Raw genomic sequence first — 131,168 nt, 5'->3', positions numbered from 1 at the left:
GAGGGTTCAAGGAGGTAACATGGAAAATCTGATCACTGACCTCCAAAGACGAGCATTAATACCCATTTTCAGCTCTGAAGATGGCCATACCTCTGTAAAACAAAGTTTCAAGAGTCTGAAACATCAGGTTGTACCTTTTTCACTGCTGTAAGCTCTGCAGGTGAGTGATGTAGGTGTGAGGAAATGAAGACAGGTGTCATCAGTTACATTGCTGGAAAAAACAACACAATAGGTATAAAAATGCACCCAAACTCATCTCTCTGCAACCTCTTTTGACTTATCTGTGAGCATTTCTGCATAAAATGAAGTTTAAATAAGAATACTAATAGAAGATCAGAGGTAAAAGTTCTTTAACCAACTGTAGAGAAACCCCAAAAAATCACATATGCTAAATCAAACCAGTGAGGAGAACTCACTTCTCAATTCGTAGACAGCATGGGGAAATAAAAAGCCCAGTTGTCTACCAATGCCTTGAGTATCTGTTCTGATTTACATCAAGTTACCTGTCAGTTCTGTGCTTACATGCACCTATGAAGCTGGGGGCAACAGTGAGCACATTTTTTTTCTCTGTGTATTGGGAGTTCATTAATGATCTATCTATCTATCTATCTATCTATCTATCTATCTATCTATCTATCTATCTATCTATCTATCTATCTATCTGAGATAGATAGGCGGACTCAGAACCACGCTCCTGTAGCAGACACCACTGAGAAGGAGGAGGCACCTTGGACCCTGGTGACCCACAAAAGCAGGGCTCTGCCTCAGCCCCCACCTCCCAGTATCACCACCAACAACAGATTTGTAGTTTTAGCGACTGCAGACACCCACGAGCAAGGTCCACAAGGTGCAACTCTACCAGCAGCACAGAATAGATACTGCAAAAGGAAGAGGCGAGTGCTCATAGTGCGTGACTCTGTTAAAAGGCACTGAGGCACCCATCTGCCAACCTGACAGGGAGTCACAAGAGGTTTGCTGTCTTCTGGGAGCTAAGATCCGAGACACCACTGAGAGGGTGCCACAACTTGTCAAAAGCACTGATTACTATCCTCTGCTACTCTTCCATGTGGGCACAAATGACTCTGCAAGCCAGAGTCTGAGCACAACTAAGCAAGACTATAAAGCTCTGGGAAAGCAAATGAAAAATATTGGTGCCCAAGTTATCTTCTCCTCCATGCTAACTGTTGGAGAAAAATGGGCAACTAGAAATAGGCAAATAATACAAATCAACTCCTGGTTATGTGGCTGGTGTCAACGTGAGGGTTTTGGCTTTCATGACAACGGGGTGGTCTTCAACAACCATAGCCTACTAGGGAGGGATGGACTACCCCTGTCTGGAAGGGGCAAGGGAATCTTTGGCAGCAGGCTGGCAAACTCAGTGAGGAGGGCTTTAAACTGAGGAACTTGGGGGGAGGGGGACAAACTGGCAATTCTAATGCCATCACACACAATGGGGGAATAAGACAGGACAACCTGAGCAGTGATAAAGGTGCTGTGCAGCCTCATGCGATGGCAACCAGGAGACCAACCACCTAAAGGATTTGCATGGCTGTAGTGGGTCCTCGTACACCCCTCCGGGGAAACCTGTGTGCTCCAGCACCTTTCTGAAATGCCTGTACACCAATGCACGCAGCATGGAGAATAAACAGGAGGAACTAGAGGCTTGTGTGCTGTCTCAGGGCCATGATCTCACTGCAGTCACAGAGACATGGTGGGATAGCTTGCATGACTGGAATGTGGTCATGGATGGCTACAGGCTTGTCAGGAAAGACAGACCAGCAAGGCAAGGTGGGGGAGTTGCTCTTTATGTGAGGGAGCAACTGGAATGCATCGAGCTCTGCCTTGGAGCAGAAGGAGAATAAGTTGGGAGCCTGTGGGTAAAAATTAAGAGACACCCAAACATGGGTGACACTGTTGTGGGTGTTTGCTACAGGCCACCTGATCAAGAAGAGGAAGTTGATGAAGCCTTCTGCAGACAGCTAGAAGTAGCCTCGCAATCACAGGCCCTGGTCCTCATGGGGGACTTCAACCACCCTGATATTTGCTGGAAGAGCAACACAGTGAGCCATGCACAATCCAGAAGGTTCCTGCAGAGCATCAAGGACAACTTTTTGATGCAAGTGGTGGAGGAGCCAACAAGGCAAGATGTGCTGCTTGACCTTATCCTAACAAACAAGGAAGGGCTGGCTGAGGATGTGAGACTTGGGGGTAGCCTTGGCTGCAGTGACCATGAGATGGTCAAGTTTAGGATACTGTGAGGTAGAAGCAGGGCTATGAGTCAGGTTACAACCTTGGACTTCAAGAGGGCCAACTTTGGCCTCTTCAAAGACCAGATACAGTGGGCCCACTGCTGAACAAGGAAGGGGCCCTAGTGATACAGGGTGCAGAGAAGGCAGAGTTACTGAATGCCTTCTTTGCTTTGGTCGTTACTGCTAAGGCTGGCCCTCAGGCATCTCAGGCCACAGAGAAGAGAGGACAAATCTAGAGAAAGTAAGACTTACCATCGGTTGAGAAGAATTGGTTCAGAGATCACCTGTGCAGACTGGATCCTAGCAAATTCATGGGCCCCAATGGGATGCACCCACAAGTGCTTAGGGAGCTGGTGGATGTTCTTGCTGAGCCACTCTCCATCATTTTTAAAATGTTGTGGAGGACAGGAGAGGTGCCTGAGGACTGGAGGAAAGCAAATGTCACTCCAATCTTCAAAAAGGGCAAGAAGGAGGAGCTAGGGAGCTATAGGCCAGTCAGCCTCACCTCCAACACTGGAAAGGTGATAGAGCAGTTCATCCTGGAGGTCATCTCCAGGCATGTAGAGGACAAGAACGTTATCAGAAACAGTCAACATGGATTCATGAAGGGAAGATCATGCTTGACCAACCTGATAGCATTCTATGATGGTGTGACTGGCTGGGTCGATGAAGGGAGAGCAGTGATGTTGTTTACCTTGACTTCAGTAAGGCATTCGTCACTGTGTCCCATAGCATCCTTGTAGGCAAGCTAAGGAAGTGTGGGTTAAATGAGAGGAGAGTAAGGTGGATTGAGAACTGGCTCAACAACAGAACTCAGAGGGTTGTGATCAATGGGGCAGAGTCTGGATGGAGGCCTGTCACTAGTGGTGCTCCCCAGGGGTCTGCACTGGGTCCAGTCCTGTTCAACATATTCATCAAAGACCTGGATGATGGGATAGAGTGTAACCTCAGCAAGTTCGCTGATGACACCAAGCTGGGAGGAGTGGCTGATACACCAGAAGGCTGTGCCGCCATCCAATGAGACCCGGACAGGCTGGAGATCTGGGCCAAGGGGAACCTCATGAAATTCAACAAGAGCAAGTGCAAGGTCCTGCACCTGGGGAGGAGCAACCCCAGGCACCAGTACAGGCTGGGGGCTGAACTACTGGAAAGTAGCTCTGTTGAGTGCTGGGAGTGTCGGTGGACAGCAGGTTGATCCTGAGCCAGCAACGTGCCCTTGTGGCCAAGAAGGCCAACGGTATCCTGGGCTGCATTAAAAGAAGTGTGGCCAGCAGGTCGAGGGAGGTTATCCTCCCCCTCTACTCTGCCCTAGTGAGACCACATTTAGAGTACTGTGTCCAGTTTTGGGCCCCCCAGTTTAAGAAGGATGTGGAACTGCTTGAGCAAGTCCAGTGGAGAGCTACCAAGATGATCAGGGGACTGGAGCATGTCCCATATGAGGAAACGCTGAAAGACTTGGGTTTGTTTAGCCTGGAGAAGAGGAGACTGAGGGGGGATTTCATCAATACCTATAAATATCTAAAGGGCAGGTGTCAGGATGATGTGACAAGGCTCTTTTCAGTGGTGCCCAATGATAGAACAAGGGGCGATGGGCACACAGGAAGTTCCACCTCAATATGAGAAAAAACATCTTTCCTGCGAGGGTGCCAAAGCAGTGGCACAGGCTGCCCAGGGAGGCTGTGGATTCTCCTTCCCTGGAGACATGCAAAACGCGCCTGGACATGGTCCTGTGCCCCCTGCTCTGGGTGTGCCTGCTCAAGCAGGGGTGTTGGACAAGATGATCTGAAGAGGTCCCTTCCAATCCCTACCATTCTGTGATTCTGTGATAAATATTTGCCTACGTTCCCAACTGAACAAGCATACAAATTGTAATAGCTTTGTATGCTAATTCATAATAAAATTCTGCGAAGAGTTCACGTGGAGGCAGTAACAGTTCTGTTGGTTTGGTGGTTTTTTTTCTGTTGAGGAGGGTCATTTGTTTGTGTAGGAACTTTACCTGCTAAGACAAGCACATGCAGAAAACAAGGGCATGACACTAACCTCTGCAGCTCAGTGTCTGTAAGTCCAAGGTTTTACATTGCAGCTGCCAAGTATGAGAGGAAGCCGTACCCCCTTGCCTGACGTAGTCCTCAGTAGTGTCTTATCCAGCTTTTGAGAGAACTTTTGGACTGCTACCGGGATGGCAATCTTACATCACATTTGGTGAGCGTGTCACTTACCAGGACTGCTTGAGATGTGGGGACTCAGAGGCTGTGCATGTTCCTACTGGTAGCACAGCACGGTGTCTGGCTGTTTTCCATGCTGTGATCTGCAGGCACCATGTCCAGCCAGATGGCAGGTTGTGGAGCAGGACAGAAGCCACGGCACCTTGCTGGCTAGAAGTGTGAGTTCCCCTACTCCTGGGGAATGTGGGAAAATGATACATCAGGAGAGTTTCATGTGCAATGCATAAGACTTTGCAGGTCTGCAAAAGCCATCCTTATCTACTATAGGTCAGCAAAACAGGAGAAAAAGCCAACGTCAGCTGCAGATGAGTAATTTCCTGCATTTGACTACCTGCACTCCAAATCTGCCTTTGTTGCCCTCCACGTGCACATCTGTCACTCTTCACTCCCTGTTTTTCCAGGCTATTTACAGTCTGGTTTCCTTCGTCCTATACGCTGAGTTTCTCTCTGGACAGTTATGTCTCCACTATGGGTAGGAAAACTCAATTCCTGTAAACGCCAATCAAAGCTAAAAAGCAAGGCTTTACAAAGAAATCTTTACAGCATCTCACTGAGTGCTGTTAACTGCTTCTTCGGTATCCTTACCATATCCAGTTAAGAAATCTCACACTTAAGTGCGTGCTTCTTTTTTGTTTCCTTACAAGGCGCTTACTGCACAGCAGCTTGAGAAATACAGGGTCATTGTTAAAAAATATCACTTAAATAACAGGCACTGGCAGAAATCCCAACCAACTCTCTAGCCTCTCCCCCTGGTATCACATGACTGGTTTAACTTGGTTCATGTGATAAGTGTTTGACACTTACTGCTTTTTCATCGTGATTTACTTTTAAATTGCAAGTAAGCAACTGCAGTACAGTCAGCGTAGAATGGTTTTATGATGTCCAGTACCACATAGCAAAGCTAGCTTGCTGGTTTTATCAGAAGGTTTGGTGTAGGTGTCATTGTTTTTCTATTGTTTTTTTTCTTTTTTTTGTGTGTGGTCTTATCTCTCCATCTCTGTCCTACATCTCTGAACACCAACTCTCTTCCCCCTCATCTCCTTTTACAGCTGCAGTGCTCTACAATGTCATACCTTTCTTTACTGTTTTTTTGTGAAAGTTACTGCAGTTAGTGATAACTGATACCGGTATCCCAGGTGTTTTGTATTTACCTGCCACCGCAGGTCTGGAAAACATTGAGAATTTGGCAAGGGAAAGTAAAAATTACATAGCCAGTATCTGAAATATTTCACCCATATTCTCTCCCTCTTTCCCCTGGTGGGTTTTAGATTTAGAAGAGGAGAGGATATGAGTGAAGCAACAGATACATCATACTGTCATTTTTAAGGCCACATGAGACAAAGTATGTTTTAAAGCTTCCAAATGATTCTGAAGACCAGTTTATTTCCTGGGGTGTAAAAGCAGGCAAACCATTCAAAGGAAGCATTGAGTGCCTGGAACCTTTACTTTTTTTCCCCACAACTGCATTAGTTGCCCTAATAACCAGGACTGTCAGCAGGTTTCACCAAAGGAGGCAGTTGCATTGTATAACAGAGTAAAGGGTGAGGGAGGTCAGCAGTCCCAATCCCAAAATCCCAGCAGTCAACAAAAGCCCAGCACTTTCAAGCTCTTCCCCTAAAGCAATTTGCAACACTCATGCTGCCCTCATCCCACCTTCATCTTTCATTCTCTTGCTGGTAGAAATGCCAAGCCATGAAGTCTCCTCTTAGGGCTGGTTTCTCTGCTGGGGGAATGGGGCTGGGGAGGGGCTGGAGGGGGAACACTGCGCCTTTAACTGTGCTGAGGGTGGGTGCATTCATGCAGTCAGTGCTGGCAGGGTAAGGGAATGAGTTATGGCTGGGAATAGGGCTAAGCATGCAAGCATTGTCACTTATTACTGTAGAAAAGCGACTTATTTTTCCTTGACATCCTGAGTAATAGGGAGTTAATGCTGTCCTGGGGGGAGCTAAACATTGCATTCACCCTGATAACATCTCACAGATGTTGTGTATATCTCCAAAATCCCTTTTTTTTTCTGTTATATGAGACGCTGCCTGGAGAATGACAGTGTGTGCACTCCCCAGTGGCAGACTGGGTCACGTGTAAGGATGGCTGTGTCCCAGCCAACAAGTGCCACAGAAATCCAGGTTTAAAAACAAACAAACAAACAAACAAACAAACAAACAAACAAACAAGCAAGCAAGCAAGCAAGCAACATTATTTTCCTGCCAAAACAAAGCGATAAGACATTAAAGAAGAAAAAAACCCCAACCAGCCATAAAAACCACACATACCCTTATGTCCCCACAAACCCTGCAAATTTGCCTTCCTTCAGACAGGAGAGCACGGCATGTTTATCTCCTTTCAGGCAAACTGGATTTTTTTTTGGGGGGGGTATTTTTATGACTAAAAATCTGCTCTTGTCCAGACCTTCGTTTCTTCTTTCTCCACTCAGAACCATTTTAAGTCACAAGGGTTTCAAATCCATAACCCAGAACCTCCATCTCAAGCCATCTGCAGAACTTCACCAGTGAACTGAAGCATCGGGTTCAAACAGCTACTCTCTGGATTTCTCATCCAAGCAGGTTCTTTAAGAGAAGAACATATTCAGTCCTTTGCTCAGCATGCTCACTCTTTGTATTAGACTAATGTATATCAAACTTTAATCTCAGTTACGGGCTAATCCTGCAAGTTTACCTTTGTAATATCCACTGGTTTCCTTGTGTAATCAGAACCACAATATATTGTTGTAGCTGATAGCAGAGTTGTAGCAAATACTAAAAATGCAAGAAAAGGAAATTTCTGTTAGTGACTCGCTGTCATCAATTTTAAGCTCTATGTAAATTACTGCCCAAAGTGTTACAGTGTATATTTTAGCAAGTTTCAATATTTTGTGAAAATAATCAGCTCCCATGGAGTCATGAGAGTTTTTGCCCAAATACCACTGGTGCAATATGAAGAATGTAGGAAGCTTAGATGATGTATCTTCACTTATCAGGGCACAAAACATCTCTTATTGCAGACTATTGTTCATGAGAAATAATATATTTTATCTAACATGCAGCTGAACTTGAGAGCTAGGCTTGACTACCAATGACGTCAGGGATTAGCGGTTTGGTTTTAGGAGTTTCACATTGCTTCAGGGCTTGATTTTAGGTAATTTCCTACCAGGCCTTGGCTTTAGATAACTATAAGCGTCCCTAGAGAGGATGATGTATCTCAAGTCATAATACCTATCACTGGTATTTTTAATATCATTGCTGAGTCATAGCAGCAGCTGTGAGCTATCAGGCATGTAAAACAAATAACATGCACAAAGTCCCTAATTTTTCTAATATGATTAGTTTTAGTCCATTTTTCATGTGTTTGGTTATTAATCAAGTTATGTGGGCTTTAGCAGTAACATATCTTCTAGTTCATAAAATTCCCATGTGTACAATTACCATGACTATTAAGATATAATTATGCAAATGTAGGATTTCTTGAGCATAAAATAAAAATGGAGTCAATTGATTTAGATCCATTTTGAAGAAAAACACATGCTGAATCACAAATAAAGTTTATACACTGAGTAGTAGATGCACTTCATACATTATATATATTTTAGATCTTAAATATTAAATATTTTAAATAAGTTTAAAAATATCTTTAAAAAATGTGTGTGGTGGAGTTCTATACCTACTATTAAAAATATCTAAAACTCTGATTTTCTATTTATTTATTATGCAGTATTGAGTATTACTCCACTGAAATAGCTTCTTGGTACCATATCCTACTTAGAATAGAATCATGGAATCATTTAGGTGCGGAAAGACCTTTAAGATCATTGAGTCCAACTGTAAATGTAACACTGCCAAGTCTACCACTAAACCACGTCCCTACTTACTGCAGTAGAGGAATTTGTCTTCTGTGGAAAATGTAATGAGTGTTTTAAGATAGTCTGTTGTACTTTTGTTCGCTGCCTGGAATATATACAATTTATTACAAAGTCATGTCAGTGTGTGTTGCAAGTCTTCAGCAACCAGTAGATCACCTTGGATACATCACTTAGTGTCCAAATCATAGCCTCCCTCTTCTTAATCATTAAGACGCAGAACTATAAACTTCAGTGCAGAACAAGGATCTCTCCCTGGGTATCAATTCTAGGCACTTTTTATTCCTCAGATTAAGATTTGATGACAAAGTGGATTTATCCTTTTTTCTATTTTTTTTATTTTATTATGAAGGATTAGGAGGCTGATTGGTTTTCTTGTTTGTTACACTTTCAAATAGAAGACTCAAGAGTGAAGAATAAACCAAGAGGACCTAGAAGCTCTTGTAAGGTTTTTTTTAAATTCTTTCTTGGTGGTTATGTAGGTGGAAGATAACCAGATAGCCCAACTGTTAAAATAAGCACTGTAGTTTGGGTCTCTGATAAGAAGACAGCTAGAAGTGCCAGTAAGATAAACTACAAAATGGAACTGCTGAATGAACTGAGCAGAACAGGCAGAACCTTCATAAGTTTCTCATAGTTTCATCTCCACTGATAGTGCTTTTTTTTCCCTCGTACGGACAAATGCTTTACATCACTGAAAGGAAGCACCAGGCACTGAATAAATATCTTCACCAACTATGGAATACAGTCTCCTCCGATAGATCTCAGGCAGTAGCAGAGGTCTAAAGAATGCTATATTGAAATACTTGCCATTGTCCTGCATTAGTTCAAAAGATGTAAGTCAAAATGTAAAACTCGGCCCTAATTTCCAAACACAGTTTCTCTGTTTATATACAGGAATAGATTATTGCAGCAAATTATCTGAAAAGATTGAGCACTAATGCTGCCTACTACCAGAATTGCTGTGCATATATGAAACGCAACTAAATGAACGGTTTTTACTGTGGAAACAAGTTCATAATAAGAACATGCACAAGAATTCAAAGCAACCACCTGAAAAGACTAAAACAGTGAGGTAGAAGAGCAAGCATAAGTAAAAAACAGCATTGAAGGCTGGATACAGCACTGTTGAATAGCAGGCTACCCTGCTTTCACTAACCCTCAAAATACAACTTTGTATGCAAATCTCCTTAAAGGAAAAATGGCACTGAAATATTGTACCCAGCTTTAGGGAGCACAAACAAACCCAGATGACTTGGTTTCAGATGAAGATCTGTGCACTAAAAGCAAAACCACAAATGCAGTTAGGTTTTCTGTTTTGCATCACTGTTTAGAGCTCAGTAAAGAAATCTTTCCAATGCACAACAAATTTGCTAAATCAAAAAAGGGACAGAGGTACTATGTAAAAAAAATTGTATTATTTTGTTAATTAACAGGATACAGGACTAAATCTTATAACCTGTATTTCAACATGTTTCCAGAAACACCAGGAAGCAAAATCAAAAAACAGTCACAAAGGTCAGTGCTAAAGGGCTGAAGAAAGGTTGGAATTATTTGTATTCATTGCAAAAAAAGAAAGTGAAGAGGCAAGATATGAAGCTGGTAAAACAGTTTAGCGGAAACGTAGAGATTTGCCCCAGATGAGGCGATCAATCATCAATGTGAGTAAGCAGTCATACGGCAGTGTAATTGGAGGAACAAGTAGTGTCAGAAGAATAATCGCGATACATTAGTCAGCTAAGGTGTGGAATATGTTAAAGCCAGATTTTCCCTGACCCAGCTCCAGGAGTCCACATGCCTGAGCTGAAGATCATCAATAGCTTGCGATAGTGCATCCTCCTCAGTGGGATGCCTCCTTACCCTCCCTAGTGACTTCCGTCATTGATCACTTTTGATCTTCATAGGAAGGACATCTGTGGCCCACATTGCTACCCACTGTTTACTAAAAGGGCATATTTTCCGAAGCAGATGGGATAAAGGTGCTCCCAGATTTAAAAAATACATGGATACACACTAGTATCCAGTGTGGATAAAAATTTCCTGCTCTTTGTCTGAAACTGCATTCAGGCTTGCACTCATAGAGTAGAGCAAGGTAAATTTCTGCTGAATAGAGTGCTTAGGATCAACCTAAAATACAGCATTAAAACACCCCACTGGAGTTGTTCAACAGCAGAAAGACCCACTCTCATTTAGGAGGCTTTTCATTTGGGTAAAATTAGATTAATAATAAAGGCAGCATAATAAAGATTTAGATCAAAGAGGTGACACATAAACCTGTCCCCCCACATATCCCCCTGATATACAGGGGAATAATAGCAGGAGTTGACACTGAGTTTTGAAGGAAGCTACTTTCAAAACCCAGTGAATTTTTTTCTGCAAATGTAACAGTGAAAGTTTGCAATAAGAATATGCATGGGGCAAAGAGTTAAAATAGCCTATATGGTGGGTTTTGTAAGGAATTTGGAGGAGAAAATGTATCTATGCCTATTGACTTTATAATGAAATATTCACTCAGAAAAAACGCTTTGCTTTGGCATCATTATGCAGTGGTTTGGGACACCAAAACCCCAAATATCCATAGCCATGCAACAGTTTTAACTTTCAGTGAGCTTTAACTGTGACATGAGTTAATATGCTTTTTTATAAAATTCAAAATATTTTAAAAATATATATCCTTATACAGTAAGGTGATGCTAGCTTGCATAACTTGATCCAAGAGGCACAAGTCATGGAAGACCTAACCATTTATTTACTCCTTAGAACTGGAAATAATAGCCCTGTTGAAGGCACTGAATACAGCTCAGTTGCATGGCCTAAGGGATGAACGCTCAGGGCTTAAGGTGCTATGTGCAAATTCACAGTTTTGGTTAAGTTGGCTTAAAGGAGGAGAAAATGCACACAGATAGGAAGGGAAACAGTTGTGTAACTATGCTCTACTAAGGATACACTGAAGAAGGAACAGAGGAAAAGAAGTTTTTATCGTGTCACTAACTAAATCAGCCACCATGTAATGAACAGGATGATGGGAAAAGTGTAAGCGAGAAAATAAACCCTGTGTTGTCTCTCATTCCCTCATACTATTCAGGCAAATGAAATTTACTGCCTTCTTGATAAGTAAGCTGGACTTCATCAAAGAAATATCAATTTGTACAGCCAGTTTCTTCTCAAACAGCATTAAATCTGGAAGGCTGTGGATATCTAGTAACATGTCAGACCAGAAGAACAGAAGTTTTCTATCATTTCAGGTTGCATAATATTGTATATGACCTACCACCTACTCCTTCTTAAAACAGAAAATCAAAATTTATTTATCAATTTATATAATAATCTGATGTTTTAGAATTTATTTTAATATTTCCCACAGAACCCAATTTTAAATTTCCAGCCTTCTCTTTATAAGGTCTTGCGAAAAAGATATTCCACTGTGAAATGACTCAGTTTAACAGCTAATGAAATAAATAGTGCTTTACTTTTCATTTTGCCAGAGCATTCCCATTTGACTTCTAATAACAACTTTTATGAGCAGTCATTAAGAATTAAGTGAAGACTTTGGGGAGGTCTGTGTTTACAAAGTATAAAATTGCAGCTGACACTTCTGGCTTTCTAACTGAAATGTAAATGAAATTTAAAGAGGTAAGATCACTGTAAGATTATGGTTTGAGCAAAATTATACTTCCAGTAGTGCTGGGTTTAAAACCAGAGTGAGTGAGAGTAGAATCTGGGAGCATTTCACTAGCATATCACTTAAAATATTTAAAAAGCCCTTTACTGCTCCAGCAACTTAAATAAGCAAAGCTTGTAAAGATATAGTCACTGACCTTTTGTCGTGGTCTCATAAGAAATACCTTTCCTACTTCAATTTATTAATTTTCCCCACATTGCAGGATTGCAAAATGAATGCTTTAGAATAAAAGGAGAACACTGGGAAGAAATAAAATATCTGGGAAGTGACATGATTGCCACAATTCATATGATCTGTGACTGTTTTGCACTGCCTTGTCTGTACAAAGCACGCTTAACACCAGTGCAGTTGATTACAGAAAGGGCCAAACCAGCATGCACGAAACTGCAAATGTAAAATAGGGGCTTCAGGCACACAAAAAAATTATTTAAAAAATCATCCACATTAGTTGCAAATTTTCAAATGTTTGCTAAAGCAACATCGATGGTGTGTCATGTAACTTTTCTGTATACAAGGATTACGTTCAAAACATCCAACTTCTGATAAGTTTGTCTGGATATTTGGGGTTACCTTAGCACCTTAACTGAGCCTTGCTCTATCAAAAAGTGAGCATAGAGAATTCAGAGCAGAATTTGTCCTTGGACTTTTGTTTCTCCCTTCTTTTGAGAGTTGAGTCTTCTCCTTGGCAGCTTTAACACAGTTTTGTAATGTAAGCAAAGACTAAACAATGAAAATTAATTTAAAACTTACATGCTTTCAGTCACATTAACTCCCTGCACAATGTAATATTGTATAAACACGGGCAAATAGTACAAACTAACTATGGCAATTGTTCCTCCGAGTGTGTTTTCTTAAGGATTATATAGACAAAGGCATGGCAAGTAAGGCCAATAATACTATCTTTTAACTGCCCATTTGTGGTGAAACTCTGGAAATTATTCTTTTTTGTGTTTCAGTGTTTGAATGGTATTTTGAAATGACGCCGTATGGAAATACTATCACATACTTCCCGGACAGCTGAGCACAATAGTTGAAATAAATCAGAGTATTTGTTATCACCATGGGCTTGACCAGACTCTCTCAGTTTCTCAGAAACATATAGCCTATCAAAGAAGTTCAAAATGCAAAGATAATTTGGCTAATTTACAAATAAAGATAAACATTCCAGAAATGAAGACCTAGAACAGAACTTCAGCTGAGGTAAATTGTCTTCACTGCTGAAGATCTCCCTGTACCTCATCTTACTTGATTCAATAATTAGTCCAAACTGTCAGCTAGCAGAGTTCCAGTTACCAAAAAAAACTGGCCTGGAGATTGTCACAGGAAAAGAAGAAGAGTCAAACAATAAAATACTTAATTGTGTGCAACGAAATACATAGCCATGCCTAACTTAAAGTCTTACTTTCATTCTAGGAGCCCCAGAACTTGAAGCGGACAACCCATCATCTATCTGTCTGAGTGCCCTTCCACACAAAATCATGATGATGGAAAACCAGCAATATTCTAGACATCACGTAATATTTTGCTTTTCTTTTTATTAGATCAAAATCTTTCCTGGGTTAATTGCTTTCAAGGAGAGAGTATTGTTTCTTTGTGGGGATTGCTGGTAGGGGCTTATAGACTACAGTAGCTGTCTATGTTGTAACCAGCAGTAATGGTAGAAAGGTCTTCTAAAGGAGAAAAGTTTTGCAATATCTCCTAAAATCTTTAGATTCTTCTGAATTCTTTGGCTAGCTGTTTCATAACCAGACACCCTACTGCAAATACTTTATTTTCTGTTCTACTTTTTTATTATTATTATTCTTCACCCTGACTTCATGGTCTGATTTTTCTCAACTAACCAAAATTCATGCTCAGAATTCCTACTCAAAATTCAGTTGTTGATAAGAGACTTAGCCAGTTAGTTACTTTTTGAAAAAAGTGAAGTTATGTGCTCCTCTTTAGCTACTGAGTAATAGAGAATCCATCAAAATATAAGCAAATTGTATGTTTGATCTCTTGTGCAGACTTGTGCAGATTTATGTCAAATCAGAGGACTGTTGTTCACAGAAAGTTTATGATTCCTATAAAAAATGAAGCTTTCAAGAGCTACTCTTGTTGATTAAGTGATTTTTTCTTATGTAAGTGTAATTTTCAGTAGTTTTCTAATAGAGACAATACTTCCTTTGCTACCCATAGCTTAGGTTCCTTTAAGCCAGTGATTATTTGATTCTTGGGAACTCAGATGTCAATGAACAAATTTTGATAGTTATTACCTTAAAGGTATTTATTTTCTGTTACAGAAACTGATACTCCTCCAAAAATGTAGATGTCAGATCAGATGTCATGAAACACAAAGTGACTTCCCTCCCTACACGGTAAGACACATAAACTTTGGAAACTTAAATCAAAGCCCTGTCTTCAGATGTGCTGGTACCAAATCACTCAATGATACATCCGCTGGCTTTCTCTATTTCCTCCCTACTAACTACACAGCCAGTCCCTTAATGACTTCGTTGGTGCTGTGAAACTAACATCTCTTTACCTAATTCTGTGGAAATATGGAATTCTATGTGATCTTAATGTTATGAGTATAGCATGGCTTCTTTTGAGAGCAGAGCTGTCTGACAAATATAGCACCGGACCAAGTCTGAAGTGACTGCCTGCCTTTTCCAGTTGCTTCCACCACTCATTGAGTGGCCTGTGCCAAATATTTCACTTTCCTGTGCTTTTTTTTTTTTTCATCTTTAAATTGAAACTGATAGCAACTGCAGTTAACAGAACTAGCTTCTTTCGTGTACTTCTGTGCGGTGTACTAATGAAAATCTCTAGTGGTAAAATATTAGGGACTCTGTTATGTGCTTAACTGGAATCTTACAGAGACAGGACTGCAGTTCTCGATTGTTACAGGTAGGGGTTTATTTAGGTGTTGTCAAGAACAGTTATACCATTTTGTTGCTGACATTATAACCTATGGGGGCTGTTTCTGGTGGCAGCCCCTGATCTTTTATCTGTTTGTTAAAACTGTGTCATGACCGTACGTCAGAAAACAGTCTCAGGTGACTGGTACCTTAGAACACGTGACGGATTTTGTCTTTGACTGGTGCTGGTCTAGTATGCAAAAATATGCTCAAAGGAGCCCATTAATGGTATCAACACCTGATGGTGTTGAGATAATAAAGAAGAAGTGACATCCTGGGCTATGTGTTCATGCTGTTAAGTTGGCATGTGATTCTAGCACCCACAACATAGGGGTGTGCAGGGCTATTTTCTTGCATCTCTAGCTTGAATCCTGAACTGTTTTTTCTGGCAAACAAATATATTCACAAAGTGAGGAAAAAAATAGGACTGTACAACCCAGTGTATAGTCTACAAAATAAACATGCACCTTTGAAAAATATCTACGTTCCTCTTTCATATGTTTCTATTCATTTCTCATAAGCACTTATGCATCAGTTATGATAAGCCATGAAAAGGAAAAGGGTCGGCTTCAGTTGTCAAGAGAGCATTATTAAAACTTCTGCCCTCAGTTTTAACAATTAGTTAGAGGGCTAGGTTTCTGGAGAGAGGAGATGCAGCTGAGCCTAGTGATAGGCCGACATTAGCTAAGAAGTGCCAACGTGAGCCGCAACATGCATGATAAACCATGCAGGAGGAATGAGTGGATAATGATTCATCCCAGACCTCACTAATAGTGTCTTATTGGCTGTCACAGGGTGTAGGATTTTTATGTGATCTTATGTTACACTGGACAGACCATTTACACATATTTCTTCAAAGCAGTTTTCCCTAAACTTTATACAGCACTTGTGTAGCAATCTCTGGAGCGAAACTGAATTTCATTCTTTCACCCAGAAAGCTCACAGAAACTTCAACATGATTATGACATTGGACCTGAAGATTTACAGAAACAGTATGCTTTATTTGTCCTGTTTATCAGTGAGCCTTGAATGTTGTACAAAAGTCACAGCCATCACCTGGGAGGCCTCATTTCTTCTCTTCTGAGGAAGATGGTATGACAGGCTGACCGGATGCCCATGAAGGCATCAAGGCCAGCTGTAATGTGTCTCATGGGTAGGTCAGGTGGGTGATACTGCAAACATCCAAGAAGCTCAAATACTGTGAATTAGCACTTCAAGAGAAAGAAAAGTGGTCACCCCCAAAATATTTTAAAAGATAGTTTGAGATATTATCAGATGGAGTGCCATCTATCAAGATCTGTGGATTCTTCCAGGCATTTATTAAGCTACGTGACACAGCACTGTCATATGTGACCACTGGAGATGCACTGCAGGGGCAGCAAGAACACCTCATTTGCCTTTGATCCCCTCTGCAGTTGGCAGACATTATTTCAGAAATCGTTAACAGCACAACAAGGTGCTTTGAAGTAAATTTAATCTTTATGTTATTGAGTTCAGATGAGTATGTCATAAACTGGTCCTAATTGAAGTTGCTGTGAGACACTGGTAGGACTCAAGCTCAGATCACCTTGAAAAAGCTTAAGATAAATGTGTCCCTGAGAATTTTGTATGTTCTCTGAAAGTGTGGCCTAATTCAGGTCTCCCTGTAGTCTGTATCTGTGTGAGTAACTCCACTGAATCAGTGGCCTAATGCCAGCATAACCCTGGCAAGTGAGAACAGAAGTAGACCATGACTTTCCATATATATTTCTTCTAATTAAGTTATTTTGCTTAATTTGCCAGGCCAAAAAAGACCTGGCAACAAAACCAAAGTTATTTGTAGGTTTGACACAAGATAAAGATAAGCTTTTCCAAATTAATCATTTTACCAGTGGAGTTTCTATTTAAATTTAAGTAAAGATCTTTGTCAAATTAATGAAAAAACAGAACAGATGCTTATTCTTCAGGAAAAAGTATAAGACAACTGTAAATTGATGTGGTGGGTTTTGGATGAGAAAAGCTTTGAACACATAGTAAGAAATGTCAGAGCACAGCAACTGTTTTGGTTGCAAAGCCAGCGTGTTCAGTATTTGACATTACGGGGAAAAAAGGATTAAGACTAAAATTAAAAAAAAAAAAAGGCAAATTCTTTTGTTATCGTGGATTAGCAGGCCGTCTCTTCTTCAAATACAGGGAAAAATATTTTTGTATCCTTTTCTCTAAGCTATCTACACAGGTACACTATGGTACCTATATTATTTCTTAATTAACAAAACAAATTTTATTAATAAAATAGTGTTGGTAATGAAGCAGCCAGCTCAAAGGAAGTTCTTGCCTAAAACTTCCAACATCCCAAATAATGCATGATTTATTTCAACTGGGACATTCAGGTTTTTGTTTCTCCTAAATAATAAAATTACAACTGTGATTAGCAAACATTTCATTAAAACAGCTTCCTTTTTTTTTCTCTCTCTTAAAGTTTGCAGGGAGACAAAGAGATAATACTGATCTGTATGAGAGAGTGATCCACTACGCAGTTAGCTAAATGTAGTGGAGAGAGAAATGTTGTTAAAAAGGCAACTCAGAACTCTCCAAACATTAAGATTATTGGCTGTATTTTTGAGTAAATCTGTGCAAAAAAATGCCTAGAAAACCAAAACTCTTTGATCTTAATATATTTCATGCAGAAATCCACTCCAAAAGGGGAGTCAAGAGTTCATAGCAAATTCTTGCCATTTAGTCTGGCAATTTAACCAGCAGATGCTGAATCCAGCTCAGCCCAGGACCAGATGGTATTCATCCAGAACTTCTAAAGGAAATAGTAAAATTATTAAACATGATGGGTAATCTCTTGCTTAGAACTGTGTTGTTGCCAGAAAAAAAAAAACCAAACAAACCTGTGCAAATGCAATGCCAATGTTTAAAAGGGGCTCCAAGGGACCTAAACCTTCGGAATTACGAGCCAGTCTGTAAGCCTGGCAGTCACAGGAGGAAGACTGGTGGGTATGGCAATAACAGATAAAAATCTCTGGATACATGGTCTGCACAGATTTTGTAGAGGAAATCATACCTTGCAGATTTAATGATCTGAGCTTGTGAACAAGATGATCCAGTTTGTTTTAAACTGTAACTACACAGTTGTTGGGATTTGCATAAGATAGCATTCCGTCACTCATTCTGCATTTGGTTGAAATTAGTACCCTCTGGAGTGAATCGTGGCTCAGTACTTATTCCTCAACCCCTCGTGTCTGTGCTCTACCCTCTGCCTCCCTCCACTATGCTCTCCACTCATTTGCTGCCTGCACAGTACGTGACTAAGCCAAGGGGCACCACAAAGCAGGCTGCATCTGAGGCAGTTCGGTGCGCTTTGCGTTCCTGCTGACTACATGAAGGAAGCCTCCAGCCACGGCTGCTGGCATCACTGGCTTCAGCCCTCTAGGACGTGTTTAGGAAGCATGCCTTGACACTGTAGCGGGCCCATCCCTTGGGATGGGGCTGGGTGAGGGGCTCCTACCGTCCTAGGGAAGCTGGTCCTTCACACCTTCCCACATACAGTTGAGACTAATGTGATAAACATGCAGTGGCTTTATAGTGTTTGTTGTGCTGACCTTGAAAGCAATGAAGTTAGTGGGACCATGCAGTGGTATGTACCACCGATGACCAGCTGTGTCCAGGACTTCCAGAGGTGAAGAACATTATTCCAAGTCCTCCACAGCAGCCCACTGCTCTCTGCCAGTTCAGCCTTTTCCATGTGGCATGGTCATGGCGGGTCTTTTTATGCACAGCCTGCCTCTGCTGCTGCCACCACCGGTGAGCTTGCATTGGGATGATATGAATGGCAAGGGATGAAGCCACGTGCTCACATGTAATTCAGGACAATAAGCCTGACAAATGTAATTTGAATTTGCACATCCATAAAAAGCCAGCTGCAATGCAAACATGGCTCTGGGCTACTTCGCAAAAGTGGAATGAAAAGGTCTGATTTCCTTCTCTTCCCAGGAAAAAAACCCCAACAGGCCTTCTCTCCTTCAGCTGGCAATTACTTGGAAGCCAAGTTTCTGGCATCGTTGAGCATCATATGGACTCAGAGCCAGTAAGCCATGAGTAACTGGTGATTCAGTGGTGGCCATGCTGCTAAAGATCTTAATAACTCCATAGAATACACGCTGAGTTTTTCAATGCCTTGGATGCATGCTTCAGGCTTTGTATTTTGTTTCTTTAACTTAAAATATTATTCACTCATGCTATGGGCACAACCCAGATCATTGGGCTGCTGTATCACTTCTTGGTTTGTTTCTTTGTTGCTTCTCTAGGAGGAGCTTCCCAAGGCCTGGGATGATTCGACATGCGGCAACCAAAGTTCACAAACAGTCCTGGAAGACTTATCTGGGCTGAGGGAGCAAAGCTGCCATGGATCTGCACGCCAGAAAGAACTAGGAAAATCATGGAAGTGGGAGTTCAGGGGCAATGTAACATCATGGACAGGTAGGAGACCATTGGTCTGGAGGGAAACAGGGAACAGCATGATTAAAAGATTGGAAATAAAAAACAGGAATGAAAAGTAGGAGTAAAAGGCGATTATGAATGGAGCCCCAGAGGAAGCTTTGCTACAGCTGTTCATCACTTTCATAAATGCTCCAGAGAACAGGAAGAGGGGTGAGGTAATAGAGTTTTCTGCTGATACTCATTCAAGGAGAGGAGAAGCAAAAACTGACTTTGAAGAATTGCAGAAAGTTCTTTCTGATAAATGGGAGAATAAAAATCGCTGCAAAGTAGAAAACAATTATAACTTTTCATGAACAGTGTAGGGCTCTAAACCAGGTATTACTATGCAGGAAAGAGACTACTGAACTTATGGCAGGCTCTTCCGTGAAAACATCAGCTCAATTTTCAATAGTCATACAAAAGGCAAATAGGATTAGAGGAATTATTAGGAAAGGAACAGAGGAAAAAAAACAACACAAAAACTCAATATGCCATCATTTAAATGCTTGATTTGTCTTTATGTGATAGCATCTGTGAAAGACTGTAGAATAACTAGAAAAGTTTTTAGACCTGGGCCATAATGCTCATGGAGGGTATGCAACCACTTGTTTACAAGGAATGAATAACCAACCAGATGTTCTTCGGATATGACAGAATCGTGTCAGGTACAGAGAAGCTGACTTCAGAGTAAGAATTCACTCTCTGTCATGATACAGGGTGCAGTACAATAGCCCCGCTGCAATCTCTTTGATCGCAATGATCCCCCTAATCTTTTCTCCCCTCCTGATCACTCACTGCGTATGTCTCCCCCACACTTCCATTCACTCTGTTTCTTCTCTTCTTTTTAACCAGGCCCTGGAGACTGCATGGAAGACTCTACGCAATCCAGTTTAGCAGGTGTGGAAGCTCAGCAGATGATGAAAAGTGCACAGTTTCAGTCTGTATCTGACAACATAAATAAAAATTAATCTCTCTCTTTAGTGTAATGAAAGTATAGTTATATATATACACACACATAAACTATAGTATATATTTTAGTATAACTATAGTATAGTTGTTCAGGGTACAGGAATAACCAAGCTATAACTCATCAGAGCACCAGCAATTAATGCTTCACCCCAAAAGTGTAGTGGAATAACCAGTACAAAAACAGTAGATGAAAAATTAATTGAGAGATAATCCAACCCCAAATAGCAACACATCTATGGTAAAAAGTAATAGAAGAAATACTGGTAATACCAGCCATTCAACATAAGTGAAACAGATTTCTCTAATGCAGATCTAATAGAAGGTGCCAGGGGTCCAGAAAGATCTCTTTCGCATTAAGAATAAGCCCAGAACAACAATTTGACATCTTGCTTACAGAAAGACTGGAACTCCATTACAGGCTATTTAATTCAGTAAAGGAATTGCTAAACACAATTACCCAGCCTGTGTTTTGCATCAGGTCAGACCATTAGAATAATTATAAATAATTATAATAGCTTCTTTTGATACAGAAAGGTCTCTCAAAGCTCAAAATCATTCCGTTAGAATGCTACTTTATGACAGAGAAAATGTTCTAAAACTTAAAGGTTTTGTTGAAGTGAGTCGCATACGGATACGGAAAGCAGGATCAGCATCTCAAGAGTAAAGGACACCTTAGAAAGCCAGGCATAGGCTGCAAAATTTGGGCTGAGTTGTTTTGTTGCTGATTTTTCTTCTATAGAAAGTAATTTTCAAAGAAAAGAGAAGTTGTTTTCGAGAAGTTTTGGAAGCTTAGGCTACTCTGCATCTTTTAGTTGTCTGTGAAGAAGAGCAAAAAAGCAACTTAAGGTCAGCAGTCCTTTCCAAAAAGCATCCATTATTTTTCTTGTGCATTACCACTGCTAAATCCAGACTTGTCTTGGCTGCCATTTCAGCTGCTGGGGATATTATAATAAATTTAAATTGTGAGCAAATATGTTCAGGAAATACTGGAGCAATTATCAATAAATTCAGAACTAAAACAACAAAAAAAATCTATGTTTAATGAAATGGGCAATATTTGTCATTTAATAGAGGGGTTGATTAGTAACACCCATCAATTTAATCATAGAAAACATAAAAAATAAAGATGAATTAGGCAGATAAGAGAAAATTGGAGTTTCAGAGACATTGGTATCTAATGTTCAAACTTGGAAAAATGGAAACAAATTTTAACTTTTATTTCTTCAGTATGGTTTTCTCCCATGTTGAGATTCATGAGTGGAAGAATGAAACAGATTATTGGATTAATTTCCTACCAGTATGTTATACCTTTGAAACTGGAATTGAGTCCTTTGGACTGGATGTTTTCTTCAGCTGAGACAGTTACACTGATTGCCAGGTTAAATTGTTTTAACTCAGATTAACTCAATTTAAATCAGATTAACTCAGATTTAACTAAAAAATCTGTAAAAGAAATATAATTACTCTGCCAAAGAAAGGATAATTCAGAAATCAGATCTTCAGGTGTATCTTTCCAATCTACTCTCCTACATACCCATCTGGTTTATGGCGCTATAGAGCAAGGCTGTCTTGACTGGAAAAGAAATCTGGGCCTTCCAGTCTGTATATATCAGCTTTAAGGGATCTGAACCTGTTATTAGGAACCTGTTATTACTCTGCCTATTTAACTAGGAGAGATTTTAAATGTGAAATTTGTTTTCCATTGACTTATAGCAGGGATTAATTTATAATATTAATTTACATTTTTGGCCATAAACAAGCTGTATACTGGAAGTTAAAAGCCCATGACTTCATGGAAACACCAGAGAGGATGATGTTTATGTATTCAAAAAGCAGATCTCAGAAGAAAGAGTTTCTTTTAAACAACCAAGATTGTTGTGTTTTATACTAATGCGTAACTAATGTGCCACAGTTTATCAGTTCATCAAGTTTGTATTCAAGTCATATACAAGTCCTTGCACTGAGAAAATGCGTAGGCTTCTGCTTATACTAAGCAACAATTCTAATATCATACTTTCATAAGGTTTGATCCAAGAACGTTGAAATTAGTGAGTCTTTGTATTGACTTACCGGGTTTGGATTAGGCATGTACAGTGCTTTTGTATGAAGTTAGCACTTTACCAAATGAGATAATGTACCAGCTCTTGTTTTTCTGAGCATACCCAGACTTCAGTCTGCTCCAGAAAATGTCAAGATAAGAATAAGTTTCATGTAAGGCATGGAAAATCTTCTCTATGTTTTTCTCTTCTCTGCCCTTTTATTCAGCTACTTTTACCATTTTATGTTTTTGGTTGGGAGACAGATTTATCACTCTCATCACTCACTGGTTGTGATTTACTGGCCATGGCAATACAGGCTCCCTCCAAGAAATATTGCAGAGATGTGAGCAGAAGCAATCTTGCAAGGGGTTAATGCTGTAATCTTTTTCTAGCCTGTTTATAATCCCAACAGTAGGCCAGTAACAGAAGAGGGAGGATCTGAAAAAGTACCAGAGGGGATGCATGTGTGAGTGTGGATGTGCGTGCATACGTGTGAGTGTGTATGTGCACACATACGTTGCTTTTCTGAACTGCCTTATGTGCCACTGGAATAAATCTTTTTCAGCCTGAACAGGACTCTGTGTGCCGGGTGTTCCTGACGGAGAGTTAGGAGAGCTTCCTTGCACAACTGCCTCTCTCGTATTTCTCCTGGAGATTTCATACAGAAATGTATTTGTTTACTGAAGGAATGGACAGATAGTTACAAACCCACCCTTTTCTTCATCGAAGCTAACCTGTGGATACTGAAGAATGGAAATAGTTGATGCCAGCTTCCTCGGGAACAGCACCAATATTACTGCTTTCCTGTGCGATATCATCTTGGAAAATGACACCTTTTTCTGCGTGGAAGATCCACCTTATCCTTCTAAAGGTATGTATAGAAAAATAGATTTTTTTTTTCAGGCAGTTTTAGTTCTAGCTGGAAGTAGAGACACTATGGAAAGAAACAGCTGCACAAGGCTTTTTCTGTGAGGGAGTGCAAAATCAACTGCTTGCTAATAGGTTAGGATGAGAAACAGGCAGGAAAGAATTTAGTATGTGCTGGTTTTCCAAGTTAAAATTTCAACTAGAACAACATTTGGATACAATGGAAAACTAAAACAGTAACACTATTGGGCACAAAATGTAAACAGCTCTGCTAAGGACTTGGAGAAACATGATTTTCACTCTTCGAGCAATTCAATAACAACGGTGTTACCTGATCTGATACTGTGCATGAAAGTGATTAAATATGAAATTACAGCACTCTGAGGCTGAAAAAAATCATCCATGTAGTAAAATATTTTTGATTGCTGTATCATTTCTTACCTCTGCATAAAGGAGGAACTCCCATGGTGAGTGAGTGATGCACACTAAGTAGTGTGAACAGAACTTTGTGCTTTTAAGAAGTCGTATTTGGCTCTTCAAATGGCCATTGTATTGCATGTATTATATTTAATGTTACGTCATTCGTGTAGAGCAGAATAAGTTTAAGAATTTCAGAAGTTCCACTGATTTTGCATTGGTGTAAAGATATAAACCTTAGTAATACTGAATGCAGAAAGGCTTTTGGTTTTTATTAAAGGATGAAACATATAATACTAGTTTGTGAGCTGTATACTGCATAACTGCTTTTTCCTTGTGTCAATTTTCAGATTTGCATCAGATAATTCGGATTCTGCTGTATTGTTTGATATTTGTGCTCAGTGTTTTGGGGAACATTCTGGTAATTACAGTACTGATAAGAAACAAGCGGATGAGAACGGTCACCAACACGTTTCTGCTGTCACTAGCAGTCAGCGACCTGATGCTCTGCCTTTTCTGCATGCCATTCACCCTCATTCCCAACCTGCTGAAAGATTTTATTTTTGGTAGTGCTGTTTGCAAAACTGCCACTTATTTCATGGGTAAGTCTTGGAAGTTTATACTTATGTTGAAGACTGACTAATGAGATAGGTGAGAAGGTCATTAAAGACCAGTAAAAGGGTTATTGTTTCCATCTGCCCTTGAGCAGTTACCAAAATCACAAAGTAACAACTTTGTAGTGCAAGTCTCCGTGGTTGTGGTCTCCTCAGGCTGATCCAGCAAAACACAGAGGCATCCACTTAATTTTAACAACATACAGAAGTGTGTTGCTGGATCAGGTTAAGCGAGAAGCGTGGTGCATGATCAAGCTTTCATGAGGAACCCGGCACATGGGCTTGCTTGCCTGTCACCGGCAGAGTTGTTAGCAGCGTTCAGATCACCCGGCAGAAATGACAGGCTTGTACTGTCCTCACTAAGAGCAGCCTTTGCCCACAGATTTTTGGTAGCAGTGATACATGAAAAAAAAAAAAAAAGCCCGAAGTAGGTGTCATTTGTGGAGCTGGAAGTTAGAACAAGCACTTTCTGGGAACAGACCAGGTGTGGTCAGAGCTCACCAGAAGACCACAAAATACAGATACAGGTTTTAGAGGCTGACGTTAAGAAGCATTACTTTTATATGCCTTGCCATATCCCCTTTGGTTGTGGAGCCAGGAGTTTCCAAATGCCTGGATTATGTTTGTGTAAGTGATTTTGTCTCACTTCCAACACTTCCTGTGCATTTGCTTGTTTCTTACTAAACAAAAAAAAAAAAGAGAAAAGAAAAAAGGAGACCATTATGTAAAGTTTTTGCTACCTCGGGAATCCCTCGGTTAATTACAGAAACCTTAGGTCCCCTTTCAACCTGTGCCCTTGAGGACTTTGTTGTAATGTGAAAGTACACACCTAAAGTGTGCGAATGGGAAATCAACACCTTTTTGTAGATAAAACCAATAAAACTAAAGGCCATGTTTAAACAATTCTAATGAATTGTTGCCATAAATATCATAAAACGTTACTGAAGCATTGTCATCTTTCTCTTATTTCAAACTGTGTAAATTACTTTACAAAAAAAAAAAATCCAGTGAAATATTTTTGAACATGAAGTTTTTCATTACACAGGTGTTTTATTTTAAGAGTCAGAATATGGATATTTCTCACTAGTGGTTCAGGTTAACAGAGGCTTCAATTGACAAACAGGCACTGACATCCATTGCATCACCTATGCTCAAGTTTTAATTTGAGGATGAAGGGAGACTTATTTTAAATTACAGATCATTCATGTAAATCAAACTGTAAAGGTATTGGCATTTTATATTTTGACCCACATTAGAACATTTACAAAGACTATTAAATGACAGCTCACTCACTGAAAGAAAAATTAGTGACAAAATTAAGAAGAAATAATTACAATCTCTCAGTGATAAACTGGGGCACCTCAGTGACAGAAATGCACATTGCATTATATTTTATAATATGTGAACAGAAGACATTAAGGGCACTTGAAGGACAAAGATTCTGCTTCATGACTTCATTTCTCCTGCTTTGTAGCTCCATTAGAATCAGATTTAAAAAGTGATAATATTTAATATCTTGAATGAGAAAATCTCTTGAATGAGAAAATCAGAATAACAGTCAAGCAATATAATATAACAGTCAAGCAATATAAGGGGGACTATGAACTGCTGTGTTAACAGAGTAATTAGCAGCATAATCCCACTGATTTCAAATGCTTGTTTGAATTTCAGTGCAATTAGTGGAGTGGATAAACCACAGTAGCAATGAGAATAGTTAGGAGGAAAAGTGTCTTCTTCCCGTTATCAGAATTTCATGGTTTGACAGAATGAATCTTTTGTCTTGGACTTCTGGAGTTAGAGAAGTGCAGAGCAGGAACATCAGCCTGGAGACCCAGACCCATTGCCCACGCATTCATCCCTGACTTAATCAGTACGATATTTATAAATATTTTAGCTTACAAATAGTTTGCTATATTTTTAATTTTCTATAAGCATACAGAAAGTTAGCAAGCCTATTTGAAAGCAACATGAACCTTTAAAACAAGAGAATAACCTTTTCCTTTATTTTATATATCCAGGTGTCTCTGTAAGTGTATCTACATTCAACCTGGTTGCCATATCTTTGGAGAGATACAGTGCCATTTGCAAACCTCTGCAGTCCAGGGTCTGGCAGACAAAATCTCATGCCTTGAAAGTGATTGCTGCTACCTGGTGTGTTTCCTTTACTATCATGTCACCATACCCAATTTACAGCAAACTGGTACCTTTTACCAAGTATAACAACACCACAGCAAATATGTGTCGGCTCCTTTGGCCAAGTGATGTCATTCAGCAGTCTTGGTAAGACATAACTGACTGTTAGCAAATGCATAATTATCTGGTGGAAAACAGGATTTCATGGTAGCATTAAGCCTACTGAAAATCAAGTATTAACCTTCAGCAAACATTTACACTTCTATCATGCTTATTTAAGAAGTAAAAACAAACAGAAAATAATATTTTTGAGCTGCTTATGTTTTGACACTTGTATGACTTTTCCCTTGTCATAGGAATGATACCCAACACGGCAATGATTCCCACACTATGGTCTGCTAAGCCCCTACTGTTGCTGTAAAGAAAGCATTTGTCACTCTTCACACAGGAATACTGCTTTCTCTAATTTATACGTAAACTTAAATATTTTCAGAGAAGTCCTTGATTAATCTTTGAGAAATGCAGACATGTACAAGTGCCCCTCTGCGTGCTGCCTTGCCTGTTCACATTTGTCTGAATGTCCTTTGGGTAGAATATGAGAATGTGGAGAGGTTGCAAATGCTCTTCTTGAGAACTGAAACCTTCTAGTCACTTATAGAGAACAGAGAGATGAGGGGAGAGACAGTGCTCCAAGTCCTACACGTCCTACACTTCCAGGCAGAGTAAGTAAATAGTAGCACTATCAAGAAGCAATTAGACAATGTGTCCTTGCACAATGACTAAACACTGAGAAGATGTAAGATTTTTTTGGATACTGAAGGCCAGTTGGAACTGGGAACAAGATTATAGTATGCACCACTTCAGCATGGTGTATCCACAACCATGGTAAATTTGAATTAATGCTTTCAGTAGTCTCAGGTATTTGGCAATATGAGTACAGATGAGGAAAGGGGGTGCAGGGTGAAATTATCTTCTCCATGGCATCGTTGCAGATTCCCAGGTGCTTTCGTGAATTTGCACCAAAGTCCCAGGGAACAAAAGAGATGTAGGCTTATGAATGCATTTAGAATTATTTCCCCAACTCATAATCACATCAGAGAAGCTGCCTAGGAGAGTAACGGATGTGCAATCAAGTAAAAGCTGCTTCCTCTAGCAAAGGGGTTGCCGGCCCTGGGATCCATCCCCGGGGGCTCTGCATGGCCCCATGAAAGCCCAGGTGGTGGCTGCTCTGTCCCTGCCCACATGTGCCACGACCCTTAGCAAGTCAGATCTCACTGAAGTAGTGACTGCCAGTACCAGGGGCTCCTTTGAGAACCAGCAGCTGCTCATTTGGCTTCTGCAAGGCAATTTTTACATCAGTCAAAGCTACAGGGCGCCTGACGCTCATCTGGGTACAGCAAGGAGCCCCACACATGGACAGAGAGACCTTCTGCTCCCTTTAACCACTATGGGAGTGCCCATCTCCTCTGGGCCTGCGGAGCTTGGGTGACAGACGTTTTGCAGCCACGGTGGCTTTGTTCCTGCTGTACTTTTCTGAGGGAAGAAGGAGGAGAAGATGTGGGAAGCTTCTAATTTCCAGAGCTGTCAAAATGATGCTTTGTATTAGCATGAAAAAATTACAGAAAAATCTTGAAATCTTGACACACACGTCCCTTGTCCGTGTGCGTGTCCCCCCCTCACCCCCTTGCTTTCTCACCTGGAAAAAAGGAGTTTTTTTGGTTTTGTGCTGTTCCCTGATATCAGTTTGTCTTTTGATTATTTAGGTACACTCTCCTGCTACTCATACTCTTTCTTATACCTGGGATTATAATGATGGTTGCATATGGCCTAATTTCTTTGGAACTCTACAGAGGAATAAAATTTGATGCCAGCCAGAGAAAATCTTCACGAGGTAACAAAACATTTAGGTTTGGGGGTTTTCTTTAAGTTAGAGTTGAACATACAAGCAGTCATCTTAAGGCTACTAAAAGCAGAATTTTCTATTTGCAAAAATGATGATTATGATCATTATGGTCAGTTATGGCCATGAACCTGCCAGATGCATTTGTTGATTGAAGTTATTCCCTTATTCACTAGTAAATAATTCCTCACCTATGGCTTGTTTGCAAAGACTCTTGGCAGGATACATTAAATTTCTAATTTGCTTATTATAGAAATATCAAGATTTTTTTTTCTGGCTGTGGATGAGAACAATTTCTCTCAATAAGCACCACAATAAAAATTGTCAAATTAAGATAGAAGCATATAATTTTGAAAACTATCTTCAGTGAATACTTAAGCAAACAGTGTTCTTACATCTTTTGCATGAATCTGTATAGAGTTAAGATGCGAGAATATTGGGACATAGGGGCTGCAGAGCAGCTGATACACAACTGACTCAGAAGTGGGCCAGTGCTTTCTTTGCAGCAGTTGTTCATCCATGAATTATATTATTTTTTTAGACTTAGACTCCATTCTTTACTCTTCATTCTTTTGAATCACTGTTCAGAGAGATTTTGCTGACTATTTAAGCACTAATTTATATGTACAGAAAGAAAAATAAGTACCTGCAGTGCCAAATACGAGGATGGAGATGGATGCTACCTCAACAAAACCAAAAGAAAAAGGAAAATGCCATTGCAACAGCTCTCTGCTACTAGCCATAGCAAAATAGACAGGGTGAGAAGCAGCAGCTCTTCTGCCAACTTAATGGCCAAGAAACTCGTCATCCGCATGTTGATGGTGATAGTGATTTTGTTTTTCCTCTGCTGGACTCCCATCTTCAGTGTCAATGCCTGGCGTGCGTTTGACACCACTTCGGCAGACCAGCGTCTCTCAGGAGCTCCTATCTCCTTTATCCACTTGTTGTCCTACACTTCTGCCTGCGTGAATCCTATCATATACTGTTTTATGAACAGGCGTTTCCGCATGGGTTTTCTAGCCACTTTCACCTGCTGTGCAAAGCAAAAGCCCCCTGCAATACGGGGAGAGGTTGGTGATGAAGAGGAGGGGAGGACAACAGGGGCTTCACTCTCCAAATGTTCTTACATGCACATGAATGCATCTGCACCCCCCTGAGCTGCGCCAGAAGCGGCAATGAGTGGCCTACAGAAATTGAAGTATCTACCATCTGGTCTCAGAAAGTGACTGTGGCATCAGCTGAACATGATTTAGTTCTGAGGTAATGAAACACTTCAGCTGACAGTAAATTCAGTGAGAATTTTATGGGAAATGGATGCTATCACTGTCTGAGCTTTACATCACTTTCCCTTCAAAAGTACAAAGGATGAAGAGGGCTCTTTGAAGATACGGGACTTTATAAAAAGCCTTAGAAGATGTTCTATTTGTCATAAATTCTCCTGTAAATGTTGGTGTCCTTTACATCAACACTTCCGCTCAGTTTTCGGCTGCAGTTCTGAGTATCTCTTAAAATTTCCAAGACGCTAATAGATTCTCCTCAAACCTGAATACATGTATTGCAGTCTTCACTTCAATATCTATGCCTCATAACCAAGATCTTTCAGTTACATTTGTAGTATTTTTTCACATTATTTTAGCTGAGATCATTTTGGTGTCACAGTCAATTAAAAGGAGAATTTTGTGGTGGGAAGAATGGGCTTGTCCATGTGAAAATAATGCTTTTAAGTAAAATAATATCATCTTTTTTTTAAATAAAATGAAAATAAATAGCGGTGACTTTGTGGATGGAATGTATTCTTCACTTAGGCAATAACCTAAATTAGCATAATTGAATGTATTTTTGGTTTAAATAAACCCCATAGAACAAGCACAAAGAAGTGGCTTTCTTCTGTGCAGCTGCAAGCAACCACACGTGCAAGTGGCAGGGTCTTAGATGAGGCCCAAAGGCTCACATAGAAATTGTCACACTGGGAAGCACAGGGAAAAACACTTAGGATAAAGGCAAAGAGGTGATTTTACAAAAGGCACAGGACTGAAGACGTATGATGATGCCCATGGTAGTCATTCATTTCACAAATATATTCACAGTCACTCCTGACGTGGAACTGCCTACATGGAAATAGAAGCCATTGGATGTAGAAAGGCAGAAACAGCCGTCACAGCGAGCAAAGGCTGAAAGACTTTGTCAGAAAGCAGTTTTTCTAAACTTTGGAGCAACTATTTTCTCCAGCTACACATATTTGTAAACAGACTTAACACAGAAAAGTGATGTAATGTGCGTGAGTGATGTAATTATTGGTGTTTTACTGAGCAAGGGCTCCAGTCTCTTTCCTCTGCAGTGCAACGGTGCGTGTGGGTGCTCAGGTCATCCCCGTCGCTCTGTGGAGCTCGGCAGAAGTTGTTATATAATTTATTTTGCTTTGTGAAAATATCCTGTTGGAGATGCTTCTATCTTCTAGCTGAATCAATATAATTTAAAAAACTTGTTAGTAGACAGAGATTAAATTTAAACACAGTGTGGAATGTGGATGTGGATATTAAATATAACTCATCTCAAGGTTTTTAATCAGGAAATCTGATCTCTTTACAGAATGATTTTAAATTGGAAATACAGTTTCAGTTCCAGGCATCCAGATGCATGTTCTGCACTCAGTTATTGCCTGAAACAGTTTACCCATACAACTTAGCACACAACTTTGGCTATTATTTTTTTGCATCCAGCTTGTCCACAGACAGGAAATTAAAAAAAAATTCTAAACACATGCACAACCCATAGAAACAATGTTTTGCCTGCCACATTAATAAAGGAGCACTGTTTCTAGAACGGTGCTGAGACTACCGACATCGATCTGACCTTTTGCAAATATCCACTGAATTAAATTATGGGCTTTAATTCATAACAATGAAGTGAAGATTTTACTTCACTTAAGGGTGCAGAATGAGACCCTCTACAAACCTGTCCTGTGTGTTGAAACTGGAGGAATGAATTCAGCTGGTTTTGGAATTATGTGGAACACTGGGAGCACAAAAAATATTTGTGAAGGATTTTATACCATTTGTAAGTCTGGCTTTATTATAGGACATAGTTTAAAAATTGGTGTTTAAGTAAAAAAAAAAACAACCACATTTGAATAATATACTGGGTGGGAATATTGCTGACTATGCGCTGTATAGCAAGACAGGCAACTTCACAGGTCTGTATGCACTTTAAAAGGCAAATTCCTTTTTGTAGGTGTAGATCCTTCTGTACCTTCAGAGCCCATGTAGCAGTACATGCACTGTTCGCCTGCTCCCGCTGATTTAGTCCAAGGACAGTGGTTTCAGATAAAAGGCAAAAGCTGTTTTCAACAATGCCTTAATCAGATCACAGCCCCCTGTGGCCTCCAGTACCTGTGGCTGAAAGGAACAGAGTCTCTGATTGATTCCCCACTTGTAACTATCAGGATTTGGAGGTGATGAAGTGAGGGAGGCAGGAGAAGAAGATCCTGATGTGGTGGCAGTTGGACAACAATCAGGGAAGGGTTAGAAATGTGCCAGAACGGACATACTTCCTTTTGTCCAAGGCTTGCCTGGCATGTGTCACTCTTCCCCTCCACTGTCCCCTACGCACCTGTTTTCTTTTTAAACCGATACACTAACTCTGTGACCAAGCTCCCAAAGTTATAAGCCTTAAGCCAAATGCCAGCAAGGAGTAGGAATTAAGTTTTTAAAATGCAGTATTACAATCCAGTCATTTTGCCACCTTCTGCCCTGGTCTCCTAGCACAGGAAATGTCAGCCTTTCTGCAACCTGCATGCGTCTTAATGGCATTTTCCCTGATCTGTGAGTTGCAGAAGTCATTCCTGGCTCCAAATGTTGCCCTTCCATGGCTACAGAGTCATGAAATCCTCCCAGCACCTTTAATTCAGATACTGCTGTTAGTGGAAACATGGTGGAAAAAACATATCAAAATGAAAGAGCTCATGAAGCGTCCTTATTTTGATATTAGTTTATACGGTTTTGGGGGGAGAAATCCTGTCCTAAAAGTCTGCTTCTACAATGGGCAATACCTAAAGGCAAACTGTTTCCTAGATGTAGCTGACAAATGGCAAACCAATAAATTTCAAGTGTATAATGGCCATAAACCTCTGAAGTCTTTCTCTTCTTCCCCTTTCTCCCCTGACTCCCAGGGCTTTTTTCTCCCTTTGTCTTTCTCTTACGTCTGTCAGCTGCATGCCACCATCTTTTTTCCTTTTGCACCCTTCCAAGTCTCTAGCTTACTGTCCGCCCACAATTTGCTAGGTTTTTTTTCAAAAGGTTTATTTTCCTTCCCAGATTTACTTTTTCAGAAAGCACTCTCATCTTCATTTCCCTCTATCATCTCCAGTTGACAGACGCCTGAAGCACATTATTCTGAGCAACACATCCTGCCCACACCACAGCGGTTCTGCAGTCCCCTCTGACAACCCTATATCTGAGTTCTCACATTGTGTCGCTTGAACACCAGCTGCTGGCATGCTCAAACAAGCAGCACATACTAGTTCGTAAACCAAAACCATAGCACTAAATAACATCCAAGTGCTCCTTTGCTACTTCTGTCATTGTTACTTGCAACCTCTATTATTAGGGTGTGCTTTAAGACATGCCTAAAATACTGCTGAATGCAGCATCCGGTGGGGGATCAAATTAAGGATATATTTCACCATTGCCAAGGCAAAATATGGGTGCTTTGAATGCAAAGTGGCATGTGGATTTGGAACTGCAGCCACTACATGTTTACACCCATTACACGAGTCGTGACCTCTTTTCTGATGCCGCCAAGCCCTTCATGGCAAGGCAAGGTGGTGGTCCAGGGTCCTGCCTGCTCCTCCACCCCTGCCTCCAAGCCCAGGGATGGTGCAACACACGTTCATGCATTGTGGCTTGTCATGATGCTTTTCTGGCTTGGATTAGATTATTTCGGGATCGACCAATACTGAAATAATACAATACAGAAATACTGCAGCCAAAGCATAGCAAATAAATGCATGCTCACACAGTTTCTAACAGCAGCTAGCAGGTTTTCCCTTAAAAACAGGTTCTTGCTCAGACCACACACACAGCTGTACTAGGGCAGAAGTCTGATCTGAAGATAGCTGACTTTCATGGGACCTCACAGATAGAGGCTGCCAGGAAAACCTGGATGAACAACAGAGTAGCACAGGGTATAATGCTGCCAGTGTTTCTGAATCAAAGCTGATTTACTGACTGCAGTCAAACCATCTTGTAATCTTACATTTGCAATGGTGAATGCAGTTTTTTCAATTTTTTTTCCTCATGAAGATTAATCTTCAAAATACCCATTTAGGTGCTGAGAGGATTTTAATAGCTACTCATCTCCTTTATTTTCTCAGATACTGTGCTGGTTCTGGCTGGGGTAGAGTTAATTTTCTTCACAGTAGCTAGTGTGTGGCTATGGTTTGGATTTGTGCTGGAAACAGCCTGGATAACCCAGGGATGCGTTAGTTACTGCTGAGCAGGGCTTACACAGGGTCAAGGCCTTTTCTGCCTCTCACCCCACCCCACCAGAGAGTGGGCTGGGGGTGCACAAGGAGCAGGGAGGGGACACAGCTGGGACAGCTGACCCCAACTGACCCAGGGAATATCCCATACCATATGACATCATACTCAGCACATAGAGCTGGGGGAAGAAGAAGGAAGGGGGACATTCGGAGTGATGGTGTTTGTTCTTCCCAAGTAACCGTTACGTGTGATGGAGCCCTGCTTTCCTGGCGATGGCTGAACACCTGCCTGCCCATGGGAAGCCATGAATGATTTCCTTGCTTTATTTTGCTTGTGTGAACAGCTTTTGCTTAATTTATTAAGCTGTCTTTACATCAACCCACAATTTTTCTCACTTTTATGCTTCCAATTCTCTCTCCCCTCCCACCAGGAGGGAGTGAGCGAGTGGCTGTGTGGGGCTTCATTGCCAGCTGGGGTTAAACCACGACAGATACTCATTTTTCCATAGCTGATGCTTTTTTATCCAAATCAAGGTACACAAAGTAAGAGCATCTTCAGATTCAAGGACTGTACTTACTTCCTTTTCCATTTCTCAGGACTTTTGTCTCTTTTTTTCTCAGTCTAAATTGAATGGGTATTGAACTAAACTTAGGGTTCCTAGTGGCAAAAGGTGCCTATTCTCAAAGGGGAAAGTGAAGAAAGATGAAACTTAATGGCTTTGAGTAAGGATTGTATGAAAGGAGAGGCTGTAATCTTTTTATGACAGTATCAGAGACAGGGTAGTAGAGAGTATAAAAAGTTGGGAATTTTGGGTCGGGTTTTTTTTTTTTTAACACAGTGTTTTGCTCTTCCATTTAAAATATGACACAGATCACACTTCACTCAGGCGTGCATGTAGGTCAGCAGTTTGTTCACCCTCTGAGCATAGTTCTCCTATGCATTTTTCTATATGCATTATTCATTTCTGTTAAACAGCTCCAGCTTTTTATGCACAATCAATCCCTGGCTCTTCTCTCATCAGTTACATCCACATGATAGTACTGTGTGCCTTAAAGATGCCAGAATTTCTGTCTAAGTGCTTTATAAAAAGACCACTTTCTAGCATTACTTTTTTATTTTTTCCTCCTGCAACTCCTGTTAGGCTGCCTTGGGTACCTACCAAAGATAAAAAAATGCAAAGGAAATGTTTGTGAATTGTAAAGCTCCTGCTTTGCTTACCTAATGGCAAATCACCCCTGCTAGGAGTTATTTGTCTGCATCTCTACAGGTAATTATGGTGTGAAGAGTTTTCTTCAGCTTCCACTCCCAGTTGTGTCCAAAAAGCACTAATTTTGAGCCAGTGAGATATCAGTTGTCCACTGCAATGTATGATGAGAAGAAAACATTAGCATCAGCAGGTAGCAAACATCAAGTAGGAATAATCCCCTATGGGGTAAACACCATTTAATTGATTCCCTGCTATTTTGTCAGTTATTAAAAATTTTTTTTTAAATCTCTTGATAGGATGAAGAAATTTAACTTAAATACCAAGTTTGGTTTAAAACAGTGGACAAACCACCGCATAGCTCCTGTGAATGTCACACAAATACCAGTGTTACAAAACAAGCATGAAGAGTCGTCACATGTACAGAACCTAAATCCATTGGAAAGATGAGGGGCTGTTCACGTGCTTGGCTTGATGTCAGAGCCAGTCTTCTTTTTTTGTTATTAAATGGACAGTGGCTCAGGGCCTTGTTCTGAGAATATTTAGCAACTGGTAAGAGGCCTCATTCACGACCAAGTGAAGAATGACACACAGAGGTGAAACCACAGGGGCAACCGCAATAAACAGATAACACCACCCAAGAGAGAACTGGCCAGCCAGCTGGGAATGCTGCATTGACTCTTACACACTGCTATGGCCCTTCTAACACCCGAGAGCTTCAGGCTCTGAACTGGCTCAAAACTCAGTCCACATCCCTGTGGTGGCACCTGGCAGTGTTGCTGTGACCGGCTTGCTATTATTGTAATGGAATATAAGCATAGCAACGTCATCCAAGACACTGTCTGCTTTTTCTGGTGGCTTCCCAAAAGACGGTCCTGCCACAGTCCACATGAAAGTAGGTAAAATAACACTACAGTTATGGTACTGAAACAAATTCATTGATCAGCTGCTGCTTCTGCTGAAAACCCAACCTCACTCCCTTCTAGCTTCCCAGGGTGCTATGACTAATTTAAGGCACCTCTGGTCATATGATGGGGAAGGACAGAGGTCATCGCAGGATGAGGCAGCTGCCGTGTCTTGAAGACAAAGAGCTTTTTATTTGCAGTCCAGATGTGGTCAGTGTTCAACCGAGTTACAAGAAAATCAGTAGTGACTAATGCAAATTTATAGCAGTAAGACAGGTTCTCCCAGTGAGTTTTTAACAAGGAAAGTTCTGCTAATATCAAAGTCCCCGCTTCACTGGGATTGCAGGTCTAGAAAACATATCTCAGTACCCTTGTGTTTATTAAATAGGAAAGCTGTTTAAATAGCATCAACTGGCTGAAGCAAAACAATAGCGTCCAGGAGGACTGTCAGGCATAGCGGTGTGTTCCCGGGTATTTTTCAAGTATTTTTTTCATTTTGTGTTTATTTCCTTCCTTTTTTCAAGCAGTGAAAAGTAAAAGCTGGTGGAAATTCAAAGAACGTTTATTGAAAAGCAGGGTCTTCCACACGACATCAAATGTTTAACAACACCTAATGTGACTCCTTTGCTGCACTAATTTGTCAAATATTTATTAAAACTGGGATAGACTTTCTTTGCTATACACTGAAGCCAAGACTGACAAGCCTCCAATTACTGAGCCTGCATAGAGAGGGAGAGGGAGAGAGAGAGAGCAAGCTGCAGGTGCACAGCTTTGCCTTATATTGCTTTTGTAAGATTTGTAAGAGATTCATGAGACTGGTAGAAGAGCAAATATTTAGGAAAACTGTGACTGAAGACAAAGCTGAATCCAATGCACTTGCAGCTGGAAACATGGTTCTGCAGAGCCAAACAGGAGGAGGAGTGGAGGGGAAAGTGAATGGGAAACATTTCGGCCTTGTAGAGTGGGGGAAAAATTATAATAAGGAAGAAAGGACAATGTGATCTGATCTGTAGAGAGGGAAAATCATTGCAAACACTTTTTGGTTTTCAATTGTCAAGACCTTCTTGAGAGCAAGAGAAAAGGCAGATGTGCCCTGTATGTGAAGGAGGCATGTTAGAGGCAGAAAAATGTTTCCCTAGGCAGCAAGAAAAAAATCAAACTTCATTTTGGATATCAAAGCACTCATTTTAGGCAAGGCTGAAAGTAGAGATTTGAAAAGAAAACAACTATTCTGGAATTTATTTCTCTTCTACAGGCTTTGCAGAGGGTTTTGCTGCTGAAGGAATTCTGACAGCAGGACAGAGCAGGCAAGCGGAGCTGGGCATCTCTGCAGCGTGCCCCAAGCAGGGAAGCCAGACGGAGAAGTGCTCTCAGGGCCACAGAGAACTTGCTGCATACAAAGGACTGCTACCAAGCAGACCATGCTGTATTACGCCTGTACGAGTCAGGCATCTCTCACGTGAGGAGTTTAAACTACACTGTCACAATAGCGTTATGTTCTAGTCCAGCTGATGGGTTAAGAGAATACTAAGAGATTATTCCTCTGTTCCCAAAGCCTAATACCCCAGGACACTGCGCATCCATGGGACCTACTGAGACCTGCACCTCCATGTCTTGTCCACCCGCCAACACAGACCTCATCTCTGCTACCACTAGCATGGTAGGAGACAGCCTATAGGGACCCTAAATCCCATCAGTCAGAGCTAGAAGTGACAAAGGTTTCAGAAAAGATAAAAACAACTTGCGATCAGGTAAGTAGAAAAACAAGTACCTAAATAAGCAAGGGATTATTTTAAAAAGAAACCAAAAACCCCTCACAACCAATCCCTTCTTTCCCCCCAAACTGTGGTGCTCGCATTTAATAGCTACCAGTAATTGAAACGGATGACTCTTCACAAGCATCCTGCATATGAAGAGTGGTACTCTCTGCTAGGATGAAACAGGCATGGCCTCTCCTGCCCTGCCTCCAGCTCACTTTTGCTAAAGCTCTTTTTCACTGCAGAGCTCGTGTGTCCTCATTCTGACGACTGACAGCAGCAGTCTGCTACGCATCTCGGTGCTACCAGTTGGCTTCGCTAGATAATCATTTCCAAATCTCCATGTCTGCTTAGACTACAATGTCTTGTACATTCAATTATTCTAACTCTACCAAGAGCAACATTTCTAAATTAATGTAAACTTACCAAACCACAATTTTATAACTGATTCACTTTGCATCTGCGCTTCCTCCAAATTTAGTTTGAATAATGTTTTCTAATCTACTACTGCATAAAACAACATAAAACTGAAGAACTTTGATATTATTTCCACACGCCTGTGGGCTCAAATGTAGCCATCTGTGCAACTTCAGGCTCTGCTTCTGAGCCAAGAATTGTTATTTACTTACATTTGTCCTTGGTCCTCTCTGGAGGAACGTATTTGTGCAAGTGCTTTTGAGTACTTTGCTGTGTCTGTGAGACTCGCTCCACCTGTGTGATCAGTTATCACAGATAGCAGTCGGGAGGGCTTTTGAAGACGGGACACTTGGAAACACCTGCTTTTTAGTTACATGATCAAGTAACATTTACATCCACTTTTTTTTTTTTAATGCTGCAAAATTTCATATCTGGCTCTAGTTCCCTTTACTTTGTTTCACAGCTTTAATATAAACCTCTTTCACCTCCTATGAGTGATCTCTAATTCTAGTAATTCCCTTTTTCCATGTGGAATATGTCAGATCTAATGCTCTCACACACAGGTCACCAACAAAATTGTTGTTTTGTATCCAGAAAATTAAAGCAACCTTTGATTGCTCCCCGGTGCACTTTGGTTGGCTTTATCAAACTCTAAGGTTAATTTTATTAATATTTCAGGATTTCACTGTCCTCTCTGACAAGTTACCTTTCAAAAATATTGGACCATCTTGCAGATTTTAGTTTCTTGCATTTGGGCCCTTCAGCTCTAAGGCGCGAAATAAGATGCGATGACTGATTTACCTCTTATGGAGCGGCCTACCAATGGCACTGAAAACAAGGGGAGGCACAGATATATTTTCTAGGTTTCACTCTATTGCAATACATTTTAAGGACTGACAGAACATATATACATATAGTTAAGGGAGGGGGGAGGTTTGGGCAGCAAGGTGAGAGTGGATTAAAACTTTTGGCAGCTGGTGAAGTAGGAGCAGCATTTTCAGGCCACTGAATGAGTATGTAGATTGTGTCTATATTGAAATAAGAGGAAATTAGTTTAAGAAGTGGACATTTAAATGTCTTTTGGCCTGGGTGAGTAGATGACATAATTTACACCTGCAACAGAAGTCTTCAGAACAGTATAAATATTGCAAGAAATGGTCTAAATAGAGGTGCAGAATAGCTGAGGTGCTGCTGATGACTTGGAAACCCTGTATACCAGCTAGTTCTGCTTCAGACCCAGCCTGGGGTCAGTCCCATCTAATCCTGTTTGTTCCCAAGCAGCAGCTGCTGCAAACAACTTTGGGCTTACATTTACAGATTCTGTTGTTATCAGTGGGAGTTTGTGGGATAAGGATGTCAGAATAAAGCACAACTTCCCTTTTTTCTGGGTATCCCAGAGGAGACACTGTACTTATTTTCAAGTGTTTGTTCCCACTGGTCTTAAATGCATCAGCTCAGAATCCTACTCAGGTGTGTCTAGTGGGACTTTTAATTCTGACCCCAAACACTCATTTATAGAGGGTGGTGTGCGGCTGGGGCTTGGGAGGCCACTGAGGCTGGGACTCCATCAGGCCAGTTGAAGTGCAGGCTTCTTTCACTATTTTTTTTTTAAGGTTATTTAGAGCAGATAGAAGAGTTCTAGTGTTGTAGTAAGGTGCCGGGGGGCTTGTATCATTTACAAGAAAACCATTCTTATTTCACTTTCCTAACAAATTGAAATTTTAGCTCTGCCTCTAAGCTGAGATTCCTGCGTCTCTCCACTCAAAAGCTCAGCTGACTACCAGGCTGACTTATTTAGATGGCTTAGCAAGTAGAAACCCAGCGCATTATTGGCATATTCCTCATCAAACAACAGCCAGCGGGGGTTTTCTGGGTAGCAGCTACAGTTCAATGTCCAGTAACCCCCAGTTTCCCTTATACACAAATCCATTCTTATCCCTTGCATTTTTGTCTACGGTCTGCTGTGTCCAGATCCTTGTCAAGGATCTCAAAGCACTGAAGGCAAGGGCTCTCTAGCATGCTCAGTTAACATGACTTTGCTTTTCACTTGTGTGCATCAAATCATTCATATTTCTCCAGCTCAGGGATATAACTGAATCCCTGAAGAACTTTACAGTTCAACTTCAACTGGGAAGTTAGGTAAAATGAGGGTTCGTCAGAAGCTTTCCTGTTAAAACTATTTAATTAAAAGTTTTTTGATGGAGATAAGCCAGCCAGAGTGAACCATTTTTGGCAGGGAGAAACCTTGTCTAGTCCAAGACAGAGTTTCTGATTTCAGATGAGAATCAGGTTTTAGTTCTTCCTGGTCCTGCTTCAGAAAAAGGATTTAAACTTCAGTTTGCTCCATTCCAGGTGAAATGGATCCGCTAAACAGTACCTGGAAAACAGACTTCATAGCCTCTCTGGTCTGTGGTTTTATCCATGCCTATAAACTATTCTTAATTGGAAGAACAGGGAAAACAGATTATAAATCCCTACAGAAATGATTACTGTACTTCAGCGGGATGCAAGAGAGCTACTTTTGTCCCAATTTTGCATCCACAGCAAGTATCTTGACCAGACTTTTTTTTTAGAACTTGCTCTGTGTGGCCCTGTAAAATACATCATATTGGTTAAGATTAGGTTAAATTCCAGAAGATTTCAACTTGGATGGCACACATGCCTGAGTTTTCCTAGTAGATATCTTGTATGTGACTTGATATTTTATACCTGAGCTCGACTGTTTACTGATGACAATTAATGAATTGCTAAAGAACCGACTGTAACTCAGTTCTGCTAGAGTGTAGCAGCTTATTGTTATTATCATTCATCCATTATTTGTTTTTTTTTTTTTCCCCATTTTACATTGTTAGATTTTTAGAATAAAATGATTCATACATTCTGGCCATCAAGGCGACACCCTGACTGATGCTCAACAGAGGGGTTTCATGTGTGATCATTTGTCCTCCTGAGCCAATGCCATCGTTGGCCAGTAGAAAAAAAAAAAACCCAACAAACACCATATCCTCTTGGCCTATATGGCAAGTAACACTCAGACTTTAATGACTGCATCCATTACGTGATTCATAAATCCCATCATCCCTGAAATTTCCAGCAATCTGGCTTAAAAACCACCGTTCACCTTTGCCACTACCTCTCTCCTTCCATCTTATGTAACAGTTTGGCAGTACTTATATGTAACTTAAGATCTAAACCCATCTTTTTCCACCCCCACCTGGGACCTGGACAAGCGCCCTTCTCATCAGGATACTGCTGTATTCGGATTGTGAATTTCCTGCACCAGAATAATGAAAACAGTTCAATGCAAATTGAACATGCATTTAAACATTATTTTTAAAAGGAACATTTTAATAGGCAGATACTGACTTAACTGAAAAATAAGACATCAGTATTGTCAGTGTTCACTCTAGTATGACCAGCTGTGAAGAATTTACTTATTAAAACAGGATGAAAGTATAGGTCAGAGAAGTTAGACTGTAATATAATGTAAAATGGGTTAATAAACTTTTCTCAGATCCCGGCAGAAGAATGGCAAAATTCTACCCATATTTCATAACCGTGTTCCTCCAGCTACCTTGAGGAATAAGCTGCAGAGATTCACATATAATTTTTACAATCTATGACTGCATGACGTATTTAAATTTTCTCTGTGCTGTGAAAATAATCCCATGCAGGCAATAAGCCTAGTTTATTGTTTCACCATCCTACTGTCCAGTGAGAGGAGATGGATTTTTTTTTTTTCTAATTTAACACATTTTTATTGGTAGCTGAGATCTGGTTTTCTACAAGTTTACCTGTAAGCTGACACTAAGAAGTTGTGCAAAAGTAGAATTTTATCAAAATTTATCATTTCAAGCTCTGAATTTTGAAGAAGTCCAGGATATAAAGACATCCAGATCATATGCTTTAGGACAAAACACACTTGGCCCAGGACACCTCAAGAGCCAAGGTATCTGAAGGAAGGAATACAAAATAATAATTAAAAGATCACATTACATGTTTCTTTTAATGAATAGCATGAAATTGTTATTAACTTGAGAAATGTACCACTTGGTAGAAAGCGCAGATATATTTGAAAGCTTAAACACTGACTGACTGCATTTATCCTCCCAAAATAAGGAAAAGAATTTTCTTTATCAACATTACTTGTAAATTAAATAAAGAATAAACCATTTTTCAGACCATTGTTTGATTTATATGTCTATTAAATCTCCAAGGTAAAACTGTTTACCAAAACGTGATTTAGAAGTCCAAAACTTTCTGAATGCGAAACTGAGAAGATGACATAAACATGAGTCTCTCAACTGAGGTCATCACATCAAGCAGAGTCCAAAACCCAGATGGCTCCTTAAAGCCAGGCATGCTGTAAAAAGCAGTATAGAGCAGTAAAAGGACTGTCAAAACAGATATGCACACCCACACGAAGGTTAATCCACATCAGGCCCTTCAGAAATAATTTAATTGGCTTGGAACTCTATACTGAAATTTGTAATAAATAACCAGTAGTCTGCACAGCACTGCCACAAGACATTTTCATTTGGAAAAAAATAAACCAAACTCCTCCTTCATCAAGAGTTTTGTGTTAGTCACCTACTTTGTCAATACAAGATTTAAGACTTTTTTTTTTTAATGGTTTCGTATGGCATTCTGCTTCGTATTACTGCAGATTGCCAGGCTGTGCCACCGTAGCAACGATACTTCATCACAACGCTTGAAATGACCATTACACAGACCAGGCTGTAACACCTATAAAATCTGAGCAGGATAAAGGAACAATAGGACTGCTTTCTTCCCTCAAAAGAAAAAAGTAGAGGCTGTATTAGAAATTGCATTGATATCAGGAGGCAAATCTGCAGCTGCCTTGTCTGTATGTTGAGGTGCTTATTTTCTCAGTCTTGCAAACAAAAATTCCACAGAATTGTGTTAAAGAGTGTGAGAAATTTAAAATTCTTGCTTTTGACGGCAAAGCATAGAAACACCTTTCATTAAGACAAGATATGATTTCTTTCACGTTAAAAATCCAATGTTGCTGAATCTCTCATTTTTTGTGAATTCCCAATTACGTTTTTTAAGGCGGTAAATTCGATCACCAGGAATCCTCTACCTGCCCTTTCCCAATTTCCACAAAGTAAAATTGTTGGCAGTGAGAACTGAAATGGAATTTGAAGCACACCTAATTGAGAACAAACACAAAAAAAGGAAAAAGACATAAGGTACGGCATTATAGTAACCAATTACTGGGGACAAAAGGGAACAATGGAAGCTAACAAGACACAAACCAGCCATTGTGTCTTCAGGGGCTTCTGTGTGTATCTATATGGTGCTGCATGAGACATGTCTATGCAAGTAAAGAAATATTTAGAGTGCACACTGGACCAAAATCTGCAGCTATATGCACATACAGAAGTATCATGCAAAGTTGTCTTGGATAGAGACCAAAAAAACCAAGTGCGAAGTCACTGCTGTCACCTTTGCCATGTGTATTTAATGAACACTGATGTGGATCTCAGGACCACATCCCATTTCAGAGCAGATACCTTGGCTGGATTAACGCTAAACAGATTATGTACAATTCTATCAGAATTCTCACAATCAAGGGGAAACACTAGAACAAACTGTCTCACTCTAAAAAAAAAAAAGTCACTGGGCTCAAACCAGAATTAAAGTCACTTGGAGATTTTAAGAACGAATTATGTTTGTGACCAGCTGGCTACTAAAACAGACAATTTCAAGACAGAAAACATAGTATGTATAGATCTGTGCTTCTATCTTCCATACAATTGTTCTTCTTCAAGCAAAATTATGAAGTTCTTAAAAAGATTCTGATGATATGGTTCATAAAGCTGCTGTTTATGCAACAAAATCTTTCCTTCTCTAAAGGATGGCCAATGGAGAGTAATTTAAGTGTCTTAATGTACTGGTACAGCAATGAACAAATGAATGCAGTCACTATTATTTATTTGTATGTCAAAGGCCTCAAAGTCCAGTCACTCAGGAGAAGCTACAGTAGAAGTAAGAGCTGGAGGTAGAGCACAGAAGTAGCTTGAATGGCACAAGGTCCCACCTTGCCTGTGAAACACATCTGCAGGGATCGCCATCGCAGAGGTTGAAATAGACAAATTTCCCAGTGAACAAATCGGCAAATAGAAAAAGGTATTTTAGGTAAAAGCAGAGTTACTTTAAGGTTTTAATCAACATAGACGAGGGGGCAACATGACAGCAAACATAATTAAAAGATGAGTAATAAGCAAAGAATTTCTAAATTCAGATAAAGAGTCACAGGCGCCTTTATACAGTTCTGTATTACGTGTGTCATGTTCATATAAAGACCTGCAGATCATTAAGGCCAGGTCTGTAAAACCTCCATTCAATGTACCTACAAAACCCAACCAACTAACATTTCTTCCTCCCCCACCCCTCAGCACAACAGTAGAAACAGCAGAGAGAGATGACAGTACGTAGTCTCAAAAGTTATAGTTCACCTTACATAACACTGACTCTTCTCTCTTAAATTATGCAGCAAAATTTACACGCTCTGAGAAAAACTCCAAACTAATTAAGGACCTGGAGAAGTACACACGAAAAGTAAGGGAACTGACACTAGAACACAAAGGCAATAGCACATGGAAAAGATGACAGCAAGCTTTTTACCATCCTTTTCCATAATCAAAGGAGATGCAGAACCTGAAAGATGTCAAATTCAGGCTTTATCATATCTCTTTCAGACAGCAGTTAGCTTGCAAGTTTGCTTCTACAGAGAGTCAATACTTCCTCAACTTATTTCTCTTTAGCATACAAAATTAGTGTTGATAGTCAATACAAAAGTATTTTAAAGTAAATTATATAGAGTGTAGCACTTCATGCTTTTGGCCTCATACTAAGCATATGGTACTGGGTATCAGAAATAAACACCCTCTACAGACGCACTATTTGAGCACGTACAGGTTCTGCCCTTCTCAGAAACAGGCAACTCCAGCCTAACTAGGGCACTGTGAAAGGTAAACTACCTGTCCCAGTTCTGGAATTCTGAATGTTCTGAGATGGCTTGTATCGCATGCAACCCTCCAAATGAATCCTTCCCTTTAGCCAAATAATTTCACAACATTCTCCTTTTAATCTTCGACTCTGGATTTTAACAGGATTTATTACCGAGACTATCTGTGTAGCTAATTGCCAGGGTTTAGAGGAAGAGATTTTTTTATATCTGTAGTTTGTCATTTAAGACCAGCACCATCCCACGTGGTTTCTTCCAACTGTACCAACACTATAGTTTAGCAAGTGACCGTCCTCTCTTTGCCAACATCTCAGATCTAATTTCTGTTCCAGAAGAATCTATTTATCATTCCAGAAACAGACTGCAAGAGTCTCTAAAATAATTTTGAAATGTAATCTGTGGGTGCTGTCCCTGTTTCAAACAGCAGAAGCTCTACCAGTGTGGAGTTTCTGGTTACTTCATGTGTCTTAACAGTGGCATTCAACCTTGGCAGATGTTTCAATAAAAACTGTAATGCTTCCTTAGAGTCAAATGATCTATTTTTTTCAACGAACTCTCTCTCTTGCCACACCTTCTTAACAACCACTTCTGGCCCCTTCACCGTTGTATGAATAAACTAGTAGTTCTTGTATTAGTTTAATACAAAACTAGTACTGGTAGGTTTCTGCCATTCCAAATTCTCTCTGCTGTGTCAAAATCCCATCCCAGAAACCTTTTTCAAGTGACTGTGTCACTTGCAAACTAAAAGAGCACATAATTTCTAGTTGTTCCTTATGGCCCTGCTAGAGTATCCTGTCAAAGCAAGAAATAAGCTAGCTTGCTAAATTTCTAGTTCTAATTATTAACCAACTGAAAGAAATATCAGACAGCCTGCAACTAAGAAAAGGAGGAAAATAAGGCAGGTACACTAGTTGTAATAAAGTTGCTAAACAATTAAACACAGTTCATTTTTTTCTTATTTAATAAATAATATAAAAAAGTGAACCTTTTTTTACATTATTGGAAAAAACAGTTTCTTATCTAACTCCAGCAATAATACAAGCAGTAATGAAACCGATTTAGATTTTTGGGGGGACATTCCAGATCCCGTTTAAGTGGAGTCCAGTGTGCATAGCCTCACAACTACTGAAGAATTTTCCACTCCTGGGGTTGGTCGTCTTTTCTGTTGTTCTGGTTCCACAGATGACCTCACTGTTCATTCGCAAAAAAAGAAAATCCTATTCCTTGGTTAACATTGAAAAAAATCCACAAAAACGTGGCAAGTTTCAACACCTGATCAAATCATAACTGCTTTTATGATATCACCATACAGATGTTTCAATTATGTTTGTCACATCAACAGTAACATGGCATTTTATCTTTAGCCTTGTAGAAAAAAAGAAACTCGATAGTATATGCACATATGGACACAGACTACACTCGACAAAAACACTTTCACGTGGTTTACATTTCACTTTTATTTAATCCTCAAAACTGCCCATATTGCAGGCTTTTTCTTGGTGAAATATGGAACTGAGCAATTAATTCTACAAAATTATGGTAAAAACTTGCTCATTTTTCTACCTTATTGCTAAGAAACTTTACAGGTGCACAGTTTGTAAAAATAACCCTTTTAAGACTGAATGTATACACATGCTACAGGATTTAAAAAAATGACATTAGCATAGCACCTCCAGATGGGGCAAATGCAGTGCTGGACACAGACAGAAGGTTTACAAAGTTAGAACTGCTCATTTATTTTACAGCTCCTAAAGGGGAGAAATTGTTCAGTCCTAAAAGGGTTAAGTAGAAACCCTAATATACTTCTTTTTCTAACAAAGCTGCCACTCAATCCCACAGTACAGTGCTTGAAAACAAAGTCAAAAGTCTGGCACAGGAACGTATACACATTTGTTCAGTACTCATAAACACAGCTGCTTTTGAAAGAAAGTAAATAAGATGGTTAATAATTGAAGAGCATCTTACTTTCAAGATGGACACCTCTATGGAGTCATTTTACCTATTGGAAGTAAACTACCCACTTGTAGGTTATTTGTTTCACTTGGCATTAATATTTTGTATATGGGGAATTCACTGATTTACATCTTGAGTTCATGTCTTTTCAGGTTACCATTCTGATCTTATAAGTCTGTGCAATGACAAGAAATACAGAATACCATTATAAACACAGTTGTGGGATGCCCTCAGGGCAAATAATTAGGAAAAACAGCAGCAGCAGATTATTAAAGACTATGCTAGTGTTGAATTCTGAAATACAGTTCCAAACAAAAGAGAACAAGAAAAGGCATAGCTAAACTTGAGCACTTGCTTTTTCTTCCTAGAGTTGGAACTATAACAACATTCCAAACACAGACTCAATTTCTATGTATATAGAATTAACAGCAGACTTAACAGCTAGACTTGAACAATTAGGAGAGTTTCATACTGAAACATTCTAAGAGTAGTTTTATCAAAATCTTGAGATATTGGCAATACCATGAAAATTGATTAACAGCTCACAAGGCCAATAAATGTAACAATATCACCCCACAGGAAAAAGTTCCAGAAGATGATAATCTAAACAACTGGACATCTTAACAACAGTAAGGACATGGAAGACCATTTCTGTACTACAGAATAATTACTGGCAACAAGCTCAAGGGAAAAAAAATGGAGTTTAAAATGGTCTTGTAAGCAGAACTTAATAGTCTCTTTTTTTCACCCACTTGGCTGTAGTGTGTAGAACAGCAGAAATCAGGCTAAGTCATTAGGTTCTTTACAAGTCAAGGAGTATTATATCTATTGGGCAAAATTATTGCAAGTAAGAAACTGAATATAAAAAGTATTGCATTTATATGTAAAAATTTTAAAATAATGACTATAAAAGCAGGTGTCAAGTTCTGAAAAGCTGTTTTAAATAGTCTGTGAAGGTTAAAAGGCTTGTTATGGTCTGACTACCATGTGTATATCATGGTTTGTTCTTGAATACCCTCTAAATCTGATATACATCTCACTTATTTTAATTCTCAGTCTAATTATTGATCAAAATCTGTGACTCTTGAATTAAGCCATACTGTAAGATACTTACGTGCTTCTAACAAAATCACTGTGAAATGATTCCTGCCACAACACAATTAAAACAAAATTTTATAGCACATACAAAGGTAAACAGATTGCAAGTAAATGCCAGTAAACAGTTTAAAACAGAGATAAGGCCACAATGAATTCTGCCCTTGGTCACTGAAACGGAGATGAGGTGAGGCAGTATTCACTAGTGCTAAGAACCAGCATTGCGACTATGTCACGGGAATACGTTCATAATACAGCAGAGCAAATATGAAGGCCTGTGGTAGAATACAAGCACATTTTAGAAGGACAGTGGCACTGATTTTACTATTAGCTAAGTATGCTTTATAACCGATTTCTTCCTTTAACCACACTGTTGTCACACATAGAACGGAGCACTAAAGCAAACAAGTAGAATGGAGCGTCAGAGTACACAAATACGGTGCCGAGACAATGATTTAAAATGGTGGTGGGTGTTGAAACTGGAATAAGTGGTCAGAAATAAAAACCCTATGAAAACAGTCAACAGACAAGCTTGTAAGCAATGCACTGTACGAAGCCACAGGTTCACATTTACACAGCAGTTGTGGCTCTTGCTTCAGGGTACAGAAAAGGCTGAACACACCATAAAGTTTGTATTTTGGCTTTTAAAGAGGAAGATCACACTATCAGAACTTGTCCTACGAGTCTATGCCTAGTTCTGTGACTACAAATGAACTACTGGGGTATACTTTCAAATACAAATGAAGCAGGCAGGTCTACAAGGAGGGACAAAACATGGAAAAGTCAAAATGAAAAACAATGCAACAACCAACAAAGTCAAAGTGCAAATGAGCCTTGAATTTATGATGGAGAGAAGACTTGAATGTTGCACAAGCTGTTGGCAGGGAAAGAGGAACCCACAGGAAACAAGGATGGGAGGAGTTGACATCTTCATAGTGCTTTTACGATTTTCTATTTGCCCATTTCTAAGTAATAAAATTTACTTCTAGTTATTATGGTATGATCACTTCACAATGAAAGCACGTTCTCAATACAAGTGTTACACCAAAGTCTGGCCTAATTTACTGAACAGTATGAAAAAAAACATGCTTCTTGTGATTCTCAGGTGATGAAGGGCACCACCTACCAATCCCATTTGTAGCACACACTTCTCAGGGTATTTTAGTTACATGCCAACAAGACAGAAGACATGCTGCCAAATGAAGTTATTGGGAACATTCCACTTTCAAAATAAAACATTTAACTTACACTTAATACAAATTATGTACAAGATTAGAAAAACCTGAACAGATCCTGAAACATTTTCAGATGCAATATGACTGAGCAAGAAAGAGGGGGGAGTAACCCAGTAACAACCCTTCAAAAACACCAACGTATGCCTGTGACATGAACAATCATTAATACGACTGCTTGAGATGTCACTTTAAAAGAAAACTCACGTAATGTTAGAACCTCATGAATTATCACTATAAATACATATTTAAAAAAGGAAACAGAAATAACTATTAACAATGACTGAAAACAGAGCACTAAAGTTAACATACATTGCATGTATTGCAGGCAAGGCAGAGGCATTTTTTAAAGCTTTTGCACAGACTTCATATAATCTTAAAAAAAATACGCTGGCCTTTACAAGGTTCTACTTGCTGAAATAAAAACAATTTCAGTTCATAAAAAGTCACAAGACTTCAGTTTAAAAAAAGGAACAGTTCCAGCCACAGACCAAAAATATATATATTTTTTTAAAACTGGAAGAGTATGGTAATTAGATTATACAAGCATGGTCAGGCTTGGAACCTGAATATACTTCAGAGCAAAAGCTCAGAGGAAAAAAAAATATAAACTATTTGGTAACAAAAGTGTACTATATGTTGTGATACAAAAAAGGTATGGTGAAAATGTACCTTTTATACTAAAGCTTATACAAGTTCCTTGGTCCATAAAAACTATGCTGTGTTCATGTTTTCTAGTTTGCTCAACATGTATCCCAGCCACATTTTTTTTGTTTCTTGCCCATTAAAAAAAACAGCTGAAAAATAGATTTTCAATAAAGTTCTTATGTTTCGGATGTTTTTTTTTTTTATTGTGGCTTCTGTATATAGGATCAGCACTTGCAGGTAACAAGGTTCAAATAACACCACCTAAAATGGAAAGGTGTTTTCCCAAGAAACCACAAAAATTGTTCAGTTCTCTTGAATGTAGCACTTAAGAGTCAGTTAAAGTCCAGACAAACAACAGTAGTTAGGAAACTACAGTTGCCGTAGATGATGTGACATTGGTTGGATTTGTGCTGACATTTGTGTAACTTCCCTCGCTGTTTGTATTTGTTTCACTGGAAGCCATGAGGCTCGAGTTGGCTCTGAGGATTGCTCCAGCAGCACTGCAGTGTGGTCGTGGCCCTGGTTCCGGTGTGTATGTAAAGGTAAGGCTGGTGGAGTAAATGATGCCATCGTTACGGACCAAAGTTACTGGAACCTGGACTGGCTGACGGACCCATCTCCAACCCTCTCGAAATGCAGAAATGTCTGGAACAACACATAGCATGCTCTCTGCACACCTGAAAAAAAGAAAAGTTAACTGAGCATAATAAAACAGGCGATGGGGAGGGGACAGAGAGGGGGAAGGGGGGGACAGTTCAATTGGAAGGGAGCTACAATGATCATCTAGTCCAACTGCCTGACTACTTCAGGCTGACCAAAAGTTAGAGCATATTATTAAGGGCATTGTCCAAATACCTCAAACACTGACAGGCACGGGGCATTGACCAGTTCTCTAGGAAGCCTGTTTCAGTGTGTGATGACCCTCTCAGTAGATAAATGTTTCCTAGTGTCCAGTCTGAATCTCCGCTAGAGCAGCTTTGCGCCATTCCCATGCATCCTATCACTGCATACCAGAAAGAAGAGATCAGCACCTCCCTCTCTACTTCCCCTCCTCAGGAAGGTGTAAAGAGCTATGAGGTCACCCCTCAACCTCCTTTTATCCAAACTAGACAAATCCAAAGTCCTTAGCTGCTCCTCATAGGACATGCCTTCCAGCTCTTTCACCAGCTTTGTTGCCCTCCTCTGGACACATTCAAGGACCTTCACATATCCTGCTTAAACTATGGGGCCCAGAACTGCACACAGTACTCAAGACCATGCCAATGCTAAATACAGTGGGATAATGACCTCTTTTGACCAGCTGGATGCTGTTTGCCACCCCTGGCTGCCAGGGCACACTGCTAACTCATATTGAGCCTGCTGTCAAACAGCACCACCACATCCTTTTCTGCAGGGCAGAAAGTATATACTTGGGTGTATACACAAGTATACACTCTTCAAAGCATCCAATAAAATGTAATCATCATAAAAGCAGTATGAAATACTGTACCTGTACATGGTTTCAGCTTCCACATCCCCAAACCAGACACGTAAATTTGGAGTGAAGTTCTGTCCTGTAAGTTCCAACATTGCTACATCCCCACCACCATTCAACTGGAAGCAGCGTAAATACAAAAAAGAAAATCCACAAAAAACCCATGTATTAATAAAAACAAACACTCCGCCTCTCAGAAAAAAGAAACAGAGAAGAGCTCTTCACATGCTTACAAGAACTGTAAACAGTGCTGTTTCTATCAGCTGGAAAAAAACCAAACACACACACCTACACAACTGAACCGTAAAGAAGTAACACATTTAAAAGATAGTGCCAATTAATTTGATGTCCTGAAAGAACTTCTAAGTTTTGATAGTGCTCTCTTAGAATACAAGTCAAAAAGGCTTTGAAAACAAAGAATCTTTCAGAAAACACACTAGGAGAGCTTCAAGTTTTTCCACAGCAGATTGCTCATTTTCTTAATAAGGTTTCAGTCTGGCTCTCTTTGATCTATAATTGGCTGTTTTAAGAGCCAAAAGCAACATCTAAATAATCAAACAGAAGTACAAGTCCGAAGGATATCACCACCATAGTATTTTAATGTATAGAATAATATTAATATTTTTCCTATGATGGATAGGCTCACGTGTTCTGAAATGTAGGTAAGAAATTATTACAACATGAAAGTAATTTTCCTATTTATAAAGCCAGTAAGAATGTTTTCCTCAGTATTCCACGAAGGTACCATATACCTTAATTACATTAAATCAGTATGTATCGGTACTGATAAATCAGTATAGTAAATCAGTATTAAATACATTAAATCAGTGTGACAAAAATAACCTCACATGAGTTTATTAAAAAACAACAAACTTACTTGAAGACTTTCTACAACAGGCACAGGAGTCACTGGAGCATGGACCGGTCCCATCCCCTCATAAAACGTGTATTCTGCTTTATCTGTGCTAATGATTGTCCACGAAGCTCCATCATTAATCATTTCTTTATTTGGTTCTTTTGGGCATGGAGTGGCCTTAAAAAAAAGGAAAGGTTTAAGTGTCACCTGCAGACTCATTTGCAAAGACACAGAGCAAAAAACACCTCACTCAGCCAGTAACAGTGTATATTATTTCAAAAACATGTTTCGTTTTCTCTAGGTCATTTTGTTAGAGGGAAAGTCACATGCTTCAGCAAGAAACCAAGATTTTTTTTTTTTTAGAAGTTCCTTACTACCCACAAAATGATAGAAAACACAAGTTTATATTTCAGTGTTTGTGCAAAGACATGGGAGAGAAGCTCAAGTGACAACCTTGCATGTTAGTCAGAAACTTTCACTGTCTCCTTGTAAATATTACTAAGTTAGTATACATACATAGAAGATACACTGACAACTATTTCTTCCGGCAACAAAAGCCTCTCTGAACAATTTCATCATCTAGCAACCAATAAGGAAATGGTGTATAGGTTAACACAGGCACAGGAAAAAAATATCTAATTTTAATACCTAAATTCTGTTTTTTTTCATTAACCTTTAGGGACATCTAGGTATGTAACCATAACCTTCACTATTCAAAACTGTTAGATAAACTTCAATTAGCACAAGTTTACCAGCGCAGATGAAAGGAAGGTAAGATGAAAGAAAGGTAAGATGAAAGCTGCATTCTCAAGTGGACTCTTCCTTCTGATACGATCATGTAAAAAAAGCACTGAAAACAGCTTGCAAGGGAAATGCGCAAAAAGGATAGTAACTACAGATCTTTCCAAGCTCAAGACCCAACTGATATTTTTATTAGAAACATACAGGGCTTCTATATTACTAGCCCAATTTCAAAAGAGGAACTATCGTATACTATTTTGATGGATGATATTTTTCTTACAGGTTAACTACAATTCCTGTTGACATGGAGTAAGGTACTTCAAACTCGTGACAAATAAAACCATGGATATCAAAAGCAAATAACCCTGTGCAAGACCCCTGACTGGCTTATTCAGATCTGCTAAACCCCTGCCGCAAAGTGGAAGGCAAATGCCACAGAATTTATTCTGGAAGTCCTGTAGGTCAAGAATTATTTCAGGAACACATTATTGCTTCTGTCACAGAAGCAAAGATTGCTCTTCTAGAGAAGCATTCCTCCTTGTCCCTTCCAAATACAGCAGTTTACCTCCAGGCACTTCCCCCTCCTTTCCTTTCATAACTAAACTTTCTCAACAGGTGGCACTGGTAGATTGAAATGCCTTAACACCATGCTGAGTACCTCAGGTACTTACTGGCTTCACAAGGAGACAGGATGGGAAACAAATAATTGCATAACATTAGCAGATAAAGGACTTTTTTTTTTACTAACAGAGTTTCCCAAGAACTGGTAAACACAACAAGGACACAGATAAATCCAAATACATTATATTGCTTGGATTCCTTTTAAAAAACCCAAACTACTAAATACAACTAACCCCTCCCCTCCAAACCTCAAAAAAGCTCCATATCAAAGGATATTAAAGAAATGAAATTATAAGTTATTAGGAAAAGTTGTGGGTTTTTCAATAGAAAGCCAATTAAAAGAAAGCAAAAGGTAGAACTTAACATTCTCTTTTCAAAATGCACAAAAGCCAATATGCAGTCCCGTCCCTGAGACTGGTGTTGTGATCAGTTTTATTCAACATCCTCACCAATCTGCTGGTAAAGTCAAATCTTCAAACTTCTGCATGATCCTAAGTTTTTTAGGTAGTTAAATGCTTTTACAGTTGCAAGGGTTTTATATCCAGAAGGACATCAAAATGAACAGAGGGCAAAAAAGTGGTAATGAGCTTCAATATAGATAAAAGTGAGGTTTCTAAAGAAAGATTCTGTAAACAATGCCCATAAAATACTGAACTTGGAACTGGTAGATACAACTCAGGATCCTGGAGTCACCACTGACAGTTTTCTGAAATCACCAACTCAATGTGCACCAGCAGCCACAAGTGGCAACACAATGTTGGACAACATCAGAAAAAAATATTGAGAACAAGGTATCGGGTATTATTTTGCCAGTGTAAATCCTTTGTTCACCTAATTCTGGAATACTGTGTGCAGTTCTGGTCTCCCTGTCTAAGAAAGCCGTGGTGAAAAAAGAGAAGATACAGAAGGGGGCAACTAAAAATCACCAAGGAGCTAAGAGAAGAAACTGAAATGAGTGTGAGTCTCCAGCTTGGAGAGAAGAAATCTGGAGATGATGTTGATGGGTAAGGTGAATGCAGAACTGTTGCTCACTAAATCCTGCAAAACGGGAACTAGGAATCACTCACAGAAACTACTAGATCATTCAAAACAAGTACAGCAAAAGTATACTACACAGAGGACAGGAAACCTCTTGAACTTCCTACCACAGAATACTGCAGAAAGAGAGCATCAGCAGATTCAAAAGGAATCAAACTGATCAACTAGACATCTACAAAATGACACTAAAAGACAGAGTCAGGGACGCAGCCTTTAACCACCCTTAATACAAGAAGTGTGGATGCTGGCAGAGTACAACTGCACAGGACTGCACAGAGCCACCAGGTCTGTCTGCCCCCTGTAAGCACCATGTCCTATTGCCCCTGTTAGCCATAGGTAGGGACTATGCTCCGACTGAGTAAGGCATTATTTATATTCTTACAGGGACATCTTTAAAGAGAGATCTGGCTGGTACTTCAGCAGCTGAATTTCAAGATTTTTGTAGGTTCATGCTGACCTGCTGACTTTTTATAGCCTTTCTGCTTTAAGCCTCTAAGGTCTCTGTATTGGGTTATTTCCATTCACCCAAGAGAGACTTGTCACCCTAAAGTAAAGTTTGGGGGGGGTTGTAATTTTTTTTTCTTTTTTCACAGTAACCACAGTCTGTCTAGACTCCTGCTACAGGTACTGTATTCAACAGTAAATGTTTAACAGCAGGCAGGTGAAAGATGCTACACATGCCTGTTCCTCTGGTCTTGGTCTTCTGGTCCAAAGGAAAAACAGATAAAATAGGGTTTCTCTCCTGCCACTGGTAGAGAGTTTATCTTTCATAGTGATTTCACTTCCCAAAGGATGATATAACAACCCAGTGTGCTCATTAACAGATTTTATTCAACAGACAGAAGCAGCAGGTACCTAATTCCACTAAAAGCATTCAGAAGTGGGCTGTGCTTTTATCTAAGCCCTACCCATGTTTCCTGAAGTATGAACAAAGCTTCTCATATTCTCTTTCCATTGTCCCAATTCAGGATAGAAGTCAACTGAGCCTTTACCAATCCTTCTTGTCCCTTCCCTTAAATTAAGGGAACTCTTAAAGTTAGCTTCTCTCTTTCCTACCTCTACCTGTCTTACCCAGGAAGCTACAGCTCTTCTCCTAAGGAAGTCCCAAGTGTGGCTAGCCTCCTGGAGCACAGCATTATCTCTCAACACCCTTTGCTATTTGAGCTGCCCTGGATGTTTAAAGAAAACTGCGATACTCAGGCAGGACTGAACTTGGTCATTGTCTTGTTACTCTAATGGGAATTACCATGCTGAAAGTCTGCTAAAAGCATGCTAACACACACACAGGACTAAAACCACAATTTGCTAGCATATTGTATAAGTTGTCAGAACAATTGCACACTGTGTTTTTTTTTTTACAGCTCTCCCTAGGGGTTCATTCCTGTAACAGTAACTTACTAGGGATACTTTTCTCCACCTGCTGGAGAAACAAGTATTTGAAGACTGAGAGAGCTTTACAAATGACTGTGGGTCAACTGCCATAGCTGTCTGTTTATGCTCTTAGCCAAGAGCAAGACACTGCAACTCGGCTAAGTCCACCGTGAAACAGGACTATCATGAACTGTACCATTTCCTACTTGCTGTGATCTAGAAATGGACGCACTGGCATATGTCAGCATGTTAAGCCACAGTATCATGATAGCAGGCACAAGTTCCTAGTGTGTTTCCATTTCTTCCGCAGGAGAAAATAGAATTCATTGTCTAGACAGACATGGAAGAAGGTTATGAGGAAAGAAAAACAGATTTGGAAAGGAACAGAAAGTTTGTTGTTCCTCTGTCTTTTAGTAAAAAAAATAGACTCGCATTCGAAACCAACTGCAAAACTGGCATTCATACATATTTTGGGAATATTTGGGAAAACTTTGCAACCATGCTTCTCATGTATTGAAATAGTTTTAAACAACTCACTTGAAATTGGATTATTCTCTCCTGGGAAAGGCACAAATACATTCTCTCAGTGTCTTTAAGGTAAAATGCACATTTATGGAGCTGCGATACTGGATCATCTGCATCCAATAACGCCGTTTGTTTATCTACTTTTCGAATTATCTGTGAATGAAAATTGTACATATATATTTAGGACAATTTCTGTACTTCATTACGTTGGAGATTACATATCTACTGTTAGTAAAAGGTAGGCTTTTTTTTTATTTCCATGCCTCCTGTTTTAATACCAACATTACAGTCAATTCTCAATGCTTCTGAAACAAGAACACAACACTGTAGTGACACACAGTACTACAATTTCAGTGTACTGCACGCATATATATTTTATCTTTTTTCGCTATAAGAGTGTGTGTGTGGAACCTTAAAGCTTCAGCAAAATCTACTGTTGTTCCATTTTCTGGCACAAAAGAGCAGTAGAGTCAAGTATTAATAGACTTCTTCCACCATTGACAGTATCAACAACATTCTGTGGCAGACTGGTTGCTGAATGAGAACAGTCGAAAATAAGAATTTCCTTTAAAGGTATTGAGACATCCTTAAGTACTGTTTTGCAAACACAACAAACAGTGTACCTTAACAATAGTTGGTCACTAAATATTACTTTAAGACAATTGCAAAGAACAACTGTTCCTTACATCTGGTAGTTCAGTGAAAAAATACCTGCTGACTTAATTTGCAGCTGTGATAATTTTTTTTTTTTTAATTTAAAAAGTTATTCTCTTACAGTGGAAATCTGTAGCTTGGAATTTTAACTCAACTTCCAGAAAAAATTTAACACTTCATTTTATGCAACATCAGAAGAAGCAGCAGCCAAAGCACTTGAAGATTTCTAAGGCGACAATCAGAAAGCCAACCATGTCCTCTGGGATTTCTTATGATAATAAATGGCATTAGCAGCAGTAAAAGTTTCAAGATTGGCTTGTTTCTTCAAAGTTCTTTGCATTAACCTATAAAATGTCTGCAAGTTACCTTTTAATCGCATCACCCTCAATCAATCTTGTAAGGCAGCATGACAAATATTCTGAACAAAACAGGAACCTTTAGCCTTATTTTTTTTAATCTATTTCTACCTACAAATAATGTTTCTAGAATCATAAAAGATGGCATCTCCTTTTGATGGTAAGAAAGTATTAACATGAAGGCCACAAATAAAGGAAGATCCTCTTACTGAATTTCATGTGGACTGAACCAGTTCAGTAGTAACCAGGTCTGGATTTTTCTGTCAAATAATGTGATTTTAAAAAAAAATCTGTTTAAATGATCATTTTATACCATTTACTCTGACCAGGCTATCTTCTTCTTTAGATAAATTTCATATTGGGAGAGAATTTCTCATTTCAGTGCTAGTAAAATAAGTCTGGGAAGGGGAAGAGAAACCTTCCTGCAGGAAGGTTGGTTTTACACTGGCGCATTCTAAAAATTGTTTCTAGTTAAAAGTAGATTTAGTGAAGCCTTGTATGAAATTCATAACGGGCTGGCAAACCACAATTTCACAGAAGATGAAGCATTGTTTATTATCAGACACAAAGTTCCACTTAGGCTGGCACTAAGTGCATAAAACAGGACCAAAAAAAAAAAATCTACAATTATACTTAAATTTATTTCTAAAAAACATTACCGTGTATCCATCAATAAAATAATTATTGTTGGTTCACAAACCTTCATTGGTTATAATAAAATTTCTACCTGTGACAAAGACAAGGGCTGAAATTGCCTGTTTCTAAAAAAAGTTATTCCAAAGGCATTTCCTATAGTCTACATTTAAACCAGACAGTATTAATAAATGTCCAAAATGCTTCTGCAAGCTGATATTGGTATAATTATGTATCGTTAGAAGTACACATAAGTACTTTTAGATTCAAATCAGTAGAGAATTTTTAAAGCCGAACTCAACAAACAGAACACTACTGGCTGCAGAGACTTTACTCATCTATTCAATATCAATATTTCAGTTATTTTGCTACGCTGGGACCTACATAACTGTTTTAAAAAATAAACGCTTCCTTAAGGACAGCTTGCAGATTATCCCACTTTGGTGGGTTTGAATTATGAAAAATTCCCTATGCTTATTTTCCAAGCTGTTCTTTGCTTACAGAATTAATCTGTATTAATATATCTATATAAAATATAGACCTAATAAATACTCTTATTAAAATGAATGTAATTTTCCATATAAAACATGTATTACCAAAAGGAAACATACAAAGCCAAATATTGTAAATGATGCAAACTCAATTATGTAATTACACTAAGTAGCCATCTACAAATTAATTACAGTATTGGAGAAATCAAACTGTACCAGTCTTGGGAGTGCCATGCCAGTAACTGAGCATACAAGTTTGACAGTCTGCCCATAATGAATGTAGCCGTCTCTCACTGTGAATTCTTCTCCTTCTGATTCGTCATCATCCACTGCATGAAACAGGAATTTTCACATTATTTGTTTTAATCACCGTTTTCCTTGATAGGAGGAACATTTAACATCACACTATTACATCAAATGTACGTTCAGTAACAAAACGAATCTGCACATGGGCAATTAATATGGAGGAAAAAATGCAGGAGTCTCTTTGTGGGGATGGAGGGAGGGAGGGAGGTGAAAAAATACATTGCTTCATTTTTACTTACAGAGGTGAATGTAAAATGCTCCCCACTGTTGTGAACTGGCATGGAAATTACCACCTTCTACGTGCAAATATCTGGTGCTAACTGTTTGGGATCGAAGTCTATTAAATAGTGCCACTTTTGTCCCTGACGCAATACATACTGCAAGGAACACATACAGACTTGAGATTATAAAATTACTTCATCATTACATAGAAAAGTTAAAAAGTCACAAATACAGTAAAATAAGCTGATGAATTCTGAAAATCAAGAAATCATTCTCAACTATTAGTCAGTTGAGAAAATATTTATATTTGTGACAGACCAAAACTAGACACAAAACATACATAGTGGCTGTTCACCAAAGGCATGCTAGCTCACAGAATTTTGCCAGTTAGCCAAACAGGCCAGTGCTTGCTAGCTGAGAACTCTTTCTATTCATAGTTCAACAACTGATTATTCGAGCAGAAGCTTTAGCTTGCCCTTGTGAAGTACTTAGACAACTTTCAGTGATCATTTGAAGTATAAAGAAAAATCATTCTTACAAATCACAATCAATTGAAAGGAAGACAGACATAACTATGTAAAATTGTAACCACGCAACTTGAAATTTTCTCAGATCTGAACTTACTTATCATTCAAGAAAGAAATACTAAGTCTGCTCCCCCCCCCAAAAAATCAGCAACTAGCATTTTGCCGTCAAAATGGGTATGTCTTCTACTTGTTTCATTTTTATTATAGAAGAATGCTTAGTTCATATTCACTGTCCATCAAAACTATCTGTCTGAATACAAAGTCAGCAGTGCATACTCTGAGCCCACGGGGGTGAACTGCACAGCAACAGATTGCCTTTAGTCATGTGGCAAGCTAGCGGCCCCGAGATCCACATTCCATAGGTGAATGGGTTCCAGCCCAACACAGATGGAAGAGCCTTTTAAAGCACTAGTGAAGAGAGAGAGAACAAAAACAAACAAAACAAGGTATCTCTTGAGGTGCTCCAGTGGTATGCAGGCAAAAACTTTGGAGGAAAAGCAAAAATGCTCCCAATCATACAGTAGCACCAGAGATATCTTCAGTTGAAAAACACGGTAAGCAAATAAATCTAGGTGAAATATCACCATACAGATTTCTTAATTACTTAAAAGGAACCATGCAAGAGATATTAAAAATAAAAACAACATGAAAATGGCATGAGACAGTAAGGTGGCTGTGATGTGAAGTGCAGTTTGGATAACATGATGATACTCATTTATCACAACGTGAAAGGTATTTCTGATACTGATCAAAACATCTAAGCATCAGCTCATGGCAGCTTAAGGGATCCAACAACTTAGAAAGCTAAGGCAGAGCATTCTTGTACATTTGTCTATAAGGATCAGTCCTCAGAATAAAGGTTTTTTGGTGGACCTTTTATATTTACTAAATAATTAACTGTGACTGCATAAAACTCAGAGTAACCTATCTATATTGAAATACTTTAAAATCCACTGATGCGTACAGTTCCGAAATAAACTAGAAAAAACAAATTGAGAATTTAATTGTATTTACTTTGAAGTCAGACCTCAGAATACATAAGGACAAATTAGTAGGAGGCAAAAATTAATTGCTACGTAAAGAAAAGAACTGTAAAATACTTACAGTCTGCATTTTTCAGTGACTGTTTCTTTTTAGAAGGTTTGGAGATGACTTTGATCCGTTTACTGAGGAACACACCGATGTCATCACTATTGCCATAAAACATTTTTACCGATAACATGAAGTGCTTTCTCTTGTCTGAATCTGATATGTATAATGTTTTGGCAGTGCAATAATTCTGTTGGTGAAAACATACTGTTGTTTCTTCTTTTAAGTCAACCCAGTTCAAGAAACTATGAATATTTAATTATGAACAAAATAGGAAAACTGATACAATAGTTTCTAAAACAGATCAGAAACTGCTTTTTCCATCTCTCCATATCGATATAATTTATGACTACCATTTAGCTTTGTGAAGTTTAGCACCCAACTTCAGTACTTCAGGGTCTTTCTAAAGACCCTTAACAGGACTAGAAAACATGATTAGAGACTACAGCTGTGTCAAAGCCATCTCTGGGTGGTTAAGAAAACTACTAAAAATTACATTTCAGTAAAGCTATATAGGCACTACACTGGGCATGCACAAGAGGCTGCCTGTGCAGAAAATGTGTTGAGCTAAACTTTTCTTGAAAGGATGGGGAGATGATTAGGTTTTGAAACACTAGAAAGTTACTTTCAGCTAAGGTTTATGCTAGGTGATAACAGGAGCTTAAAAAAAAACACCCCAAAAAGAACTTTTATTATTCTTTTCCTACTCAGCAACATATGAAGCATTTCTAAGCAGACTGTGCTGGAAATACTAGGTAGCTATAAAATACTGCTTAATAAAACAACCAAGTAACATGAGCACTCACGTGCTGCCAGTTCTACTCCAACTGTTTAAGTCATCACGAATATCTTTTAAAAATCTTGTAGCAATTTATGCCACTGTAAAAAAAAATCTACTAAATTTATTAAGATGCTATTTTATTTATATTTTTATGCAAAAGGACTAAAATACCACTTCTAGCAGCAGATGTTGTTCAAATACTTCCTTGATGAGATTATCCATTCATGCAAGCCAAGGTGAGGGACATGGGGTTTGGGCCAGAAACTTCACTTCAGTTAACCATTGATGCCTACCAAGTAACCTAACAGTTTACTGACTCTAAATCAACAACCTACTAACCAAAGGTTAGTACCCTGTGATGATCCCACGAACCAAATCCACCTATTCAATTGTCCTACATATTTACTGATTTTTGATACCACTTATGCAATATCTGCTACAATTATCAAAAATAAGCAAGGGTATATCTTGAATTATGCACCACGTAGCTATAATTTTTTGCAGTAATCTGAGTAGTTTATTTCAATTCTACCTTTCCTTCCAAGTTCAGCTGCTGCATTTCTTGGTCGCTATTTCCTATTCCAATGAAGGCGCAAGGTTGTGACTCTTGCTCAGTGCAACCGTCCCGTTCCATTTGCTCTTTTTTTTTCTTCCATCCACTGCCCATAAGATACACACATGGAGGAGGACAAAAGAACCTGAAAATGAAAAATGCACTATGAGATTACACACAGCTTTCAAGAAAATTCTTGAGACAGAAACTGCCATATACCCAAAGCTTTCTAAGCCCATTCACACTTTGCATTCGAGTTTATACATGCACGCCCTTCATTTGTCTTGACGATTTTCTAAAACGCAAATCAAAAAAAGAGAAAAAGCAAGGAAAATCAGCATTAGATGCACTGTCACTCTCCTTCCAGTTCAATATATGATAGGTAACAGTCTGCATATCTATAAAACTAAAATGCTTTCTAGGCTTACAAAGATGAGATTTCAAAGAAAGTAACAAGGCCTTGAAAGCAATAAGTGTTTTGCTTTTGTAGGTGCTTAACATGATGCAGTGATTAATACACACAGAACAATTCCACAAACTAATTTAATGGACAGCTGCTGACTACAATTCCTAAATCTTTAGTGTTTCATCATAAGCAAGGAGGGAGTCTATTCATCCAAGCATAAATCTCTTTTCCATTTTTAAATGGAATAGATTATTTTACATCTTCATCAGTAACTGATGAAGCACTGACTGAAATACGTCTAGATGCTACTTACAGCAACACATTCAAAATTAAATGCAGCATTATAATACAATGTATTGGTCTTTAAGTTCCTGCAAATTGCTGAACTGCAACTCCTGATCACTTTTGGTTTTAGTTTAGCTAACAGCTGCAGTATTTTAATTATCATGTAGTTAAGATCAAAATTAAGAAAGCAGAATGAGTACGTCCAGTTGTGAGGTAGCTGAAGAGGCACGAAGGGACAGAATAAATAGAATAATCAAGAATTTTTCTGTTATTTCAAATTAGAGAGTAGTGCTCAACTTGGCACTTCTGAAATCCAGAGATGACTCCTACCTTATACAGGTAGGTACGCAGGTAGGGTTTTAGGGGTTTTTTTGGTGTTTTTTTTTTCCCTGTGTGTGTTTTGTTTTTTTTTTTAAACTTGGCTTAGGACAACTGAATTAATGGATTATTTCTATTAAACACCATATAAACCTTCATTAGTGGAAGTCAGCTTTAGTGTGAAAATCAAGCCTAATACACTTTTATCTCATCTATTCAGCAAAATTACATTTGAAACATAAAATGTTTTTCTAAGGAACGGAATGCTTAACAGATGAAACCAAAGTCCTGAGTTAATAATCACATCATAATTAAATGTAAATATTAAGAATCCATACAAATAAAGGCAAAGATTTGTAATCATTTCAGTTAATGCACACAATTCATGTATATTCTTTGACAGAGAAACAAACAACCGAAACTTAAGGTTTACTGCAATTCAAAATGTCTCAGAGGTTATGATAAGCAAAAATTACACCCAGGGCGGGGGGGTGGGGAGGGGGGAGAATCAGCCCATCTTGCCCACATAAATCCACAGTGAATTTTTCACTTATTTTCACTCTTTTTAAAACACAACAAAAATGATGATATGCCAATATGCATTCAGCTTAAATATCTGAGTGTCTTCTTTCAAAAGCATTGTGCTCTGGTTTGAAAAAAGACTGCCTGCAAAAGAGAATTTGTTGAAAGCAGCTCACTACGTGGCATCAAAAGATTTTCATGTTTGAGAACCCCATTAATTTGTGAAACTGCTCCTACAAATTGCTTTTTAAATGTAGTAATTCTAAACAAATAGAAACAAATGCTATACTTCATTATGATAACCCATTTCAGCAAAGGCTTATCATAACAATAACACTATTGTGAGGCATAGAAATTTTGATATAGAATTATGAATTAACAGAAAGCCACTTGTAAAAGCAAACTATTCAAAGTTTAACAACTAACATTTTTGCATGTGCTTATTGCATCAGTTTTAACTATTTGTATTTTATTCTTTGGGGTAATTATGGGTCATATGAAGGCTCTGGAATTTTCTCCTTCCAACTGAAAATGCAGAACACAGAGAACCAAGGTAGAAACTTGCCAGTTTGCAAAGCAGATGTTTCCTGATGGAACTGTCAACTTTAGAAACTGCACAATAAACTACCTCAAAAATAAAATTTAACACTTTCATAGTAGCAGCACAAGACACTTTTTCCACTAGCCCAGCCATGACTCAAAGCTGAAATTTATAGTTCTTACATTTGAACGGGTTAATGTAACTTTGTTGTAAGAATAGAAGTTACGAAATTTGAAAGTCACCAGGAATAGGAAGAGTAAGCAGTAATAAATGTTATCAAACACTACACACTGTGCACCCCCTTTTTGCTTGCTATTATGCCTTTTGCTTCTTACCTTCTGCTACCTGACCTCTGTTCCAGCTCCCTTCATGAAGATGCTGAATGATGCAGTAGGGGTATATTTAAGAACACCATGAGTTTCTGTTGCACGCCAGTTAAGTCTTCCCCCTCCTACTATAAAATTTTCATCTCAAAACCAGGAACGTACTTCCTACTTTTCAATAGTGCTTATTTCAAACATTAGATCAGCACAGATGACATAACCCAATTTCCTTCAAATGCTTCTCTACCCTAAAGGAAAAAATGATCTTAAGAGGACTTATGTTTGTGAGGAAGACAGTGCAATGACAACAGTCAAAATAATAAAATTAATATTGAAGTACAAGGTGTATATTTACTTTCTGCATGACCAATCTCATGTGTATGTCCTATATCACCCTACATCTAGGTGTAAATACCATAACTGTTGTTAAAAATCTTTTCTGAGGTTCATCTACTCATTGCGGCAACTTTTGGCATTGTTTAGGAAAACAGAAAACCAAAACAAAGCAAGAAATAACAGCTTCAGCATTACAGTGAGGCAATTTCTACTGTGGACAATTGTGGTCACATTTTGAAAAAATATACAGATACACACACATATATATATCTGTGTGGGTGAGAAGGAAGTAAGAGAATAAGAAAGAGTCACATTTTTATTAGACTGGCAAGGGGGGCAAGCAAGGGCAATGATCATGCCCCACTACTGTTTAGGAGGCCGTGACTACTTTGCCATCCTAGATAGAAGACCACGTCATGTTTCCCCTATGAACAATACTTTTTAAATACGGGTTATGAACTAACTTCCAGGGTTAGGAAATGCAATTTTGGGGGGAAGAAACCTCAAGTAACCAATGCATTTATTGAAGAATTGATCTTTTGGAAACAAACTCAGATTGCCAGAAAAAGCACATCACATTGCGAGTTCAGAAGCTGACTATATAACTCAAATGACAATACAAGACCCTTTCAGTGTTAAGGGATGTATCCCACTAATTATCTTGGCAACAATTATAAGCTATTTTCAATAAAGAAATTATACACAGACTAAAAGCTACTATCAATCTTTATTAAGGAAGCAATGCTTTGCAAAGACGACACCAAACACCTTGTATTCCAAGAATGTACAACACCATAAAGCACACATCACACATTTACCTTTCTTCCTCATGTACTCTTTTGCATTTATCTTGCTGGTTAGAACTAAAGAAAAAAAATCCCCAATTTTTTTCGTATCCTTTTTCATTGCAGCTTTATTCTAAACCAAGTCCTTTGAATAGCTATGGCCACTAGATGGCAATGAAGATCTATACGAAAAAAGTTTTAACCCATTGATAAAGATAAAAGAAGCCACAATTAAATCACACTTTTTATATCAGAAAAAATTTGGAAAACTCTGACTTACTGAACAAAGAACAAAACTTTTGAAGCTGAAACAATTTTATGTTTGGTTAAAACCACCAAACAAGAAGAAAGAGTCTGGTCATTCTCAATTTGAATGGGTTTTCTTCTGTCTCAGCCTCAGATATAGACTCACCCTTCAGATACAGTCTGGGGGCATTTTACTTCATATTTACAATCCCAGGAACCCATGTATAGAAGAGATTACAAATTTTCTATCCAATATAGTGTGAGCAAACCATGAGTATCCTCATATTTCTAATTTTCACAGAGGATTAAAGAAAGTGTCTTTGATATGTATAAAATAACTGCTGGAAACAGGTTCTCTCATCAATAAAACATTTCCAGTGTAAATAGAAATGTAAATGGTTATGTGAGAAGCTGGCTTTCAGATAAGTATAAAAAAGAAAAGAGAAAGAAAATCACCTCCCCAAAATAAGTACTTTAGGTAAAGTAGTTTCCAGCATTACTGATGGGAAATAAGGTAGGACAATGTTTGGTGGAACAAATGAAAATACTCTTCCTTCAACCTTTGATTTACAGGGCCTACCTCCCTTCTCTCTCTAACCACAAAACTAAAGTAAGGCTGAGTAGGAGGTAAAAATTCTTCTGAGCTATTAATCTGACCTATAGTAAGAAAAAAAAAAAATTATGTTGGAAAGGCAGCTGTGTCTGGTTCTTCTGAGCTTGTTCAGAATATTCAGTACAAGAAACAATGGTGGAAAATCACGTAGGATGTAATTTCCTCACTGGAATTAAAGCATATTCTCTTAATACCTCTTCTCTATGTCATGAGCAGGCTGGCAATTCCTTGCTGAATGAGAAATAAAACAACACAGGACACTCTTCCGTGAGGTAAACACCTAGCAACTTAATCTGAAAAACACATGAGATCTGGTAGGGATCAACTCTGTGAGCTCTTTCATTACTGAAAATATAACAACCAGGAACATCCTTCCTGGACAAAACCTATTCCACTCTTGTTAGAGCGGCATGACAAGATGCAGATTCAGTGCTTCCTAGTTGCCGATATAAAGCACAGTGCCTGAACCAGTGCAACATTTTGTTATGCCAGGTCTCTGCAAATACTTCGTGTATTTAACATATCTCTGAAACATTTTGTTGCGGTCTTCTAGTATCTCAGATGATGTGGTGCTCTTCCTATAAATCTTCCAAGAGCTGGTAATCTGTGTAATTAAAACGATGGCAGTTTTAAATGGCAGCAAACAGTGGGACTGATATTAGCCAGGAAAGGTCAGAGGATCAATCTCTGAAAAGTAAACGGCATCCTCATAGTGCCTTCTTACATTATAATTTCATGGGCCGCTCAAGTGAGGCAAGACCATAGTATTACCAACGTCACTTAGACTCCAGGCTCAGTAACTCAGTATAGCAAATAGAAGCAAGCTGTTATGCATCTGTTCTGACAGATCTGTTCCAGCAGACCAACTGGAAAGCAAACCTTTTACCATAGCAAGAAAACCAAGCTGAGATTTGTCTAAGGATGCTCCCCTTTATTCAAATGACTTGAAGGGAAGAACAAGATAATTTCTAGTGGTTTTTGAGTTGACGGCAACAACAGAAAATGGAACAGGTTGAGTTTTTGGCACCACTTGGAATATTGTTTCAAATCAGACAATCACTGAAGGAGAGGACAATATTCATTCAGTCAAGTCAGGCCAATAAATACAGAAAAAATATAGTACTTCAAGTAGAGAAGCTACCCTAACTGAACTTGCCAGGAAGCACGGGGTAGAAAGTAAAATTAAGTCATCTCATGTCATTGTTACCTAGTTCTGATGCACTCAAGGCTCTTTTCACATCCCAGGCTTCTGTTCACAAAGGTTTGCTTTTTCAAATCATCCAAGTCATCCCTATATTCATCTTACAGAATTCTTTGCCTTCAGGAGGATTTAGAGGTCTCTACCAGCTGTTTTTCTTTATGTTCAGGCAACATCAGCAGGGAAGTTTTTCCTTTATACCTGTTGGCCAGTTCCCCATCAGTCAAGGCAGGAGGTCTATTTGTCAATTACCCACGTTGTTCTGAGAATGAAACTATTCAGCAGTCTTTCTTTCTGTCTTAGGAGCTGAAAGAGCTAACATCATCCACTAAAGAATTCAATACAACAAACAAGTGAAAAATCATTAGGTGCTAGAGTGCTAAGGATGAAGTAGTGGAGCCATGGGGTAAGCCCTGGAAAAGGCTATGCTCTCAATAACAAAAGTATTAACCGGGGGCAGGCACACTAAGCTCCATGAAGCAAAGTATTTGAGCAGAAATTACAGGAGCTCCTTCACTAACAGCCGTAAAACAAGAAACAGCTAGACCGTTCTCAGGCTAATCAGTAGTGATAACGTTTAAACTCAGAACAGCATGTAATCCACAAACACCAATCTGGCTCAGAGTCTTTGATGGACTGTGTCTTGGAATCCAAAACGCTCCAGTCCTGTAAACTGTTGAATGTTCACACTGTTCGGACTCTGAAGAGAGCAGTCTCAGTGAGTGGTAAATATAGAAAAACATACAAGAAGCATAAGCCAAACACCCATACCCATCAGGACCAAACACCACCTCAACTGAATGCCTTTGAGAGATGACAGCCATCCAACAGGAAACATAAGGCATATTATATTAAAACTCAAGTCCATCTCTGAGCTTCTTACCTCCTGGCTTCTTTGTCAAACTAAACATTAACTTTGGGAAGAGCAAGGCCAATAAGAGGAGTCCACTCAAAAAAGAAAGAAGCCTCCTTTCACTGCTGTTATTTAGGTTCAGGTACCTAGAACACTCTGAAATTAACCCTGAAAGTCTGCATCCACGTGGCAACACCTGGAATTGTTTCCATGAGGCCCAGTTAAACCAGAACACACTACGTGAGGTCTGCACCGTCTACAGTGAGTTTTCAACACAGTATTTCACCATCTACTAAGCCTCATCAAAACACTGAAAGGTAGTTATTGTGTTAACCTTTTAATTATGCCATGCAGTTTATTTATGATAAATATTCTCCATGACATCAAAGCAAACAAAGGTTTGAAGACTGGAACAAAAGGTGGAATTCTGTTTGGGGTTTGTTTAGGTTCTACATTTACTTGGAAGACATGTCAAGTTTAAGAAGTAATTCCTTCTGTAACTTGACTTTTTAGTTACAAAGATAGTGCAATTTAACTTATTTTTTATGGATCAAAAATTAACCAGATCATATCCATGTCATAATGTAGTCTTGTGGAAAACATGAAATTTTTCCATAAAAACAGGTATGAAATAGGTTTTTGCCTATAAAGCAGATGTTTGCAAAACAACTCACTTCAGAAATGGTATTTAATGTAAAAATGATGAGAACTTGATTGACCAGTTATATAAAGCAGTCTTAAACCTTTACAAATTTTGCTCAGTCCAGCAACATGAAGAACCAAGGGGCATGTTCTGCTATGAATAAAATAGAAGCAGTTAAAAAACCTCAAAAAAAAAGGCAGCTAATTCATCACTCAGTTTCACTTGACTAAGTACCTTAGGGCACACATGGATCCAAGGATCTAATAACTGGCATTTTTCTGTACCCTGATAACAACAGGACATCATTACTGATGCTAACAGCCTGGGAAACAGCAGAACAGTACCAGAGACAGTTTAAATGGTATGTTACACCATAAGAAAAACTAAAATATTTAAACTGAAAAGTGAAATCTTAGTATGTATTCCCAGCTTTCACTTCACACCCATACCAGAATGGCAATCATTTCACCAACACATTAAAACAAACATCCAACCATTTTCATTCCTAGTCATCTTTTGAAAAGCTCTGCAATTCTCTACACGTATCTGACATGCTTCCATTTTTGAAGAGGTGAGTCTGAGATACCTTTCATGAACAAATGCAGTTGTGCTGAGGCAGGCAACTGAACTGCACCTGACAAAATCTAAAGTGGTAAAAGAATGCTTAATTCTATATAGCAATTTTTTCAAGCAGTGAGAAACCAATGACTAGTTTACTGAACATAAACATTACTAAAGTAATGCATTTGTCACAGTGACTTCAACAGCATTAAGTGAATCATACATGTATATTCAAGGCAACAGGAATTTATGGCAATGCTATGAAATGCACATAGGAGCTTTCAGAAACTTAGCAAATAACAATTTGAAGCTTCTCCTTGTATGCTTCAGAACACTAAGTTTTCAACCAGTAATGAAACTTTTACTAATAAAAATTACATACTTTCTTTTAATTTTCAATTTGTTCTCCAAAATAATGATACACAGGACAGCTTTGTAAAATGTTCCTGCCCTCACAAACTGCTCTGGCCCCAGGAGAACAAACTGACTGAAGTTACAGACACACTGTTTAGGAAGTCACTTATCTGCAGGCACACCCCTCATTTATTGGGAGTAATATGCTTAACTCATCTGCAGTGATGAGTTAACTATGCAAGTCTTGCATGACAATACAATCTGAGAAGATAACAATCAGAGGTCCCTATATTGTCATGATAGATTCTATTGGCTGTTGAATTTGCTGTGAAGGATTAAAGTTATCATTTGCTGCTAGTAAGGCCTTGCATTGCCACCCTTTTGCATTTAAGCATGGCATCAAGCAAGAGGGCTGTATAGTTATATAGGAGAGACAGAGCATGCCCGTCTGCTTCCATGCCCTTCTTCCTTCCTCTTTCACTGACTTCCCATTTGATTCTCATCAACAATTTCAGAAAGATCTAAAGAACACTTCGGGTAAACAGTTCCACGGAGCTGCAGAACCTGGACACTGCCCAAAAGAAAGGACTTGAGACACTGGCTAACAGAAAAGATAACACACATTGAAAGGCAAGTACTCAGGCACAGAATACTGAAGAACAGTTGAAAACTTAGTCTGTATCTGTGATTCACAGACACAGGAAGTGTGATTTAGATGGGTAGCAATGAACCGAGAACTTCGTGGGCTTAATTCTAACATTCATGTTTTCTAACACTTTCATACATAAATATATTAAAATCTCAAACCTCAGAAAACTGTAAAAAACAATGATGTAACAGGACTTACACAACAGTGGCGAAAGGTTAAAAGTTCAAAACCATTAATGTGCTGAATATGTGGTCTTTTGCGGTGAACAAATATTAATAATGCAAAATATCTGAAAACTAATCAAATACCATGCTATTTATTTCAGTGAAATTTAAGGTAGGGAAGTATTCATACTTAAAGAAAATTCTATTTCATCATGAGAGGACTAGAAATCTGCATATGAAGGACCATCCTATTTGCTTCTGCTTGTCATGCAATAAAAACATCACAGAGAAGACTGCAGAAAATTCAACCTTTGCCTAAAAAGCATTCATCCTCATGCCTTTCTGCTGATTCTGTCCCTTAGGAAATTGCCCATTATTGTTACTTGTACTGTATTGTTGAGAGAATGTTTATCATAAATATGGTTAGGATTGGCCTGTCATTCTTTTTGAAGCTATTACATATCTGATTCAGAAAAGTAACTTACTGAGGCTAGCAATTTCCCTTTCACATAAATTTGAAATTACTCAAGAAAAAACTCATCTACAATAGTCACTATTAATCACCTTGTTTGCTCCAGACTTAAAATGGTATGTTTAAAATTAGAGCCAGTTTAGTTCAATGGAAGAAAGAGTTCACCCACAGATCAAGAACCTGCTGGTAGAGACAGGCATCCCTACACTGAATGCCACAGGCTTGCAGCATTTGTTACATAAGTGAACTACGAGAACACATTTTATTTTATATTTCTTCAGACTATAGTACAACCTCAGGAATTCTGCAGTGTACTACACACCAGACTGCTCACCACAGTTCTAGCTGGGAGCTGTAGGGGAAGCCAGGAAAGAACAGACACTTACCTTTTTTCGTTTCCATACGATTTCTGCGCAACTTTTGCGTGGAGTATTAGCACTGTTTGATCACCTCGCTCCTTCAGGTAATTTCGCATTGCTTCCCTAAAAATTAAAAGACACAATAAGCTTTGAAAGTTCTTTTGGTTTTGTTTATAACAATAATAATCCAAAGATAGCTTTTTTTTTTGGGGGGGGGGGTGGGGGGGTACCAAACACAACAACCCCATGCACCCCAACCAACAAAAACAAACCCTCAAACCCCAAACACCTGAAATTCAAGAGGCAACCATTAATAGGGTCAAGATGAGTTTGTTTTGTTTTTTTTTAAGACAATTGCACAGCAAAAAGAAGCAACTACCTTGCAGGAGGCTAGCAGTCATTTACAATCACTGCATTTGCCAGAAAAGATGATGCTTGTGATGTAAAAATGTACCAGTGCCAATCACTACACCACATTCAATGCCCTATTATAAAAAACTACTAATCAAATATTTGTGCCATAGAACTTACTATTAATTTAATATTGTCTCCTTAACCAATTTAGTCTCTCATGATAATGTCAAATTGTTCTGAAATTTTGTTTCAGCTATGAACTAAAAGTCAATGGAATGTTTATATAAAAGCTTTCTTTTGGTTGTGAAGATACTAAGAAAAAGTTAAATTCTTCAGCGTATTGTTTCATCATTCTCTAGAGAAAGCCTCTACTTCCTGCCTTCAATCAGGTTTAAAGAAAATTATATTTTCTATCCTTCATCATCACTGTAATGACAGACGCCATATAAAAGCACCAACAGCATTCCCTGATAGAAGTAAGAGAACAATACACCCTATCATTCTTCTGTATAATAATCTAACTGTTCATTAAGCAGCATGCCAAATTCAACACCCTTGGGTTTAGCTGCATTGGAGCGCTAACAGGAGCACTTTTAAGTCCCTGGAGGAGCTTTTCCAGGTTGAATGTCCACCAATGCACTCATCTTCAAAGTCATCAACCAGAGAAATAAATTATGAATTTAACAGGAAGTTATATGAAGAGATGAAACCCTACAGAAGGATTTTTTTGTTTAGTTTGGGTGGAGTTTGTTGGTTTTGTTTGGGTTTTTGGTGAACTGCACCTGACTGTTGAATCCCCTTTTGACACACCTGAAAACCAAACATTTCCAGTGAAAAAAGATGGGAGATGACTTTGCTAATGACATGTAAATTCTTGCATTTGCCATGCCTGCGTAAGACAATGATTAGTGTGCTAGATTTTCTGTGTAAATAGCAGGATATAAGAGCAGAGACTTGAATTACTGTTTTAAATTTGGACTGACTTGATTGATTTGCATTTGACATTGGTAAAACTGATGTTTATCCATGAAAGCACAGATGGAAGAACTGTCTCAAAGCACAGAGTTACTTTACTTACAACCACTGTTTAAGAATATATTTTAAACCACAAAACATAATTCATTGTGAAATCATTATACATTTCAATATGATATATATCAGCTGCATTTAAGTGGTTTAAAACCTTTTTATCTGACATTGAAATACTCTATTAAGAGTACTATCATACTAAATTAAGAACTTCTGTCATACTAAAAAGTTGACTTTACTACCATTAAAAAAACCACTCAAAACCAGCAACCCACACACAAAAACGCTAGGTGCTGTCTCATGTTTATTTATCATTGTAAGAGGAAGAAATTCTGTCTTCTCTACTGGTCTGTTGCTACACTGATTTGCACAATCCAAGCTCCTAGGAGACCTAGGAATGTTCCCCTCCAACCCCTCCCACTGATAAACACATAACGATTGCAATTCTTACAGGACATTTTTCATTATTCTTAAAACTCTCCATGAAGGTAGTGCTATTATATCTAAAAACAACTAGCACAATATGAACAAAGTACTGTTGTTCTGCTGGAGCTTGCATGATGATGGATAGATTATTAGGCAAACAGGACTGCCTTTACACAAAAAAGCAGAATAATTTTCCAGCAATTGAACTAAGTGTTTACAGATACATTTTTTAGCATTACTTAAACAAACTACACTCTTGAAAATTTGTGTTATGGTTTTTCTGTTTCAGTATTCTTCTCTTCAGAGGAAAAAAGTTAGGTTGCTTGTTTCCAGCCTCTATCAGTATCAAAAAGGTTTACAAGCTACTGATTTGAAAGATGGCAGTTCCCAGATGTCCACCCTGTACTCACAGGAAAGAGTACCTGGTGCATCTAGTAGCTAAAACTCTGCACGTGACATTTAGAGTCACTACAGTTAATAGATAACTTGTTTGAAAGACCTTACACTGAACAACCATTATTTTTGTTGTTCTTTTTAAATCAAGAAGATAAATTCTATCTGTAACTTCAGCATGACACTAACAGGTGTTACTGCTCAAGGTGGAAAACAACTCATTACTTAAGTCAGTATCTTAAAATCCCTGAAAATTGGTAGGTCAACAGGAAACAGCAATGTTTGTTCAATTACTTATAAGTCTGTATAAATCAATTTCGCATTGAAATGAAGTCTAACAACAACACAAGCTAACCTGAAGCTTATCCAGAAATGGAATGAGACAGTATCTCCAACACAAAATGTAAATGCTCTCCCCTACCCCGTGCTTTACATGAGGCACCATAATTTCATTCAAAACAGAAGTAGGCCAGAGTGACAATGGGTTTCCATGTCTTTATACGGCACTATTACCACACAAAACTTTAAAAAACTGCACATCTTTTGTACTTCAAGCAAACAGTGGTTTTTAAACTCAGTAGCTACTTACAGTCAGCACAGTTTGTGGCACAGAATAAATATTTGCATAGACTGTGTTACAACAGTTTGAAAAAAATGGTGACTACTTAACAGCTTCTAGTATAAGTATTTCCCAGGCAGACCAGGAGCAAATCAGGCACAGTAGTCCAGTCACTCTGAACACTTTTTAGTATGAATTTACTCGATTTTACTATTTAAGGCTACCTCTGACTGTTAGGTTTCACCAAAAGTTGGTTGAGATCATTCCTTGACAGCAGCGTTGATTTTGCTCTTACCCACTGCAAGACAGCAGTAATGTAATAGCTGAATTTTGGCAGTGAAAAGTATTACTTTACATGACCTCACAAGACATTTTTACCCAAGGAAAGAAATCCAGCTCTCTCCTGGTGATTTAAAAGTAAGCATATTCACATCCTACTAAATAATCGATAACTGATACGTGAAGTCAATACCATTTCTAAAAAAGCATTTTGAGTATCGTACTACAAGAAGGCCACTCACTGTTCAAAATTTTACTCTGGCTCCTGATTGCATACAATAATTGAAAAGCTTTGATATTTAGAATGCTAGGATTAGCAAGCCACATTTTTTTAACTTTGAAATCCTTCTGAGACTGAAAAGGATAGCTTCAGAAAATTGTTAAAAACAGAATTTCTTTAATGCTTACCTAGTGAGCCGTTTCGGTTGAGGTCGCTCTCCAAATTTCCTGAAAAAACAGAAGTTGCTGATTTAAAACAAAAGTGTTTAGTCATAATTTTACAGTGAAATACTATCCCAATTTTACAGTTTTTGAAAATGTATTGGAATTTGGTGTCTTTTCTTTGTAATTTCCTAGATAGATTACTATTAGAATATCAACCACCTCCTTGCAACATCTTTTCCCACCATAGCAGAAGCTTTTTTTTATTTGGAACACTAGATAACTTTGCTAAAGTCACATTTACTTTCTCCCGGAATCACTTTTGAATCAAAAGTTCAGATACCACAAGTATGTAAATAACCAGATCTTCGTCACAGCATTGATCCGAAATGGCAACAAAAAAGCAGTTATTAACATACAGAAATTAACACTTATCTGACTTATCTCAGTGAATGCTCCCCATCAAGACAATTTATCAGAAATTTTCTGTAATTTTCCTTAATTCCTTAATGACTTCTTACAAAAAGGAAAATTTCATACATGTCAGTACAGAATTAAGAAAAATTTCTCTCGCGGAATGTAGCCAAGCATGATCCAGAAATATCCTGCTATACACTTAATGTTTTCTAGCCATAAAGCATTTTGAGACAGCTGTATTTCTTTCAGTGCTTTAACACTGTTCTTGAGAGAAAGTACACTCTCTACACCAGGTTATGACTTTCCATAAAAGTCTTTATGGATTTTGACTGAATTTAACTGAATTCTCACAGGACAAACATTTTCATTGTCAAAAATATCCTCATATTAAACCGAAATGGTCAGGTAAAAGACCTGAAATAAGGGAGGCCGTGCCCAGCAATGTACATCTGCTCTACCTGGTAAGGAAGTATAACCACAAGCTAAAATGAGGACAGAGATGGAAAGGGAGGGGGCGGAGCAGGCTTAGCTTAACACCTTTCTATCTAAAAATAAACTGGGTGCAGGAGACTGCTTCTGCTGCCAGTGCTCATAAATATCTCTGACCTATCAATCTCTTTGGTAAATATGCATATCTTTCCCTTAATGCATCCTGGACAGTGAAAAAAAACTCTCCCCTAATATAGCCCTACAACCAGGGTCGGAGGCTCCCTAGGACAAGAACTTGACCATTAAATGATGTGACAAGAACATCTCCTGTTCATGCAGTGGTTCTGTCCTGAACTCTAGGGCAACTGGTGGTGGAATGTTTTGATACATTCCAATTTCATTTGAGTCATTCTAGAAATGTACAAAGTAAAAATACATAGCTATTGCCATTTCTAGAGTTGGACAGAATAGCACTCTCCTGAGAGGACAGTGACAAGAACATTCAGCAAATTTTGAAGTTGTTTTCCAAGACTTAAGAAAGTAGACTTCTAAAGTACCGTTAGTCCACTCTACTTAGAAGAACTGAATAAATAAGATGAAGCCAAGTTATTCTTTTCAGTTTAAACAATGAAATTAAAATTTATTTCCCAACCAGACATAAGTTCCTTCATGTTTTACTTTGTTATTGTTAGTATACAGTTCACTTGAATGGCTTTATTTTAATTTTAAATTAAACAATGAAACTAGAATTCTTGCTGCAAGACTTATTTTTGAAGTCTACTGGACATGTACTTAATTTATATTTTCCTTTGTGGCATGTATCACTGCAGTGTCATATTTGTAATGCAGAAAGGTAACTAGAAGAGCTTTGCAGTTTGGTAGCAGGAAAGCGACCTCCCAAAGCCTTTCTGCTCCTACCACTTATTTCTTTCAGGATCTGCCTACCTTCATCTCCCGAGCACACCCTGTACCTCTGATTCTCCCTGGATAACAGTGTGCGCAGATGTGCATATCCCACCCCTCGATACCATCTACATAGTTACTGTACTCCCCATAAGACTTAGGATCATTGTATCTGGCAGAGGGTTCACCTGTGACTCACTGACTAGACAACAGATTACTTTTAAGTAATACTCTACAGACAAACAACATCCCTATAGATCAGCTCCCTGATTTTGAGTAGAACTACAGTCTTTGTTTCAATCCCTCTGCACATTTTAACTCACCAGGAAAAAAAATTAAGAGATGCCTGTTTTGGAGCAAAGGAGGCATTACACACAATATGCTTGCTTGTACTGTGGCCAACAGATCCAATCCAAGATGAGGGCACTAGTACATCACAAATTGCGTTTACACAAAAAACCTCCCAGACAAGATCTTACACTCCCCTAAGGCAACATCTACCCATGCACAACTCTTGAGTACACCAGATACATTCCATTCCCCTTGCACGTACGCTTATTGCTGCCTAAAAATAGCTTTATTAACAAGGCATCTAACACAAAACAGTTGCAATTACTTAAAGAAATAAACCTCATCTTTCTCTTTAGTCAAATCCTGAATATACAGCACAGGAAAAAGTACCAAAATCCCCATTCTTCAGTGGCAGAGCTAAAGCACCGAGTCATTCTGGAGATGCACAGGGTAAACTGATCATGTGATGCTCAGTGCCGTACCTTTATACATCACATGCCAGATTTCCCCAGCCTCCTCCATCCAAACTGAAATTAAAGATGTCACTGTAATCAACTTGTGAACACCTGTAAATGCTACCTTTAGCAACATGAAACTTCCAAAGAGATGATGCAAACTAAATTTGGTAGATCTTTTATTATTCTTTCAAAATACATTATAGGGAGAGGTAGAATAGGAAGAAATTACATATTCGTATTTTCTTTAGGGTCATCTTTTTACTGTCTAAATTAAATTCAGCTACTTTTCCCTCAATAATGTCACCTTGACGGATGACTGATGGTTATGCACCCTAGACTTGGTGTCAATGAACAGCACATTCCTGTACCACCTCAAAATAATTTCAAAGATTCCATAAATGTTCTTCAGAACTAAGAACTTTAAGACTTGACCTACAAACCACTTAGATTAGTAGATCTGTCAAATTTTTATGCCATTTGTCAAATGGACACTCATGACTAGCAGGGACGGTCCAGTATGTATACTCCTATGAAGCTGATATGTTCCACAGCAGCAACTGCATCCAGCATGCCCAATTTGCAGTCACACTGCAATACTCAAGATATACAAACAAGACATGAAAATAAAAAAAAAAAGCACATCACATGCATTTCATTTATTGGTTCATCTGTTTTATTCTTTCCATATGCTTGCAACTTGATGTAGATACCTGTATTGACAATGCAACCTGAAGCACAAAAACTATCAGTAACTACCACGTAGAAGACTATGAGGCTTTTTAATTTTTCTGATCTTAAGACAGCCCATTTGAAAGTGCAAGAAATATTATCTGTGGTTTTGTACCAAGTAACAGACACTGTATAAGCTATTATTGCTATTATTTCAAACTTTCATATTTGGCATGATGAAAAATGAGCCAGTTCAGTCATTTCAAGGTTACCTGTCAGAGATGATGGGCTGCAACATTTTTCTTGTGTAGGTTTTCCCTGAATTTCAATGTTCTGGAGATTCTTTTTATATTTAGTATTTCTATTCCTCCTCTTTGTTTACATCTTGAAAATATGCAGATTGATGGATAACAAAAATATACAGGAGAGGAAACTAAAAATGTATCGTAGTTCTATTCCTATAGTGGTTATTAAGCAAGGTAAATATATATAATATGAAATCCTAATTATAAGTTTTATATCATTGTATCTGAATGCTTGCCAAGATCCTTTCCTTTCCTGTTTTTGTTATTTTACTATCCAAGACTAAGCGCTGTTTCAAGTGTACTGTATTGGAATTCTGGATATACAGTCCAGTTGCCATTTCAATTCACAAAATTAATTCAGAGCAAACGCTGTTTTATTAGTATTTCCCTAACACACTGCACTGCAATCATGAGTGTGAGCATTAGTCACCCATAATCACTTGCTGTTGTAGCAAGCAACATTTGTTCTAATAATTCTTTTCCCGGTCCTGTATCTTCTCCAACCACTAGTTTGTATTTGTATGCATTTTATTTGTATTCTGATGCTTTGCATAAATTAATTTCACTTCCACATACTGCACAGTAGTAATAACTCTTCTCCCACATCATGTCCCAAATCCTCCTTCTTTTCAAGACCATCCTTTTCATTTAGTAAGTCCCACTTTGCCATTCAAACTTCTATTCAGACTGCTTCTCCCCATTCACAGAATGCAAAGTGAACTTACTCTTTTTCTTTTTACCTCTTATTTACTGCCCCTCAAGTAACTCAAGTAATGAAATGAATAATTGCACCAGTATTAATCTTACAAGTACACTAACCAGTTTTGCTCAAACTTTTAATATTCTCAGGTTAGGTTAAAACATAACAGAACTTATAGGGTAAGGTTCAAATGTTTTCAGAAAAGAGCATAATGCCAAATCTCATCTGAAGTTCCTACCTCAGATACAATACGCACTGTACTATAGTTTTCTATGGCTGCAGGAATATGAATTTCCACTATTCCCAGCATCAACAAAGTAGCACAAAGACAAAAATCTATCAGTTATATGCCTCTACTAGAAGTATCAAACTTCTTTTTGTTATACAGTCTTACTTTTCTGGAGATAAAATTAACTGTTTTGGCTGAATTTTTATTTCAATGGTTCTATATGTCAAGTCAACTTTGGAAGGAAAAAAATTAATCAAGACAGTTTTGTCATTTTCAAAAACAAAATTATGAAAAAAAAAATCACATGCTGTCCCATCCTCAACTTTGACTGAAAATCTGTAGTCACTGAACTTCTCTAGCAACCTCCTGCCTGGAATATGAACTTCAAATTTTTCCAGTATTGGCCTTCAGCCAAGAACATCCTTTTAACAGTCCCTGAGAAAGTCCATTCACCTTTATATGCCGAGCACAGAAGCCTTAAAAGAATATTTCCACAACATTTAAATAGAGGCAAACGTTAGCAATTTGCTTTAAGAATTCTATCTTCACTTGGATTATAGACTGATACAATTTTTGGCATCTAGCAGGAGCAGTGTGGATCTTTCTGTAAATAATGCTCTCCAGAGAGGCAAAAGCAGAAGGGAGTTGTCAAATTTGACTACAGTAGAAATAACAGCTGAGCTGAAACCAACCATGTTGGAGAGGCCAACATGGGGGGAATAGCAGGAAGAGTGAAGACTGAGAATAGGAAGAAATGAATGGCAAACCAAGACTTGCTAGGTGAGAAGAATGGGCCTGAGAACATTACAGCAGATGAGGCACCAGAAAAGCCTGTAGCAATGCAAAACATTCAGATTTAACTCCAGAATATATAAAGACTAGTAAAGATACACTCATTTACTGTTTTCTCTATTGACTTTTTTTTTTGTGACAGAAGTTTTCATGGTGTCTTAAAAATTTCAACATTGAAAATAGAAACAAAAATACTTGCCTTACCCTGAAGAATCCAAAAACATATTATAGCAGATATCTATGTGTTGATATCTCTATTTTCTTTCCACTTTACACAAGCATGAAGAGATCATCACAGGTGCTGAGGGCTAAGTGTGGTAGGCAGCTAAACACCACATAGCCACTCACCCCTGCCCCTATCACACCTGCCATCAGATGGGTAAAGAGAAAAGCATGAGTACAAAGCAAGAAAACCTGTAGGTCAAGATAAAAATTGTTTAACAAGCAAAGGAGAAGTGGAAGGAGAGAAACAAACCAAACCAACCACTCACCACCTCTCACGGCTAGACCAATGCTCAGCCTGTTTCCAAGCAAAAGCAGGGTAACCTCTCCAAACCCCGCTCCTCTCCATTTTATTGCTGCACATGACATTATATGGCACAGAGTATCTCTGGTTAGTTCAGTCATCTGCCTGCTTGTGTGCTCCCCGCCACCGTTTGTGTACCCCCAATCACTGCAGGAGAGACAGAGTGAGAAACAGAGGTGGCCTTGACACTATGCAAACACTGTTCAGCAAGAGCTGAAACATTAGTGTTATCAACACTGTTTTGGTCACAAAGAACACAGCACCCCAGCTGCTATGAAAAAAAATTAACTCCATCCCCGCCAGACCCAATACAATGAGAAAACTACAGAAAAACGGATGCTTTCTATATGGGAAACAAGTGTGGGATTTTGAAAAGGCAGAGAGTCCCTGTTCATTGGAGAAGCTGCACTCCCAAATGTCCGACTGTCAGATCATTTCCAACGGGACCTACACTCTTGTTGGCGCTTTTGACTTATCTAGCAAGGGCCTAACATTTTTCCTGAATAGTGAAACCAATTCTTTATTAGTCCACTTATATGATAGCACATATCTGAGGACTTGCTACAGAATACGTTAGAGGAACTCTTTAATAAGCTACGAAAGATTACTGCAATACCTCAGTATGGATTCTGGAAACAACCCCCAGGCAAGTGCTCAGAGAGAAACTTCCCTGGAAGGAAGTTATCCCGTAACTGCTCAGTGCAATCGTTCCAGCTCCTTCTGAAGCACAAACGTCTCAAAGTTATCAGAAAAGATATGGCAATCACTAATCCAGAGCAGTATAAAACCCGGAGACTGATTGAGAGGCAAGTCCCACTTGCCTTAAACAAAGCTGTCAAATAAATGGGTTTTGAGACAAATACAGAGTGCTTCGCATAGGCTTACTAGGGGATAGAGATGATTAAGAATACTAAATTAAATACAGAATAGAGTGAATAAAGAAAGTTTTTACTTCCTCAGAGGAGGCCTGAGGGAAACAATGCTTGAGTCTAATGAAAAGAATGTCAGATTTTTATATAATCACTTGAGAAGCTTATGAATTGCATAGTGTATTCTAAAAGAAAGAACATAAGACATTCCAACCTCTGCTCTCCAAAAATATGAAGTGACAATGACATCTGGCAAGAGGTTGAATTTAAATTCCAATGTTTCTAGTATCTACCAAATAGCTGGTATCCCAAAAGCCATTGAGTGCAACAGGATTGGGGAGGAAGAAATACTGGCATTTCAACTACTACAGGTATACTGTAGTTAGGAGCACAGCAAAAGAAACCTGTGTGTGTCTCGCTTAATCGCAGTTCTAAAAACACAGTCAACTGTCAGATGCAACTTCCTCCTAGACCTCTTATATAGCCATGAAACTTGGAACGAATGTGAAGAGTTTGCAGTTGGACAGTAAGTAAAAGCCTTTCAAAAGAAGAAATTAAAGACAGACAAGTAATTTACAGGTATTTTTCAATCATTCTCCCTCAACTTTGAAACAACTGCTACATATCTGGAAAGCTAAGAAGTCTTTCAAATGTACATTCAGCCTTTAGCACAAGGTGACCCTTATCACAACACAGCCTACTGATTCTACTATAAGAAACAAAGACACTTTGAAAGTGCTCTGTGCTAAGTTACCACAAACCTATTAAACGTGGTGTACTACAAATTCACTAGGTTTTCCTACTGAGGTTATCTAAGATCTAGGAAAGTGAAATAGCCAGTTTTCTAGTTTTACATTTAAAGTTTGAGGATTAATATTGAAGTATTCCTTTTCAGCTCTTAACAGAGACATCCTCTGAGAAAACTGAAAGAGACAGATTCAAGTAGCATGCTGGGACTCTGTTTTCTTTTTCTTTCAATCCTCCATTCTCTGCTCATTTCCAGCTTCAATTTGCTTACCACAGACAAATTAGGAACTGAAGAGACACTGAGGAAAGGTCACACTCATGGACTTTAAACGTACTTAAAATTATCAAGCCAGCATATGTACAACAGTGCCCATGTACAGGACACACTGAATAGTTCTCAGGAGCTATCCATTAATCTTCCATTTGTTAAAAATGTTTCATACAGGTTAAGCAGTATACTGCAACCTACACGGTAAGGCTCAGCTCCTCCACGGCAGCCTTGTCTTGCTTCTGCAGATTTCTACATTTAAAAATGACACATTACATCAACAGTAAATGCGAAGTGGCAGATGTAAATTTTAAAACACAGGAATTTTCTGTTAACCTAAGTATATTTTCCTGTGCATAGATTTCTGTGAAGACAAGATGCAAATACGGAAAATATTTCTGTGTATTCACCTACACAACCATACTCTCTTACAAACATTTTAGAACACAACTCCCGAAGGAAAAGATCATCTACCACTAGGAAACATTATCCATCTAATGGTTTCACAGACACAGATAATTCCTACATATTAAAAAAACCTGCCATTTATGAACAAGCATGAGCTGGTAAATAAAAAAGATCACAAAATTTCATATAGTGGTTTCTGCTATGATTGGTCTATCAAATACGCATTAAATATAACTGGTGATTCACATCACTTAATATTTTTTTGCTGTTGGAGGTAGCTGATGCATTTGATCTCTGTAAGTGCATGTTTTTTCCACACTGATATTCTTTATTTTTTAAATCAAGCTGAAAATAGACCACTGTTACTATTTGCCAATGGTAAAAATGCACAGCTCAGGAGTGATGTTCTACAGGTTTAACACATGATTAAAAAACGAAAACACCTAAAGGATAAAATTTCTAGGAGATTACTGCAAAATACATATAATAGGATATATAAATTCAGTTACGATGGAAGTGAACACAAGCAATTTATATTACTTATGCTCAAACAGAGCATTTCACATTTATCTTTTCCATGGATGGGGATATTGAACAAATGAACCACACAAATGGCTAAAAAAAGCCCTTCAGAAGGAAAATTTTGTCTTCTCCAAAACATAAAACAGGTTCAATATACACAGGTCTGATCATTAAGGGAAACAGACAGTTGTACTACCAGTAACATCCAGCACTAAACAAACACCACACTGGAAACACAATCTAAACAGAAAGAACTAAAATAAACAAACTTACATTGTCAAAAGAAAGGACAGGTAATGAAGTCATTCTTCTCTCAGCCACTCTGTACTCCACAGCCTACAATTCCACAAAACTAATTTTTCCACACAGTTCTGAGCAGATTTACTTTTCTCAGGCTACCAACCTCCACATCCCACACATTTTTTTTCTCTGCCCTCCACTGATCTTTGGAGTTATAACTTAATGCCATACAGCATACTATGACCCAACCTACGCTGTGAGCTGAGTGTCCCCAACTACCATGGTTTTATCTGCGTAGCATCTTAGAGAAGGGAGTTTTTAAATCCTTAGACTACCCATACCCTAAACATTTTATGGTCTTCTACTATCTCCTTTCACTTAGCAGAATCAGAGAAATAGTTGCTGTGCTACTTCCTCAATAAAAATACAGCTGTGGCCATTACTCAGTTCTATGAAAGGTGCAAAAGACATTGAAGATTATGTAGATCCATTACTTTGCAGTGATACATATATCTTAGAGACGGTTTGGGGTTTTTTGCTATGAATATACTTAGGTTTATGTAACATGGCATACGCAACTAAATACACAGACAAATGATTAATTTCAGAGGCTCTTTATCTTTCTGTAATATCACACACCTGAAGTACGGAAACTGCTGAAGAAATGACACCTATCTCCCCTGTTGCTCCCTCCAGGTGCAACTGGGTTTGTAAGCGTGATCCTCTGGAGCTGATAAAATCAGCAAAATGCCAGTTTCCAGATCACCCATCACGCCGCAGGCTGGTTCATCATTCAGGATGAACACATGCACTAACAGTCACATGCAGTCATCAACTCACTCTCACTTTCGCCTGCCAGAAGCACTTAGGCCCTAATTCTCATTAGGATGTCTACTGTAATAAATATTGCTATAAAGACTCTGTCCTGAAGATTAGGAGCTGAACTAAAAGCTAACCAATTTTAAAAATACAGGTTTCATATCCACACAAAATGTACAAAGAGACAAACTCAGCCAATCTGCTTTGAAATACTACTGACCCAATATACCCTCTTTCTTATTCACCCTACAAAAGGAGATAAAATTAATTAAAACCTCACCAATTGACATGAACAATGCTAGCGTTTCTCTTACTCCTAATGTCCTTTTCTCCCCTGTAAAGAGCAAATGATGGGTGGTCCAATTGCACTGTGGCTTTTTGGAAGCAGAGGGCATGAAAGCCCCTGAAATCACAAAACCAGAAAAGTTTTTGATCAATACACAGAACATTCCCTCTCTTCAGGAAAAACAAACAAAAAAAAGAGACCCACCTGCTCCAGGGTGAATGCCACCAACCACGCACTATCACATCTTTGTACTGCATGATCCTGTACTGCTCTGGCCTGTATTTAAAGAATTTAAGTCCTCCAGCACAGGGAATATGTTACATGTCTGAAACAAGTCTTCTACTGTACAGCACTATATACACTTTTGGCACTATATCAAATAATACTGACATAAATACAATAGAAAAAGCTCTGCTTCATTTAGTCACGCCCTCTCACTGGAAGTCACTGGTTCAATTAGAAACTCCCTCTCCCTTTTCTGACCTGCTTTCATCCTCCCACGTTGCTTTCATTATTGTCCTCTCTCTTTTCCAATCCCCATAAAAAGAAAGTCACAGAACCACAACTGCAATTTAAATACAGCTTGCATCATATTAGTAAATAGGCTCACTTTTAAACAACTTATAGAAGTAAACAAATTCACTTCTTTATACTAGTCTACCTACAACTGGAAAAAACTTCATGCAGTAAATCACTATACTTGTATGTGATTCTAAAAATCAAAGGTCTAGTCCAAAATGGACATAATTTTAATCCAGACAGAACTCACACAACTCTACCACAATAAGTAAGGCAACAAAGTCAATAACGATAGCTTATTTAAAAACACGACAGTGCCTAACCATACATCTGGAGATGTGTTTTCCTTGCTTTTGCTTTGGGTATCTGCTGAAAGAAGCTACAGTAGCCCAAAGATCAAGTATACTAAAGAACATAGACAGGATCAACTTAAAGCATGCCATTAAAATGTTAGAATGTTGTAGAATGCGAGAAACATAATAAAAAATTACTCCATTAAGATTGCTCTATATTCACATACCATTATTTCTTTTGATTGACTCCCTAATAAAGTTGGCTCAAGTGTTCAGTGGAAACTGCAGATTTGCACACACTTACCTTAGCAACTGAAAGGGATATCAGCTTGAAAAATCAGCATGCCAACAGAATCTCAGTCCCTAAAACACAATATAATTTGGCTCAGCTATTGTAACTGCATAGGGAATGTGCAGTAAGGCTCATTAGTTTTATCTTCATCCATGCAAACCAAAAAAGAGTGACTGCTAGGAACAAGGATACAAAAACAGCAGTACAAAAACTTAAGGTTCATGGTTTTCTTTGAATTGCCACTGTTCACTGTAATGCCAAAAATACATAGTAGAAGCAGAAATTGTGAATGATTTTGCAAGGAAGTGGTAGAGGACCATACTGAACTTGCAAAGGAGAAAGATTCTCAAACAGCCAGCCTAACCTCACTAACCATAAAGGGAAATACGCATTTCTTTTGAACACCTCTTTAAGAGGTAACAGGTTCCTGACAGGGACAGTCATTGGCCAGCTCAAAATATCTAACCACTGGTCAATTAAAGTAATAGCTTAATCACTCTTCCATGTGCTTCTCCTTACTCTATACCCACATAAAGAAAGGAGCTTCCTATGAGCAGAAAAACAAGGAGACCATACTAATTAATCTGCCTCTAAGGGGCTTACTGTCCTGCTCCAAGCTCCTCAACCAGCTCCCCCTGCACCACCTGCTGAGCTCAGACCTTCAGAGGGAGCCAACTCAGCCCATCAATCTGTCACATCACTAACATGCTGGGAAGCAGAAGACAGAGGAAACCAGTGGTTTTGGTTGCAGAGATCTGTTTGGTCACCTCAGCAAATCCAACTTTAACAGAAGCCAAAAAAGATGACACAGAAGGAACAGCTAAGCTTGTTTTCTCTTACATTCTAGCAAGCCCATTAACTCCCATGGAAAAGAATTATATGTAAGAAAATAAAACACACAAGGATCCTGTAACCTAGAAAGTTAAAAAGTGTACACACTATACTATTTTAATTTTTAATGACTTGAGTCAGTTGTTCCCTTTTGTTTAAGGAAGATGACTTGCAAAAAACAAGTCTTAAGCATAATTAAGAGATCTTACCAGCAGACTAACATCCTTAGTCAAAGTTTAGCTTAGGATAGTTAGAAGACTGTCACCCCAAATGCAGTCAGAACTTAATGCAAAATGGCAGCTAAGTATATCAACATCTCTAAGGTTTAAGCAGACCAACTCTGACAAGTCTTGCTGTGACAGTTTAAGACACCACTGTCTCAAATGCCTCTCCCACCTCTCTGCAAGGTCAGGGTAAGCAAACGTGTCTGTGTCCCAGCTGCTCCAGTTCGCAGTTGGACTGTGGCCTCACAGGCAGCTGAGCTGATTTGTCACCACCTAACACAGGTTTTGCCTGTCAGCTTCACCCTGGCTACACTGACCTACCCTTACACACCAAACTCCAGCACCTGTCAGACCTTTCCACTGACTGATTCAAATCAGTAGCCCAGAACAAAAAGTACCTTTCTGGGGAGGAGGGGGATGAAAGGAAGGAAGGGAAGTGAATTTTACTGATTCAGTAACGAACCCAGTGAGTGCCCAGTGGCACCACAAGAACACTCAGAGGAGAATGTGACCTCCCACTTCGGTGGCAGCATGCTATTAGAAAGCCGGTACATCCACAGCTTCAGTTTAGACTCTCTTCATTGCATTTTAAATAATATAATAATGATAAAACCCCCAATTCACACATTCCCTTTACTGATCTTTTTTAAGAACTGTAAGCTCTGACAGCAATAGCCTATACAGTGCTTAGTCCACCAAAGGAAATGTTTGAAGCACCGTTTTTAAAAATCTTTACTATATTTTAATACTTCTAAACAACACTTCAGGAAATGGGGATGCTTCCCTATAATCTCCTTCCTCCAGCAACCCTGTCAGTTGAATCAACTTCTTAGAATTTAAATTCTTATAAATTTCTTTAGAATTTTTCTGTTTGTTTTTTTTTTTGCTTGTTGTTTTTTTTTTCTTTTTGAAACACAGTCTGTACCATCTCCTTTCATTCCCTTTCTTCCTCCAGCTTCCATACTGCTGCAGTCCTTCAAAATGCAAAATGGAAGCAGCTCCTTATATTCATGAAAAGGAAACTGCTAGAGTTATGTAAGCTTACTCCTATGCAACTATGTCTCATCCACTGACTCTAGACTTGTAAAACAATTCACAAACGATAACAATATGTAAGCAGAGCATAGGTTATCAGCTCATAAGCAGGTTTCCATACACACAGTAATTTCCAAATTGGTAAATAAAATTAATCTCTTCAGTAGATTAAAATGATGACAGAAAACCTGTGAATACATATGCTTTTTTTAAAAAGCCGTATTTGGCACCAACCTGTTTTACAAAATTACAGGTTTTTACTAGATTTCAGATGTTTTCTTAATGCATCACTCAGGAATTATGTGGTTAACACTAACATTAACTGGGCACAGTTGCCAAATGAGCCGTCAGTATCCTAGAATTAATCAATCTCAAGTATATTGTTCTGTAATTAAGCTTATGAATACATCATCCCATGAATATAAGAACAGCAGCAATCAACACACACCCCAGAAAAGAGAATTAGAAGGCTGTTCAACTTTCTAGGACAACTAAATAATTTTGAGGCCATTCTTCATTGTCAGTCTTTTTCACTGTGGTTGTACTAATGGCCTCCAACTGGGGAGCATTTTATATAAGCAAATTATTCTTAAACCTTTAAAGTCACATAACTACACAAAAAATTAGGTGCTATTCCCACTGCAGTTTACAAATCTGTGCTTTAATAAAAACAAATATTTTAGAAGATTTAAAAGGTTCAGACTTTTTGCTGCTGTTGTTGAATTGATTCATAGGTATATTACTTCTGTGTTTCCAAGAGATTAATTTATACTTCAGCTACAGCCCGTGCAGTAATCAACAGAGCATACCCACACAGGAAAGACACAGGAATTCAGATTCGCATTTAACAAATACTTGACTAATGAAAGAGAAAGGGGAAAATAGGGTATGTATAACAACAAGTATATTTCTGTTTAAATGATACAACCTTTCAATTACTGCTATTTTTAATTGCAAAACTCAAATATTTATATTTCTCTAGCAATTTGTTTCTAATTTCCACAATGCCTATCAAACACAATACTACTTTTAATAACTGTTGTGGTAAATGAGTCAATGATCCCTGAAGAAGATAATTAAACAGACTCCAAAAATACACTTTTACTCCTTCTATCACAGTACATTTACAACAACCATATGAAAAGATTAGATTATGTGTCTGGGATGTTAGCAGGCTAACACCTTATCATCCTTTCTTCTGGTATTATAATATTACTGTTCTCTTATGTAGTTACACATGCTCCCATTGTGCCCAAATAGCTTTTATGGGGCATTTTTCATATAAAAAAAACCTGCAGAGTACAAATGCAAAGCAGTTATTGTCCATTTTTTTAAATGGAAATTGTGTGAATCATACTTAATTTGAGTAGGCTTGCTTTTCAGGTTTGTCAAGTTTAAACTCCACACAGATGCAAATTACTGGTAAAACTTCTCCCTGCATCTTAATGAGGTACACTGTAAACTATGAAGCCAACTTGAAAACAAGAATGTTTCCGAGACAGATTTTACTTGACCTAGGTATTCTAAGTGTTTAAGGAACTACTACTTTTTAAAAGAACGCTTTACCCAACACCACTTAACTTCTGCATGATCTTGAACCTGTGACTCCTACAACACTAGTTTCCCAGAATGCCTCTGCTGGCACAAATTTTTATGTAAGGATTTTCTTGCATGATAAGCGTGCCTAAGCAGTGTTGCAAAGGCTCCCAACTGCTGAGCTCTGAACCCAACCTCTTTTCAAAACATTGTCTCATCCTTTCAAGTACATTCAGTCCAGAAGGGAAAGTAAATTGTCAAAACTGTTTTGAAGTACTCAACAACCAAATTTAAGAAGTTGTTTCAGTTAGCTACTGCCGCCTCACTCATCTTGACCAGTTTAAAAACAATTGCACTGTAACACAGGACTGTCGAGTGTGTAGTACACTAATCAATAGGGAGACTTCCTTCCTGCAATTCCTGCCTACTGCTTCTTCAAACAGGGCAGACTGAGCTTTCCAAGAAAAATGGGAAAATCACAGACAAATATGATCATTAAGGTTTAGCAATCAGACAGATAAGCTGAACTCCTGAATTAAAACACAGATGTCTGTGCAGCCAAGATAAATGAACAAAAAACACCTCATCCTAAAGAAAATCGGGGGATGACCTACATTAAAAGTTACAGCTTAGAATCCAGCATTTCAGAGAGATGGTTTCTTTTCTTCCAAGGCATTAATGCATTCTGGAAAATACGGACACACAAATGTGTCCACAGAGCAGGCTTAGTATTCTACTAGCAGCTAATACTCCTTCAGTGCTTTAGTTTCTCCGTTTACTAAAAAATGAACCTTATGCTATAAAAATGGTTAGCCATCCTTGCGATAACTTTGGAACCCATAAGTCAGTTCTAATTAAGTTTAAAAAGAAGAAAAGAGCTTTTAAAGACAATTAAGTTGCTATGAGTGTTATGAAAACTGGAGGCTGGATAGACATTTTCAAAATACTGATGATGCTGAGAAAGACAAGCAGAACTTGGAACTTACATACTGTTTGTTTCACAGCTGGTTACTTTGCATATGCCATTTGGATAGATAGTAAGCATATACCTTAGCTACACTTGGCCCGTTAGGGATGAAGGAGCTCATGGTATTGTCCTGTAAGCTTTCCTCATCATACAGGGCACAAATGTACAGGAAACAAGTTCTTTAGTCCTGCTGTTTATAGAACTTGACAATAGCATATCCAAAATGCAGTCTAAACAAATGAAGAAAATTCAGAATGCCAATTTTAAAGTGCTTAAATCATCTTATACGGTTATGGGGAAGGTTTAAATACTGTCAAACAGCATTCACGCATATAGAATACAATACCAGCATTTCATCTTACAAGTCTCTTCAATTTGTTATCTGTTCACCCAGGCATAAGATACACAGAAACCAACTGTTTGCTCGACAGTCAAGACTGTAAGCAGACGGTCTCCCCAATTTCTAATGACAATAATAAATTATGAAATGCAACTTAACTGTTGGGTTACACACAGTTTTAGGGCCCCTGCCTCAAGTGGAGTTTTAAACAAAAAACCCCATGAGTTGCATACTAGATTTACTTATGACTATAAACCTCTTGGAATAGGTATCAAATTCTGTTATGTTTACTAGCCTGAAGAAAGCCTAATAAAACATTCTGGCAATTTAAAGATAAACACCAGAAAAGAATTTCATTATTTAACTTTTTTTTTTTTAAATTTCCCCAGTCATTCACAGACTGTTGCAATAATTTTGTGTGCCAAGTTACCTACTGTATTAGCTATGATAGTGTCTAGCTCTTTAAATAGATGGTATTGCTATGGGGACAGAGGAAGAACTGCTGGACTTTTTCTATGTCAAGAAGGGTAGTGGGAGAAGTGAAATGTGAGCAGCAGGTTTGGAAGCCTGAGGTATTTTTCACTTCTGTTTTGTATTTTTTCCATATACACAGGAAACTCCCTTGGGGGCAGAAAGACCAACTTCCCTACAGCTAAATACAAGAACATGTGTAAAACAGAAAAGCCATAAAGTCTTCAACGTTTCCACACCTTAACAAAAAGAAATTTGAAGAATCAGACAAAAACTTCAACACTGAGATAGCGAAATCTATATTTCCTACCTCCAGAATGTCTTCAAAGTCTTTGCAGCAGTAGAAAATTCAAGTTAATCAAGAGACAAAAGAAGATTAGGATGCCTCCACACACACATCATCTACCTTTGTCTTTAGAATTCATTCTCATCCCCAACCCCAGACTACAAGTGAGGCAATGATGAGGAAGGGCAGAGCTAAGACAGTCCACCCAGAGGTGCAGGGCCTTCCACTCCCACTGCTAGTGGATGCGGGGGTTATTCTTATTCAGGCCAGGGTTCCAGCATTTGTCCATCTCCAACAGCAGGATTAACGGACAGCTGAAGGAGAGTAAGAATCAGACAAGCCTAAATGGTACTTCCCCTGAACGTTCTCCTGTCTATGACTATTTTCAGTTCAGGGGATTCCTGAGCCCAATGCTGACGCCAGGAATGAGCATAGCTTTTATTAATAACTGGACCTCACATGGTCCAAGCATACTGTAGGTAGTACAGAACACATACTATGTGCTTTGGAGACCAGTAGGGCAGAGAAGAGACCAAGGGAGAGTTCTGCTATAGAAGAGGGCTACACTAGATGTGCAACTTGGCATCACCAGTATGATCAGCCTTGAAGGGTCACTCCACCCCAGAACTAAAATTCAGGTTTAACACATCACGAAAGCCAGTTTCATATTGGAGTGGCATATCAAAAGCCTGCAAACCACATGGCTCAGAAGCCACAGACGCTCACCACTGACCTGAACACTGCAACACAATGCCACAGCTGTCTGAAGGTACACACAGAAGGCCAGCTGTCAAGTGCCATAAAATAATATAAATGTTTATTAATAAAATTCACTACAAACAGTAAGGGAAAGCATGAGTCTCTACCAGTCATTTATTTGCTTTTAAAGCTAATTTAAATAAACAAGAAAACAGAGCTTCTACATTTGAAGGTCCCAAGCAGTTTTGCTTTGGTACCATGCAATACAGCCCTGCTACCAGATGCTTCTAACTTTTGAGAATAAAATAAGGCCTTTTATTAACAAAAAAGCTGCAGATCCAGCTGAGGTGTGTTTTTGGTTGGGTTTTTTTGTTTTGAGGGGGTTTTTTTCGTTGGTTTGTTTATTTAAGGGTTTTTCCCCAAAGAAAGGATTTTCCAGCTTTCCCCAAAGATTGGCAACTACAAAGCACAATGTCCTTTAGGAAATACATCTTCACTAACTATACAAACAATGCCATGACAGGCACCCAACAGCTGCTCAGCTATGCTACTTTTAATAGTTACAAGATCTGGTTGACCATGCCACCACACCTTGGGACAAACCTGAAGCACACTTGCCATCAGGGCACCACTCTTCACAATACACAAGGAGTACAGAGAAATCCCAGGAGCCCCAGTTATCCTGACTGGTTTTGTAATGGAAACCAACACAGTCCATCCGTTCAGGTATATTAGAGCCCCTGTTTAAAGGGCCCTCTGAACCTGGTGGCATGCCACCCAACAAGTGAGATTTGCAAGCAGTATGAGTTATAGGTGATTACAGGCTACTTACAGGAATTATATTGTGCCAAGGCCTAGGGCACTTTGAACTCAGAGTCCTCAAGAAGTTTCTAACAGCTACAATTAAATGTAGACACCGAATAAGGAATCGAGAGGACCAAGACAGAAAGGCAAAAGCAAGTGGGCAATGCAATAAACAGTCTGAAGCAGAAGAAAATGTAGTGGATTCCATTACAGATTATTTGGCAAAGGAGAAGCTGATAAATGACTCAACTCTTAGGAGAACAGCATGAAGTTACTTTTGGCTTCCAAGGCAGAAATTAAGAAAGCAGCTGAAAAAAGGAAGAGGCCACAGACAGAAGGAGCAATGAAGATCTGGGACAAAGCTTAAGTGTTCACTTCCTGTTTCTCCAGCTACAATCCAGTGTTGCAAGACTGAATGTTCGAAGGTTCCTTTTACCAAAGGAGAAAGGTTGCACACATCAAGCCTTGTTGGATGGAATTATTATTAAACTTTGATATCCAAAGGACATGCCTATGTGACTTTTTAAATTTTGTTGCAAAATGAAGGGGGAGAAGTGCTTTAGCCAAAGGGCTACACGAGCTGCTTAATCACTGCGAGTAAACTGAGGCTCAACTGTTGGAAGAAAAAGCACACCAGCGTTACACATCATCTTCAGGAACATCTTGATGTTGACCTTTCAAACACTTATTCTTTTGTGATGCAACAATAGCAGGTAAGTTCACGACAAGTGTATCACAAAATCTACAAACAACTAAAGATGCCTTCTCTCATGAGAACAAAAAATGAGGAGAGAACTATTTCAATCAGACTGATAGTTTTTAACCTATATTAAACACCCCAGTATGAATAATATTTCTCTAAGGTTTTGGAAAGATATTAAGAAAAGCAAATCCAATGTTTGTATTCAACCGCCGAACTAGGCACAAAGAAAAATTACCATTTTATGCAGAAAGTTACACATGGTCTGTTAACCCATTTTATGTCAGGAGAAACTTTCTGTATCGTAAATATTAATTTAAGTTATATAACAAAGCTGTATAACAAACAACCTGAAGTTTAAGTGTATACACACCCACCCACCCCTTTCTGGGCCATGCTTATTTACAGAATTTAGCTTTCAAAACCTAGTCTCAGCTTTCCTTTGTTTGCTTTCATCACTTCAAAAACAATCCTTTCTCCCAGTTCTGGTGCTTTAGAAGTGAACCATGTTAGTAAGAACAAAGTGTCCTGTTTCTTCACAGCTTTCAATATACTCCCTACAAAGACGCTAGCAGCAGAATGTAGTCTCTGAATTCATTCAAAGTTCTATTTTTTCCATTGCTCTTGGAGTAGCAAAAGGATAACAAAATAGTAATAGCTTCCCATACACTTCTAAGACGATGAAGAGGACTGAAACATGTCACAAGAAAGAAGGGCAGTCAAAGGAAATAACAGAACTCCTCCAAAATAAAGTGATCCTCTACCATGTCTTCTTCCCACCCCTCCCAAAATATATTTCCTGCCTTCACAGTATTAACACTTCAGAACTTTCTCTGGCTTTCCCCATATAACTTAATTTTCTTCTTCTCTCTGTATCAATATTTTGTCGTCTTTTTTTTTTTTCTTTTTACAGAAGGTATCTGGGGCTCTTGAATTCCTCAGATCCTATTTCTCTCTCCAATCTTCACCAGTTCTTCAGCTGGGAGACATGCAGCATACATGCTCATTAGACATCTCCTCTCGCAATCAAAGACAGTGAAATGGCCAAGCTCCAAGTTCCAAAAAGCAAAGAATAGGGTTTGGACTTGACTTAAAACATAGAGTTGTTAGATTATCACATTGGTTGAGTAGTAACAGTGACTTCCCCATTCTGCAGACAATGGTGGTGATGCTCTAAGCACACTACAAGCCTTACAGGGCTAGTAACAGCAAAAACTGGGAGGTGGGGGGGAAGGAACATGACAGATCCAGAGCAAGAAACAACACTGTTGGGAAGTAGTCTGGAAGTACTGCTCTGGACAAAAGTAAGTGAACACAGACTGCCCAAGAACAAAGAGAATAGGGTTTACACAGAAACTGCACAGAAAAAAAAAGGAGAGAAAGTATTCTGGTGTTCTACTCCATAAAAAGCAGAGATGTAGAAGCAAAACTAACTGAGGCCTGGTCACAAAATTCAGGAGAGAACAAGACTGAAAGCAACTAAGTTAAATAGGAAAATCCAACATTATTTCAATATGCTGTATATATAACAAGAGGAAGCAGAATTGACTGGATCTAAATTGGAATCAGAGGAAAGGAATGTCAAGTAGTGGCTATACACATTTTTCAACTAATGTCAAAACAAAAAGGAGAAAATGTTAGGAAAGCAAGTTGGACACCGGTAGAAGAGTATCTTCCATCTTAAAAAAACCCGTAATATCATTACTGAAAGAAATTGCCTAAAATCAGTACAGTAAGTAGGAGAATACTGAATACAACAGAGAAAGTATCAAAAGTGCCACCAGTAAAATCTATGTTAGGAAAGTACCTTAAACAACAATATCCAGAATTTGGATCCCATTCACCAGAAGCACAGAGGAAAACTTCCAGTAAGTAAAGAAGTCTCTTATCTCTACAGATGTTAATACTCATCACTGCCTAATAACTTCTGTTGCTTTCTGGGTTGCTGTTTTTTAAGAACTGTTTTAACTGAAAAAGATAAACTTTCAAATTTGAACTGATGCAATATAACTTCCACGACTATGCAAACTCACAAGTCTAACCAGCCTACCGCTAACTTTTAAGTGCCATACAGCAATAAGGGTGAAACAGAAAAGTCAGTTCAGTTTTTCCAATTGCTTGCTAAGTATTGAAAAATATTTTAAAAAACCCCAAACCTAGAGTTTTGTCCAGAAAAACTATCTGGATGAAACACTGAAAAACCACTGGGTACATCCAGAGATTTCTTTCTTATGTATTTTATCTCCACATGAAAATTCAGCCTAGATTCAGGGAACACTCACACAAGGACTGCCTTCAAACTCTGCCTTGACAGGTACCTTCAGTGAATCTCCTGAGGTCGCCTTTTGTTTACTGCAGTCTCAAAAGCTAGGTGTAGATGCAGCAGCCAGTTGAAAACAAGAACAATTACCCTGACAGCTCAAAGGATCCAATAAAAAGAGTTGTCCTACACTTTCCAGTAGCCTTTAACACTTGCAAATGACTAAGAGCCTGGTCCACTTGCTACCACTTTAAGTATGATTTATCACTTCAACAAGCTAATTGTGAGTAACACTATTCAGTAAGACTTTTTTTAAACACTGTTTCATAACAGCTCCTCTGTTTTGCCTGTTAACTGTTGTGAAATGCAGGTATTTTGCCCACTGCAAATAAAAATGCAAAAAGTTCTGACATTTGTTCTCACGTTAAACAGTTCTTAGTATTTTGAGAGCGCTGCTATCTAAACCTAAGCACCGCAAACACAAATCTCATACTGTATTATCAAAACTGAACACAAGCCTCGCCAACATCTATATTAATTACAATAGATATTAGAACAAGTTTTTATGCCTGAACTTTCCTGTTTCTGATGACCTTTATGGCAAAAAATTACTGCAGATCTAGAGAACTCCCTATTTTCTATCTTTACATAATATATTCTTTTATCACTCTTGCAGCCAAAATAAGAGGTACATTCACCTCCATAATCAGCAGCAAAACAATTAACACTGGCAGCCACCCATGTAAATTTAGTACTTCTACGAAGATCTCTCAAAGTCTTACATCATGATCAGGATTCAAAGTTGTATCATCTCTGCTGACTGAAAGTTTGTCACAATGCATCAACTGTACCATAAGCTTCTTCCAAAGAGGAAGCCCGATCCCAAATACTTATTTTGATTAACTGCTCTGCATCGCTTATTAATGAGAGATTTGTAATGCACATGTAAACAAAACAAAAACACCACCAACCATGCAATACTAAAAAAAAAAAAATTGGAATGCAAAAGGAGAACAAAAAAAAACCAAACCAAAAACAACACCCCAGGACTCAGTGCTGGCACAGAAGTGCTGAACAGCAGAAAAAAAAATTGGCCAGAAAAATATTTGGACAGAAAAGACATGTCCAAAATAGTTTTGCTATATCCCCCTCACTTCTGGAAGATATTACATTATTAAGGATTTTACTAGTCATCACTGTATATCTACTACAAAACTAAGAGAGCATGAAAAGAAACATACACACGCAGAATAACACCAGTCTTTCAGTAAAGCTTTTCCTTTTCTGAATTCTTATGTTCACTACTGAAGCCAGAGTTGGCTGGCTGATTTGGAAAGTGGTAAAATATTTTGAATTTTAAAAATAAATACCTACAGCATACAGAATAATTTCTTCAGTAGTATAAAAACATGGCTACAGCACACAGCACCATTTTGTTTTTCTTCAAGCAAATTTATCTACCCGTCATGCCCTATCCATTGCTTCTGTGTCTCAATTATGCAAAAGCAGCATCCTTCTAGTGTCTATTCTAATATCCCTTGCTTCTACCAAAACACAGTAATTATGAATACAGTCACTCTTAGTCTTCCTTACCATACCTTTCTGTTACGCATATTAAAAACCTAAGGAAGCCTGATATCTTTTGACCATTTCTCACAGTTGCAGCCGGGAAAGAAGACATGATGCCACCCATCAAAACCCAGCAAACTCCGAACAGTGAATGGCTCATAACCACACAGAGCAATGAGAACCAAATCAGGAGACAGTAATTCTGTTTCTACCACTCCACAGGCTCTGCCTTTGACCTTGGCAAGTTACTGGGGCTTTGTGCTTGTTTTTTCATGTTCGGGACATGAAGGGCCTTTATGCTGGAACAACAACAACAACAAATTAACTAAGTTTAATTATTATTTATTCTATTATGCCAGGCCTTAGAACTCTTCTGCAATGCCACAAATTCAGAGTGAGTGCAAGCACCTCTGGTTCTCTAGACCTTAGTTTTGAAGTTCCCTTCAAAAAGCACAGGTGAAAGCTCGTTATCAGAGACAGCCCCCTCCCCGTATCAAAAACTTATAAAAGCTTGGCTTCACAAATTCTTCTGCTGAACAAACAAGATGAACCTTATTTTCTACACTGGCAGTTCCTAATCCACAGCTTGCAAAAGAAACACTGCCTGCAAGATCCTCTGCCACTGCTCCCAGACAAAATTTAATTATAGAATTAAAATAAAAACTGCCAGTAAAAGGAAAGTAGAATACTGCCTAGACAGTATTTTTTACTCTGTGCCATTTCTATGGTCCAGCAAAAACTAGGGACCAGTATTTTACACAATTCAATGCCTTCTCTCAAGCTTAGAAAATTCTGAATTTCATGGCTGCCTGATCAAGTTTCATTCTGACACCAAGTTTCCTGGTAATCTCCCAAAGCACCACACACTAGAAATATGCCACATGTATAGCTCTGAAAAAAACAAAGTGCAGATGAAATGTTCTATGGACCAAGCAATGTTACCAAGAATACCAGTAGAAAGACTTTGTTCTGGCACATACAGAAGAATGTCTACATTTGCCTGTACTCAAAGGGAAAATTATCATGTTCATTCTGCTACTCAAGTAACTATACATAATTAGATTACCAAAAGACTGACTATGACCCACTGCAATATATATCCTTGTATCTCACCTACCAGAAGTAAAAAAACTAAATGAAGTAGCAGGTGTAATCTCATGCAGAGCAGTCAAAAATGACCACTTGCTAATACAGCTTGCCTATTACAACAAGTGTTCCGGATTTTGAATGTACTGATTAAATAGCACTTCATACAAATTAGTCATGCAGTTACAATGAAAAGGAGATAATTCTTACTCCTGAATAAGAAACAAATGAGGAAAAGTTATACCTTAACACAACCACCTTAATGTCTTCATGTTTTCCAAGTGAAGCAATGAAAAGAACTTTATTTAAATAATTACAGAAATATATACTTAAGTTCAACAAGACTTATTTACATAAAAAGGTATGTTCAGAAAAGAACTCCACAAACTTACTGGAGAAACATGCTGTTGACTGAAATGTTCAGATTGCTTTAGAAATAATAAATCATGTCCCAGCAGCATGTCAATCATCAAGCAATCTGATTAATCAAAACAGTAGAACATTATAATGACTGTATCTTATAGTAAAATTTTATACATCAGTCAAGCTTTTCAAAAACTACAAAAAATATTAAATGGAACACAAAAATAGTGTTTATCGTTTTAAAGTTATAGCCTCTGTCTCCTGTAAGGACGTAAAACTGCAACTTTAATCAAGAGATTTCTCACACTGTACATACTGAAACTCCTACCTTCTTTTCTTTCTTGGTAAAAAAGTTTACCATTGCAAATATGTAGTTTTTGCATTTACAAGCAAAAGAGCACGAAGATACATGGCCATATACCACTATCTGGCTAACTATTCTCCAACTGAAGAGTACGAAGTGTTTTTCAGAAAACGAAATTTTTAAAAATAGTCTACATAGGCTCTGAGAAGTGGCCAATGTAGTCACATAGAAACAAGCAATGAAAGAGTCTCTTTAGGCTGTAAAGGATACTTAATGTTTTTTTTAAAAAAGGTAGCAACCACAAAATACACACACGCACGCGAATTATGAGTAAAGAGCACCACAACATAAGTAGAACCCCAGGAAATGAGATAATGTCAAACTCTAAGTTTAGCACTTTTCCAAGACTCAGTGTGAATATAACAATATGGAAATTGCTACTTTCTATTAATAATTTTCTCTTCAAAGAAATTTATCGGCTGTTTCCTTTTCTGAGTTTTTACATTGGAAAGAGATGACCATAATTCCATATTATTTCCTTGCCTCATATAATCTTAATTATCACAATTATGTTCAAGACAAGTATGAAAAGTTTATAATATAACATAAGCATTTCCACATAGAAGTGATGAAACTTCAGTAAGATCAAGAATATAGTTTTACACCTATAATTATTAACTTGCCTTGAAATAGTACAGACTTAAATGGCATATCCACTTTGTCAACAGAATTAAGATTTCATCTGGCAAGACAGCTAGTGACATTTACCTTTTTCCCTTCTTCACCTAAATACACAGGGGAGAAAAAAAAGCAACTCTAAAAGCAGGCAGACACTACAATTCTTCAATTTTTAAAAATATTGCAGTAACATAAATTTTAAAAAATCCACTTAAAAGTACACCTCCCCTGTGAAATTCTCTTGGGAGGCAGTGATTCAGCACATTAGAGTGCCATGTAGGTCAGTTAATAACGTGCTTGCAATTAACTTATAAAGAATTTAGGGTGGCAAGTATTACAAACATAGAAAAGATACCCTGGAACTTTGAAATTTCTGCTGACATGATTTGTACTCCAAATGTGAAACTAATATTTTGCATAAACTACATTCATTATTCTCAATAGAGATCCAAATGTCTTGCATAAGATAGAATAATTGTTTGTATTAAGCATGTATTTTACAATTCTAAAATTAGAATTTCTCTCTTTAATTTTATCAAAAACCAAACAAAGCGTTGAATAGGTATGTATGTATTGCACCTTAACTGTACTCTTTACCAAAACTGATTCTCTAAATATAAAACCTGGTTTCAAAATATTTTCCCATGAAGGCACCACAGGTATTTTAGGAAGGCTTTGTAAGTAGCTACAGACTACTTTATCTTCTTTTCACATTCTTTTTAAATATAGAAATTGCTTAAGTTGGAAATAATTAAAAGCAGCCCTACAATGAATTCTTTCTGCAAAGGAGAAATTAGCAAGTCAGAGGAAAGAAACTCTCTCATTCATAAACCCATGATCACTTATGCAATTCGTAGTATGGAAGAGCATTCTTAAAAGAGATCTCTGCAAAGAGCTACTGGTCAAGGATATTGCCTTTTAACTAGCAGCAAAAAAGGCACACATATTATGCCTAGTAAAACAGTCTACAGATTATTTCTGGAGAAATCAAGCTATAAAAAGATTGTTTTCAAAGTTTCTTTGTGCTCTATATCAACCAGAAAAAGTCAGAAATGACAAAGAGCTACTTAATAAAATGAAAGCAAATAAAATCCAAATCAAGAGCTTAACTTCCTAAAACTGCTCCTACTGAAACTACAAAAGGTTAAAAGAATATTTGCAAGCATCTCAGAAGACTCCTTCAAGAATATAGTGCTCACAAAGATTTCCCAATAGCCAGACTTAAGACGCTGACACGCTCCTTGATAACGACTTAAATGTTAGTCACACAAAGACATCTACACATTTGATTGTAAATGAGTTTATCCCAACCTTCGACACTCATCATGTGCATATACACAATACAATAGCCTTAGTTATGCTACTACTCAAATCTTAATAAGCACCATGTTTAAACCTCCAGTGACAGTAAAAACTGTAGCCTGAAGATCCCATCCTTGAGTTCTACTCCTGTAGTCTATATAATCCTGTTCCTACTCCTTGAGCTTCACCGAAACCACTAACATTTCTTGCAGCCTAACCCTACAATGAGGCTCAGAATCAATGTGTAATTCTTATCTTCATGGACCTGTCAATCACCCAAGACTACCAGCAATGAGTCTTTTCCAGAAATATTCTCCCTGGTTTCCTTGGAATTGTTGCTCTCATGATTCATCCCTTACCATTCTAATTGTTCTTTCAGTGTATCCTCCCCTGAAGGAGCCTCCTCATTCACCTATACTATTTTATGAATCATTTAATAGGTTTCTGCCTTGCATCCCTTTCCCTTCTTCACTTTGTCCAGAGCCAGGATTCAAATTCAACTATTAACTCCCTGCCATTAATGAGATCATACTTTTTACTTCATATATCCTGTATTTGTCCAAGCTAACACATCAGCTTGCATCTCTCCTTCTCTGTACAGATGCCTCACTATCAGCTCAGCCTCAGCATAGACAAAACACAGGTCTTACTCTATCATTGCTTTGGTCTTCTTTCCACCACTGCAAGCCATTAACTTTCGGGACTCAACTAAGCATCAGCCCTCAAACCCACAAACCTGTTTTTGGGATCCTGGCAATGCCCACCACATCACTAAGATATGCCTTTAGTAGCTTAAATTTTATCCTGTGAGCACAGCAGTTCACATCTGAACTAGTGACTTTATCTTCCAAAATCCAGAGTTGGCCCTGCTTTATTTATTCTGAACATTCTGTCTACATAGCTATTTTAGCCTAAGGTCAGATCATATAAGGCTTCCTCTTCCACCTCTTGAGCAGCATCCGCTTCACACTTCACTTCAAGACCCATCCAAGTCAATGTCCTCATCCTAAAATTACTAACCAGGATGTAGATGAGGTTAAAATTTCGATAAACTGTTGTATTTTCATCTCTGAACTTCTCTTCTGCTGCCCTCGTGGTTGGGAGAGCTCCACAAAGCAGTACCTTCTTTCAAAAACCTCCTACAAGTTTTTCCATAGTTCTCATTAAAAACAAACAAACCGACCAGATGGCTGGCACACCAAGACCACTACACTAAAATTCATTGCACTGATGCCAGACATTCTCCTGTGTCATCACAGATCTGAGCCCTTAAATCGTTTGGTATTCTGGGTCAGGAAACACCTCTTAACCACAGAACTTTGGGATGACTAATTCAGACACATAATTTAAATAGTCCGATACTTAGAAAAGTGTTACTAAAACAATGTTCTACTTCACAGCGCCTGTGGAAAACACCATACTAGTGATAAGCCCACTCAGTTTTGTCTTTTTCAAGGCTTCTCAACCTGCCTGAAAAATAATCCAAATGCTATCTTGTGTACTGCTATTACAGAGGTTTTCACTGGTAATCAAGCACTCAAAGCTATGTCTAGCATTTATCATTTTCATCTACCCTCTCTAAATTTTGTTCACTTGTTTGCTGGGATAGGAATCTTTGCAAGGGTATTTTTGGCAATGGCTTCTTACGTTATTCTCTTGTATTTTAAAGATCAGGTTGTCGCAGGCTACAGAGAAGACACCATTCCATATTTCACATAATTTAAAAAATGACACAAAATTAAGTCCTTAGGATTAGAAATGCTGTCATACGGTTGGATTAGACCTAGCATAGCAATTTTTGAACTAATTCGGCCTACAGGTATTTTTGCAGTATCAGTAATTATTTAAAACAGCATTTTGCACTCAAAGTATTCTTCTCCAATTAAATAACATTTCCATTAACTTCATAATCTTAAAAATATGAGTTTCCTTCAACCATTCAAAAGCAAAACCAAAAATATGCCACAAAACCCCAAAACACTATTCTATTATCCCAGCCATAAATTAGTCACTTCGTTTTAAGTAATCGTTCAAATAGTTAATACTTCATTTTCAGTTACTTTTTTCATGTTTCTGTGTACTTTCTCATTATATCTACTTTTGCGATTCAGGTTCAGTCATACTGCACATACAAGCAATTTTGATCAAAACGTTCCTTGTGATGCAAGTAGCAGGAGTGGGCCACGTGCCGCAAACAAGAGACCAACACCTCCCCCCCCGCCCCAACTGCTGCAGTAATTTCCTACTATTCCATTCCAACACAGCACAAACATATCCACCATCATTTAGGCTTAGGCACACAGTTTTCACAGGAAAAAACTGTTTTTACATTCAGCTTACATTGACCGCAGAAATGCTGCTTTATCTCAAAGTTTGAGCACCCATACAAACTGCAAGCTTCCTATTAAAATACAATGCGGCATTTGGGTATTCTTCAGTTACAGCTTTTTAATTTCAAGCACTTTTTCCCTATGCAACTCAGTTTTTACAGAACAGACTAGAAAGAAAACGACCGTTACTTACTATTTTGAAAAAAAAAATTTCAGCTAATGGAGTATCATCAGTTTTTAATCCTAACACACACTGACAACTCAGCAGCAGAGTTGTACTCCAAAAACAAGTCATGTAATAAAAGACATCAGGCTTTTTAACATAATCTAACTATAACACTAACCAAAGTTAATAGACTTCATTTTACCAATGCTGAAATATTCAGCAGAGAGAAAACAAGCCTACTTTTTCAGAGTTACTTGTTCGACCTACAAGTTTTGATCAATAAGTTTAGAATTAAAAGCCTACGCTCGCTTTTCACTAGCGTTAAAATGCTATTTTTTTTTCTAATATTCAAATTATTTGATCATTTATTTAAAAAAATAATCTACAGTTGTTACTGGCAACATTTTAACAGGTCTCCGGGAAGGACAGAAGTATTGTCACAAACATAAGAACACTTCTGACAAACCTGTAATAATCAATAAACAAAAGGAAATTAAGCTCAAATATTCAGATGAGTAAACTGACCGAAGCGTGGAAAAACCTTAATCACTAACTAGAGCACTAACTAACATTTATAGCAAACTTTAAAAGCATTTGTTCCCTTCTTTCAACTCTAACCTCTAAAACAGTATGCTCCAGGAACCATAACAAACAAGACAAGCTTCCCTAAAGAACATTTAATTGGGAAAACTTGTAAGAGGCATGAGATGCATTTATCAAGACAGAAATCAAGCAAAAGCTTCGATTTAGTTTTCGACAAACAAGAGTGAGGCATTGGAAACACTGTTGCAGCCAAACAAAACAACAAAATACCATAATGCTACCTTCTCCATGAGAACAAAAGCATCAACCACCAACTCCACCCCACCCCCAAGCAGGCTGTTGCTCTCTAACCACAGAGCCAATGCTGCAGACAATGTAATCCCACAGGGAAGACAGAAGGTCACAGACACACTGTGAAATCATAAAATAAGGTGCACGTTTTAGAAGGACACAGCAGTACTTCCACCAGTCAAGACTTCATTTGGAACAAATGGTGGAGTATAGAAACGCCTGTTCTCTTGACTGTCCCTTCCCTCAGCACATAGAGGGAGGTCGCACGTGCTTAGTGTAGTCCAAAATTAAGGACGTGGTAGTTAGAATAAGCAGCAGAATTCAAGATGTAGTGAGGACAGCAATATGCAATGTAATACTTGCAGGTGAGATTGCGTCCTGTGTACCAGTAGTGAAGCTGTTATTATTCATCAGCTGTAGGTGGCTAAGAGGGTGTCACTTATTACAGTGACACACGCTGTAGCTGGTTACCTGTGATTAAGTATTACCCAGCGTGGCTGAAAGGCATGGCAACTACCATTCATTACAATCCAGCGTGGCTTAGTGGGGTGGGGAGGCTGCTACCCTTCACTGCAGAGCAGTATTGGGAAAAAGGCAGCTAAAACTCAATAAAGCCCTGGGAACGGTGCAGAGGGAAGAGAAAAAGGGAGCCCCAGTCCCGCAGCCCGAGGGAGCGGGTGTCCCGCTAGCAGGGGCGGAAAGCCCGCCCGCGCTCTGTCAGAGCCGCTCGGCTCGGCGGCTCGGCCGGGGGCCTCCCGCCGGCCCCCGCCCTGCGAGGGGAGCGGCAGCGGGGCTGGAGCCCCGCGCTCCACTTCTCCCACCGGCGGGAGAGAGAGCCTTTGTCCGAGCGCTGCCGGTCCGCGGCCGAGGCAGCCCCGGGGGTCCCCCTCCTGCGGCAGGAGGAGCCGGGGCGGCGGAGACGGGGGGCGGCCGGTGCCAGCCCGGGGTCGCCTCCCCACTGGGCTCCGCGGCTCGCAGGGCAGCCTCCAGGGAGGGATCCCCTCCCGAGCCGCCAGGACGGGCGCCGACCCCGCACGGAGTCCCGGCCGGTGCGCCCGTGCCGGGAGGACGGAGAGCAAAGGAAGCGCCCGGCCCTGCCGGGAGCCCCGCGCCGGAGCGGGTGGCCGGAGAGCCCGGCTGCCAGCGGCCCGTCAGCCGGGGCGCGGGGGGCCTCCTCCCGTGCGCCCACCCGGGGGGACCCCAGCCCCCCGGGGCTCTGCCTCTCGGGGCCTGCCCCCGCGCCGTCCGCGGGGCGGCCCTCACTCCCCCGGGGCGGCGACAGAGGCGGCGTCGTGCGGGAGCCGAGCGGCCAGCGGCCCGGCACCCCCGGGGAGGGACGGCTCCCGGCGCGGCGCTGCCAACCTCCCGCACTTACCCTGTCACAACAGGCGCCATCTTCCACAAACTCTCGCCAAAACTCCTACTCTCGCGAGAGCGCCCCCCCTCCCCGGGCCCGGAGCGCGCCTGCGCGGCCCCGTGAGACCGGGGAGGGGGGGACGGTGCGCGCCGCCCACTCAGCGCCTGGGCTCTCCCCTCAGACACAACAGCCGAGGCGTGGGAACCGCGCCGCTCTCGCGAGAGCGGGGCGCCTCCGGCCGGCCGGTGGGCAGGGCAGAGCCGAGCCGAGCCCAGCCAAGCCGAGCGCGGGGCGGCTCTCGCGAGAACCGCGGGATTCCCTCTGCACGCTCGCGCGGCTCCCTCCCGCGTCTTTCTTCGGCAGCGGGGAAGGAGGGAGAGAGGGAGGGGCGGGCGGATGGGACCGGCGGCGGGGGAGAAACCATTCGGGGCGAGGAGGGAGGGGAGAGGCGGTTGCCAGCGCGCGGGACGGGGCGCGGGGAACTGGCGGCCGCTGCTTCTCCCCCAGCCTCTGCCTGCGGGAAGCGCGCGTGGGGCTGCCCGCCTCGTGCTGCCGGCGGGCCCGGCACGTGCGCTCCTGGGCGGGCGGCAGAGGGGGCCCCGCCGCCATGAGGGTCCTGCTGCAGGGCCGGGCGGGGGGCAGGGACACGGGGCCTGCAGTCGGCGGCGCGGGGAGCGGGGCAGGCGCGGGGAAGTCAGAGAGGGGATTCTTCCCCCCCCCCCCCCCCCCCCCCCATAAGATGAACATTCTCTCAGGAGTTCAAACCGGAGCTTCTGTGGAAGGCTTGTCAATAAGCGACGTGCCTGCTCTGTCCGAATCACTTAAATCATGCAAAACCAGGCCCCAGTTGATAACCTGAGCAGCGTGGGTTTCCTACTGGAGCTGTAAGGAAAGTCAAACCCCACCAACAAGGTAACTGGTATCGTTGCTTTTGTTAGCTCTGTCAGGCAGTTACAGAGCAAACGCTTCTTCATTCCTATTTATTGAGTTTAAAAATTAATTCGTACAGGACTCAGAAAACGCTGGAAAATTGAAAATGAATTATTTTCCAAATAGCAAATAAAAGCTAACAGTGGGAGGGTGGGATCTAGAGGTGCAGCTATTAGAAAGATCTGCTAGGTTTCTTACATAGAAACATCACTTTTTTGAAAAATCAGTTTTAAATTAAAAGCTTGTTTTCATAATTTCAGTGTCACCTGCAACCAAACTGTGTAAGATACATTTGTTTAGCAAACAAAAATTGTTGAGCCTGCTAAGACTCCAGCCAATAAAGCAAACCTCGTGGTGACCTCTCAGATAGACTGCTGAACAGAGGCAGGGGAACGGAAGGTATCTGCGAAAGAAAATTACCTGGATGTGCTCCAGTGTTGTGACATAACAAGAAAAGAAGACCCCGGTTTTGGATGCATTTTTCAACACATTACCATTTCAGAGTGAGGATCTGATTGTCCATTAGAAGACCGTATTTGAAAATTAATGCTTTTACATCAAGGATTCTGTCCTGTCCGTTCAACTTCCTCTATGTCTTTAGTGTAACATGTCAATCTAACTTCAAGCACAAATGCAACATTGATTTAAAGATCCACTGAGATTCCAAACCCCACATAATTTTTATTACTTCACCACCGTACCTCTGCTGTCTCCCTAATTAGGGAAAAAGATAACATTTCAGTAATCCTGTGAATATGATTTTGGGTTTCTCTCCCACATATGCACTCTGCCACTAATACTAATTCAATGAATAATGTCTCAGATGACTAAAATCATATTTTAAGAGATTGCTTGGCAACAAAGTTTGCTGTAATTCTACTCGCTGTACAAACAGCTATTGTTTGCTATCATTAGGGGACTTTCCCCAACGTGATTTCCCCCTCCTCATTAGGTATGAAAGGACTTTGGCTCCCTCATAGGCGCAGTTCTCGGCAAAAGCACAATGCATACTGGAAATCCTCTGTATTGTTTGCAAAGAGCAACTCATAATCCCTTTGGAAATCTCTTCCTAAAAACATCTTCTCTCTTTTTTTTTTTTCTCCCAAGGCTAAAGAATGATCTCAGCTCGTGCTAGCGGCATTGCATTAAGAATGGTTTCTGGATATTTGCCATGGACTGTCTCTAGATGGTCATTTTCTGGGGCCCCTCTTTTAGTGTGTTTTGAATCAAACTGAAAAATCTAAAAATATAGCACACAATAATCTGTGGTGTCTAGACTCTTAATATTTTGCAAAGAAGGCATTTTGATTACTAACCAGATTAATTGGATACAGGAGGAGGTATATTATTTCGAAGAATTAATAATTACAGAAACTATTGTAGTCCTTTCTGTCACTGACAGAGGTACATTATAAAACAACCATTGAATTTTTTTTTTTTCTTTTTGATTATAAACAATCCGTAGTTCAAAAGGCCAGGAATACTATTCAAATCAAAAACAATAGCCTGAAATTATGTGAGTAGCCGGTGGAAGGAAAGATAATAAAACCACACAGGGTTTTTTTAATATTGTTCATGCATTGATTTTTTTCCTTGCTGCTAAATGTTTGTATTTCACATAGTAGAGTGTAAGCAATCCCTGTTGACTTTGATGGAAACTGAAAGCAACCTAGTATCTCAGGGAACTAGACCCTGCTTTCTGGTCTGTAATGAATGTAAACGCTTCCACGACTGAGGTAGAAAACCAGATTTAAATACAAGGTTTATGCCATTTAAAATTTTGTGTTTGCTATGCAAATCAGTAGTTCGACTTTTTTATTTAAGCCCTGCTGAGGTTGGTGGAAGGGTTCTGAATCAGGCCCAGAGGCGATTTGGAGAAGCACGGTTTGGCAGTGCCTTGAAGGATGTGATTTCAACAAGTGTTGGGCTTCACTCTTCTTCCAAGCAGATGCTTTGCTGGATGACTCCAGCTGGGTGCTCAGAATCATTAGCCACCTTCGAAAATGGAAGGCTGTTAAAGAAGGAAATGCATTTTACTCTCACTTGTAAACTGCGGGACAGGACTACCATGTACTTTGGATTCACCGACCTACAGGTGTGGACAGAGCCAGGTCCATGCATCTGTGCTAAGTGGATGCCAGCAGCTTTATCTGGGAATTCATGCAGTTCCACCATCCTCTTAGGATCTTACTTCGGGTGGAAAGAGGAGAAAAGACAGGGAGCCTTGCAAGAGCCCATGGAGTAGTTAGGGATCAGGCCCTCTATGTGGATGAGGAGGAGGTCTTTTGGCCTGGAGTTTTGTCTCACCGGTGGTACTGAAGGACCTGCCAGCCAGCAGAGCACGAGCAGTCCGGCTCTGGAGCAGAAGGGCAGATGGGAACAGGGAGTGCTGGATGCAAGATGTGATAACTGGGCTGAAGATTTCAACAGCTTGTTCAACCAGTCTGGACCGAACATTCTCCCGCTCAGCCTTGTCTGTGGGCTGCCCCTAAGCTCATTCCTTTGGGCACAGCACTAGCTAACATGATGTCTGGCTTCTTATTTGGCAACTGCCTCCTGCCTCACAGGCTTGGAGAAAGACTATAAAACAGACCTGCACCCATTTGTGTAGAAACACCCCATGTCTGCTATGTACTTAGCGCAAGCATGTAAGAAAGAGGCACATAAGGGGGAAAAAGTCCTCTTCCCAGCTGAATGTCTTTTTATAAAAATAATTCATAGTGTGTCTTGTAAAATCCTAGCTATTTATAAAATCCAGTGACCTTAAAAAGCCTGCTAGGTAGTAGAACCACACAATTATCTGAATCTTCATTATAAGCAGCAGGTTTATCTCAAGATGTTGCAGTTTGTATCTGATGGTGTTAATCACACATTGTAGTAGTAGGTACTGTGATACAACCCTGCTGGAATTTTATAAGCACAGGATGTACAATGTGGTTTAACCGCGTGTCTAGGAAGGAAAATAAACAGGCAGTTGCACACAGAACATATCTTACATCTGAACTTTGGTGTATATGCCAACAAAAGTTATCACTTCAGCTGCTGGCTGGACAACTCAATGTCAGAAGTGCCTCTGCTGTTTGAAATGGAAGCTATTGTTCAATATAGCTCAGGATTTGCAGCATTGTCTTGATGATGGGGCTAAATGATAGGCTAGTTAGCGATCTGCAGCAGGAGTGTTGTTAAATAGTTTTCACTTATGTGTCATAACCTCAGAGAGGATGGTAGCGCAAAGAAAAGTCTAAACCTGCATCTTTATGCCAGTTAAGGCCTAGTGTATGCCTTAGTGTGGTAGTTCCCAAAAGCTACAGTCAGGCTTGGGCCTCACTCTAGTGTGCCTTGCAAACAAGTACAGTCCCTTCACAGAGAGCTTTTGTAATGTAAAGGCAAGATGCAAGAAGTGAGTAGAGCAAACAATAGGAAGGAAGAGGGGGAGGGAAGATGAGGTTAACAGTAATAACATCATGTGGTTATGTAGGTTAACAGTGTGAACAGCTTGATGACTGACTTCTGTAACCTCTTATTTTTAAATGCTTTTTCTGGAACACAGTTAAGACATGTTGCATTGTCTTCCTCACCCTACCCTAGGAAAGCATCTTCAGCTATTTTCCATTAGGTGAAGTTTTCTTTCTGTTTGCCTGTGAACAGTCCTGCATCTCTCTTAGTTTTACTGAGCTCTTCAAAGAAACAGCTGTCCATCTCTGGACCTCTCTTACACAGCACTCCTCTCCACTTGTTCACATGGTGGCTGTCTACCAGTTATGTGTGGCACCAGGTTACTGCCTTAGCCCTGCTCTCCACACACAGCCCTCTTCTGCAGCAGTGCTCTCTGCAACGGTGGCTGGCGTCAACAGCCCCCCCATCCTCAGGGTGCCCCTGCAGGTACCACCAGACTTCAGTGAACCTGTGAATCAGCTGAAGAGTAAGATGTCCTGGAGGCTGGCAGAGCCTGACCATCACCCACCAGGTACCTCCAGCCCCTGCACCCGGCGTTCACAACCACAGGCACCAGTGGAGCAGAGGTTCCCCAGGACCCACCCTGGTGCTGCCGGGAGCACAGCTCCCGCACCGCCCTGACCTTGTGCCATGGTTAGTGTGTGTACCCACCAAACCAGTTCTAAGATTAAACCACAGTATGCAGGATTACAAAGTCATTACTGACAAGGAGTACAGCAGGATAAACTATGTCAAAATCTCTTCCACACTTCCAAAACATGCTAGAGACGATAGACCTTTTCCATCTCTGCTCCTCGTAGGACTGACTTTGAGCATAGTATGCCAAAGAAAATTAGTTGCATCCCACTGAAATCAAGAGGACAGGAAAGACCGAACTAGTCAGTTAGACTGTGAATTATCACAAGTAATTAACAAAGCAAAAGGACGATTTAAAGATCATGATGTGACTCCACATGTTTTATGGATTTTATTCAAATATAAATACAAATTGAATTTGCAATGCTACAGTTTTGAACCAATGTGGAAACAGATGTCTTTGTGCAGAAAAACTATTTAACCAGAGCTGCTGTCACAGTTCTGTTGTTTTCATGATGTATATTAGTTTACCATCTACAGTGCCAGAGACATGCTCACACCCAAGCCTGTAATTTGATGACTGAGTTACAGCTGATTTTTTCAGTTAGTCTGCTCTCCCATTCATGAGGCTCTTTGAGAAAATGCATGCTGACATGCTTCACCTTTACCTGCAAGTAAAATGTGTTTTTGAAAAAGCCTGCAAAGAGTGAAAACTCATTTGGTTCAACAAAACACGGGAGAAACCCACACTCTTGATGATATACATTTTTCTGCTGGATATAGTGCTTAAGGGAATTTCAGACTAAGTATAACAAGGTACAAAAAAAGAGCTCAGCAGCCTCCTCTAAAAGAAAACCACAAACTGCACATAACCCCTTGATAAAACTACCACTAAAAACCTATTTGACATTATAAACCAGCCTGTTTTTCTGTGTACTAGGAAAGTCTAGGTCCCAGTCATAACCACATGCTATGTTGAATGGGAGGAAATACAGAAATCCTTAACCTGTAATTCTACATAGAAATGCGTGCACACAGGAATTTTCCTACTTATGGGTAGAGAGAGGAGTTAGGAAATTAATTGCTTCACAAAAAGTATAAAGCTAGGTACAGCGTAAACACTTTTTGAAGGGTTTAGCGTCAGTTAAGCCTTGTGCTGGTCCTGTATGAAGAAGTTAAACTAATTTTGTGTGTTTAGTGGCTTACAGAGGCTGTCAACTGCCTCAGGCTATGAAGTTAATACTTGGTTTTGAGCTGTTTATTTAAAACATTGAGGAAGTTATACATGCCTGAAACAGAAGATTTTTTAAAGTAATGTAAAGGCATAGTCAAAGAACATGTAATCCTAAAAAATAATTATCTTGTAATACTGCCATGTTGATATCTATTTGAACTATTTCTTTTGTTAAGAACAATTGCACAAATTCTAGTTGTTGAGGACTTAGTCTAACTTTCATACCACTCTCATTTTGGACCTCCGGTGTTCTGTAGCCCATTTTCCGTAATCATCCTGGAAAAAGAAAGGCTATTTCTGGCAGTAATTAATGAAAATAAATTCCATACACATTGCCTGAGAGTATTTCATTGCTCAGATCCAGCATGGCTGACAGTTGTGAAGAAAATAACCTTTTGAATTTTTTCCTTTTAGGGGATTACATGTGACCTTTTAATGCTAAAGTTCATTAGTGCTTGGATATCATATTGATGAGCTTTATATAAATGAATGGATGAACAGATAAGTCATAACTAAGGTAATGAGCTTATAGCTGTTCTGGAGGTAACTGACAACATGTCACGGATGTTAATTAATTGAAGAATTTCTGTATAATTTTATTTATTGTCAGTCTCAGTTCAGAATTAACTCTCTCTCCTTTAACCTTAACAAGCGGTGTTTCATTTTTAATGTCCCAGACAGCAATACCTTTTTTCTAGAAATCCAGATATCCAGCCAGTCTTATTACTCATGGCTTCATTATCAGTTTGTTTTTCTGCTCATTACTGGCACTGACCTTGCCAAGAGCTAAGCACATGCATAATTTTACTCATGCGATTAGACTCATTAAAGCTAATAGGATTAGTCAAGAAAGTAAAGCTACTTCTGTTTAAGTGTTTGTCACTTGAGATAGTGCAACTAGAAACAAGATCAGGAAAGTCTGGAAGGAATTCAGACTGAACAATAATTTTCATTAAAAGTCATATAAAGAGAAATCCAAACATTTTTCCCTTGAGCCAACCCCAATGGGTGATGACCACAAGGTGGTTTCACACCAGAGGTGAACAAGGGTTTTATAACATTGTTTTTTCTTCGGAGGATGGGGGTTTGTCAGAACTGAAGCTGGTCTCAGCAAACTTTACCAGGTCATTTCTCAAGCCTAGGATGAAATTTCCAAATTAAAGATAATGAGAAATACACATCCCAGCCAATGGCCCAGCAGCAGAGGCTGACTGTAACCTGATAGCAATGTGGCAATGCTGCAACCTGGGAGACTTCAGTTGCCCCCAGGAATATTTCATTACTGGGGGGAGTTTGAGAGAGGCAAACCCAGGACAGGTTTCCCCAGCACAGAAGGAGGGAGATTACTCTGAATTAAACAACGTAAAGGTGTCCACTCTCTCAGAGGAATGGTCTGACAGTTTGGACATGGGCTTATAGGTTGAGGGGCCTGTGAACAAAATCTTCAAGGGGTGTTTATGCTGGTATAGAGTGGGGAAAAGACTGAAGAGGTTCTGTGGAAAAAGAAATGCATTCCCTTGCCATTACTCCTGCCCTACCTTTGTTCCTCATTTTGAGTGCTGCAAGTCTGCCTTTCTTTGACCTGCCAGCTGAAAGCCCCACAGAAGCGTTATAGCAGCCAGAAATACAATGTTTAGAGCGCAGCTGGTTTTCAGCCCCTTTCTTTGATAGCCATCTCTGCTGGGGCTGGGAGAGGAGGGGCAGGGAGCAGTTATTCCATCCATCCCAAGGAAGTTCCCTTCTGGACTGTCGGGACAATTTAATGGCAATTGGTAACACAGGCTAAACATACAGCGGATTATTATTAATCCCAACATACTGTAATCTGTCATTTTTGACCTCTGATGAGATGTCCTATATAAAATGAATTGTAAAAAATCTGGCCTGTCACTTACAAAAACAAATACCAACTGCTCTGCTATCATTCTGAAGCAATATATCTCCCATGGCCTTGGAAAAAGCATCACTTGTGGACTTTCACCCATTTTATTCTTTCCTTTCAAAACAAACACTTATTTTGGTCCCTGATAAAAACAAATACAAATAACAATGAAAACATATTAAAGCTACAGTAGAAGCTATTTGTAGTCTAAAAGTTAAAATTCTTAGTTAATACTGACTCCTGTACTTTGGCGTTTTCTGGGTAGAGGTTAAATAACAGCAAATCCACCACTACCAAGTCTAATATTGGGGGGGTGGATATTTTCAACTATTACTCACTTTTTTTCTAGGAAAGCAACTGATCTATGCCCCAGTGCACACAATTTTATTAATATTGGAAAGAGCCATGTGGTGTTCATATAGTGTTTAATCTCGATGAAGTCTCAGCACCCAAGGTTTTCTGATTAATGGCAAAGGAGGAAGACTGGAGTGACAGTTAGGGTTTCGCCAGTTTGTACTGTATATACAGCTGTTGCTGCTCAGGGGAGGGAAACGCAGGGTCTGGCTGTCTGTTCCAAACAAAAAGAAATGGCACATGCTATTACTTCCAGATCATTGCAGTCCCTGCACCACCATCTGCTGGGGGTCAGAGCAGTTGTCCGGGTCGGCGTCAGTCATGCACGAACTCAATGCCTTCCACCGAGCTGCGCCCAGCAGTACATATTTACAAGAACAATAAAGCGAACCTGCTCCCTGGACACAGGCACCACAATGCTCCGTCACATTGGGAACAAAGGCGCACAACGAAAGTTGATATGCATTACAAAGAAGGTTCTCGGGGATCACAGCTTTGTGATTTCAGGCCGTAACACAAATTGAGGGGAAGAAAAACTGTCACCAATAAGCCCAAACCTAGCAATCATTGTATTAGTAATTGACGTAGCATTGCTAAAAGGGTGCCTGGGTCTCTGTGTCCCCTTTTCCTATTTACAAAGTCCTCTGCAAAAGACAGTTAAATGGGAGAAGCTTTGATAATAAATGGTAAACACTTGGATATATTATTCTGTAACAGCAGCAAGATGATCTCTGCCACTTACCCCAGCTTGTCTGTGCATCTCTCTTTTTACAGGGCTTATGCCATGTGCTGGAGCGAGGTGCAGAGAGCTGTGGCTGACGTAAACTGAACAATTCCTGGAAACAGGACGAGTACAACTGTGTCACTGTGATGTTGAAACCGAACAAGCCGTTTTAGCATCCCCTCGGTCTGAACAACAGCTAGTGAGTAATGCAATTCTTCTGCTAAAAACGGCTTTTCCAACACCAGTGTGACACATCTGGTGTTACTGTAGGGTATTGCAAACCTTTCACTTAGTGCTGTTCTGCACCCTTCGCTGAACATATGCACACAGACATGACTTCTTTGGTGCCTAGAACTGGAGGTGGGTCTCCTTGCTGTACATTAAGGCACAGAGGTAAAGCACAACTTTTCGATCTGAGCTAGCTTGCTGCAGGGCTAAGTTCAGTGTTTCTGCACTGCATCAAAATGGAAGCAGGGAAGCAATGGAGCCCAGTGCAAAGACATCTGCATTGCTTGGGACAAACTCAGCAATACTGAACTGAGTTTGTTAGTTTGTTTTCAGCATCAGCACCATTAATACAGGCAGCAGTGCCAGCACGGGGTGAGAGAAATGGGCAGCAGCCCTGGAAAGCTATGAAAAGGGCAGGTGGAGCTGGACCTAGAATATTTTTTCAGTGAGGCTCATTGCCAAATAACTAGAAACTGTGCTGTACTAGCAAAAAAACACGAAGGACTGCTGTACTCCCTGCCTCACATAGCTGCAGTGTCTGTCACAGCACTCTTACATATATAATCTTCAACATTTCATCTGATAATTAGTCATTTTGGCACATGCAAACCCAGTCTTGTTAGGTCCTACCCTCAGCTGCTTTTTGCTAAGCTCCACTCTGGGCATTTTTGCATAAAGCCTCTCCGGTCCATGTAACGTTTGACAGCCTTCTCAGATGCTTTGCCTGTACCATAATATGGGAGAGGAGACCTCCAGGTAGCTGCACGCACATGCCTTCCAGACTCCACCTCCCTGGCCTTGCTGGCACCAGGACAGGCCAGCTGCCAGAGTGGCAGAGCTGGTTCTGGAGCCTGTGGGGACATGTGGAGCAGCCTTTGCCATGCTCCCTTGGAAAACCTCACGAGGCACAGTTACATATTTGTACTTGGAGTGCAGTTGTCCTAAGCCATTCGGCACGGAGCTGAACTGCACAGGTTCTTACTACAATTAGGCAGCCTTTCAGTGTTGGATCAGAACTAAAAGAAGGATTTTTTTTTTAACAACCTAGTGGTTTGGAACTGAGTTTGAAGCAAAATGTTGCAGAATAATAGTCAGCATATAGTTTAGATACAAACTAAAAAGTATGCAAAGTGTAAATATCTTGATGTTTCTAATTTTGGAGAGGGAAGGCAGGGGATGGGAAGCTGGCAGAGTGGCTATCTCAGAACAGTAGTAATAAAAAGAAAGGATAAAGAGCATTTAACCTGTAGGCAACTGATATCAATCTGCCCCAAATGCATGGGGACGGAAAGTCATTCCCATCCACAGTCCAAGAGAAGTGATGTGTTGTCCTATGTGGCTAGTCTACAATAGACAAGTGCTACATCGTGGAAATCATTCCTTTTGGCACTTGCTTGCACCTGTGTTGGCAGCTTTATTCTAGCAGCCGGTGACTAGATTAGCAGGGGGAATACACTGGATTTCTCAGTTGTCCTTCTGGACACAGTTCAGACATATTCTTCAAATAACGCTGGGGAAATTTAGGGCTAGTTTCATGTTTTCTGCAGATAGCTAAGGGACTTTGGTATTAATGAGATATTTTACAAGTCCTGTGTTTACTAACAAATGCAAAGCATAAGAATAGATATGTTCTGCCTAATAAAATAACTTTTCTGATAAAAATAAAGCTTTTACTAAATGAGCTATTGAACCGTGTTGGTAGTCTCGTTCTATGGCGCATTCCTGCTAAACCATGATCTTTTATGGAACACTTCCTCCTCCTAAACCATATTGTGGCATACCTAAAAGAACAGTGCCCTGGATGTACTGTATTCTTAACTTCTATTTTGTAAATCTGTCATTGTGTGAACAAAGGAGTTCAGGGTTTTTTGGGTTTTTTTTGCCTAGATGAAGTGAATTTATATAGTGCCTGGCCCAATGGGTATCCAGTTAGGCATACACCTTAGGAGTCCTGAATGCTGAAACCACACAGTATCCAGGGGCTGCACTGGAAACTTTTCATTTGGGTACTTAAGTGGAAGGTGAGGTGTTGGGAAAATCTAAGCCAGGATAACAGTTTTATTTTTTATATTGGCTCTTTACTTCATCAGAATCACCCTTTATCTCTGAGGCTGTAGGTATGTTTTTATAATGAACAGTTCTGTGAGTTTCCAGATCTCTGGGCGATACAAATTCAGTCTGATCAGGCACAATGAAACATATATTCAGTCAGCCAGAGCACATAATACACATAATGGCTGTTTATGCCAGCTTTATTCTTTGTGCTGCCTCAGTGACAGCTATGGGAGACAAGGTGATATTTGATCAAAACCAAACTGCACAGAGGCAAAGTTTTGCCTTTTTGAACAAATTTAATCTATTACCTTAAACTTTACCAGTCGAGTACATTGCATCAAGAGGCAGTGACATTTTTGATCCAGGATTAACTGCTGTAACTTTGGATTTACTGCCTGGTGGAGCCTTGGCCTGATTTTTACCCCCAAACCATTTGTATGCTGTTTCTCAATGTATCTGCCTTGAACTAATTTACAAATCTACTAACCTATCTTCTTCCAAATCTTTTCTCTGAATTGCTTCTGCAGGAACACCTGCCAAAAGTTACTAATGCTTAATGGGCAGATAAATGACCATTAGAAAAATAATGGATTCATAAAATACAATTAAGTAGCTTTATGAAAGCAATATTTTAGTGATTTGCAGCTGGCCTAGGGCACACATATGGTTATTGTGGACTTCTGTTGCTTTTGTACTCCATCCCTTCTCACTGCTTGCTCTACCCACTTACAGCATTGTATTTTAGTTCCCTGAATTTGCCTGATTGAATAAATATTTGCAGTGGTATTTCCTAAGCATATAGCAGGAGGTTCCCCAGGCATACTGGAGATGCTTAAAACTTCAGGAGGGAGAGAAATATATTCAAAGCTTTTAATATTTAAATATATTTCTTCCCATTGTTTATGGCGTTACTTTTCATAGTTATAGAAATCTTTTGAAAGGATTATTGAAAGGGTTGTCTTGCTTTAATCAACTTAGTAAACTTTTGTTTTGTCCTTTATGTTGACTACAAAAGCGGCTGACATTACTCCGTTTTACTTGCACCTTTCAAGCCACTGCAGTGTGTTAAAGGCTGAGTAGCACCTCACTGAGCGACAGAACTCTGCTCGCTCAGTTTAAGAACTGCAAAAGTAGCACAAAAGGAAAAACGGTGTCTTTAAGGTCCTACAGAAACTCTGCCTAAGCTGGAGTAGACTGGAAAGAGATGTGGCAGAGAGAGAAATCACAGAAGTGAAGGAAAAAGGGGTAGAAAGGCAAAGGGAGAGACTGTTGCTTCGATAAATAGAGAGAGGGATGGCTGAGCAGACAGCATCAAATTGCTCCCCATCTCTCTTCTGGCACTCGCGGGTCTATTGAAAACCAGCCAGAAGGACATGCTGAATTTGTTGCTCCCGTGTGCCAGCCTTTTCTGCAGCAGCGAGAGAAACCAATCAGTGCTGCTTCAAAAGCAGCTGGAGACTAAGAAAACCCTGGTCCCCTGCTGCCTGGCAAGCAGCAGTACAGGGTCTTCTCGGTTTCCAGCCACTACAGAGGCTCCATTGACAAAATGCGTGCAGCATTTGAAGGAGCACAATGTGACAATGAAAGAACCTGAAGGAGACAAAACAAGAAAGGGGGAGAAAAGAGGGCAGGGGGAGAGCTAAATGGGAATGTGGGAGCAAGCCAAAGGCAGGAGGAAATAATCAAAAGAAAAATATGCTAATTACTGCAAAAGGGGTGATAAAAATAAATCATCATTGTCATGTTTGACACCTCTGCACTGCTTTATCAAAGAATAAAGTTGTGATAGCAAGACTGAAAGAAACAAAGTAAGACTTTACTAACGTTTGCTCTCACTGCCTCTCTGAGATAGACATGCTTGCTTTAGTCCCCCACTTTCATAAATGCTATTACAAAGTACAGAGCGACTGCAAGATGCCAGGTCCCACACCAGGGACCATGTGGTGCTGTAAACAGGACAGTTCACATCCTCATCCTCCATTTCAGAAAGAAGCAAAAAGAGTTAAAGAGCCCTGGAAGCCAGGAGGATGGTATGTCTTACTGTTGCTCAGAACAACCGGGAGAGAAAACAAATGCTGCCTGAAACAAAGCCGTGAAGCTGGCTCATTTTCTCCTTTCCCTTGTACTTGACTGCCATCGGCTAAGAGAGTCGAAACCCAGGTATCACCAATAGCTCAGACTGAAGCAGCGTGGCTAGGTTTTATTTCTTTTACAACTGCCTGCCTGGCAGTGTGGCGGGGCATCTAAGCAGGGTGTCCAAGGGCTCACGGGATGTACCTGTGGTAGCATTTTTGTTATCTCCCATCTGACCCTGCTTGCGGTGCTTGTTCAGGTGAAGGGTGGTCTGGGGGTGCAAAGGCTGAATTTTGTTACAAAGTAAATTAGAGGGAACCTGTCAGCCCCACGAATTACAACGGCCACTGGTAAGAAAAAAAGAAGGGTAATTGTCATAGGCGACTCCCTTCTGAGGGGGACAGAGGGCCTGAAATGCCGACCGAACCCATCCCATAGGGAAGTCTGCTGCCTCCCTGGGGCAAGGATAAGAGACATTACGAGGAAGCTCCCTAGGCTGGTAAAAGCGTCCGATTATTATCCACTAGTGGTTGTTCAGGTCGGCAGTGATGAGGTAGCTGAGAGAAGAGCAAAGACAATCAAAAGGGACTTTAGAGAACTGGGGTGATTACCTGAAGGATCAGGAGCACAGGTAGTGTTTTCCTCCATCCTGTCGGTAGCTGGGAGGCATATGGAAAGGAACAGGAAGTCACATCTCATTAACACGTGGCTCAGAGGCTGGTGCCAGCGTTGGAATTTTGGTTTTTTTGATCATGGGGCAGTTTACATGGCACCAGGCCTGCTGGAGACAGATGGGGTTCACCTGTCGCAAAGGGGGAAAAGGATTCTGGCTCAGGAGTTAGCAGGCCTCGTGGAGAGGGCTTTAAACTAGATGTGAAAGGGGAAGGGGATAAAACCAGGCTTGCTAGGGATGAGCCCGGGAGTGGCATACCTGTGTTGGAGAAGAGATCAATAGCTCAACTGAAGTGCATTTACACCAATGGACGCAGCATGGGCAATAAACAGAAGGAGCTGGAAGCCATTATGCGCCAGGGAAACTATGATGTGGTTGCCATCACGGAAACATAGTGGGATGACTCACACAACTGGAGCACTGCAATGGATGGCTACAAGCTCTTTAGAAGGGACAGGCGAGGAAGGAGAGGTGGAGGGGTAGTCTTGTATGTTAGAGAGTGTTTTGACTGTCTAGAACTCAACAACGGTCATGATAAGGTTGAGTGCTTATGGGTAAGGATCAGGGGGAAGGCTAATAAGGCAGGTATTCTGATGGGAGTCTGTTATAGACCACCCAACCAGGATGAAGAGACAGATGAAGTACTCTACAAGCGGTTGGCTGAAGTCTCACAATCTCTAGCCCTTGTTCTCATGGAAGACTTCAACTTACCAGATATCTGCTGGAAATACAACACAGCAGAGAGAAAGCAGTATCGGAGGTTCCTGGAGTGTGTGGGAGAGAACTTCCTGACGCAGCTGGTGAGCGAGCCAACCAGGGGAGGTGCCCCGCTGGACCTGCTTTTTATGAACAGAGAAGGCCTGGTGGGTGATGTGGTGGTTGGAGCCTGTCTTGGGCTCAGCAACCATGACAGGATAGAGTTCTCAATTCTTGGAGAAGTAAGGAAGAGGGTCAGCAAAACCACTACCCTGAACTTCAGAAGGGCAGACTTTGGATTGTTAAGGAGTCTGGTTAACAGAGTCCCTTGGGAGGCAGTCCTGAAGGGCAAAGGAGTCGAGGAAGGCTGGATGTTATTAAAGAAGGAAGTCTCAAAGGCGCAGGAGCAGGCTGTCCCCATGTGCCATAAGTCGAGCAAGCAGGGGAGAAGACCGGCTTGGCTGAATAGGAAGCTTTGGCTGGTACTCAAGAAAAAAAGGAGAGCTTAACGCCTTTGGAAGAAGGGGCAGGTGACTCAGGAGGACTACGAGGATGTTGTGAGGTTATGAAGGGAAAAGATTAGAAAGGCGAAGGCCCAGCTGGAACTTAAACTGGGTGCCGCTGTTAAAGATAACAAAAAATGTTTTTATAAATACATCAGTGGCAAAAGGAGGGCAGGGAGTTCTCCCTCCTTTGTTGGAAGTGGAAGGTAACCTTGCCAGGAAAGATGAGGAGAAGGCTGAGGTACTCTAATGCTTTCTTTGCCTCAGCCTTTAATAGTCAGACTGGTCATCCTCAGGGTTGTCAGGCCCCTGTGTTGGGAGATGGAGATAGTATGCAGAATGAAGTCCCAGTTGAAGAGGTGGCAGTCACCAACCTGCTCCTTCACCTGGATGTTCACAAATCCATGGGATCAGATGGGATCCACCAGAGGATACTGAGGGGGCTGGCAGAGGAGCTTGCCAAGCCACTCTCCATCATTTATCAGCAGTCCTGGTCAGCCGGGGAGGTCCCAGATGACTGGAAACCAGCGAATGTGACGCCCCTCTACAAGAAGGGTCGGAAGGAGGATCTGGGGAACTACAGGCCTGTCAGCCTGACCTCGGTGCCAGGAAAGGTCATGGAGCAGATCATCTTGAATGCCATTACACAGCACATGTGGGACAACCAGGGGATCGGGCTCAGCCAGCATGGATTTATGAAAGGGAGGTTCTGCCTCACTAACCTGGTCTCCTGTGAAAAGATGACCCACTTAGTGGATGAGGGGAAGGCTATGGGCATTGTCTACTTGGACTTTAGTAAGGGCTTTGACACTGTCTCCCGCAGCATTCTCCTGGAGAAGCTGGCTGCTCACAGCTTGGGCAAGTGCACTCTGTGCTGGGTTAAAAACTGGCTGGACGGCCGAGTCCAGAGAGTGGTGGTGAGTGGAGGCAAATCCGGTTGGCGGCCAGTCACGAGTGGTGTTCCCCAGGGCTCAGTGTTGGGGCCGGTCCTGTTCAATATCTTCACTGATGATCTGGATGAGGAGATTGAGTGCACCCTCAGTAAGTTTGCAGATGACACCAAGCTGGGCGGAAGTGTCGATCTGGTGGAGGGCAGGAAGGCCCTACAGAGGAACCTGGACAGGCTGGATCATTGGGCCAGAGCCAACGGTATGAAATTCAACAAGGCCAAGTGCCGGGTCCTGCACTTGGGTCACAACACCACCATGCAACGCTACAGGCTTGGGGAAGAGTGGCTGGAGAGCTGCCTGGAGGAAAAGGACCTGGGGGTGTTGGTTGGCAGCCAGATGAACATGAGCAGGCAGTGTGCTCAGGCAACCAAGAAGGCCAATGGCATCCTGGCTTGTATCAGGAATAGTGTGGCCAGCAGGAGCAGGGAGGTGATCGTGCCCCTGTACTCGGCACTGGTGAGGCCGCACCTCGAGTACTGTGTTCAGGTTTGGACCCCTCACTACAAGGACATTGAGGCGCTGGAGCATGTCCAGAGAAGGCCAACGAAGTTGGTGAAGGGTCTGGAGAGCAGGTCTTATGAGGAGCAGCTGAGGGAATTGGGGTTGTTTAGTCTGGAGAAGAGGAGCCTGAGGGGAGACCTTATCGCTCCCTACAACTATCTGAAAGGAAGTTGTAGGGAGGTGGGGGTCGGTCTCTTCTCCCTAGTAACAAGCGATAGGACAAGAGGAAATGGCCTCAAGCTGTGCCAGGGGAAGTTTAGGTTGGATATTAGGAAAAACTTCTTCACCGAAAGGGTTGTCAAACATTGGAACTGGCTTCCCAGGGAGGTGGTTGAGTCTCCATCCCTGGAGGTATTTAAAAGAAGGGTAGATGTGGTGCTTGAGGATATGGTTCAGTGGTGGACTTGGCAGTGATAGGTTAGCGGTTGGACTTGCTGATCTTAAGGGTCTTTTCCAACCTTAACGATTCTGTGATTCTATGATATGTCCTCACACGGCTCATGGTTTTTCAGTCCACAGGTACAGCTTGAGCTACTTCAAAGTAAAATCTGCGGAAATATATATGGGGTGAATGCAGGGTCTTCACCACCGGCTGTTTCACTCCATATAGCTGCTCTTACTGGGAATAGCTTTGCAATGTAGACATGCAAGAGAGAACATTGCTGGGGAGAGAGCACTAAAGTCTACAGAGTTTCTGGGAATTCTTGGTACTTTCTGAAAGGTCAGAGAAGTGCAGTATAAAAATTGAGATAGAAGAATAGAAATGCTGCTGTTAGTCTCAAGAGGCATATCAGACAGGAACCGAGGAGAGAGTAAATTCTGTATTGTAAGCTGGAAGTGGGTAAGCTCAATTTACCTGCATTTGCCTTTGAGCACCCTGCTGTCATCTTAAATGAGTTTTCCCTTTTAACCAAAGGAAGGCTCCTGTCCTGATGACAGGAGTTTTGAAGGTAATAAAGCCTTCTTAAAAAATTCTCAGTTATCATTCAGGTTTAAAATAAAACGCTTCCATTTGCTCTTTTAAGTTGGCAGTTACTTTCAGTTTTGAGAAATTACTCTGGTGAAGTAGGTTACTGCTTAGGTCAAAAAAATAGACTGTTTTTCCAAAGCAAACTTAATTTGAGCATGACATATAGCATCTACACAATCCCCAATTTTTAGATCAGTGATCCATTTGTCTTTCTCTGTAGGAATGTTAGGCAGTGTAGAATGGAACTGATTTTCTTGTGATATTTTTACTAGTGAGTTATTGCATGTTATAATTTTGAAAGGACCTACAGATGCTTTAGTAGTTATAAAATTAGACCACCATCACATCAATCTCATGAGAAATCCCCTGTTGTATAGTAGCTTAAAAGGATGGGATAGTGTTTATTATTTCATCTGTTCGGTTTGCATATAGTAGACCAAAACTAATACCATATTTTCAAATCTACCATTTCAGGATTTTTCCATCTGAACTCTAAGTTAATTTAAAGTAAATGTATCTTGCTTCATCTGTAAAATTTTAGCTGTACCTTTTACATCATAGGAGGAAGTGATAGCAAGGGCTGTAGGGGAATGACTAGCATGATCAACTAACATAGATACCTCTCAAAATATTGTGCGAAAACCTATTTGATATTTTTAGGGATTTTTTTTTCCTTTTTTGGGGTATGTCTCATAGGCTGGCCATGTCAACATTAACGAGTAATTCATCATAACAGAAATAGATCACCATATTGAAGTAGTTAATGCTGAGAATCAGGATGTTATGAGCACTTCAAGGATTTGAACTTCAGGCTACCTTTAATGTGATCCCTCGGATTGGCTCTTCTCACCATGCGAGTGGTTTAAAGTTGCCCAAAGGCCCTCTGGCTGGTTTGGACTCTTAGATCCCCATTGGAGGCAAGAGTGCATTTCATGTATGCTGGACAGAGCTGCTGGTTTAGTTCCCTACAAAGGGAATTCAGTGCTTCTCTGCACCAAAACTGCCCTGTAAACCAAACCAATGTGCAGTAAATGGGCATGGTCAAGGGATGGGATTTGTTTCAAAACTGTGCTACTGCTCTGAACCAGAATGCTAATGTATAGGCAACCATGTATATTTTTGTGGTTTTGGGAAGACACTGCATATTTTTCTGTCGTATGCAAACCCAGCAATTTTGGATGGTAATGCTTATATATCTGCTTGTATACTGTTCTGTCCAGCAACCTCTGGTAAGTTCTCTGTGTTTAATGATGCAAAGGCCAAAGCCAGCTACACTCAATCATTATGTAAGCAGAGAAATCCTTACATATGTACTTCATGTGCAACTCAGAAGAGCAGATTTTATCAATTGATAACAATTGTGGTCCTCACATAAACAATACGAAAAACTGGTTTCCAACCTGCATGATGAAATAACTGTGATGTATATTGAGGAAGTTTTACTCTAATTCTCCAAAAAAGAGAAAGTGATGGGTTTGCCAAATCAGGAAAGAGAGTAACTGTCTGTGATCAAAGACGGTCCTGCTCTACATAGGATTTCATGAGAACACGTAAAGGGTAAAGGAAAGAAAAAGTCTGGAATTGTGTAGGCTTCATTTAAAGCAATGTGCTTGAAAATTCATTCACTGGATATTAAAATAAATGAAGTAAGTCTCTTCTGTCTTCTCAGTTGGGAAAAACCCCACAATATTAATTGATTCCCCTAGCTGACAAACTTCGAGCAGTCTGCAGGAAAAAGGACACAGATGTAGTAACTCAAAATTATAACACTTGGGATCTTTAAGCAGCTGATATTTAAAACTTGACCCACATTAAAAGTTTGCTTTTGCTGCTAGGATCAACCTTTCTCCTTCATATCTTAGCTCATATCATAGGCTTCTCTTTTCATATATGTTTTAAGCAATGAGTACAGCACATAAATATATTTCAGCATCTGAACAAAAGATAATATTTTCTTTCAACTCACTTATTTTGATACTTAAAGTAGAAAAGCAAGTTGATACATTCTAAAGCTCCATGAAAAGCAACCTCTGTCTTCTGCTTCTATATTTCTCAAGCAAAAAGTTAACCAAAAGCATCAGTCAAAACCTGGAAAGAATCAGATCTGAAGTCTGAAAAAAATAGTTAGCTCACCAGAGGCAATTACAAGTAACATTAGAAATGCAGTTGCAATATAGTACATCAATGTATTGATCATGAGATCAGAAGTCAGAACTCCTGATTGCTAATTCTGACTTTGTCAATTATTTTCAACTTTTGTCAAGTTGTTACTATTCAAAGTTTCCCACCCAAGCAAAACAATATTAAAGCTTCAAAGAACAGAAGTAAGAGTTCAACACTTAATAATTTACCTTTTTTATTTCTGTTTATTTCTTTGAAAGAATCATTACTTTGCTCTTATAAGGCTGCTCTGAATTTCGTTACTACTGCTGGCCTACTTTCTGCACTGAATGTTTTAATTTTGATTAGTCACATTCATTTGTGTAATTTCAGTTCCCTGGCTGGATTGCCAGAGCTCAGGCAAGTTTCTAGGGCAGCTGCTGGTATGAGTACAAAAGCTAGTTTCAGTTGATTCTAGTGTATATGATTTTTGCATTTGCTCTTAACAAATGATCAGGTGCATTTTGAGTGAATGCAGGTTTCCATAAAGCCAATAGAAAAGAATGTAAAGTGAGTAGTGAAAAAGCATCTGACTGCTAAAAAAGATAATTCCTACAGTAGTGTACTCTGTTGGCTTTGCTCTAATACTGTTGAATTTCTTCCACTGGGGTCTGATCCATAAAGGGATTTGGTCACTTAAAATAGCAATTAAGTCCTAAAGTTCAGAGTATGTGCTGTTAGAACTTCAGCTCAGCTTCTGTTTAAGTTTAATAGAGAGCACCCATGTTTACACCATGGATTATACTCCCAACCAGCCTTCCAGGTTGCTTTGCTAGCTGCCAAAAGGAATGGTGGCACCTAAATCCATGGGCACTGCAGGAAATTCAGGCAGATGTGCTCTGCTGCCATGGAGCTCCCTGAGAAGCTCCTTATTTTGACCTGGAGGCTCCTTTGGCACCTGCGGTTTTGCATTTGCACATATTCAGAGCTGCATCTGTCAATTTGCAGCTTACTGCCACTGAGACCTGACCAATACCCAAGCTTTGGTACAGTGGCACTGGGGCTCTCGTAAGGGCTGAGTTTGATATGAACAGCAGGAGCAGGACAGATTACTCTTTGTAAAAGGCAGAAGTAGGAATTGCTGCTATCCACTTTTGTGCAATACCCAATTTGGTTCAGATTCCTGCCAATAATATTTTGAGGATAGTGTCCCAAGCTGTAATTTTCCTATCCCTAGATTAGAGGCTAAATTTGCCTGGGCAGCTGGGAGATGCTGCTTCCTGGGGAGCTAAGATGTTGTCAGTCAGCTGTGGCTCCAAATTTGTGGCACGTCACGCGCTAATTAAAACCTGCTTCTAGAATGTCTTTTGCACTTACGCATTTAAATGTCATTATGTTTAGGAAACTTTCAGAGGCAGCCGTGCTCAGCTCCTTTCTGAGTCGGAAAGGACTCAAATCTACATTTTACACCTCGTGGGCCTCCTTTGCCTCAGCACACCTTATCTCCCTTTCTAGTTCTGGCCCTAGAAGAACACAGTGTATTTATTTACTGATCAGAAGATATTTTTGTTAAGTTTTCCACCTCATTTTCACAAAACTAGAAGTTTCCTCATAGCCAGACACTACAGATAGCCTCACATTTAATTTTTAGTCTGGACTGGAGGTGGTCCACAGCAGTATTCAGAGATAAGGTCTCAGTTCAGTCTGATAGAAGACCAGGAGCTATTTCTAAAACTGGCATCCAGATTTTGAAGATCTCCTAGGTGCTTCTGATTTTCTTCTCCCAGTTTAACACAAAAATGTAAAGTATCTTCCCTTCCACCCCAGGCTTACAACAACTTTAGAGTTGCAGGAGTTACAACAACTGCATCTCTCAAACAGATTTTTTTTTAATTTGATCAGGCTTTTTAAATTTAAATTTGGTCGGCCTTTTAATTTTGATCTCTAAAGAAAGCTTGCAGAACTCCTGAGCGATTGTTAATGGGTCACCTGATAAGTCATGGAGATCAGTTCTTCTCCTCAATCATTACATCCCTATTACAAGTGAGTACACAGAGACACGGTGCAGGCTTTTGCTTTAGCTTAGTCCATACAGATTAATTAAAAAACAGGCCCAGTGCAGATGATGCCAAAAGAGAAAGTCCGAAGCATGAAAAAAAGAAAAACAAAAACCCAGCAAAAAAAGAATTACATCATTTCCTTGTATCTTCCCTAAGGACAAGGGATTGGAGAGTATGAGTCAGTCTGAAGAAATGAAATAAAAACAGGCCAGCTTTTAGTGACTTCTTGTTCTTACCTTATGGAGCAGAGGAGGCCATTGAGAACAAGTAGCAGAAATCTGACTGCTTGCTAGGTTTTAAAATAGGAGTGAAGGTGTGCGTGTGGATAGCTTGGCTTTACAATTTGTGACAAAGATATAGTGACCAGGAGAATTGGACTTGAATATGGGGCAGCATGGCCTCATGGACATCACATTTACGGCTGCCTACAGTCAACTACAAACTAGGTGTGCTCTGCAGCTAGTGGGTGAAATATTTTCAAAGCTTCTTAAAGAGAAGAACACATGCACGTCCTTTTGGGTACTCAAGCCTCTTCTTTATACCCCTGCTTTCGAGTCTACAATACAGAGGTGCTGGGAGGATGGATGGCTTATGCACTACTTTCTTGGTATAGGGACAGTATATTTTCTCGGTGACTTATGACTTGCCATGTACTCTCTTTGCTTTTCATCCAACATCACAGTGTTAAATATTCCGGCAAATTTAATAATGCAACCTATTTTTCTGCTTAAAAATTCAGTGAGTGAGAATTATCTGGATACTAATGAACTCTCTACTGTGTCAAAATGGTATTGTTCATTTCCGTTTAAATAATGCTTAAGGTAATGAAGGATTGGCTGTTTGAGCCAGGTGTTCATTTGATAGCATCCTTCACAATTCCTTTAATATCAAGGATATTCACCAGGTCAGTGTGTCTGAGGAGGTAGTTGCAAATATGACTATAGGATGTCTGTTGTACACTCACAAAAAAAAGGGGTTGTCTACGGCTAACAGCCTCTCTGTTCACATGGTAATATGTATTTTCTATTTAGAAGACTAAGCGTTCTCCTCCAGCTCTGTGCATTATCATAGGGAAGTGGTAGTCATGAGGCCAGTTTTAACCACCACAGTGCCTTCAGCAAAAAAAAAATAATCATGTTTCTCTGTTAAATGTCACCATTAGTTAAAAGAAATTGGATTTATAAAGTATATAGGATAAATATTTATGTGAAAAGGCTAAGCTTCTCTTTTGTCCCTTGTAAGTTCCAGGTGTATCTTGTTTACAAGCTGCCTTATTGTGCTATGATATGTATTCCACTGCTGGCACATGTTACAGTGCCTGGGAGTCCTTGCAGCACAGGAGTTAAGAAACAGACATTTCAGTGTTGCTTTGTGTGAGGTACCACTTTCAGTGACGGAACAGACAGTTCAAGAAATTACTCTGACAGACATAATTCCGTGTGATAGACATTGGTGGAGAAAACAAAAAGCAGTACAATTTATTTTCATTCACACTCTCCAATGTCAGTGAAGTCTTTCAGTGATCAAACCCGGTGAGTTCCAGGACTACTGTGGAGCCCCCCAGGTCAGAGCTTACAGGGCAGAGGGCTTAAAACTACCCAAGTCAAGTTTCATTGTCCCCTGATTCCTGAGATTTCATTTCAGAAGGAAAGGATTTGGGGTCTCCTTTTGCCTGTATTTTTGCAATTTTTTATTCTTTTCTGGTTTTCACCTCTAAGTTCCACAGTCGTTTCTGTCTTTTTATATCATATTCCTTCCCTGCTCCAAATAGGTAGTCCGGCAAGCACAAAGACATCTAAAGGACTTCAACCAAGTTAAGAGTGTGCGTAGAACTGATGGAGGATTTAAGATGATAAGATGGGAAGGACCTACCTGGCAGTATATAGATAATTTCTTTTAATAGAGCCAAAACCCCCCAAGATTCATTTTATTCTATCACAGTCTCAGTTTTCATTTAAAAATAAGTCCCTGTGAAGAAATATTTATGCCCATACTGATGCCTCAGTGTGCAGTCTGAAACAATAGCTGTGATCTGCATCATGAAGTTAATACTTCAAGGAGAGGTGTTCAGTAGCTTCAGGGCTCCCTGACAACTTTATCAAATGACTCCATGTGCCAGGAGGAGAAAAATGTGAAGACCTATTAAACCCTCCAGAACCTTGGCTTTTGCAGTAATGAGCTCTTTGCCTACATCAGCCTATGAGTGGCAAATGAGAACGAACTGTGGGATGGGCATGAGAAGCCAGGACCATTCAGTCTTCATGTCTGCTGTGCCTTGGGCAGAGGCTTGCAATGATCTGACCCTGTCCTCAGCACCTGTTTCCCTGAATTGCAAATAGTTCCATTACCATCATGCTGTTTTACCATCCTAGAAATGCAAATTTGCCCTGTGACAGAATGAGTCCTACCTCTGATGGAATAGATTTCGCCATTCTGTATCGTGTGTGTGCTTTATGCTGCAGGTCCTACGTAAGCCTAAGAAAAACCTTCTGATGTGTACTACTGATTGTTTACATATGTTATCAGAATGAACAAAACAGGAAAGGAAAGCTGGCAGCTCACGCTTCCAAGAGACCTGGCAGTGGCTAGAATCACATTCAGATCATTTCCAGTCAATAGGCTTTGTATTTGTTTAAAAAAACCCTCTTCCTAGAAAGTTGCTGCACTGTTCTTTTTTCTCAGTTACAATCAGTCCAGAGGAGTACTTGCAATCGCTCCTGTCCTTATGATCAAAGCAGGCAATGTTGGGAGATGCTTCCAGACAGAAAGTGGGAGGTGTGGTAAGATACTGTGCT

The 131,168-nt window shown here is 39.7% G+C and overlaps 2 protein-coding genes across 4 annotated transcripts; one reads left to right on the top strand and one right to left on the bottom strand.

The window, feature by feature from the left end:
• Positions 1-22,955: 22,955 nt before the first annotated feature.
• Positions 22,956-30,003, top strand: CCKAR (cholecystokinin A receptor). The gene is made up of 5 exons (XM_009502529.2): positions 22,956-23,252; positions 24,016-24,267; positions 26,298-26,559; positions 28,176-28,303; positions 28,943-30,003. The coding sequence occupies exons 1-5, from the start codon at positions 23,132-23,134 to the stop codon at positions 29,467-29,469; spliced, it is 1,290 nt and encodes a 429-aa protein (XP_009500824.1). The 5' UTR covers positions 22,956-23,131; the 3' UTR covers positions 29,470-30,003.
• Positions 30,004-46,012: 16,009 nt separating this feature from the next.
• On the bottom strand, positions 46,013-106,562 carry RBPJ (recombination signal binding protein for immunoglobulin kappa J region). 3 transcript variants are annotated; one of them, XM_064449252.1, is made up of 11 exons: positions 106,427-106,555; positions 75,312-75,350; positions 71,891-71,986; positions 62,215-62,380; positions 60,917-61,091; positions 59,303-59,440; positions 58,974-59,086; positions 56,636-56,776; positions 52,349-52,504; positions 51,487-51,590; positions 46,013-50,674 (listed from the first exon to the last, which is right to left on the bottom strand). In XM_064449252.1, the coding sequence occupies exons 1-11, from the start codon at positions 106,444-106,446 to the stop codon at positions 50,359-50,361; spliced, it is 1,464 nt and encodes a 487-aa protein (XP_064305322.1). In that variant the 5' UTR covers positions 106,447-106,555; the 3' UTR covers positions 46,013-50,358. The 3 variants fall into 3 exon arrangements, with proteins under 3 accessions (XP_064305322.1, XP_064305323.1, XP_064305324.1); XM_064449253.1 differs by lacking the exon at positions 106,427-106,555 and adding an exon at positions 86,279-86,301; XM_064449254.1 differs by lacking the exon at positions 59,303-59,440 and having other exon boundaries at positions 106,427-106,562.
• Positions 106,563-131,168: the final 24,606 nt, after the last annotated feature.

This window comes from Phalacrocorax carbo, chromosome 4 (assembly GCF_963921805.1).
Source record: "Phalacrocorax carbo chromosome 4, bPhaCar2.1, whole genome shotgun sequence".
NCBI lineage: Eukaryota > Metazoa > Chordata > Aves > Suliformes > Phalacrocoracidae > Phalacrocorax > Phalacrocorax carbo.
Note: the sequence above shows the minus strand (reverse complement) of the source record. Positions and strands in the feature narration are given on the sequence as shown.

Coding starts and splice junctions, on each gene's coding strand:
- CCKAR (XM_009502529.2), top strand. CDS start 23,132: ATGGAAATAGTTGATGCCAGCTTCCTCGGGAACAGCACCAATATTACT. Junction 26,560..28,175: donor GATGTCATTCAGCAGTCTTG/GTAAGACATAAC, acceptor TTGATTATTTAG/GTACACTCTCCTGCTACTCA. Junction 28,304..28,942: donor CCAGAGAAAATCTTCACGAG/GTAACAAAACAT, acceptor TTATATGTACAG/AAAGAAAAATAAGTACCTGC.
- RBPJ (XM_064449252.1), bottom strand. CDS start 106,446: ATGGCGCCTGTTGTGACAGG. Junction 71,987..75,311: donor CAACCGAAACGGCTCACTAG/GTAAGCATTAAA, acceptor TTTAATTTTTAG/GGAAGCAATGCGAAATTACC. Junction 51,591..52,348: donor CTGTTGTAGAAAGTCTTCAA/GTAAGTTTGTTG, acceptor CGCTGCTTCCAG/TTGAATGGTGGTGGGGATGT.